Consider the following 112,726-nt stretch of genomic DNA (forward strand, 5'->3'; position numbering starts at 1 on the left):
TTCCTCTGCGATTTATGTTTTTCATGTCTTCTTCTTGTTCTCGGGAACACCCTTGGTTTATTGTCTGGACATTGTGCTGATACACCGACTCATCCTGAAGAGCTGATGACGCTGTCTTCAGGAAGGAGAACATTTAATTGGACATGTATTGTTAAGTAATATAAAAAACAAAACAAAAGATTTGATACTTTTTTTTCTCTCCAAATGTAACTTGAATCCTATAGTCTACTACTTTTTTTCTCCAATACCAGTATTCAGGAATCTTGATATTAAGCCCAAACTTGAATCCAAGGTCACCAATATCAAAGTACGTCAGGTAGGTTTCATAAACCTACGGGTGTGGGTCTTGCGGTGGGGACAAAGGAGGGGGGGGGGGGGGGGGGGGGGTTGGGGGGGGAGAAGGAGTAAAAAAAAGAAAAGGAAAAAAAACATGATGTTTTGTCGTTTTTCTTCTTGTTATTTTTTTATTTTATTTTTTTGCAGTGAAGTTCTTGAAGCTGTGGAGAACAGTCTCTTGAAGCCATGCCTGTTTCTTTTTTTTGTTTTTGTTTGTTTGTTAACAGTCCAAGATAAACGGATTCTCTGCTATTTAGTTCGGAGGAGGTCATGTGAACAGGTCGGAGAGAGTGAGGGGCCTGAGGAGTAACTCCTCATCCGCACGCTTCCGACACCCCCCCCCCCCCCCCCCCCCCCGCAGCTTTCCCCCTTTAATCACTGCAATCTTTTTATCCACCCCCCCCCAACCCCTCTCCCTACTCCTCCCATCAGTGTGTGGTTTGTGTCAGACACTGGTGATAGAGGCGAGGCAGTTGGAGGACTTCTGCAGTTTTTCAGGCTGTGGCGTGGGCGGCTCGGGGATGGCGCGGAAGCTGAACGGCAGGCCAATGCTGGTGGTACCGATGTGGCCCGGGCTCAGCGCCGGGTTCTGCCGTCTATTGCTCTCCACTATGCTGGATGTGTTGGATGCCAGACTTTCACGTGTCCTGCACGACCGACAGACAGACAGACAAACACAGACAGACAGCAGGTGCTTCACTCAGTATACAGTATATGTCACAGTATGATTGGAGAAACTGTCAGATTGAAAAAAGGTGCCCTCGGTCTCTCCGACGGAGGCTTGCCGCCTGAAGGCCACGTGAGGGACCGCCGAGGCCAAGGCCAAGGTCACTGAGCTGGTTCTAATTAAATAATGAATCCTAATACCATAGATCAGCGGTCCGCAAACTCTTTTGGCCGTGCATCCCGTTACCTCCTGAGCTAGTTGAGGTAACCCCTCAACTCCTCCTGAGCTAGTTGAGGTAACCCCTCAACTCCTCCTGAGCTAGTTGAGGTAACCCCTCAACTCCTCCTGAGCTAGTTGAGGTAACCCCTCAACTAGCTCAGCCCGCCAACATTCAGTCTTGTTGTATTTGGCCGAAAGTTATATCGTTTTAATTGTGATTATGGCAAACAATCACAGAATATCACTGCACTGAGAAACATGCAGCTGCTGTATACTCCCGCAGCTGATCTATACATCCGTTTTACCTGATTTTTCCGTTTGTCTTAAATAACACCATAAAACCGCCATTACCCTTTTCATGTCATGCACCCCCTATAGCCTAGAGGGCGTGCGTGCAACACAAGGGGTGCATGCACCACAGTTTGGGAACCCCTGCCATAGATTATCATTATGTTATGAGAAAATAAATAATTCAGGTAATATATTGCTCCAAAATGCATTCTGTTCAGAAAAGAAACAAACAAACTAACCAAAAAAGATACAGCTCAGCACAAATTGATTTCATATTAGCAAGTGGAATTCATGTGAACTCATTTGAAGGATTAGTATAAAATTCAATGAAACTTTCAAAATGGACACAGGTGTAGATTTACCACCATTTTAAGTGTCTTCAAAGGTTTTTCAGTTGATGATTTAAGAATCACAACCTGAATCACTGCTGCAAGGTGCATCAGATGACCTAATTTCCTGACCCATAGTGTGAGATGCCCAAAAATGGATGTCCAGTCTTGTCAACTGAGAATCCTCCAGAAATGCTGGATCTTCATTGGAATGTGGAATGTCCGTAATTTGGCATCCTGTTTGATGTTTTATTACATTTTCAAGAAGTCACTATGACTATGTATTATGAATGTAGCTGGTGTGAACTGAATATATGACAAGCATAAAGTATGCACTAAACGCAACTGTGGTTGCAAATATGTTATCGCAATGGAGTTACAATGTTCCTGGATCATCCTGATAAATATCAATGCGATAGTGATCGTTCACTCTTATCTAAACCAGGGCGCCAAACCGGTCCTAGTAATGGAAACGAAAACCAGAAATGAACAATATTTTACTAGGAGCAGCAATGTAAATGGACACATGATCATATGTTGTTTTTCAAAACAGAAATGTTAATTTGTAGTCTCCATTACCGATTAAGTAACATTTCCCCCCGCTAATATTAAAAAATACGTCAAACATTTCTGCCCAAACTCTCATAATTATGTCTTTCGGACTGCATCGCATTTCAGTGTGCCTTCATTGTATCAACGAGAAAGATCCTAAAGGACATTCTTTTCATGTTTGAATAAACAATATGTACCGTAGGCCAGCCAGGGTGCCTCTACACTGGGAACCCATTGGCAAAACAAAGGACAAACAGCCCTTCTTTTTTACTTATTGACGTGAGTCAACAGTCTGTCTCGAGATACTACTACAGAGTACAGACTAGATACTTCATTATTCAGGAGTTTTAAATGTTCTGTTTGCTTGCACTGTGAATTGTTGTATACGGTTCACAATGACCCAAAGGAGGGTCGTCTAAATGAGATGTAAAATATTATATAAGAAACGTAAATGTGATGATACATGTTTATATAGTGTATATTATTCTTGTTAATGATGCATTGGTGCACATGGTACAGTATGCTGAATTTGTGCTGTATAAAGAGCATAATTATCCTGACGGCTGTTCACACTAGTAACAATAACTAACTATAACTATAATGATAACTAGATTGTTCACCATTGTCTTTGTTATAATAGTTGTGGACTGTGGATTATTTTTTAAATAATATAGTGCTAGTGCTTGGAGTGAACGGCCCATTAGACCTCCACTCCTACAACAGTGTGTGTGTGTGTGTGTGTGTGTGTGTGTGTGTGTGTGTGTGTGTGTGTGTGTGTGTGTGTGTGTGTGTGTGTGTGTGTGTGTGTGTGTGAATGTATGTGTGTGCGTGCGTGCGTGCGTGCGTGCGTGCGTGCGTGCGTGCGTGCGTGCGTGCGTGCATGCGTGCGTGCATGTGTGTGTCGCGCGGAGTAATGTGACACCATAAGCTACTAATAAGAAGAGCAAAGTTGCTTATTATTGGTAGTGTTCATTCACCTCAAATGCAGAACATTTCCAAACAGCACCCTTGCTGTTGTCTTTTTCAATCAAATCAGGTCTAATAGGCCCCATTTACACTGGCAGACAAATCTAGCCTGAATCAGATCTGTGCCACATCGAGATTGAAATCCGATTGGTTTAAATGAGTCTAACATGTCACATGACTCATTTAAACAAATCAGATTCCAATCTGGATGTGGCTCAGATCTGATTCAGGCTGGATTTGGCTGCCAGTGTAAATGGGGCATAGTAGGCACTTGCCATATTCAAGCAACACAATGACAAGACCTGCAAACTATTTTCTGTGGAGAAGAGGAGAGCAGGGCACTGAGAGTGGGAGGAGGCGGGGCTATTGGGTAGCAGTGCATGTGTGTGTGCGTGTGTGTGTGTGTGTGTGTGTGTAGCGCCTAACATAAGGACTTCACTAAGGAGACACTGTAGACCTTAAAACAAATTGAACTGCCGAATCAAAATAGATTATGGAAATTCTGAGTCGGAAACACACATCGTTTTTGAGCATATTGCCTACATGAACTGCTCCAGTGGAGCTGCTCTGTGACCAACAGGACTGGGCAGCTCCCAGGTGTATATGTACGAATGTATTAATCGCTTTGTTGTTGTTTTTTCCCCCAAACCGGTTTAGGAATGTTATGTGGTAATCTTCATTCTGCTTGGAACGAACCGATTGAGATTTCTGTTTTCAAGCCATGATTTAAACTAGTGGTTTCTAATGGTCAACCAGAGGGCCACATGCACACCATTTGATTTCACCTGATCCCTTTCCTTCCTCTGTCTGGGTGTTTTAAATGGAGCATGCAAATCTCTGTCACCTTTGTTTGAACACAACTGATAAAGAAACCCCAAATGAAGAAAGAACAAAGCCCTCCTTAATATCCTACCTGGGGGAGTTGAACCCACTGTCCACGGTGACGCTGCTGCTGTCCATGCTGTCCAACCTGGCGGAGTGGGCCGACTTCTGGCTGCTGCTGTTCTCCGTCTCCTTGGGGCTGAGGAGGGTCAGGTTCGTTTCTAACTTGCGCTGCAGGTCGTGGTTCTCCCGCTCCAGTAGCCACTGCATGGTTCCCTCTCCGCCCACCACGTTCCCTCCACCGCCGCCGCTGACGCAGCCCCCACCCCCCTCCCCGTGTTCTTTACCGTCCTCTACCATCGCCAATTCCTTGGGGTGGTCCTCCGTGGCCTCCTCCTCCTCATCGTCCTCCTCGTCGTCCGATACATTGTAATAGTCAAAGGAGGCCGAGGGCACGGTCGGCTCCAGGCAGCCCTGCAGGACCGCGGGCGAGGCCGAGGAAGTGGCTGAATTGGAAGGCTGCTGGGGCTCAGGATTGTCAAGGGCCTCTGTTGATTTGGCGTGTGAGGCTTTTCGCAATGTGCCTGACTTGGTGTAGCTGCTATCCACGTAGCCTGCGGACAAGGCGCTGTGTGGCGGTTTGAACAAAGTGTCTTTGCTGAAAATCTCTTTCCTCTTCATCACGCCGCCGCCACCCCCCCCTCCCGGGTCCACGTTGTGTTGATGTGGCGTCAAGCGGGCGTTCTGCGCGGGCTCCGGCGTCTGGCTCGGTGTCAACCGGACCGAGCCGCTCTGTCCCTTTGTCGCGGGCAGGTCCTCTTTGTACTCCATCGTGTGGGAGGAGGCGAGGTGAGGGGCTTGGCGATCAGCCGGAGAGCCCTTCCGGAGTCCTCCCGATGAGGTCAATGTGTCATATTCTGATTTTGCCTGAGGCGAAGGGGCAGTTAGGATTGTTTCATTTGACGTATTGCACTGGAAGTAGTCATCTGTCGAGGGCTTGGGAGAAAGTCCCATCAGCTCGCTGTAAGTCGGCAAGCTGTCTCTGCTTTTGTTTCTTTCTATCGTGTTCCGCAATCTCGACTCGTCCGTACTTCCTTTCCCCATATCAGGCACATTAAAATCAGAATGGAACTTAGCAGCAGAGAACATGATCCTTGAGTAGTGGGAGGACTTTTGTGTTGCCCGCAGGGTCCCGTCATCGGTGTGGTAGTGGCTACGCTCTTCTAGACTGTGGTCAAATTCTTCTGGTACGATCGACGGGCCCTTCAGAGAGTTGTCCATAGACCGAGATCGCTCCTTGGCCTGGTCCGATCTCTCGTGACGTGATTTCCTGTCCTGATTGTGACTGTGGCTCCTTTGAACCTTGGACTGGGACGTTCCGCGCGAAGGCTCAGGGAAGGGCATCTCCGTCCGTCGTTTGGCCAGCTCCCCAGACACATCCCATTCAGGTGTAACAGGGCAGTATGAGTCCGTGATGTTGGGGTTGCTGTGGACCAGGTATGTTGTGCCACCGCTCCGCCTGCGCTCCAAGGTATACATGGCCTCCCGAGGTGAGCGCACGAGAGAGTGGCTGAAAAAGCGGTAGTCCCTCTCCATAAAGACGAGGTCCCAGTTGGATGCGTCAGACGGGTCTCCCCGCGAGGTCCGGGGTTTGCTGTGTGAGCGGGACTTACCGTGCGGAGCCCTCCTGTGGCCACGGCCCCTCCTGCTGCGCGCGCTGTGCTGGGCCGAACACCCTGCCTTGTTCTTCTGGGCACGTTCTTCTTCCAGCCTCTTCATCACGGCCGTGTGCCTCGCCACGTTCTCCACCGTCAGGTCCGGGTTGATCCGGCGGATGATCTCCTGCTCCACTTCGCGGGGGATAGGAGTAGTGGGCACATCCTCATCACGCAGTGGCCACTCCTCTGGCGGGAACTGGGCTGAGAAGGTGGCCAGCTGCCTCATCTTGTCCTTCTTGAAGCTCAGTCGGAACAGCCTTAGTCCAAATCGCTTGGACTGTTTCTCAACGCTGCCTCCACCACCGCCATTGCTACCTTCTTTCTTTTTGGTAAGTGTGTCTGTTTTATAAGGGAAAGAAGTGATGCCCTTGCTCTTATCCGTCGCCTCTTGAGGCGGCGGCTGAACAGGAGGCGTAGCAGGCGGGGGATGGGGGTATGATGGGGGATCTCCTCTGTGCTCCTTCGTTGGGACGCTTGGTGGGGGCTCTCCGCCACTATGGTCCTTGGGGTGTTTACTTGGGTAGGGTTCGCGCCTGTGTTCCTTGGGAGACTTACTTTGGAGCACAGAGGCATGGAGTCTGGATGGGTCGTCTCGGAAAGAATTGTATGATTGTGGCTCATTGTGGTTCTTGCGCACAGGCCTCTCCCTCAAGCAGACAGGTGTAGAAGGTGCTACGGAGCCCGACAGAGGTGAGGTGCACTGCTGTGACGGCTGCTGTTGCGGCTGACGCTCAGCAAGCCGGTCATCGAGGTGATACCACTTGTTGTTGGTTCTGATGAGGGAGGGGGTGATAAAGTAGGTCTGGGGAGTGACAATGAAGTAGCCCTCGGGAGTTGGGAAGATCTTCCTTTCTCGCACCAGCATGTTCAGGGTATGCCGCAGAACCTCTGGGCTCGGTGTAGGCACGCCTACAGGAAACAGAGATTACAAAGTAAGTAAGTAACAAAATGTTGTTACTTGGAAAACACACACACACACACACACACACACACACACACACACACACACACACACACACACACACACACACACACATATATATATATATATAGGCTTTCTTCTGAATTCACTGGTTTTACCTCTAGACTTTATGCCCTCATGTTTTAAATTGTTTCCCTTGATGTTTTAATCTGTATAATATATACAGATATGGGCCAGATTTGCCCAACGCAAGTGTTGTGAGGAAATGGCTTGCATCAGTGCAAATCACCATTGTTAATGCACCGGTCTCTGTTCGTCTCTGACATCAGACTAGACTCAAGCTCGATCAGTGAGAGAGTAAGGCTGTCCCCAAACATTCAAAGGTTCGGACACTCGCTCGTAGGGCAGCTATTATTGGGCAGAGAGAGAGCGCATTGTCTGATGATGTGCCTATTATTATTTAAAACTTTGCAAAAAATAAAATAAAAAATGAGATGGTGGCACATACCACGCTGTCTGTTTCATGGAGGCACTTTCTTGAGTCTTTATAATAATAATAATAATAATATCGGGGAACGGGGATTTATATAGTGCTTTTCTAAGTAGTCCTCCTCAAAGACGCTTTAGGCTATCCATCCATCCATCCATCCATCTTCAACCGCTTATCCAAGTGTTCCAGACTTCCCTCTCCAGAGCAACATTAGTGACTTTCTCCTGGGGGATCCCGAGACGTTCCAAGGCCAGTGAGTCGATGTGTTTCCTCCAACTTGGTCTGCCCCGGGGTCTCCTCCCAGTGGGATGTGCCTCGAGGACCTCCCTAAGGAGACGCCTGAGAGGCATCCTAACCAGATGCCCGAACCACCTAAGCTGTCTCCTTTCCAGGCGAAGAAGCACTACTACTCCTAGTCTCTCCCGTGTGTCTCACCCTATCTCTAAGGGAGATGCCAGCCACCCGTCGAAGAAAACTCACTTCGGCCGCTTGTATTTGCGACCTTATTTTTAGGCTAGCTACAAGATATTTATTGGTGCTTAAATCCTTAATGGTCGGCAACACGCTGTGATGTGAAACTAAACTTGACCCTTTTTTCACCGATAGATATATAATGATGAAAGGATATATAATGAATTCCAGTGTGGTTAAAAGCACCTTCGGTGCTCGAAGGTTATTTTTTTCACTTCTTAACCCTGACTCTTACCCCTCACCCCTTTTTGTCTCCCCCTCCGTTCCCAATGCTTAATATTGAAGGGTCTTACAGTAGCCTAAATCAAGCAGAAACACCCCTAACTCAGGTCTTAAAGTGAACCAACATGTGGTAAGGCAACTCGCCACTTAAGTCCTCAATTGACATATATTCATCATCATTAAAAGCATGGCCATTGGAGCAACACTGTTCAAACAGCTGACACTAACTGACATTGCATCACCAACTACTCATCCTAAAGTGATACAACCGTTAAGTTAAACACCTTTCAAATCAATGCTGGTATAGATATAATGCTGAATTTATATGTGTGTCTCTGATAGTTCATAGCTGAAATACTGTACTCAAAAGTAAAAGGTCAAATAGCCCAAACATCAATATGACATACAAATATTGAAATACTAAAATGAAAATGCTCTGGACTACACTAGAGGAGCCACATATTAAAGCCTTAAGATTATTATTATTTTAATTAAGCTGCATGTTTTCAAACACGGACACAAAAATGTTTTGTGTCCGTGACCTGTGACACAGAAGGTGAATAGTACATGTCAATAAATTGAAGCAATTTTTTATCCAAACAAGGTTGAAGGATAACCAGACAGTGGCCTTGTGGTTAGAGTGTCCGCCCTGAAACTGGGAGGTCAGGGTTCGATCCCTGGCCGGGTCATACCAAAGACTGGGAAAATGGGCCTCCCTCAGCATCAAAGGGTTGGATTGGGGGGTCAAATCAATTAATTCCTGAGTACAGCACGGCTGCAGCTCACCGCTCCTTGGCTGCGGCTCACCGCTCTAAGAGATGGGTCAAATGCGGCGAACAAATTTCACTGCGGTAACGTGTGTGACAAATCGTACAACTTTGATTTTAAAAGCATAAAAGGCATCAACTATTACTATTAACTTGTTGAGTTGCCGTATTGTTCCGTATTGTTTATTTGTCACACCCCAGGGTGTAAAGACCTTTACCATGCTAGGGTACAATGGGAAGAATATCCATCATAATTATTGGGCAAAGCTCTCCCTTGAGCTCATTACTGTGTGTTATCTGAGAGATAAAGATGAATAAATACTATTTTTAGATGTTTTATGACTCCAATACATTTCTTTTATCTGCTTTGGGGGGTTAAATAAAAAAAAATATAATGAATGTCATTTTTGTCAATTTGATTTCATTTCTGATGTTTTTACAGGTGTTTGTGTAATCTGTGTGTGTATCATAGTGTTTTTAATTTTTAAGCAAGTCAATAATATGTGCAAGTCAAGTAATATTTGACCAGTGGTATCTATATTTTGACTCAAGTAATAGGTTTGTGCATTTTGTCATCCGTTGGTGAGTATGATGATGATCTGTAGCCTATATAATTTTCATGCCTGCAGAGCACCTGTTTTTGGGTCCTTCTGCTAACAAGCACAATTCAAATGGAGAATATCAAAAATAACTCCAAAAAGCTATTTGTAGGCTCCATTGGGAGTGGATAGTAAATGGAGACGTTGCAAAGTACATGAATTAAGTTAAGTGTAATTTCATGACAGTTGTGTCATCAGCACTTTTCTCTAAATCAGGAAGTATCAGAACTATTTGCCTCTGCTGGAGCACAGAGACTGCTGTGGGTTGAAAGCATAGGTTTAAGTGTATAACCACTGGCAGTTTTGCATAATATGGTCACGTCCAATTGAAAACATTTGCACATGGATCCTGGTAGACTTTAAGAAAAGACTACCCCTAAGGAAAATGGTGCTGCTTTCTGGGCTGCGAATGTAAAGATAGCTGTTGGTCACCCACCAATGCTTTAACCCATTCAGGCCTGACGTCGAAATTAAAAAATGTAAAAGTTTTCTAAATCATGACAATTTTCGGAAAGATTTGAGGCACATTTTAACGATTTAAAAAAAATAGCAGACCTACAAGTTCATAGCGCGCCACTCGGTGGCGCGCTATGAGCTTGTAGATCTGCTCAAATAGCTTCAATAGCTAAATTATAACATAATGTTTAAAACACCAAAAGGGGTTCCCGCCCCAAAATGGGTTAATGGTTAATGTGGTTAAACGCTAACGTGACATGGATGCGTTCCAGGTCTCAATGGATTAACAGACTGGCTATTTTGGAACTACTTGTAACTTGACATACCCCATGTAAGCAAGATGCTGACAAGAGCTTGCCATTCTACCGACAAACTACTATCGAGCAAATATTCACTGCAAGTCCAAGCACTACATTTATGTAAGATGCAAATGATATATGACTAAATATAGTCATATATTTAGTCAAGGTTTTATTACATATTGCGTTGTTAAATCAAACAGGCAGTGCCAGTTCTAGGACTCAGGTGGCCCTATGCAAGACTATTTTCGATGGGCCCCCACAATGGCCGTAGCCAGGCTCCAGAAAATAGTGAGGGAATGGTAGCGCTGCCCCACCAGGGGGGGTCCGGGGCTCCAGACATTCTTTTTTCATTTGCGATGAAAATGCTTCAATATGGTGCACTTTGACATAAAAATTAAGATCTAGATCTATTATTGCCATTTGCCAACATCAGGAAGGGAGAACACAATTACAAAACAAAACATTGGATAGGACACTCACTCCAGAGGGCCACAATGCATATAGTCAAAAACAGCTGATCTACAAGCTTTTTTTACCTATTTTTGAATTGAAAAGTAACATTTGTAACAGCTGAAATCAATAACAACATCAGTATTCCGATATTAACCTGCGGGCCGCATTAAGTGAACTGCGTCTGTGCTCAGAGAATACATTCTTCAGCGTGTCCACAATAGGCCACTCTCTCTGATCTACTGCATCAATAGCACACCTCCCCCCAATAGCAATCATGTCAGACACATACATCCGAATTAACTTCAAATTAAATTCAATGTGTTGAAATTCCTGTGCCTGGGGAATGTAGCATTTCCCGTTTGTTCCAGATGGGAGATGGCCATTATGCATGTTAGATGCATTGCAATTTTCTTTTTGTAGCAGCATGTTTCGAGTTGTTATAACCAGTGCTGATAGTGAATATCACTGCCAAATATCACTAGAAAACCAATCCAGCACACAAGGTAGTTTTTTTTTCATGAGGGGTCAAGGAGGTCGGGTTGAGGGGTCAAGTACACTTTTTGACCCCTCGTGGTGCCGGGCCTGGTGACAGGGTCGCGGCTGTGTTCTGCCGATCGGACTATTAATATGGTTAGCGCAACTTCAAATTAATGTTTTATTAAGCTCCCATCATCGTTTTTAGCCCATTCTGAGCACTAAAAACACTAATGACCGAGTGCGCGCACACCGAGGATTGGGATGCAGGCTGTGTCTACTATGGGAGTCCAATGGGGTCCAGCATCGGAAGCGAAAATAGAGGGTATGCGAGTGACATCATCATCAAACCCGGAAGTTATGTGGGAACGCCTACTGTGTGGCAAAAAACTACTTTCTGGCCTTGACAGCCCTTACATCCAAACAGAAAAGTCCAATATGATTGCATTAAACGACATTATACAATGTTTAACTCACTTTATGCATGCGCATACCCTCTATAAGGTAAAAATATATATTTTTCAAAAAGCTGGATTAATGCTCTTTTATCAAATCTAAAAAGAAATGTTTTTTTTATAGCTTTACATGAGATATCTCGAGGTTGGCATGGAACAAGTTAACCATGGTGTCCCTATTTTGGGCATATCATTACAGGCAGACATTCTCAAAAGTAGCTTAGGCCTGACTCACCGCACGACACACTTTCCATAATTAATTTAATTCCCTTTTGTCACAATGGATATAGACCCTGGCTATAGTATCGTGACGGCTAATTTGGCCACTGACTCCAGGGGCATACTATTTTTCTTTAACTCGAATATTTCTACATTCCCAGATAGTGCAGTTTATCACCGCCCACCATCTCGCCCAATTTTCTGCGTTGTTACAGTGTAGTTCACCATACATACTGTCATTGGCTGTGGGGTCAGTCAGCCAGGACCTCAGGAAGCCCCACACCCTCTGAGCATGTGGACAAAACCATAATAGATGCTTGACATGTTCGTCTGAGTTACAGCCAACTCTGGGGCATCTCCGCTTCCCCGCAAAAAGGTGGGGTGTCAGTTATGTAATGTGCTCCAGGCCTGTGTGATGCCATGTCAGTTCAGCCAGAAGATCAGGTGGATGTGCCTTACCTGGGAAGCTGGAGGTGAGGTGTTCCACCAGAGCCTCCTGAGTGACAGGCTTATGGGCTGAGTTCATGGCTGAGACGGCCAAACACAGGATCTCCCCCAGTGGGATGAACTGGGACTGGCTGATGGGGGACATACTGATTGGAGACACATCACCTACGAGAGAGAAAAAGAAAACATGAGTGAACATGAACAACAGTGCTGATACTGTGGGTCTATGATGTAATGCAGTGGTGTTCAACTGTGTGCTAAATGCAGACTGTGCACAAGTTTTTTTCATTCCTAAACACTACATCAGGTGATTTAATTAATTACCACACCTTCACCCGGAGAGACGTGTATTGGGGGAGGGGTGTGAAGGTGGGGACTAATTAGTGAGATCTGTATACTGTGTATGCACAGTCCTCCGTGGCTCATGATTGGACACCAGTGATGTAATGGTAACAAAAACAGAGGTTTTTCACACTGCCTGCAAATTCTCCACCTCCTCACTGTTCAATCCTCATTCACCTGTACACAAAGTGAGAAGGACTAGTTGCGTAGGTACCGGTAAGTCACATGTCGCATATTGCTTGGACACAATAATCTTTTTGAGACTGTCTGTATCTCCCACGCTTTCTACAATGCCAAAATCGTGTGGGTTCATTTGTATTCCCTCCACACAAGAGATGCCACATTTTGAAAAGAAAAAAGAGATTATATTGCTCTACAGCCTTTCTAATCCAACAGTGGACCGAAAGCGTTTAAGTTGCTGAAGATGTTGAATTAGAAATTATAAAAATGATATATGAAAAAGGTTCCGCTATACTTGATTTGATTTCCCACAGGATGAGCACATTCCCAACTGTGCCTGGTTGGTGAGGATGAGAGAGGGCTTCGAACATGACTGCATGTGGCCTACTCTGAAACAATGCAAGTCGGGAACGATGCCATTGCCAGTTAATGCCATGCATGCCCCCCCTACCCGTTTATGCAATAACTGTTGTATTGTTGTACCCATTTTACCCATTCTCAGAATACCCAGCACCCGTCCCTACCCACTAACATACTGATCGACTAAATATAGAAATACAGGGATTCCCCTCTTCCTTCCTCGTCAGAAGCTGCTGATGTTGACGACATACAGTACATTGGCATATACGCAAATGGAGTTCTATTGTAGACGCTACCACGTATAGTAGCCTCGGGTAGCGATACTACTAATATCACTGCGTGGGTATTAGTCTCGTCCCTCTCAGTGTTCTGCAATGTCCCGCCCCATATTTGCATACTAGGCCCTGGTTGGTTATAGCCTGGTTCCAGACGAATCTGGTTGGCTCGTCACCATTTCGGCCGTGAAGTCCTCCTGTAATTGAGAGGGGCCAGACTTAATCTGCCTGGGGCAATATGCATTGCAAAGGCAGATGAAGGCTGGCTACGTGAGGCTACACGTATTGGCATGGTACAGCGGAACAAACGTGAAGCAAAGCTACCAAATTTGTGAAGCCGACAGGTCGGGTTGACCAATCAGGGAAGCTGGTCCGTCCCTCGACCAAGACATACAGACACTTGTGGCTTTTTGATTCTCAGAAGGTGTTTCGCCAAACTGCAACTCAGAACTTCACACAGATTTTGTGAAGTATTGATTGCAAAAGGGAAGATTTATTTTCACAGGTGGCTCTACAGTGGGTTGTCTGAACATGGGTTCAGAGTAGATCAGACACAGAACAGGACCCCTTAGGCGGGTACTCGAACCAAGACCCTTTGTTTGAACGGCAGTTCCACTACTCGTGATGCCACACAATACAAAGTTTACTCTGAGTGCAACATTTGAACCGTATGGTTATAGAAATTAACCTGGAGGATTGTTAAATTTGCTCTTCCCATGATATAAATGTGGAAGACTTAGGCCTACTGGTTCGAACACAAAAATAAAAGGTTCAGTGAAATATTGTAAATTAGAATAATCAAGCAATATTAGTACATACAATCTGGAAAGGCCTAAATAACTAAGGAGGCCTATAATTTCCTACAAAAAACAGTTGTTGTAGGGTAATGTGATGTGAAGCCCAGCAATACTACTACTACATGTGAGTAAAGGTTTATATTTCTACCATGTAACTAACACTGTACACAATAATTAAATGTCAAAGTGGAAACCCCTATGACAGCCCTATTGTAGGCTAATAGCCTAGGAAAATTGAATGACGTAGCCATATGATACTGATAGGCCTATAGTGGGGGCTAATAATAAATGATCATTGTTTTTTATGGTTTGAGCAGAGCAGCTCAATGCCAGCCACAATAGTACAGGCTAGGCTACTATAATATCTGATAACAACCGTGAGATTGGGCTCCTGTCCTGATAACACACCAACGTAGCTACATTTCAACAAGCCTCATCGATCCATCATCCATGCATAGGCTAGCCTACACATCATTGTCGAAGGTGTAGCTATACCATACCTATACCAGTGCTAAGAATGGCCTATATGAGGGTGGTGCTGCCGTTATCCGTAGCCGTATACCTGCGACCGTCTCACTCACCTGGTGGCGCCCGGTAAACTGGGGGGGACGGAGAGAGGTGAGGAGGAGGAGGGGGGGGGAGGTGCTGCTGCTGCTGCTGATGCTTCTGCGCTCGGACGTCTTTCTCACTACGGGAGAGATTGCGCTCCAGCGGCCGCTCGGCGAGATCCGAGCTGGGCCAGGCCCGGCGCAGATTAGCGCTGCGGTTCTTCTTCATAGTGAGTGACCCCCCCCTCCAAACCAGGTGGCCTTCACTGGGGCTACTACTACTGACGAGGGGAGGGGGGGTGGGGGGAGGGAGAGGAGGGGAGGCTGCAGGGGGAGGTCGACCAACCAACCTCGGGGGCTCAGTCAGTGCCTCCCCCGCATGGGTGACGAGAGCGTCCCGCTAGAGCGATCACACACCGGACAACATGGCAGGGAGGAACCGGCGTGCACGGTCACACAAGACACGCACATACATACACAACGTCTCATTTACATCCACGGGCTGATCCGGAGGAGCGGAGCTCGCGGCAGCAGTGGCGGTGCTGGTGGTGGGGGTGCAGCAGGTGACTGCGCCAGGCATCACCCCTCTCATCGGCGTCGGTCCCGGCCACCATTTGTAGCAGCGTTCCCATTTGCATGCGTAGGGAGGCACATTACGTAGCCTCTCTGATGTGGGAGGAGGGAGCGGGGAGGAGGAGGGCAGGGGTAGAGATGAGGGAAATGGGGCATTGGAAGCGAGGGGGAGAGATAGGTTCCGGCGGAGGAGGCTTTTTGGATCCGTTTTCTCTCCCGAACTATAAAAGGGGGGTAAATATAAACGTAACGGGGGGTGGAAGGATTGAGGGTTACAGATTCACACGCCGAACAGGCCCCCGTATCTTCGACAATAGCTCAATTCACCACAGGAGTGCTGCTCAGATCGACGAGCCCCAGAAAACAAAAGAGCCCACTTGGAAAAGCCCATAAAGCTGGAAACGGCTCCGTGCGCTCACTCTGACGGCCAGTGAAGACTAGGTGGTGTGCCAACAAGCACCGGGGATGCCACGGCCATCATCTCCATCTTTATCCGATCAAGCACGCAAGACCCCGTCGTCCTTTTCGACAACAGCACGCCAGGAGAGGAGATGGGAGGGTTGGAAGGGAGGGGGGGAAATGTAGAGCGCTGAAATAAATAAATAAATTCAAGAATAGATATCCACCGGTTCACCGCAATCCGTCGGAAGACGCGCTCCTAGGCTGATGGCCGTTGTAGCATCCATTCATTGACACGGAGGAGGAGGGCTGCAAACTCCACTCAACAGCCAATCTGTTTCAACACGCTAATACTGCAGCGGCTCCCCAGCACCTCTAGGAAGGGTGTGTGTGTGTGTGTGTGTGTGTGTGTGTGTGTGTGCGTGCGTGCGTGTGTGTGTGTGTGTGTACGTAACGTACGTATATGCGTTTGACTGAGCGTATGCGCGTGTCCGCCCCACTGAGCGCGTTTTTGCGTGAGCATGCATGCATGCGTCTGTGTCTGGGTGATTGAGGCTGAGGGGAGGAGAGTGGATGCACAGGAAATCGAGGACATATATGAAGAGGAGAACAGGAAGAGGAAGGGACCCTAACAAAAAGAGGGACGCACGGAGGAGCAAAGGAGAGCTCAAACCGCAAATATTAAGTTACGAACAGCAAATTGCTTTATCAAATTTTTAGCCGTCACATGATTCCAGGGCATGAGAGCCACACACACACACACACACACACACACACACACACACACACACACGCACACACGCACGCACGCACGCACACACACACACACACACACACACACACACACACACACACACACACACACACACACACACACACACACACACACACACACACACACACACACACACACATACACACACACAGCTATAGTGTAGGAGTGTGTGTTATTGTATACGAGCACTTTGCTTTAAATCACCCTGCTGTCTCCCTCACATGAACCTCAGCTCAGCATCCCTATATCCTGGGGCCGGGGGAAGCATTTGCAAAATTTATAAGCAAATAAATAAAAGCAGATTTACAAGCTCAGTGTGTCTTGATATATGTAGCCTAGATTGACTCATTTTGGCAAAGAAGACTGGGGAGGGGATCAAGTACAGAGCAAGCTCAGGTCAAGTTCACTAGCCTAATTATAGATGGTTTAAATACTCTTCAATGGAAATGACTGGACTTGATGGAGTGGAGGACCAAAGAGGAGACTGGTGTAAAGGTACAACTAATTTAGAACTCCAGACCTCTCTGTCCCCCGCTGTACCGGCATGTGACTCTCACGGGTCACTTCCCCGGACATGTCCATGATGTCCCAGACACGGGCCGAGCTCTCAGTGTGAACCTGAACCACCAAGTGTTCCCCAATCTCAAGTCTGTCATGGCATGGGTCGTGCGTGTGTGTGTGTGTGTGTGTGTGTGTGTGTGTGTGTGTGTGTGTGTGTGTGTGTGTGTGTGTGTGTGTGTGTGTTTGCGTGCGTGCGTGCGTGCGTGTGGCACGACCATTGGTTGAGGAGGTGGGGGTACACAGAAGAATGACAGACTGGATTGATGGTGGTGGTGGTGGTGGTGGTGGGGGGGGGGGGGTAGTGTATACATCGATTTGCTCCAGGGTTTCAATGGTGCCAAAGAGAAAAGAAAAGTGTGTGTGTGTGTGTGTGTGTGTGGGGGGGGGGGGTTACAAATAGAGACAGAGAGGGAGAGAAAGACACCTTGCCAGCCATCTTATTTCACAGTAGTGCTGCAACAGCCTTTGTTGCCATGACGACGCAAGCCGATGATCTCATTGCTATACTGCCTCCAAGTGCCGTTTCCTCTTAAAGAGACAGGAGCGTGTGCACAGACAGTGAGAGACATGAGGGGCTGTCTGTTTATATGCACAGATGAGAACCATCATGTTGTATTGGAGGTTGTATTACAGTGTTACAGAGTCATACCGGCATCCAAAGAAAATGGATCTGCAAAAGACGCAACCATGACAACCACAGACAGGATGTGGTACACACACAACGGCTTTTGAATTGAATTCTTAGACAGTCAAGCCTGACTTGGAATAGCCTTGTGACTCAAGAGTTTAATATATATATATATATATATATATATATATATATATATATATATAACTTAATAAGTTAATTCTGGCGTCTGGCGTCCCCAGACCATTTTGGAGATATAGGGCTCCATTTTCGTCACCGCTAAACCCCTTATCCCTAAACTTCTTTGCCTTTTTTTAACTATTTTGAAAAACATTTTTGAATAGTTCAATTAGCCAATCTACATTGACACGTTGTGAGCTTGTAGACTGGCCATTATAACTATTCAAAAATGTTTTGCAAAATAGTAAAAAAAAGGCAAAGAAGTTTAGGGATAAGGGGTTTAGCGGCGACGAAAATGGAGCCCAATCCCTCCATCTGATCCTTGGTCTTACCAGTGGTCTCTACTGCATGTTTTCACATCTTAGCACTATATGTCTCACAATTAATGCTGCCCAAAAAAACATTCCCAATTATGCATTTGTCTTAACTCATATTCTGTCTTTAAAGTTTAAAGGACAACTTTGTTTTCTTTAAACCAAGCTTCATGTTTTAGGTTGTTATTAGAGAAAGCAAAAGATGAGTTGATGTTTGCGGGGGCATTCGAACAAGTGGCTAAATATGTATTTTTGAACATTTATTTGGCAATTTCTTTATTATTATTTACTATAGTCCTACTAGACCCCATGGAACAACTGACTATACTAGGGGCCTGCCATAAAGTGTCATAGGCTCAATATGTCAGTTTGTCACTTCACATTCAATAGATCCCGTGATCTTTTGTGGCCAGATGTGATTTCCTGGGGTCTAGTAGGAGGACTATAGAAAATAATAATAAAGAAAATGCTGTAAAAGTTGGTATAAAACAATACATATTTAGCCACTTGTTCGATTGCCCCCGCCCCCTGCCAAAAATAGCTAAAATTGTTAAAACTAAAGAAAGCAGCAAATGAAAACAAAAAAAAATAACACTCATCATTTACATTCTCTAATAACAACCTAAAACATGCATGAACCTTGGTTGGAAAAAAACTAACAAAGTTGTCCTTTAAATAGAGCAAAACCAAACAACATACGGTACACAAAATGTGTGTATTGTTGTCATGAACACAGTCCATGGTATGTGTGCATTTGCATGTTTTCTCTTTACACTCATGCAGTCTGTACTTTCTTTCTTGAAAGGACTGAAGGAGACATATTGTCACCAGTTGACTGCCCTCTAGTGGAAACTTCATGACATCACAATGTTTAACTATCAAATTGTATTGTCCAGTTTGCTTTCTCCACAGAGGGCAAAATAAATTAGCCATGGTGGCCTACAATACGCCTTCTGATCTGACATTAAGAACTATGGTGACATTTCCACTTCCTGTTGCGTCAATAGTTTCCGACCATTCTCTATGAAGACCCTCCCTTTCCTTCCACTAGGGGACATGCCTTGTAGCCGGGCATGGGTCCTTTTCCTGAACAAATGGACCACCTTCCTTCCTGCATAGCACACACACTCCTTCGCATAGCCCTTTGTTTATGGCGTTCTGATGAAAAACAAAGTCTCTCTGTTAATCAGATTGTATTTTACTTTCCAGCCTGGTGAAACAGCTATAGGCCTACAATAAATTCAGAAACCTTGGACTAGGTTCTTTACCTGGAATTTGCAGCATGTAGAAAATAATTATCTTTTTTTACAAAGCAATTCAATAGAGAGAGCAAGGTGTAATTATTTTATAAATATGGTATCTCTTATTTCTTTCAAGGTTTCAACAGTGGCCTTGAGGCAGGGTGATTTGTACAAAACATGTTTAATCCCACTACTTGCAATGCTAGCTTTCACTCTAAATCAAGGATTTGTTGGACTGTTTGGGGATTAAACTGGACTAACTGAAAGCACAGCAGTCATCTGGGTGGAGGTACTTCCCAAAATATGAAAACTGTGATATACGGATAGGCCTATACACATTCACATACATATACATTATACACAGTTCACAATTCAGTTCACTTTAACAGCAATTTAGAAATGTGTTGTTTGTGAGATTTAAACCTGCTTTACAGCTCTTATAAGAGCCCTCATTTTCCAACTATAATTAATACACCGTAGGATGAGTACTGATTTCTTATAGCCAGTCACATAATACATTATTCAACTGTAGAGATACGGGCAACCCAATGCTGGAGATAAAAATAGTGCTGAGGTGTCAGATTCCAGATTGAAGTTAATCACATTTAGATTTTGAAAGAATAATGTTCAAAATCTGGTAATATGGTGGAAATGTAATGTATAATTTGGGAAATTGGAATACAATACATTTTTATGAACACATTTAAGCTAATAGGTAAACTCAAGACACTTTAAGGATTCATACTCTATACAACTATTTGTTCAATTTGGAGCACTAGTCCTTACCAGTTCAAATATATGAACACCAAATTATGCACAGTGTGGGTAATGCAATTTAATAGATAGTGTAATCAGTCTGGTGTCAGAGGCACTTGCCCCAGGCTTGGCTCCAGGATGAAATGACTGAGGGTGCAGTTGAAAATGGCGAGTATTGTAAAACAATATGTACATGAAACTTAAACTGAGGGGGCAGAATTTGCAACTGAGGGTGCCAGGCCCCCTCTGGCACCCTGGTGGCACCGGGCCTTCCTGCCCGTCAGGCAAGAAGTACAGGAAAGGTCAAAGGTGCAATTCTGGGGAAATTGCAAAGTGTGGTTGGCTCAATGGCCTTTGGAAATATAGGCCCCTCCCACTGATTTTGCTAGGCAATTACAATGTCATGTCCCCTCTGATCATGTCTAAGTAATTAGGAGGGGATTTATCCCCCCAAAAAAATCATGTTTTCACAACAAACGTTTACATTTTTCGCATTTGCAGCGCCCCCATGGATGAAAATGGAAGTTGGTTCTCTGTTGAATAATCCGCCCTCGACAAATGTGGGTTTGGATTGGACATTCTGTTTGTGATTTGTGGCATTTTTGAGTGGTGCAACCACTCCAAGAAACAGCAATGTCCCTATGTCCCTATGTCACAACCTATGTCCCTATGTTTAGAGTACCAGTAGGGGCAAAAGTGGCGCTGTTGTGCTAGAAACAGAGAGAGAGAGATAGTGTTGCACTGTTGCCTGCTAATTACAGAGAGAGAGAGAGAGAGAGAGAGAGGGGGAGAGAGGGGGAGATAGGGTACAGTAACTCTGTAATTTCTCGACCGTTTCTCGACGCGGGGCGGCTCGCCGGAACCGGCCATTTTGACTTTACGAGGTGATTTTACAAGGCGAAATGTGAAATGGTCTGTTATAGCGCCACCATGAGTTTTTGCATTTTCCCATTCAAGTCGATGGGGAAATTTAATAACAAATAAATGTAATAAACAATGTTAAATTTGTTAAATTGAACAAAGGGCTTTGAGATGCCCTGCATAATGGAATGGTCAATGTGTGCAAATTCAGATCAACTGGGCAAGCCAGTAACACACAGACACACAGACACACACACACACACGCACGCACGCACGCACGCACGCACGCACGCACGCACGCACGCACACACACACACACACACACACACACACACACACACACACACACACACACACACATGTACACACACACACTTTGGAGAATTATTTGGAGTATATTTCAGAAAACGTGCCAGCATAATGGAATCTCATGCTCAGTACATCTTCAGCCAGCTTAGTCATTATGCAGTCTGGTGAGTTATTAGTTATAAGACAAACATTCCAATGCTTATCAGTGAGAACTTCAATAGGGTCAGGGAAGCTATGTCACCTCGCTTGGGCTGCGGGGACTCTGCAACATGTAACACTTCAAACATGAATATGAATTATAGTATTCCAAATTCCTACGTGTCCATGAAGGTGTGTGCATGCATAATCATATGCAAGTGCATCAAAAATATTTTCTAAACCAACAATAGCTACCTGTCATAGGCCTATTGAATAACACTGTAAAGATCATTTATTTAAATGTAGGTATAGTGTATCAGTGTATGTCACTTTCTTCATGGGGTAGCCAGCCAACGATTGACACTTGTACATTTTCACTTTAAGAGACTCTGCCATTCTACATCAGGCCACATTCCACACCTAATCTAATATTGTCTAATAATGATTTAGAAGGTTATATCTGCGATGCAGAGCTTCTTTTACACAAATAGGCTACAGGAAACTCAGCTCAGTCAATATTAATGTAGCTTCCCTATTAGGCCTATATATTCTTATGTAGCCTATATATATTTTAGTCTTGTAAGCAGAGGGAATGGCTACAATGAGACACTGTTTGTATGGATGGGACATGGGTTATGGGCATAGCAAGCCCCATTCTTTTAACTGACAAGTTATTTTTAAGAACATCAATATGTGCACTGTATGGATCACTTGATTTCAGTTACACCAAGCAGTAAGGTGTGTTTTCAGTCGAGCTACAACACCTGCCTCTCTCACTCCCACACTGCACACAATGTGACAACAGTGTAAGTGATAACAGCCAATGTTGTTCAAACTTGTCCCACCACATAGCCTATAGGCAGGCCATATCATTTCCTAGCCAACATGTGGGAACACTGGTGCAGAGATGCTGCCTTGAACAATTTAACTCATGGTCAGAGTAGTTAGGATAGCCTATACTGTAACCTAAGATATGTCACACATATATGGACATGTGGCTTCAGACTCCTGCATCAAATAAAGAGCCACAAAGTCAGTGAGCCTTCATAATCCCTGAATAGGCTAGTTGGCTAGTCTGGATATTATGCAAATTGTATGAAAATAAAGTTTTACCCCGTTATGAAACTTTTGAAGGATATTGCACAACCAGACTCCTTAGGCTATAAATGTTTAACAGTCAGTTCATAGAATTAGAATTTCAAAGGTTTTGCTGAACTGCGTTCTGAATAGCTATAGCCTATATAATAGTCTACTAATAATAAGTGAAGTTACCTATGCACTTGATGTTAAAGCCCGCAGGTGGATTAAGGGCTCGTCTTGACCATCCGTTCCTGAGGACCTCGAGGTGGTTCTCCTTGCCTTGGATCAGCAGAACATGCTTGTCTATCCATCCCAGGAAGAAAATCTCCGATAAAGCGTGTGTGACCGTCTTGTTCCAAAAGTGCTGCATGTTTGCAGCTTTGAAATTGCCGAATATTTCGTAGCCGGTGTGATGCTTTAACTTTTCTGTGTCGTCCTGATCATCATCTCCACCAACCCGGGACAGCACCAGAGCCAGGGAGTGAGGCGCGATCTCAAAGAACTTCTCCTCCATTTAAACATTTGTTAATGAACCGCAAACTCACCGTTGTGATCCATCCAGTTAGAAATAAACGGTTTCAACTGTAGCCTAGACGTTCTGTAACATGTAAACATGCTGCACACGGCATTCTGAAAAGCCATGCAATCTATAGCCAGATATAAGAAATATAAGGCAATACGCAGCCAACGCGCACGACCAGCCAACGCAGGTGATCATCATGGCAAAAACAACGAAGCCCCTTTCTCCACCACAGCGCGACATAGCGGGCTAAATGTCGCTGACTGTCAGGAGAAATATTTGCTTGCAGGAGCCGATGACTTCATTCTTCACCAATGGGCAATGGTGTGTGGGACGACAATGTTACATATGTTAATAAGACACTCTTTCCTCAGTAAATTAACACCATGCACTGCAGTTCTATTATTATTATTATTATTATTATTATTATTATTATTATTATTATTATTATTATTATTATTATTATTATTATTATTATTATTATCTCAGTAACTATAATATAAATAACATTTTAATATGGTAATGGTAATAATTGTGTTTCCCTTTCTGTAAAATAATTAAATACGCGTAAATTCAGTTTTACTTTGAAGGAAAATGTACAAACTTCTGGGCTTTCTGTGGCTTAGTTGTGGCTCATCTGACATTTTATGAGGGAATAATATCATTCAGCTGAATAATGAATCAACATTGAAAAACATTTAACAGTTTTGAATGGGAGCCTGCAGTCAGTGGTACTTGACTAAAAAGGAAAATACAATATATATTTCGCGACATATTTACGTAAAAATAATAGTCTGCAAAAAGTTATGAAAACAATTGCTGCCTGTCAGTGTGTTTCATGGGCCCCCATGCAGGGGCCACACCATGTTGTCGAGGTGCACCGTTGCTCCGATCTGCACCAAACTTGGCACAAACCTTTCAGGGCATGAGAATAAGCATGGAAGGGACGGGCCACATTGTCCAACCCAGCTCACTGTGTCACAGCACAGGGCCCCCTGGGGCCATGATTTACAATCAATCCGCCTCTGTTGTTGAGGTGCACCATTGCTCCCATCTGCACCAAACTTGGCGCAAGCATTGTTCAGGGCTCTAGCATGAGAGTAGTCACACTAAAAGAAAATCAGACCTGTCTGAAGTGAGTGGTGCTGTACTGTACTGTACTGTACTGTACTGTACTGTACTGTACTGTACTGTACTGTACTGTACTGTACTGTACTGTACTGTACTGTACTGTACTACTCCGTACTGTATTGTACTACTCCGTACTGTACTGTCCCGTATACTGAAATGTACTGTACTACTCCATATTGTATTGTACTGTACTACTCCTTATTGTACTGTACTGTATTGCATTGTGTTGTTACTGTACTGTATTGTACTGTACTACTCCATATTGTACTGCACTGTACTACTTCATATTATACTGTACTGTAGTACTCCGTACTGTACTCCCTGTACTCCTCCCTGGCCTCTCTGTGTGTGTGTGTGTGTGTGTGTGTGTGTGTGTGTGTGTGTGTGTGTGTGTGACGCTGCTCAACAGTGCCATTGCAGTGGTATTAGAGAGGTGTTTCAGCTGTCCGTGCTCGGACGGACACAGAGACATACATACGGACACACATAGCTGCGTATAGGAGTGGCTATCACCACTCAAAAATGTAACTGCACATATACTGTATATGGGCCCTACAGCAGTGTTACAGCACACACACACACTCACTCACTCTCTCTCTCTCTCTCTCTCACTCACTCACTCACTCACTCACTCACTCACTCACTCACTCACTCACTCACTCACTCACACACACACACACACACACACACACACACACACACACACACACACACACACACACACACACACACACACACACGGCTATAACTCGGTGACCATTGTACTTGTGTGTGTGTGTCTGTGAGGCCACAGGAGTTCATAAGGAGAGAACTCACATTACATGATAAAGGAGTGAAATTGGAAATGATTAAACAAAACATGACTAAATTGGAACTATTAAATTGATGCTTTGTGGGGTTCTCTCTCTATAATCTAGGAAAGACCACAATGGAAACAAATCCCCAAGACTTCTTTGTGTTATCCTTTTAGCCTTATGACTTACAGTAGGCTACCACGTGCTCTTCACATTTCTGACAAATAAAGTATTCAATCAATCAATTATTATAGGTATCTTTTGTTTTGGCTAGATTTATAGAAAAAAAAAGCATGAATAATTATTATAATCTATTGTATATTGTGAATTACTGGAAATTAACTGAATCTCATGATACTGAATGTATATAATACATACCCAACAGTGTCCTATAAGGCCATAGGGTTTGGTCACTGTAATAGTGCAGTGCAGGACAATCAAACAAAACAAAAATCTAAATGTACGTCAAACCCTGCAGCTTAAATGCTGGTTTATTATAATGTACTTTCGTCATTGTCATCTCATGGCTATATGCTTAACAGTTTAAAAATGAATGAAAAGTGGTCTCAATTTATTCTGAATTACCTCAGAAACAAAGCTCTGTGCCATACAGTGTACACAGCTGAGAGTGAAGATAGACATTGAATAATTAAAAATGTATGACATGGCTACAAAAATGTGGATAATTAGGCCTACATCTCCCAATCAAGGACAGCAACATTGACCATATTCACAGTCAGTTATTAGCACCTTTTTCTCTTTGTATGATGGAAGAGACAAAAGGTCACTTAATGACCAAACAGTGGAGGTGAGAGACAGCGTGCAATATGATGCAACACAATTTACCTAATGAATGCACACCTTTGCTGCTGATAAATAAAGGACATGACTCACACTGTAAAAGTAGTCAAGATTTCATTAAATACAAACCAACTGAACTTTTTTATGATCAAAGAGCACCAGTTATTGACCAGTGCACAAATAGAAACTGTAACAATCTGTGAAAAACTGCTATTCATGTATGAACTGACTAAAATGCAACAAATATTACAGCATTGCAATGATCTTTCCTCATACACATCACAAAGTAAAATAGATATCTGTGTAGAATCCAATCGATTGTAGTGGCTCAAGTCACAACCCACCTTGACTTAAAGACATTAAACTAGAGGCACGGGGGGTGGGCAGGCACAGATTGATTCATTATTAGACAGTCATATGTTTAAAGGACTGCATTTATACACCTTAACTGACATTAAAAAAAAACTGTGAACATTAGTCCACCAACTGGCCAATAGTCAGAAAACATGATTAGTGCCGTAGTTACCAATTCTGAATTTGTCCATTATCAGCTGAATTCAGGGAATATTTGAGGAGCATCATCACATTGATCACCACATAGAAAAGTACATATAGTCAACTTTAGTTTTCAAGTAATTGTTGACAATAACACAGCATACCGAGAGCAAGAGTGTAAAAAGAACGGGATAGTGTTACCTTTTCTTTTTTTTTTGTGCACCAAGCTATGTAAAATATATCGATTGTGGGTTTTATCACACACACACACACACACACACGCATGCTTTGTATTTGACCCTGAACAAGTGCTGAAATTGGGGAGGCAGGTAAGACATTTTATGGCATAGCCATGTCCTACAGGATGAAATCAGACAATTGTGGGACATCTTCTGCACTAAGATGTACTCAGATCCCCTCTGTACTGTAGCACCATATCCATGAGGATGGTTTTGCGTTTTGCTACTTGAGCTTGATAGTTATAGTGCACTTGTCAGAGCAATAACCAAACAGTTTAGACATTCCTGATCATGGTCTGAGTTCACCCGTTCCAATAACTTGGACTAGCCTTCCCCCAGTCATGTGGAGTTACCTGAATTGTGAAACTGTGCTTAGTGGTAATAATCACATGGAATCAGTTTTACTACCACAACACATACCACAGTGAACGTTTTTGCTTAAAGTTTCCGTTACAAATGTAAACTAAAGTTATTCCCAAACAAAAAATACCACAAAAACACCAACACATATCCTAAACCTAAAGCCTGAGCCTTGACGGAGAAGGCTTGTGTCTTCTTTTGGAAGAGGTGGCATCAAGGGGTGAAGTACATCTCTTTGGTCAACATCGACACAATACATGGTATCTGCTTCTTGGCGTCAAATCCTGGCGAGTTGGAGGCTGACTCGTACTCCACTGCCACCTTGTGGTTGACCCGTGTCATGATGTGCATGAGCTCCAACTCATCGCCATATTTGCTGATCATCTCGCAGAGCGACTGGATGAACCAAGACCCAGTCATTGTGTTCCTCCAGGAGTAGTAGCCTGGAGAGAGAGATATGGGACAGGATGACATTGATTGACTGGACCATTCTTTATTGGTCAAATAGATAATGCCTGCCATGCAGACAGACAACAGCTCTTTAAAAAGGGGCAATGCAAAGAAAGAATGATTGTTTTATGTATAAATAACATAAGACACTGAAAATGCAGGACAACATCCAACAACATCCATTCATATCCATCCAATTACGCTCAGATGTTCTTGTTTGAAGGAGATCAGTGGTTCAGGGATGTGTAACCCATTTAGTAATAGGCTATTACTACTTTTCAGTAACAACAGTATTGAGAAACTACTAAGTAGAGAAGGTTGCCAACCCCTGTAAGACATATGGTCTTAAATTCTTTCACAAAATGTAGGCTAAATTAGCATAGGCCAATTAAAGAGACAATTTCACCTTCAGGAGGCCTACAGTGGCTAAATGTAAGAAGTTCAATCACCAAGGTTATCTTATGTCAACTTCCCCTCTACTGACTACTATCTTCTTTTAGGTATACTTAGCCTTGTGAAAGGAACGGCAAATAAATATGTTACCGTACAATAATAATGCAATAAGTTACAATACCTATAGTCACGGCCACTGTCCATGGTGCTGATCCTGCCACAACCTATGCTCAGTCTCTCCCTCAACATTCCGCTGTGCATTGTAGGCGCCATCCATTCCAGCTAAATAACTGTCTGGCTCAACTTCATATCACCAAGTCTTGTATCGAGAATTCACACAGTAAAATCGTGCTTTTAATTTAACCCATTTAGGACTGAGACCAGATTCTACAAATGTCTTCTAAATCCTCAGTTTTCTGAAAAACCTATGTTTTTATATCAGTGGTTCTCAAACTATTTCATGTCAAGGACCCCAGAAGTTATATGTAATTGGTTGCCAACCCCCCATCTGAAAATATGTTGGGACCCCCCAGAAGCAAAGTTATGAGTTAAAAATGTTTGCTGTGAATGAATATATAATCCAAGAATTGCACACATTTTCACATTTGTGCAATTCTCAAGAGTTTAAAAGTTTCAACTGCTAAAATGAACACTGATGATTTTACTGTGCAGTTCTAGTATCTCCATTTGCACCACATTACTATTTAATCACGGTGGTGACATGGATACTGTTCATGGACATCAGGTTACTGTATTAAGATTAAGAACCATACATACGGGAGCATCCCCCAACCAACCTTTTAAACAAGGTTGATGTTTCACTGTGTAGTGTGTATATGAATGAGACAAACTATATGAATAGTTTGATGCAAAATGCTTGACATGGAAATGCTTGTTTATTCATCACACTCCCATTGTGTAAAGACCTTTACGATTAATACCACCCAAGCCTAAAAGAGAACAAGTCCAAACCTGGGACTGTGGAGTAGCCGTAGAGGAAGTCTGCTTCCACTGGGATCTTCGTTGTTTCATCTGGTCCACTATCTGTCTCAATGCCTGGGTCTAGCTCTGTGCCACGGCAAGCCTACGCACAAACACACAAAACATCATATAAGTAATATTAGGTATAGTCCAAAAATATCTATTTGCATTGGTGGTATCACTGCTATGAAGAAGATAATGATAATAATGACAATAATGAAAAGGAAACATAAAGGTTTGCATTACCTGGATGAAGAACATTTTGGGTTTCCCCACCAGCGATTTGCAGCGGTCTCCTCTGAACAGTGACGTGAGGCTCCTCAGGTCTACTGGCCCGTCGGTGCCATAGAGCACACCTTCGTCTCCATGACTTAGTATAACGCACACAAACGATGCTGAACCACTGTGGTCTGCTCTGGAAACTGACCAGGAGAGAACATTTGTTTTCTCTATTAGAATTGTTTTAAACTTTGACAGCATTTTTTATATATAATATATATATGTATAAATGGACGAGAAACAAAGAGTGGTTATCAATGCCATGTTGGCAAAGGGACAACAAAAAGGAGAGATTTCAATTTGATCCCCTAGTCCACAAAAGTAACTTCAGGGTCAAGTTTAGAACAAGGCGTCAGTAGGCACTATGCATCTACAAGACAAATAACCATTTTATTTGTACTTACAGGTAGTCAAAACGTGTTTGATCTGGTCAACAGACTGGTCAGTGTGAACCTTCACACTATAACCCAGTTTCCCAAACACTTTCATGACGTTGGCTGCATCCACATCCGTCCCATTCCGTTGATTCATACCTTTTGACAATGACAGGGGGAACACTGGTTTGTTTCTTGGGACATGTGGAATCAGTTTAATCAGCCTTATGTGTACCAAGGAGCTGTCTTGTGACAAACTATGTGAGGATGGTATTCATCCTTGGACTTATGTGTGTTAACAATCAAAATATTATTATATAATTATTACACTAAAATATTATTTACTGTGTTTTGACTTTTGTTTACAGGCCCTTGAGCAGGCCACTTATCATCACCTAAGCTGCTCAGTGGCCACCAATATAAGACCACTGTGGTTGTACTGAGCAGCTCCCAGCTGTTAAGAGTGTGTAGCTCTAGCCTGGATAAATAAAGGCTAAAAAGGAAGAACACCAACTAGACTGTTAGTTCTCAAAATGTGTATTGCAAGATGTTCCGGTGCATTGCCACATAAAGAAAAAGGCAGACCACTGTACTAGACCACATAACATTCAGACTACTAGCATTGTGTTTTCTTCTATTATAAGCTCCATTTAATATTGTACAGTGTATTGCATAAGCTATTAGGTATAACAACAGAACTATGGTCCAATACAGAAACATCAGTTATAGACAGGATAAACACAAGCAACCAATTGTCTTTGCAATACAATGGCTGTTATAGCCAACCTAAGACACTGAAAGCTAAAGTCAGCTTAAAACATACTGTACTTCTAATAATCACACTGTCGTTGGAATAGAGCACTGAAGCCCGACATAATTTACACATCCTACATGTGTTCCAAATATAAACAAGTGATCCCGGCGGTTAGTTACATTTTCGCTAGAAGGTAGAAATATGAGTGACTGACTATCGTAAACAATTGAGAACCACATCCCCGATAATATCGCTGAGACACGATTTTAAGATGACCCCATGTTTGCAGCATAGAGAAAAACTTCTTCGACCCAGGGGATGAACGAGTGCCGTCAGGACTTCGGTACTCTATGGCTGCAACAATTTAGTTTGTAAAATCTGAGCTCTTAGCTCTAACATTTTACTCTGAGTCTGAAGTAGTGTTCCTTGGCTGACGGGTCAGGAACCAAAGATAGGTTATAAGATCATATGATCTATATGTATAATGTATCTAGAATCTATTATTATACTATAATTTACGGAATCCGTGGGTGTGTATGTGTCACACAAAACGTGTCCCTGATAGCGTTCGGTCTCAAACTCGATATGTGTGTCTCATATAACAGGTGTGCAGAGCCTAATGGCAATTCGAACGGAACAACAGTATCCGAGAACCAAAAAAGCATGCATGGATACCTGTGAGGCCTGAGAGAGATGTGTAAATAGATAGATATGTATTGCCATTGCTTGCACGAAACAACAAAATTCAGTTGATCTGTGTGTTCAACGAAATTCTGAAATGATCTGTGTTCTGGAGATGTCATTCATCGGCTTCCCTTATTGGCCAACTCAAACCATCGCCTTCAACGGAGTGGCACATCATGCTTGTGCTGCTAAGCCAGTGTCAAGGTCCCTGCACACAGAGCATGTTTTTCTGATTTTTAGCTGCGTTTCTCCATCGGTTAAATGACTGATCTAGCTAGCTAAAACAGTAGTTACCTGTTCTCCTATCAAAGTTCTTATTGTTGATGATGACACACTGGCCAATGCTGGGGTATTTGAGGCTATATCTGAAGCTGTGAGACTGGGGCTTGGAATCCACTTCCACTGCCGCAGGGTAAGAAGAAGCAGGCCCTGTTGATCTGAAGGAAAATACATCATAACCATGCCTTAATGAAGAGATCAACAGTAATTACTTGTGCAAGCAGAGCGCACAAGTATTGTGGTCGTGCTGGCTTTTTTATGCGTATGCTCGGAGGTATATATACTAGATGTTGATGTAGCCCCATATGTGCCCTCTCCCTACGCCCATTCTGTAGCTCCGAGATAGAATGAGCGTAGGGAGAGGGGCATATGGGGCTAGATGTCGATGGTGACGTAATTAAGATATGTTTCAATGTCGGGTGAATTAAAGGTAATGTCTGTATATATGTCTATGTGTATACATGTATGTAATCTGAAACCTATCTTTATTATTTCACCATCAAAAGCCATTTATAACGGCATTGATACATATCTTAATTACGTCACCATCAACATCTAGTATACTATATATATATCTCCGAGCATACGCATAAAAAAGCCAGCCGACCACAGTACTTTCAACTTACATACATGTATACACACATACGTTACCTGGCTGTTACCCAACCAGTATCAATATGTGATCCCTATAGGATCACTATTTAAAAACAAACAAATCTTCATTGAAAATCTGTCCGTGGAGATGTTTATTGAATTTTCATAGTACATAGTAATTTCAAAGGAATTATTGACATATATTTCCCCCCCCACATCCCCATGGCAGCAAATACAAAACAAAATCTTCGAAGAAATATCAGGAAATGTCCATAATTACAGAACAAATTAAAAATAATAATAATAACATACAGTTATACAAACAAATGCACAATGTCCATCACAGTTCCCTGCCCCTAGCCGCAATTTGCAACTCTAGATTTTTTATAATGGGATGAATCTAGAGTTGCAATACCCTCCATTGACTCCCCACTCATCATTTTGCGTTTGCGATCTGCTTGTCTTAAACGACGTTAAACTCACCAACATTGCAGCTGTAGTCCAAGCTTGAATTATTCTCTTTCAATCTGCAAAGCTTGTTTTTCATAAAAATCCCCCGTAGACATGTTATGAGCTACTTTCTGTCAAGAAATTCTGTGCAAGTGATTCTTTTTCTAAGTGCTGGGGTTTGGAAGCGCTCGTCGTAAGTCACTGAACGTCCCTGCATGCATCTGTTTCACATTTGCACATAATGCAGGAGGCAGCAGCGCGACCCCTTAATACAAACGAGCGCTTCCAAACTCCAACATTTCTTCTTCTTGACAGAAAGTAGCTCATAACATGTCTACGGGGGATTTTTATGAAAAACAAGCTTTGCAGATTGAAAGAGAATAATTCAAGCTTGGACTACAGCTGCAATGTTGGTGAGTTTAACGTCGTTTAAGACAAGCAGATCGCAAACGCAAAATGATGAGTGGGGAGTCAATGGAGGGTATTGCAACTCTAGATTCATCCCATTATAAAAAATCTAGAGTTGCAAATTGCGGCTACCCTGCCCCCACCCTACAGCTGACTACTCCAATCAACCACTATACGGGGAGAGCAATATTTAGTGTAACATATGTTACATGTGTGTTTGGAAACGAATGCAAGAGGACGCGGACCTTATCTTCGGTCTAGCAGGCGTTAATGTTTAGTTAACAGATGTACACGCTCACAAAACATCGCGTGACTCGCGTTTGTGAGCTTGAAGATCTGCTATTTTCAGCGCCAAGTATTAATCGTTCCATACTCCAGAGGTGTAGCCTTGACATAACAAAGATCATGAACTCACTCTTGTCCATCCCCTCGCCTCGCATCTCTGTGGTCTTCTCCAGTTCTGGAGCCGTTTGACATGATTGTATTAAGCAAAATAAAACGATTGCGTTAAATAATGAAATTATTTTAATTAGAGCTATTCGCACACCGTGTTCCTCTGGTAACTCTTTTGTTGTCTGTCGTGTCTGCGTCGCATCCGTTATCCGTACACGTGATACACACAAGAGTAAACACGTGATGACGTCACCACCAAGGCCCATGCAAGAAGGAGCGCTTGTTTTCAACCCAATAATAGAGTGTCATTTTGGTGCAGTGGTTCTCCCTGATGTCTGTCCGAGTGTTAAGTGGAACCGTTCATTTGGTTCCATTTGTACACTTTCTGATTGAGTACTTTATTAACAGTTTGCAGAAAAAAGCACAGGAATGTATATAGGCCTACAAGACAAGGTCTGCTATAAAGAGACCAAAGAAAGCCTACCGGTATATGCCTTGTCCATTGGGGAAAAGAACACACACTCATCTGCTCCAACATCATCATGTTACTTTATTGATGGCGTTTCGAGCCAAGGCTCTTCATCTGGTCAAAACTGACCAGATGGTTTTGACCAGATGAAGAGCCTTAATTGGCTCGGTCGTCAATAAAGTAACATGTTGGAGCAGATGAGTGTGGGGTTCTTTCTTTTTCTGATGTTACTTTCGAACTTGCAGCACCTCTACTAAGTGATGTGCGTATTCTATTAGTTTTTGTTTCCATTGTTGTCCTTCATATTCAATAATCAGAACACTCGCTGTCTGCTGAGTTACAGCAGTCTGAGTTACAGACCTCCTGGCTGTAAGACAAGGGCTCCATTTTTGTCTCATCTTCCTAAAGCCACTATTTGGGGTTTTAGGAGTGGGGAAAGGGTGTTCCCCCACTAAAGTTGATATTTTGGTTACCTGTCTAAATCCCTTAAACACCTCCGTTACCCGTTATATTATGCATATAGGTGTGGTTTGGGCGTTACACAATTAGACCAATCACCAGTCCACGTCCCATTGACTTTAATAGATCCCTTATGCGTTGCCCGTACAATTTCAAAGTTCTATGTAAACTAGGAAATTAGGGCTTTCATTTGGTATATAGATCGTGCATGTAGGCCGTCTCTACAGAACGGTATGAAGCGAAAAGGAAAGTTCGGATTTAGACATCATTAAACCCCATTTGCTGCTATGGGGTGATGAACTGAATGAGCAAATGGAATCGCGCACGCCTGGCACAAATAACTTCTTTGACTATACAATTATATAGCCTAAACACAATGGACACAAGGAAGTGGCAGGCACTCACTTCTGCTCATTATAGGAAAATTACAAAGAGATGCATAGGAGAATAAGGAGAGATGACGCAGCCTGCCCTGCACTCCGCGGACATCTCCATTGAGGCGCGGTGCACGCCGCTCTTTACCAAACTAATTTGGCATACGGTTTACGGGTGCTTTTAAAATGCACCGCTTTCCCAAATGCTCCTATATTCGTAATTTTCGGGCCGCGGCTGAATTGCGGGCCGCGCTGCGGGTAAAGGCTGCGACAAAATTGGAGCCCTAAGGGCCGATTCATACTCCTATTTTAGAGCCGAATAAAAGTCGGTTCGGCTCTGTAGAGCCTACAATGTGACGTAATTTGAGGTTCGGGGGGGCGGGTACCGTCCTAAAGTCGGCTCTTCGGTGCTACTGAAAATTTCTGACGAGCCAAAATAATTTCGGCACTACAGTGCCGAAACAGCGGTAAAATAGGAGTATGAATCGGCCCTAAGGAAGGTCCATTTTTTGGAACCCCCTCCTCAAGGATCTCTGGGGGTCACGGGGCAGGGGCCCCATTTTAGAGAATCACCTATCTGGAAAATGACCCATATAAAACTGAACTGACTGACTAATAATTAATGGTCAATCTGCATGATGGGTCTGAAGATCTGCATGCAATCAAGCTCCTTATAAGTTAGTAAGTTATTACTTGCGCAAGCAGGGCGCGCAAGTACTGCAATCGGCTGCGTATGTAGGTCGTATATGTTGGTGGCGTCCGTTGGCCAATCAGGGATTGGCTGATGACTAAGGTACGTTTGGTGATCAGTTGGGTATGTATTGTATGTACTGTATGTCGGGGTAAGAATGGTGGTCCCTTATTGGCTGTTGATGGTGACGTAACTAAGGTACGTTTCAAGGTTGGTATAAGGTCAATAACAGGACCGACATGCGGAAACAACGATCGGATTAAGGTTGGCGAACATGCGCTGCTCCGGACAGTCGGAGAACGGTTCTGAAGTTACGTGCATTACATTTCTTATATGATCCTAAATATTGTTATATGATCCTACATATTGTTATTATATGATCCTGTTATGGTCTCAATAACACTAGAAAAAACAAAGGTCTCCATTAAGGAACAATTAATGAGCAGTCAGCCAGCAACATGGATTTTATGGGTATTCAGACACATGTTTGCTTAGTTCCCAAAGTTATACTGTTTTAATTTATCAAATGAGTCTAAAATGCCAGTTGTGATCATGTTTGAAATATACATGTTGGAAGTAAACTGTTCCTGTTGTACTCATTTGTCTTAATGAGAATATTGTGAAGGGAAATTGCTGCTTTAATTTTAGGATAATTTGTGGAAAAATAAAAGAAACAAATATCTATACACTGCATGAGAAACCTTTAATGGAAAGATGCAAAAGGGGATTCAGAAAAGACAACAAACAAAAGGACACAAACATCATTATGCACAAACAAGAAATAAAGACAAAAAACTAAAAAAATTAAACAACTAAAAAGAACCAAATATAATAAGAATTAAATTAAAGAGAAGTCAGACAAAGGTCTGCTGGATCTTCTGTAACCATCTGTCAAGTAAAATTGGTTATATAGGCTACATAGCATATGCTTACATTACACTCAGTCGTATGACTGTGTTGATTGGGAAATTAACAGATGTACAAGTTCACATTGTGAGCCAGTAATGAAGCTATATTTTCAGCAAGCAACACGGTCATACAACTAAACTTAAAACGGTCGAGCTGTGATTGGACACATGGGTGCAGATGGTTATAAAGTGAAAGGTGGGTCTGTGTGTAAGTGAAAATATGATGCCAGTCAATGTTTGTCCAGTTATGAATGAAAAAATAAATACATCAATGGAAATCAAAACAGAAACCAAAAACATCATAAAAACTGTCACTGTCACTTCTATCTTAGCATTGAATTATCATTAATACTACTTTGTTTAATATAGAAATAATTGCAACATATGTTTTGCCTTGTAGTCTTGTTTTCTTTTACTGATTTTGCATTTAAGTACACTTACATATAAAAGGAAATGATTTAAACCTTTTTAACACACTAGCACACGCACACACACAATCAGAAACAGGTGTCTTTTGAGTCTCAGACATGGCCTTCACATTAGACTTTGTGCACAAAATGTATACACATTTAGTGTGCACATACACTCACACATGCAGGCACACACACGTATGTCAATTCTCTATTCCTAATCACAAAGAGCATCACTTAGGCTAAGAATAACTTGTTTCAGTTATAGGATTCATCATTTACTGTACTGTACTGTCACACCCAAAATCATCATATATACAGTTAATAAGTGTGTGTGTTAGGCTGCGCAACAGTGACACTTGGTTGTGAAAACAAACCAAACGCTATTTCCGTGCTCGGAAAGACCCAGCCAGGGACCCAGGCAGGGACCCAGGGACAGACTCACAGGTCCTTAATGAAGTGGTTGCACCACTTAAAAACACAATCTGTAGTTAACAAAACTGCCGTAGGGGTGTTCTGTATCACGTGTAATAATAGTTATTCAAATTCCATGTAGACCAGTTTAATACACTGCTCTGCTCTCTAGACAGACACAATTCCATCCAAGTGTTTTATGACAAATGCAACTTATCGCATTAGAAAAGCTGCATGGAAAATTTTGATCAAAGTTCCCCAATATTGCAAAGCAGTAGTTACATTCGCTGTTGGAAACACATTTGTCAAATAAAAACGGTTGTTTCGACACTGTACATTTTTTACTTTACAGTTGGATCGATAACTTATATTGCATTACTCACCCTTGAGTCATCAACAACAACAGAGGCTCATATATACACTTGAAAAGCAGTCATTTCTGTCAAGCAACACGGTTGTACGAAAACATCTTAGGCTTTATCTCTGCCCTGGTGTGCTTATTTTAATTACAGATCATAGCCACAGGCTCAGCATTATTTGCACTTGGTGGACGATTAATAGGAACACTGTCCCATGTTTTAACATTTGCAATGTGTACATTAGATGAATGAAGTCTTGTGTACAGATTGTGAAGTATGCCACTGAACAACCACATGCAACATGTGTTGTACAGCATATGTAGGCTACACTCACACTCTCAGAGAGCTTGTTCTTATATTCTTCAGGGATTGGGGGGGCAGAGTTAAATTACTACTGTACCTTGCATCAAAGACTAGATTAATATTGGACCAGGTTCTTCATGACAAATACCCATCATGTATCACAGGGCTCCATAATAAAACCATTTATTACAGTGGAACCATTAAGATTTTCAACAGGTAGCACCAATGCAAAACTGGTTTGTTACAAATACAAGACTCACAAATGTATCATTGCACTATACTGATCAAATTAAGAGCAAATAAAATATGCTATGCTGCTGACTGAGGTATAAAGTATGTACTATGTACTACAACACATAGTCAGCAGCATAGCATATTTTATTTGTATGTAGTATGTAACGCTACATTAAAATTGCCTTGTGGCTGGACGGTGGGTGAGTGGATCATGGGTGGCCAGGGTGGGTGTCACAAACGTAACATGCCCATACTGTATATGGCGACCACTTTAAACTAGATTTTCAGGCTGCTAGTATCTGGTAAAAGAGCCATTTAACATTTAACACAAAGCAAAGTCCACAAGTCTAATGAGCATACAGCTACTCCGCTCGGCACTCACATACAGTACAGTATTGACTAGCTGCTCTGCAGCCCGATTTAGCAATGAGGCTGCAATTCGACCCACAGACAAAACATACATTGATTGGATATGCCTGACAAATCATAACACCTAGTGTAACAAAGAAGCATGACTAAGGGGGCAGCATCATTGCAGCTACTGTATCAACCAATTTGCATTACTTACAGAGCATCAAATAGTTTGTTTTATAATTGCAATGAGTCAATAAGATCATCAACTTATAACGTTCAGAAACTGAGTCTACTTGAGTGCAAAAATAGAAGCATTGAGGTCATCAAAAATACTTATAAAACATTTTCTTAGTACATAGCGGAACTATCCATATATAAAAAAACAACACGTAAACAAACTGAAGCTCAAAACCGGCTGAATTTTTCCATTAGCATTGGTGCGACCAAAGAAAATGCAAAGCTGCAACTGAATAGTTCCACCATGGAGCCCTGGATAGACACCTGAATGCCAACTGAACTGAACACCAACCAAAATCTAGATGGCTGGATCATTCTCAACCTTTTACATTTTTAACAACCCTGTTTGATGTGCATTAGGCCATGGACCGCCATTTCACTGTGTTAATGAATCCTTGAGGGGTCCCCAGCCAAATGATTAATAATTATTCATCATTTAGTTTTGGACCCCCTGGAACACCCTTAATAACCCCTGGGGGTACCCTGGACGCCAGACTGAGAACCAAGTTAAAGACAATGTTCTGACACCCTACAGGATCACGCACATCCAAAACACCCATTGACAGCAGGTGATAGTCCCAAAAGAACAGAGAGAAAGGCAAACAAGAAGGTCAGCACACTGTAGCTTCCTTAAAGTGACTTTTTATTATTCTGGCATCCATCAAGTGACGTTTCGAGGAGTCTTCAGCTTTGGCTCGAACCTGGGGGAACATTAGCCAAAGATCGCAGATCTACAAGCTCAGTAACTCAGACCTGTTTTACTAAGTATATACTGTATATAGAGGGTTAAATTGATTCATGAAAAGTAACTTTAAGGGAGCTACATTGTGCAGACCTTCTCGTTTGCGTTCGTTCTGTCACCCTCCAACAACTGCTAAACCATGTATCCATATCTAATGTGCAGAAAGAGAGAGAAGTGGTCCTACCACTCTATAGGCTGAGCCATTTCCACCTACTCGAGTTGATTTAATGAAGGGTGTTTCTGAGCATCTTCTCAGGTCCTAATCAGGTCATCCACTTCTCAGTGGATGAAAAGGGCGTGATGGATAGGGTGGTCAGAAGATGTCAGGGCACCTGTCCCATGTGCCTTGATCCTTAGTTTCCCAGTAGCCTCCTTTGTAGACATTCATGGGTTCTCCAGATATTGGATCGTCAATCCTCTCGAACCACAATGCCTGGTAGTCGTCATGGTGGACGCCTGAAAATGAAGAAATAAATGAAATAAAAAATGTGCTTATGAAATGGGGAAGTCAGGGCTGCGCTTGAATGCCATATACTGTATATCTGCAGGTGCTCTTTGGAATGTCCAGGTCTGTAGTCTGTCCAGAACAGCAGAAAGATCAAAACACTTGAGGCATCACTTCATATTGCATATAACTGAATGACTTCAATAATATTCAAAGCACTTTGCTGTTTGGTGAAAAGCAAGAAAGCGAATTGATCCGCGGGGATCAATCATCTCAATAATCAAACACATTGCGACCAACCTGCTCCTCTTTCAGGTCATTTAAAAAAACTCGAGTTTTCAAGTGACACAGAAATCAGGTTATAAAATTAACCTTAAATTGATAGCAGGGTGTGATTTTTTTATGTCTCTGTGACTGCTACTGGATGTAGTTTTAATGTACAGTATGTTCTTTAGTTTATATGGAGTGGCGCCTAAAGTGTGAGCCATCTAGAAGAGTGTCTCCTAATCTTTTGTGTCTGTCAATATTATACGCTGGCCTCGGTACCCAGGCTAGCGCAATACCATTTCCATGGTAACGTAAGCTCCACCAATCAGAGACATCGCTGCTACTGTACATATTAGGATTGTTGGTAGTGAAGCATTTCTCCATGCAATTTTTTTGTTGGCATCTACAGGAGCATATAGCATCGTTTTACAAGTCTGCGTTAGATGGTTACGACAGTGTAGCTGATATAAAAGTTTATATGGAGAAAATGAATGGGACGTTTACTTCCAACATCAGACTGTCAAGCTCTATTGAGATAGGATAAGCACACTATTCCAAGATACTTCAAATTGCATGCAGACATAAAAAAATGCCTCCATTTGTCTGACTGTGGGTAAAAAAAAAGAATAATAATCCCCCCCCCAAAAAAACAAAACAAACTAAGAACTTAACAATTCTGTCAGATGATCATACCGGTAACTATAACTAAAAATACATCGCATGAATGCACCTGGGACGTATCTTCAGTGATGTATCCTGAGGTCAACGGGGTTTCGGGTCTAACAACATCATACCCCTCACTCAGGCGACCCAGCCGGGGTTGATCAAATCCCGATTTACGTCCCAGTAGCTACCCTCGATCAGTCCATCAGGGAATGAGCAAGGCCACACAATCCGTTGGTCCAGAACTACTCTGCCGGGACTGGGAGAACCAAATTCTGGCGCGTGGAAGGACTATAGGCTCTGTGGGTTGACTCCTGTCCGGGCCCCTCCTACGTCTCACCAGGTCCACTCCTGCTCTCACCAGGCCCAGGACCTGTGCGTTGCACCAGACTCCCAGCACCAGGCACTTCATTCAGGAGTGGTGGATTATAATGGCCCTCCTAAAGGCCTCACCGAGATTTGTTGGTACAGTCATTCCTAAAAGACACCGACCATATCTGACAGCAATAGACAGACGGCAAAGAGGCAAGATGTTGACCGTAAAAGAGAATGGGAGTGAACCGAGTTTTCCACAGTTCCATTTCCATAGGGACCTACCAAACCTTCAGCTCAGGGAGGACACAGAAAGAATGTAAGGATGACCCTGAAAGGTGACTAAAGGGTTGTAGGTCTGGCGGTAACTCACACCAGGGGACTAGACAAATAAATGTGACGCGAGAGGACATAGTTCTGATACGAGTTCTGATAAGGGCACTTACTAGGGCTTCACAACACTGATTAAACTAAAAAAATAAAGAATTTTAGCGAATACTGTAACCGAAAAATGGATTGTGATACTTGTGGACTCAAGTATACTTCTTTTGCATTTGGAAAAAATTAAGTGCTGATTGTACCCACCAGCAAAAACTAATAATTTATGACTTGTAACTTCCTATTAATTTTAACCGATAGACAACTGTTGCCACTTGGGATTTGGAAAATGCAATAGCCAGTGTTGTGCAGCTCTAGATCCTGCTAAAAAAAATGAAGGGGGAAAAAATTCCAGAAACACTGATGTCACGGCTAAGGTATTTCAGGAGTGGAATACTTGCTTTGATAAGGTGGTGGTCCATGGGGTGCTGCAAGAAAACAAATGCCGCGATAGAGATGTATGGACAAAAAAACAAAAGGTAAAGACATGAATGAGAACATCTATGAATGATTGAGTGAACACGTATCATCTGAAGATGACAACATGACAGGAAAATATTACGAATGTGTGCTAAAAGCATTAGGTAGGGTACTTGCATGCAATAGGTGTAGGACAGGGAGAGTCCTCAGTATCCGCTGAACAGCCACACACAAAAGAGAATTAAAATGTATGGAAATAGGAGCAGCAGACACAGCCTGTGTAGTATAGTATGTACCGTGTATAGTATACACTAGTGTAATGCACGTAGTATACAGTACACAAATACTACTATTTTGGTTTCAACTTAATCTACTTGATCCAAATTAGTCAGAACCTTTTTTGAGTTCCAATGGAGAGGCTCTGCTTTCTAATGTGTACATTGTTTTTTGCATTCCACAGATTAATAGTGATACCTCAAATTCGTCCTGAGATGAAACATATAGCTCTGCTGTTTGGAAGAAACCACCTAACATTCATTCATTCTTCAGGGAATGAAAAAAAAACATCCAGCTCAAGTGGCGTTAGGAGGTTTTTAATACCTTCCATTGGTTAAATATTTGTTGAACCAACATACAGACCAGGTATCCAAAGCATTGATTCATGAAAAAAATAAAATAAATGAAGAATGAAGTGATTTTTTCCCCAGACAGCAATATATATGAAATTCTTTGTAAAGTATTTCTTTTCAACTGAGTTTCAATGCCAGGCCATGATTAAAAAAATGACCTTTTTCTTTCATTTTCTTTTAGGTGTACACATGCACAGTTACACACGTCTATCTGAGCTGTAGCAGTGATACTTGCTTTCATATGAAGCCTCATTTGCTTCCGTGGCAATCTCCTCTGCATCGGCTGAACGCAAAACAGATAAAGGGATCGGAAAGGAAACAGTGATTCGAAAAGGTTGTAAAGGGACACACAACACATTTGGCACCCACACACCCACACCCCCACCCACACACACAATGTAGGGGCAGAGTTTATGCCAGAATGTACAGAAAAATGTGCAGTGCAAGGGTTACTAAAAGGCCAAGAGAGGAGGTACTTGCTTTTTAAAGGCGAGTCATTGATGAGGTCCTCAGTGACAGCTTGGGATAGAGACATACAAATGAGTGTAAGGGTGCAGCAGTTAATAATAATAATAATACATATTTGCTTTATTTAGCATTTTTGCTGATGAAAGTTAAAGCATATAATGTGGTATGAAGAAAAGCTTGTCAAATCAATCAATCATTGTTAACATCACTGTCGTTCATCCTATGTTCAAGGACTTCTTGATAAACACAGTTTATTGTTCAATTGGAAATACATACCATATGTATTCACAATACACAGATATGAAATAGTTTGTACATGTCAAAAAACAGTAGAATAAAATGACAGTGAAGTCCAATAGGGCTGCAGTTAATCAGACTAGTAATCAATTTAGTCTATTTAAAAACAATCTTAAGACTAGTGAAATATCAAGATGAACAATAATAGCCAACACAGACAAATGGACAGAGAAACATCACTGTACTTATCTAAGTATTCCTAAACAAAGATTGCTTGTTCGCCGCAACCAACTGACTGGTTGCGGCGAACTGTTCGCCGCTTCACCTCCCAATGTATGAATGAATGAACCATTGTAAAGCGCTTTGAGCACTTGGAAAAGCGCTATAAAAATGCATTTCATTATTATTATTCAATTTGTGTATATATATATATATTCCTTTATACTGTAGTTCACCACATAGTGATGTATGGGGCTTTGTTCACAAACTGTACACAAAAGTTACTTACTTATAGCTTAACATTGGACAGGAAGGCCACTTCATTATACTCCATAACAAGTTGTTAGTAGCAGGAAACCTATTTTCATGAACAGTGTTGTCATGCAATTCCTCTTCCACTGCCACCTCATACCTCCTCTCCCTTCCGGTCCTATTTTCTTACCTTCCTCAGGTGAGTTGGCTGCCCGCTCTCTCTCCCGGCGGACGATGCGTTGCTTCTCCTCCAGCCTCTGCTTCTCGGCATTGGCCTCATCCCAGCGGCCGGCTTCCATCAGTCTCTGGTCGGGACGTCTACGGCTATCTGTAGGCGCCACACCCTCCTCGGGCTCGTTGAGCGTCAGAGCCAGGAAGGAGAAGTAGTACATGCTCTCTGCTCCCTCACTGGGACGAGGGATGATGTGAAAAACAGATAAAAAATAAATAAAAACAATATCTAATCTATATACTGTATATCTAATCTATATCAAACTAGGGGTCCTTGAATTGAATTAAGTTGAGAATCAGTATTTAGTGGCTTTTTCTTTCCCCGCCTTCAGCTCCATCCCCACAACGATACCCAGAAACCAACTCACGGCAGTGGGGTTTTCTTCCACAGCTCTTTGGCTTTGAGTGTCTGGTAAACAGTCCTTTGTTTTCCTTCTGTGCCGTTCTCCCCCTTACTGCTCTGCATCACCCTGGAAAACTCCATCTTCTCATCCCATGTTCCTGACAGCACATAATGGGCCTTGCCATCCTTGTCCATTACTACGCCAGTTACCTGGAGCATAGAGGGGCACAGAGTCAGTGTTGATTTCATCGACTAATACAAAAAATGTTCGACTATCTTTTTTTCCACCGACAAAAACTAAATTAAATGACTAAAACTAAATATATTGACAATTTCGTCAAATAAAAACTAGACTAAAATGTTAGGAAGGGACTAGTGGACAAGAGATCCAGTATAAGTAATTTTACACTTGGTTGCGTGCTGAAAATAACAGATCTACACGCTTACAACGCAGCGCAACGTGTTTAGGCTTGTACAGTAGATAGGCTATTTTCAGCAAGTGTAAAATCAGTCATTACTGATTTTCAAAACACATTTTGACTAAATCAACTGTAGATTTAGTCAACTAAAATCTTATGATATTTAATCGAGTTCAGCAAAGCAGAGATAGTCACTTTTAATTATTCCACTTCTATTAAAAACAATGAATCCACACCCCCCTCCCCATCATCTTGTGGTCATTAAAATCAAAGGGTACTGCACTTAAAATAAGTTCTTCAGGTAATCCTTCAGAAGGCTGAATAAATCAAAATGATTTATCACCGATGCTGGGTCCATCAACTGTTTTTCCTAAATAAACATTAGCGCAATATTTATTTTGACGCTCTGTAACGATCCATTGATAATTCGATTGATTCCTAGTGCAGTACCCAACATTGACTTGAATTTGCGTACATCTTCAGCTTTGAAGCATATGAATGTATAACTTAATTTATAGTTCTACTTTAACCGAAATAAAGCTTACTCTGGGGTGTTTGCTGACATTTCTATCTCTACTACTCTAAAGAAGGATGAAGCAAGGAGACACTGACATTCAACACTCACCTTTCTTGCCACATCTCTGGAGAAGTAACTGTAGGGAGCGAACTTGAGGTGGCAGCGGTCTCCCGTCCTGTGGTTCACCACATCTATCTCTCCTGACTGATGGGGCAACATGAAGGAACATGTTTGATTTCATAGGATGTTCCAGTAAGAAAGCATTATCTACAAATGTAGCTGTGCCCTTAATGCCAAGCCACAAAATGCTACTCAATGAAGTTGTCGCAGCAAAATTCACTTTCACTACTAGTAGAACCGATTCAGGACGTGAACCCCTTTTGGTGTTTTTACTCTTCTGGACAGGAACCCCTTTTGGGGTTCTTGTTGCTATTTACAGTATATGGCAGTATAACATTTTTGTAAAATTTTAATAAATATTTTAAGTAAACTTCAGGCCGTTTTAGAATCGGAACTTCCTTTCCATCAAACCGGAAGAATAATACCTTCCCAATAAAAGTGTGACTCGCTCTTTCGTAGCCTGCGATGAGAATAGAATTTCCCCGTGGGATAACAAAGGTATACATTACACACACAAAATAGTCTCCAGAAAGTACACTCACATTCATATTTTAGAAATCAGCGAAACTACACCTCATCAAGGCTTTTATAGTTTTATTGGGAAGGTATCATTCTTCCGGTTTGAGGGAAAGTAAGTTCCAGATTGAGGGTTCCGGTCCGATGACTACAAAACAATGACTACACAACATGATGTAACAATATCATCCGCTCCCGACCGGTTCACACAGCAATTTAGCAACACAGACCAGGCTTTCCTCCGAGGTGGAAAGCCTGGTGACTCGAGGTTAGGTGATACGTGATAGTTGCCAGTTGGACTGATTCTGTGTAAAAGGTTAGGTGATCGCTGGACTGATTGTGTAAAAAAAACGGTAGGTGATAGCTGGACTGATTCTGTGCAGAGGGCTAGGATAGTTGGACTGATTGAAATCAGTTACCTGGTCAATCCACAGTCTTCCTACAATTATGTTATGTACTGTGGTTGTGACTTTCTTCCAGGAGTAATGGTTGTTGCTCTTCTGAAATATGCACTGGATGGACCCTGGGGATGGAGGAGAGGTATATTCAACACTAATGAATATGTACTGACACATGATTCGTACACTGTAAAATCTCCAGTAATACTAATAATTTAACTCTTGAGTGTACAAATGTAACTAAACTGAAGAAACAGATGACAAAACACAAGATGGGGCAAGTCAGTGTAGTTGATTGATGGGATTAAACCTTAACAGAAATATTGAAATAATGAATAGTATTAACAAGAATTTGTGATTAAATAATAACTAGATCCATTGGAATACAGGTTGTTACTTGCGCAAGCAGAGCGTGCAAGTAATTTAATCGGCTGGGTATGTTAGTGGTGTCCGTCGGCCAATCAGGGACCACCATTCTTAATGACGTAACTAAGGTACGTTTGGTGATCGGCTGGGTATGTATGTACTGTATGCATGTATGTCGGGGTAAGAATGGTGGTCCCTTATTGGTTGATGGTGACGTAACTAACATATACGTTTCAAGGTTGATATAAGGTCAATACCGGGTCTAACGGTTTTAGAACAGTAGTTGTAATAGATATTAGTTAGTAGCAGTACTTGCACGCTCTGCTTGCGCACAAGTAGGCCATGTATGGCCCACTTGTGTGCAAGGCCAAGTTGGCACCTCGAGAGTGCATTTCAATTTTTTTTTCCTGAAAATGAACGGTCATACAAGGTTTCTGCCCGACAGCATAGTATTTACATCTTAAATGTATTTTAAATACATTTGTAGAAGGCATTGATAAAGATTGATAATAGGTGTGTATCACAGGTACAAAGCTATAGTTTACTGTAGCGTTGGAGTGCACAAACACTTACCCATAGGCATAATGGATAGATATTTCCCTCTAAACTTGCTGGCCAGGGCGATCTCTTGTCTTAGGGTCCAGCCTTTCTCAGAGAAGGCATGGTGGGCAGCAGCAGGGGGGTGGTGACTCACCTGAAAAGACAGGAGGAGGACAGTAAGGACAAATTCACATATTACATTCATTTACGTGAAGTTGATTAATCCGTCAATGGTGCGCGTGTCCCCTCCACCTGTTCACAGAGTGAGCGGTAGCCACATTCTTGGAGCCGGTCCAGCTCGAAGGTCTCTCCGAGCAGGGGATTGAAAGGCTTGCCCGTGCGGTACACGGTGGTGGAGTACGAGGACACGGTGAAGGCGGCCACGTAGCACAGCTGCTCCAGGGAGCTCTGACACTTGGCAGCCTTGTCCAGGAGCTCGTAGTACTCCAGGTCCTCTGACAGACGCTGCAACATGGAGATTGGCTCGTTGAAGTTCACCTAGTGGGATATAGGAGAAGGTATTTCAGAGAAGAAGGAGCAGACTGAAATAATATATCATTCTGGAAGTGTAAACATGGACCTGAAAAGCCCAATGGTTGTATGACGGTCACTGAGGCCCCTTTTCCACCAGGGTTGAACCGGTTCGGTTATTTTTCCCCTCCCTAAAATTGAAGCAGTTTGGAGTGTTTCCACTGAAAATGAATTGGTTCAGAACCCAAAAAGTTGGTTCGGAACTGGAACCAAAAACTGTCCGCCAGTTCTGTGAAAGCACCAAGGTTCCAAGAATCTAGAACGGAACCAGTTCTGGAAAAAGAGGCCATAGTGGGAAGCGATTAAGATGAAGTGTCCAGGTTTACACTTTCAAAGTTAAACGGACAATAAGTCTGAGAACAACAAATTAATTCACAGCCAGAGGGGTATCTTACAGGCATGGGGATCTTGGAGAGCTCCTTGCCGATGCAGTTCTTCATGATGCTCCAGAGATTGAGGGAATAATTGGGTTTGTCAGGGATATGTGTCCGCCGTTGCCTTACAGGCTCCACTTCCAAGGGCTGTGGGGAATCCGGGTTAGAGGCCAAAGACTGCTCGTCAAGCTATAGGAGGGAAAAGGTCCACTGAAGGGTTAGTTACAGCCTACAGATATGTACAGCCTGCCTATATGGGGCTACCAACTCAAGTTTGTCTGTATGTTTCGTATATTTAAGCAATAATGCACAAGGCGATGAGGTATATGGCGATTATACGATTGCTACAGACATACGATGTAATGCGATATATCACAGCCTATATTGTATTTGCTTTCATAGCAAAAACTCTTCAGCGAGATTCACTCACAATGTTAATCAAACATTTAATGTTTCTAGCAAGACTGTTGCAATGGATTATTGGGATTATACAGTTGTAATTATCCGTGTTATATTTGATTTGGGTAGTTTGTCATGTACTTTAATTTGCAAATACAATTTCCCTTACAAGAACAATAAAGTTTTGATTTGAACTTACAGACTGGTCGTCCATTCCGAGCTCGCTGCTAAGCCCACTGACATTACTGCCAGACCTCCTGGTGTGCAGAGGGACAGGAGAGTAACATAAAATATGACTGATAATAACAAAAATAAAAGTATGATGAAAGAGTTGATGAAAAAAACAAAAACCCTGAGACAAATACACGGAGAGACAGTGAAGAGAAAAAAAGAGAGTGAACAAGAAAGAAAAAGAGACCAAACAGGTTAGACTTAGAGAAAGAAAGTGACATGAGATCCAGAAAGAGAAAGTTGACATGTGAGGCAGAGATGTAGACCTGTGGTATTTGGGGTCAGCAGGGACAGTGATGTACGCTGCTGGATCTTCCATGGCATCAAAGAACTCGTTCTCATCATCCTCATCACTGGCATCACCCTTTCCTGAACTGCCAGAACCTAAAGTCAAGGGGAATCGAAGAACGCAACAACTAATCAAACACTCCAGTAGATTAGAAAACAGCTTAGAAGGGGAACTACACCCATTCAACATTAATGCTATGATGCTATTGTGAGGATATGTGAAAATCTGGCGAACGGGAGCACGACGCAACACCCCAGCCCCCCGAAGACACATTTGAGGTTCGACTTCCCGTGACGGAAAAATGGGCGCCCGCCGGTCCGTCTTTCTCACTGGTTTTTCACATGTACTGTAACAGGCATGCACACAAAGTGCTTTACCTTTGCTGTCCATGGCAGGGTTGCTGAGTGAAGGGGGCAGTACTGTAGCTCCTCTAAAGGCTCTCTCTAGGTGGTTATGCTGCTTGGCTAGCTGCTCAAGAGTGTCTTCCAGTCTCACTCTCTGGTCTCTCTCCGTTTGCAGCGCCTTCTGCCATCGCTTACTATTGGTCTGGGCCAAGGACAGGAAATCCCGACATGCCTGGTGGGGTGAGTGCAGCAGGGGTGAGGGAAAATAAATACACCATCAACAACATCAGAACAAAACCCAAATAATTTAGGTTACAATCTCCTGTACTAGTAAATAACCCTAATCCGAGGTCACGCAGACGTTTCCAGTGAGATTTAATCACACTCCAAGCACCATCAAGGCGCATGGTCAAAGATTTTCCTGTACCTTGCAAGCAAGCATCATCCAGTTGAACAGACAACTTCTCCCTAGAGTTTACTGTGCTATAGGCTATGTTGAGAGAGCAGGACACAGTGATTAAATAGTCAGATATTTTACATGACCTTAAAAGTAAAACATTCACAGACTCAAGAATATTCTATGTAGAACCTGTACATTCGTTGTCTGTTATACCTGAAGTAATTGTCTTACTGAATGCTAGTCTCACTCTTGAGATTCATGCTCCTCAGTTCCTGGTAGACTTACGTTGATCATGGCATTGGAGGTGATTCTGAACAGCGTAGCTCTCTCCGTCACCTGTCTGATCTTGTCTCCCGTGTCTGGCCCCAAACGAATGTTCTCCAGCTCTGACAATGACCTGGGCAATGGCACGCAATTTAATGAATCAATCAATATGAAAAGGAAAATGCACTGGCCATTCCCTTCATAGTTTTACTTTATTGAGACAGATAGGTGAGATGCACACAGACAAGGGTTTGGTGGAAGGTTGTCTTTCCTAGATCAGGAAAATGTCATTAGGTATGTACACTGACAGCTACACCTTCTTTCCCATCAAGGGCACTTAAGTGAAGGAACTCAGTTTGATGGGAAATAGACTGACTGCTAACCTTTGCAGGGCAGAGCCATGCTTGGCAATGAGGTCGTTGCAGGTGCTGAGGTCCTCCACCTTACTGCCCAGCGTACGTAATGTCAACTGGATCTCGTTACGGTTACCTCCACCGTGTCCTGGGGTGTGGGGTGGTGTAGGACAATCGTCACCCGAGTCGTCTGTAGAACAAGAAAAGACAACCCGTCATTCCTTCTGTACTAGGACACTACAAACATTTTCCAAATGTTTTACTCTTTTCTCTGTTTCCAAATGATGGCCCGACTTCCCATCTGCTAATCCCACCACCCCCCTTCCTCACCAGACTCGGCCTGCATGTGGACAGCTTTGGCCTTGGCCAGTTCCAGGGCTGTGATCCAGCGTTGACGTTCCACCTCTGAACTGGCCTTCAGGTGGTAGGTTTGTGCACCGCCATTAGAAATTACAAAGTTGCAAGAGTCTTCCACAGCAATGTTGGCTGTGGCCAGGTTGATGGTACCCCTGCATGTATGACCCATCTCTGCCTGGGTCCTGGGGGGCAAAGAAAAGACATTGTGAAATGTTAAGTTGACATATCATGGCTGAATGGAATTCACTGATGACACGCATACAAAATACAGAGGTTGAGTTACAGTACTTGAATTTGTGTTGATCAAAATGTATAATGAAGGCCAACATTATATATCATGTCATTATAAGCAAACCCCCCAAATGGATAAATAAATAGAATTATGATTTTTCAAAGTAGCATTTCTACAAGCCAACATGTTATGAACTTGGAGCTTTGCAAATTGCATATCGGGCTTGAGTGATTATGCCTGAGTGATCGCATGACCAAAACCTACCTGTAATAAGACAGAAGGCCATTGCTCAACACAAACCATCGCCGCTGGTATCCTTTTATGTAGTTGGTCCATTTGAAAAGCCAACCCTTGTAAGTGTCTCCAGGGGTGGGAGTGGGGGGCTTGGGCTCCGACATCACAACAGCCCGTGACTTCACAGAGTGAGGTTAGGGCCTGCAGACATGTGAAACCTCATGCGTTTTATTAGAGAGAAGTTGCAGGAGCGCTACTGGTGTCACTTAAACCATCTGTGCTCATGGAAGAAATAATAGAGCGTCGCAGACCCGCCCCTTTCAGAACGACGAGGGCACCAGAAGAGAATTTCCCATTCAGTTTTCCATAAACGTTTCATAAAGTATTTATTTAAAGCCAGAGCCAACTCGGCTCCTGACAAATCATTTGGGCCGGACAAATAATTATAAAGAAGAAAAACAAAAAAAAAGTGTTGCCCTTATTTTCTTCTATTTGTTCGGCCCAAAAGAAATGTGTTTTGTCATGATAGGCCAGGAGCAGAGTTGGCTTTGTCCGAGGCTTAAAGGTCTTTAAATAAATATGTCTGAAACATCTATGGAAAAATGAATGGGAAATTCTCTTCCGGTGCCTTCAAAGCGGGCGGGACTGCGGCGCTCTATAAGGGAAAGATTATAACCACGTAAGGGCATAAAAGACTCAACATAGGTTTGGAAAGTAAAAGGCCTTTAAATCAATGGGCTCGATACAAAATGTACATACACAAACGTATCGCTTGCGGCTTCTTCAGGCTGTCAGGGTGACCCTGAAGAAGGCACAGTTTATATCATTGTTCCTTCTCAAAGTATTAAGTTGACGTTTCCTTGCACCTTGTAATAGATGTTTTATCACCCAACTTGATACCTGAAAATGTTTCGTACACACATTTCCTGGTTTGTAAGCAACATCAAAATATTAACAAAGCCCTAGATTTGTACATAAATTGTTTTAGGTCATTATGATCCTTCAGCATCCCACTGAAGCAGCTTCAGGCCTGGCATCATGGAATAGCATTAGCAAGTTAACATGATTAACCCTGGCATCCACATTTATGGGAATGTCATTATAGGCTTTTTTTTTTTTTTTAAGTTTCAGAAATAGCCAATCTACACGCTCACAACACATGGCATCACGAGGTGTTGTGGGCTTGCATAAGTATAAAATAGGGCTTAAGTGGTTAATCTGGTTTAAGGATTTCTAACATTTGGAGCAGTTTATTTTTTTACCGACATGATGTCATTCTGGTCATAAGAAAAACATAAGGGAAGTAGTGTGTCATTAGGAGCCAACCACTTAAATATATGACAAGTAAGACCATACATTATGAAGACAGAACTTATCTGGCTGGTCAGCTAGCTGCCTACCTATGATGCTGTGACACTATGAAAACAACTTTGATGGAAGCATTTCATGGATTCACATGACGTAGCCATCCATATCTGACTTGGTCAGATCATGTCCGTTAGGGTTTCATCAGTTCAGCATCAGCAAGAAACTTTCATGACACTTATGGTTAAGAATATTTCCGTGCCAGCGTTAGCCTGAACAACGTTTGACGTTAATGTTATGTCGGGTTTATATAACTGATTGTGGCCTTAAAACAGCAGAACGGCAATGGATTGATGATGACATAATGTGTCAAACATAATCGCAATATGACAAAAGGAAACAGCTGTTTTACAACTAGCCAGGAATAACGCTAGTTAATCTAAAATTAAGTAAATGCTCTCACTTCATTTAAGACACAACCGCTTCCCTGGCGTTACTTGACGCGAACAAATCTCTCTAGTATTAATCTGGTGCTTCAAGGGAAACGTAACGTCCACTGAATTTCAGAAAAAATCTTAACATTCATGCTTCATTGACATTATTGACATTAGCCATCTAGCTAACTAGGCATTAAACTGCAGCTGTCAAATGAGCTAACGTTGCTAAACGAAAACGTAACACGTTGCTAACTTACGGCTCTGTCGTCGTTTATTTTCTGCTCTTTCCATTGATATTCAGAAAAACAAATACATGTCACGATAGTTACCAGTAAGGTTAGACAACAGCCATGAATATGAACAGGTATCGCGTCAGACGCTAGCTGGCTGCTACCTTCAGCTAGCCACCTAACTTGCATGCGCAACACCACAAAGCGTCCGGCTCCGTTCGCTTCTCATCAACATTAGTTCCACTACATTACCGAATACATGCGCATGACTGAAAAGTGGTGCGAAAGTCCACGCACTGCCACCATCATCAGTGTCCACGTTACTGTGGTCATTACGTCAATAATTCGGAAATTATTAACAGCTACCAAATTATTTGGTAGTTGTTGGGTGCTTATTTGGCAGCCAATTATTTGCACACTACTGTGCAAATAATTTTTCACAGTAGTGCAACATGCACATTTCTCATCGTTTCAAGCAATGACCATTATTTTATGAATGGGATTTCATTGTCATATTTGTGCGATTATCTCTTACCTTCCCCTTACCAAGTTACCGCTCCTGGGAAGTATATTACAATATTTAACAGAACGTTGCCATCTTACTAACTCAAATCCACCCATCTAAATATATGCTGCCAAAATGTATGGACCTATGGACCAGAGAAAACCTGCTATTTTATACTTCTATACTATATGAATGTTTGTGCAAATAACAAAATAGAATGTATACCTCGAAAGGGTATATATGACAATTTAAAGCAAATATTTCACATCACAGAAATTCAAAAATGTCTTCCCCGGTTTTGATATCTATGTATATATCTATAGTATGATTTCTTGCAATGACAGCAGCCATTCTGTACACATTAACAAAATGACAAATGAGCTTGCTGCAGTAAACCTTTAAAACATTGAATAGTGTTTCATAGGATGTCAAATCACAATATTATAGCCAAATATATGATTAAGTGGAGCAGAGAATTAATTGTGAGGATGCATGGTTCAGGTTCCTTAATGCACAAAAATTGACCACTGAACCTTTCCTTCAATGAATGTGTCACCTTACTTAGACCTCACCTAACTAGCTGGCTTGTTAAACAGAAAGAAACACATTTTCTTTTGTGAATTTATTGAAGTCTGCTTTACTACAACTTTGAGTAACTTTTATACAGCAATATCATAATCAAAAAGGAAGTATCTGTCATCAGAAATCATAGTTTTAATGAATTAAAATAACTACATTTTAATAACACAACCCCCAGCCCCCACACACAATTAACCTACATTTCAATAGCACAACGCCCCCCTCCTCCCAACAAACAACTTATTTGGTAATGTTGTTAGCATTCATGCTCTTCCCACTGCCACTGAGAACAATGTATGGTGTTTTCTGAGATTTCTGCTTCTCTTGAAGCAGGGCTACTGTTCCCAGGGGGGTATCACTGCTGCTCATCTTCTTCAGCAGGGCCTCTTCCTCCAGCTTCTTCATTCTCCTCTCCGTCTTCATTTTGCCTGAGCCTTTCCCGTGGAAGCGATGAGAGAGCTGCCTGAAAGCCTCTTTGGGTGTGAGCTTTCGTCCAGACTCATCCACATACTCGATCTTGACGTTGGGTCTGTACATGTCTTTCTCCTTGAAATCCTGGGTGAAGCCTCTGTATTCCTCTCTGCGGCTGTACTTGTCGTCGATGGTCTGCTTGTCCTCGATGCTGTAGTTATCGTTGGGTAGGCCGGTGCCCTTTGGAGCTCTGACTCGGGCAATCTTCTGCATCTGGGTGTCCAACAGGCCCTTGTTTTTGCACAGATGCAAAGCGGCAGCCAGGCCAGAGCTGACTATGGGCTCTTCATCCAAAATAGTGGTGGAGGCGGTGGAGAAGTCAGGCTGTTTCTGCTCTTCGTCCAAATTGACTGTGCTCCAGCCAATGTTCTCATCACCGTCCGAGTCAGAAACCCCAACCTCTGCCCGTTCTGCCTCCTGATCAAAGTCCATCATATCCTCTTGGTCCTCTCTGTTTCCTGAGAGACCGTAGGTCGGGATGTCACCCAGAGTTCTGCAGAACTCAGAGGTGGCATTGAATACAATGTTGTCCTTCCTGTCTGGGTCGTCATCACCGGGATCTTCTTCAAGCACCTTTAGCCGCTGCACCACCTTCTCGCCAGAGTCTTTCAGGAGCTGCTTCTGCTTGAGCCTCCGCTGTTTTTCCAGCTGCTTCTGCAGCTCCTGCTCTGCCTCATCCTCCTCAATCACAGCTGGCTCTGGGGGTTCAAAGTCTTCATCATCATCATCACTCATTTCCATCTCCGCCGTCCTGATGTCGTCAGACACAGACAATCCGGGGATTTTGACAACCTCCTCCGCCCCCTCCTCAGGTTCGTCCTGGCCTTCTTCTTGGTCCACCTGCCTGCGGCCCCGCCCGCGCACCCTGGAGCCAAAGTCTGTGCTCCGGGTGTCGTCTGTGGCGAGTTCATCTGCCAATGACAGCTTTTCCTTCTTTCTAATTTTCCTGACACGCCGCTTTGTTTTATTAAAGCCTACCATTTCCTGCGGGGTGTAGTACTCAGTGGCCAGGATGAGAGCAGGCATGTCCAAGGTCTGGGCCTTCTCCCTGAGCGTCTCCCTGATGACCTCGAGCTCCCGTTCCCGTGTGCCCTCAGCGAAGCCTCCGGCGCTCAACCGAAAGCTCTTCTTTTTCTCCCCGTCAATCTCCTCATCATACTTTGACAGCACGCCACGGGGCTTTAATGTGACCATGTCGTCAACACTTTCCTCTTCATCATAGGGCTTGTACTCCGGCTTTTTCTTCAACAACTCAACATTCTTCTCAGCTTTTTCCTTGTCGACCATATTCACATTTATAAGCACATCTTCCTCCTCTTCCAGCACTCCTTTGTCTTGGAGTGTGAGGATGACAGTCTGGCCCTCAGTGAAGGAGTCTATCTTGTGCTGTACATTTAGTCCTTTCAGGTCACGGGAAGTATAAGCATCTTTCTTGGCCTGTCCAAATTCTTGCTCCACCAGACTGCTGACACCAAACTCCTCGTCCATCTCTTCCAGGAGTTTGGCTCTTTTATCTGCCATTTCCTTATCCTTTGCCAATTGTCGGCTTCTCGCCACCCAAGCAGCTGTGTTATCCAACCAGTCATCATCTGCTAAGGTCTTAACCTTTCCCAATTTCTTATTCATCAGGCGCTTTTCTTTCGCCGCTGCAAGCTTTTCTCTCATCTCTTTCTGCTGCGCGATGTGAACAGGGTTGATGGTCTCTGCCACTAGTGGCTGCTCCTTTGTGCCGAGCTCCTTCTTGTTTTCATTTAACTCCAGGGGCTTCAGGCCCAGCTTGGCCCTGAGCTTGTTTGTCTCCTCAATGCTGAGTGATGCATCTCCACTTGCTGATTGGGGTTGAATTTCAGCTCCCTCCTCATATGCAGTGTCAACTTTCTCCTTCTTAATGCGCGGCTCTCCCTTGTTACGACCTTCACGTCCACTTCTGTCCCTGGACCGGGGCCGTTTTCCCTTCTCTTTACCCCGTTCCTTCCCGTCCCGTTCCGGGTCTCTCTCTCGGTCCTTGTGACGATGTTTCTTGTGCTCGCGACGGCGCTCCTCATTGTCCTTGTCGCGGGTCTTTTCCTTGTGTTTCTTTGAAGAACCCATGACTTCTGGTGATGTTTTAACTCACAGAACGATACGCGAACGCTGGACACTGACGAGGTGTAGATGACGACAACGGGCCTACGTTAGCATGGAGGCTAAGCAACTATTTGAACGACGCGACTTAAACGGGAATCGAGATAGACAGACAGAAAATATTTGTTGTAGAACAGACGAGCAGGCTTTACTTTACTCGAAGAGAAGTAGAACTGGTATAACCGAGTGGCTTATTCCTCCTCCGTGGGAGCATGTGAAAGTGCGCCTTTCGTCGCCACCATCGCGTTTTTTGTAGACAAACGAACACAAGACGCTACTGTGAGTCTGAGTGACGTGACCCCGCTTCCTGGAGAAAGTACTTCCTGTGGTCAAACTGTCTACAGCGCCCACAGCGCCACCTATTGTACCAGGTGTTACACCTAAATCGGTGACCCAGTACGAATGGAGTCTCTCGCGAGGAGCGGAGGAATTGTATGTATGGGGTCATATCAACGTGTTAAGATTGCACAGTATCAGTATGCATCTGCCGGTATGCAATATGCATTGTATTTGGTTATATAAAGTATTACAATACGGTGAAAAACGTACATTTTGTGTACAAGGGCGAACCCATTTTCGTATAACCTGGTTTTATAAATTGTTAATTTTCCAGTAGTACCATAAGAATATCTGGATTATCTGCCCTGAAGCCCAACACCAACTACATAATGTACAGTACGTGTGGTGGTGATATTTTGAAGCGAGAACAGAAACCTACGTAGGTATAGTCTGGACTCTGGAGTCACAGAATTGGATAGGTCACAACGTTCGGCGTGACTGACTCTACATTGTCATTTGATTAATGTTGCATAGACAAACGGGGATCATCGGTGGAGGAGACGTTGTTAGTTTTTTTTAATCTGGTTAATAAAACAAATAACCCACGGACATGGTAGCCACCGGAGAGCTGTTGCTAAACTGAAGTAGAAAGTGCAGCCCGCGACATTCTAATTCTCACCCGGGGGGACAGAACGGTAACGTTTGTTTTCTTCTACCTGCTAACCTAGCTAGCGCGTGAGCTAATAAACCAGCACAGACTAGTGTTAACTGATACTTGTCAAAGTTAAACGCGATCATTTGACGGGGCTTTGTTTCTTGACAACAACATTGAGGTTTTCTGTCAGTCTATATATTCTGAACACATTTTAAGTTTGACTGCTGTGCTGGGATATATTGGCCTTCTAGTAGTACTTTCATCGGTTAGCTTATTTGCATTTTTCTGCTGCCTGCAGCTTCAGTTCTTACGAGAGATTTATTATGATAAAGTCGTGGTTTCATGTCAGCAATGAGCATTACTAACTGTCACTGTTGTAGCTATAAGAGCAACTAGAGACCCCCCGCTGTGATTTAGCCTTCATCTACGGTGTCAGGTTGATGGTCGGTGTTAAACGGTGTTAAAGCCTGCCTGGTACTCCGTCGTACAACGGTGTCCCTTTGCTAAAAAGAACAGATCTACAAACTATAGTCGAGCATCGTATATGTCTGTTCGTTTTTGCCGCTACATGTCACCTCAATGCAGGTCAGCCTCGCGCGATTGCCGCCCTTTTATTATTAGTTGCCATGGTGATTCTATAAGACAAGAGTTAGTTAACGTTAACCGTTTGATAACCTGGTGCCACTTTAATATATAATATATTCTTAATGGTGAATTTATCGTTACCGAGCGTGAGCATAAATTCGCATAGTTGATTTAAACGTACTGTCTATGGGGCGTTATTAACTAGTAGTAGTAAGCAATGACAGTAGGTTAATGGCTGGCGCTGACTGCATGGTGGTGTAGGTGGGAGGTAAGGTCCATATTGTTATTTTACACCCGGGAAGCCAGGCGGGTCACACAGAGCACTACAGACAGCACTGAGCACTCTGTCATTACTCAGACTTAATCCAACAACAAGAGAGGGAATTCATTAGTGGGGTATTTGCAACTGGATATTTGGCAAATTGGGTATGTTGTGGTAAGAAATGACTCTCTATGCTGTTAAACGATACCGGTGTTGATGTGATTAACTTAAATAGTTAATTTCAGCAGCATGCTAAGTATGGTTATTTGGTTATTAAGCTGGCATTGAGGTATTTGGTTGTTGGTGTGATTGGCTTTACTGCATATCTTATCTTATAGGCAATGAAGTAATCATACAGTTAGTTAGTAGTATATAGTCTGTCTGTATGTTTACCCACATTACTCAGTGTCTGTCTTGTTTGACTTTGACGGTTGACCAGTGTTTAATGTTTATGTTGTTGTGAATCGCCAACAGACTGCCAGTGGTTGAGATGGCAACCGGGGGCACTCCTTTTGATGACTGCACGGAGGAGCAGGAGTTACACAACTGGGCTATCACCAATAGCAGTCTGGAAGACAGACTCAATAACATGGTAATAACAGTGCATCAGAGAGACACATCAGTCAATGAAAAAGCTCGTCATTACAGTAACTGGAACAGATTGTGTACATCATAGTTTTCTACTCCGATAATGTTCCCTGCATGAACATCACCATTTCACAGTTTATGCCCCAAAATGGAAACTTGGGTTACAAAAACAAACCGATGCTCACAATAGATACAATTAGCCAAAAGCACATATAACTAATTATATAATGACCATATAATGACCATGGATCTATTTGCTGTCACCTTATTTACCGTATGTTGACACTTTTGTTTGTCCTTCTTTCAGGACTGGGGCGTACAGCAGAAGAAAGCCAACCGCTCCTCAGAGAAGAACAGGAAGAAGTTCCCCACCAGCGTGGCAGAGAGCCGGCTGACCAACGACATCTCCCCAGAGTCCACCCCGGGGGCGGGCCGCAGGAGGACCCACACCCCTCACTCCTTTCCTCACACCAAATACACCACGCAGATGTCCGTCCCCGACCAGGCTGAACTGGAGAGGTTGCGACAGAGGATTAACTTCACAGACCTCGACGAGGTGAGCAAATAAAAACTCAAGATAGAAAGCCTTATTTTTTTATTGATGGAAGAAACAAGGCAGGGAGCAATTGCAGAAACAATGCAGAGAAGGAAACACTTGCAGGGAATAATGTCTGGCTCAAGGACACAGCTGTTAGTGGGCATCGTCGTCATTCTCAGTGGTTTAGGACAGTCTCTCAATCACTTGTCTGCCTTACATTGCAGTCATCATGGCAGAACCCTGAATTGATCAGAAGGAATAGAACTTGCACAGTCATCCATACAGTGGTTCAGGTGCTGAACAGATGAAAGACTACTAAAAGAAAGAAAGTCTGCACACTGCTATAATGCTCCCTATCAATCGTGTGTGTGTGTGTGTGTGTGTGTGTGTGTGTGTGTGTGTGTGTGTGTGTGTGTGTGTGTGTGTGTGTGTGTGTGTGTGTGTGTGTGTGTGTGTGTGTGTGTGTGTGTGTGTGTGTGTGTGTGTGTGTGTGTGTGTGTGTGTGTGTGTGTGTGAGTGAATTAAACCACTTGGTGCTAGCTAGACAGCATCTACGGGCTAGCTAACTCTATTTTGTTTTTAGTGACCTTTTCTCGTTAACTGCAGTGTCAATTTTAACAATGGTTTTCAAGAACGTTGGGAAGTGGCCTGACAACATACATCCCAATATTAAAATAACATGATTTGTATTGAAAATCTTCGGGTCTCTATGTGTCAAAGTGTCACTGAGCAAGACACGTAGCCTTACTGTGCCCAGAGAGTAAATTTCACGTATGTGCAAAAAAAGGGAGTGGGGACCACATATTTTTATTGTTAAGTAATGTTATGCATGTGTCATACAGGTCCTTCTCAAAAAACTTGAATATTGTGGAAAAGTTCATTTTCTTCCGTAATATAATTCAAAATGTGAAACTTTCATATATTCTAGATTCATTGAGCATAAAGCGACATATTTTTAAAAAAAAATTGTTTTAATCTTGATGATTATGGCATATAGCTCAAGGAAATAAAAAAATCCTATCTCAAAATATTAGAATATTTTATGAGACCACTAAAAAAACATATGTATAATACAGAAATGTCAAGCATCTGAAAAGTATGTTAATTTATGCACTCAATACGTGGTCTGGGCTACTTTTGAACAAATTATTTAATTAATGGGGTGTGGCATGGAGGTGATAAGGTGTTATGGAAGCCCAGATTTGCTTTGATAACAGTTGTAAGTTCATTGTTCAGTCTTATGTCTCACACCTTCCTCTTGAAAATACAACCTAGATTCTCTGTGGGGTTGAGGTCAGGCCAGTTGGCTGGTCAGTTAAGCACATGGTCAGTACACCAATTACTAGTAGTTTTGGCACCTCCATAAAGCTTAACATACAGAAGCACAAAGTGCTCTAAAATATCCTGATAGATGGCCATGTTGACTCCAGTGTGAAGTTTTTACTGTCAGTGGACCAACACCATGCAGATAACATGGCCCCAAATCATCACTGTGTTTTATCAATTCCAGAGTCAACACAACCATCTATTAAGATATTTTACAGCACCGTGTGCTTCCGTATGTTGACAAGCTTTATGGATAATTGGATATACTGATTTCCTTTTCCAGCAGCACTTGGCACCTGCCCACAGTGCCAAAGCAACTAGTAATTGGTGTACTGACCATGGTATTACTTTGCTTAACTACCGGTAACCAGCCAACTGGCCTGACCTGAACCCCACAGAGAATCTAGGACTCTATCAAAGCAAATATGGGCTTCCATAACACCTTAACAGTGCCACAGGCTGATTTTCATTAGCTGTATGCCATAATCAAAAAAGGTTTTAAATATTTCACTTTATGCACAATGAATTTTTGAATTATATTACGGAAGAAAATAAACTTTTCCACAATTACGGAAGAAAATAAACTTTTCCACAATATTCAAATTTTGAGAAGGACCTGTACATAATATATTAATATGTAATGTGATATTTTACCCTGGATGCCACTGAGTAAGCAGGGAAAGATAGTATGACTTGGAGAGTTGGTTGTTCACAGCACACTATTACAACAATCGACAAGGTTTTGTAGCAGAGAGCAAAAGCACTGAATGTACATGCCGTGTAAAACATCATTCAGCGCATCTCAAAATATATATAATAGCCTTTTACTTAACTTTCTTTGGCAGTTTTATATTTGAAGCACCTTTTATTGAGTGGGGACGATAAAAAGTGTCCAAAACTTTGACATTCCAATGTTTTCCCAAATCATGAGCGCTTTTGTTTAATTTATTCTACTGAGTTGAGCATTCATCTGCCTCCTGTCTCCCTGCTGCCTCAGAGGAGCATCGGCAGTGACTCCCAGGGTCGCGCCACGGCTGCCAACAACCAGCGGCAGCTGGGCGGCGAGAACAAGAAGCCCTTCAACTTCCTCCCGCTGCACGTCAACACCAACAAAAGCAAGGACTCACTCCCCCCTTCCTCCTCCGCCCCGGCCACCCCGGCTATCTACAAGGAAGCCAAGAAGCAGAGCCTTGGGCTCAGGGACACACTAACACCAGTCCTTCCCATCATCAAGGACCCTCCCAGCCTAGGACGTGGCTTAGCCGTGAGAGGGCCGCTGGCACACTTTGGAAGAGAAGAGCCGAATGTCGACAGCAGCCAGGTAACATGGAGGTTTCTACTGGAGTTGGGTTTCCTTGTTCTGGTCTCATGACCGATCACCCACTGGCTTATGTGTGAGCCAGACAAGTCAGACAATGGGGTCTTGTTCACAAGGCACACATTGTGAGTAGAACTCCAATAAGGGACAAGGTTCAGTACACAAAAACAGGAACTTTAATCAAATAATGTAGTTGTTCGTTCATTCACGCTCCACAATGTGCTTGCTTTTAATTCATCATATCAAAGGGTAATGTTCATTGGATTTGCACATTAATTTTGCCCATATTCAGCATATAGAGTAGGTGTAACATTTATTCCCCACTGAATGCTTGATTTGATCAAAAAAAGATAAAGGCCTATTCATACTCCAGTTTTAGGTGATAAGGTGATCACCGAAACGGTGGTTTGTAAAAACAGAGAGATGTGTTGTGTGAGCGGTGACCACCGCGGCGTGGTGTCATGTTGTAGTTTTCGGTGAACTATGAATAGGCCTTTATAAATAATATAAATTGACAGTTACTATATATATATATATATCTTTTTTTAATAGCACAATAAAAAGAGTACTAAATGCCATGGTAACATTATTAAAAGAGAAAATAAGTGCAGGTGTGAAAGGAATCCCATAAAGGGCTTATACGTGGTTCTCACCTAAAATAATAAACAAATGGTAAAGGTGGTTGCACACTGGCCCCTTTTCCACCGGTTGGTTCCCAATGGGAACCGGTTCAGTTCTTTTTGGTTCTTAGTCCATGAGCCAGAGCTCCAAAATTGAAACGCTTATTAATATGAATTGGGTGGGCAAAACTATACCTATATTAGATTGTTATCACCATGAAACTTCCACAGTTGATTACTTACACGAAGACAATGATTTATTGTATTACACATTTTACATTTTTAAATATGCAAATGAGGCATTATGTAGGAAAATATGCAAAATAATAGAAACTACGAAAAAGCTACTACTGTGGAAGGGTTATCAACTTATCATGTATTAATTTACTTGTATTGATCCTATAAACAATTTAATATAGGTCTAGGCTCATGGACTAAGAACCAAAAAGAACTGAACTGGTTCCCATTGGGAACCAACCGGTGGAAAGGGGGTCACTGTGGTGTATGCAGAATAATAAGGCTACATTATATGGTAGACAATAACATAGGTAGACAAAATACATCATAAATAAATACTGAATCCAAATATAATCGTTAAGGAAAGTTTATGCATGTACATAGGCCTATGTAAACTCTTAATTTCCGTTTTCCAGCCATTAAGTTGCAAAAAGTATTACATTTTGTTTTTTACACATTCAGAAGATAATCTGGCGATGCCTGATTTTTTTTGAGAACCCCTGGGCTAGGCTAGACTACCCGAGCAAAATAATCCAGCCTTTTTAAATGTCAGTGACATACATACTTTGTGAATAAGATCCTGTGAAAAAGCAACAGTTTGTCATACTGTCTTAAGGATAAAAAATGTTTTAGATATCTTAGATCTTGTTTTACATACTGAGTTTTAAGTTTTTCTTGCGTTAATGGAAAGACATAGTGAAAATTGTGTCTTACAAGCCTTCACTGGGGAAACTAGAGCATGGACGAACTGTGAGAGAGCCACAAATACAATGCTGCTACTGCAGCAGCGAGCCAGCCAGCCAGCCAGCCAGTATTTAGGGCAATTTCTAAATATGCCACCCCTGGTGCCCACTGAGCTCTGGTACCCAGCTACTCCTCTCCTCCTCCACTCTTTGCCCTTGTTCAGAGTAGATTGGGCTGAGCAGTCTTCTCGCTTCTCTCTTTCTCGCTCTCGCTCTCTCTCTCTCTCTCTCTCTCTCTCTCTCTCTCTCTCTCTCTCTCTCTGTGTCTCTCTCTCTCACACACACACACCTGGTGCACCGCTCACCTGTCTCTCTCTCTCTCTCACACACGCACATGCACACACACCCCTCCCCTCCCCTCCTCCCTCCCTCACACGGTCTGTTGCGGTATCAGGTGGTGAGCAAGCTGGTTCAGATCAGGGAGTACATTGGGAAGGCCAGCTCCATGAGGGATGACCTGCTGGAGAAGAACGATGTGCCGGCCAACGTGGAGCGTCTCTCCCGCCTCATCGAGCATCTCAAAGAGCAGGAGAAGTCCTATCTACGCTTCCTGCAGAAAATGCTGGTTGGTCTCAATGTCCGTTTCTCTTCGTCTATTGCTATGTTGGCCTCCTCTGCTCAGATATGACCGTTTTGCATGCTGTGTGCTCAGACATTGGATATAAATTATATTATATATATATAGTATATACAATACATTATTTTATTTGACATTGGGGTGATGTTTGAAGAGTTTAGCCCCGATGTGGAACCTGTTTGTTTTTAGCTGCAGTTCATGTATTTTTAATGACCGTCTTTCTGGCCTGACATACTTTAGCAGCCGAGTGTCATGTTCTGTCTGATGGAAAAACTAGGACAAAGCGCTGTGCTCTTCTCGCAAAGAGGAGTGGCTTTGTTTTATTTCTCCAGCCTGAAGGCAGAGGCCCATGTCTCATTCACACATCTAATGTTTACCAGAAATTCACTTTATCAGCCACAATGTAGATCATGGATCAAGTACCTGCACTTTGTTTGTATTCCCATGATCACACGGACGCATGCACCCACGCACACCCACACACACTACTGAGGCGATGTTGTCTTTAAGGGCGGTCATGCTCAGACACTATGACTTAGATTCTCCATTCATTTTCAATGGGAATTCGATGTTTGTGTAAGACGAACATCTACACTAATAGCTGAATATAGAAGGGGCTAGCACCCCTCAAAAATAGTCCCAGTGTTATTCGCTGATGTTTTCTTTTCTTTCTTTATTGTATCCTCTGTTGCACTTGGTGCTGTGTTTATGTGTGTGGCTGAACCTGTCTGACCTCCCCATGCAGGCAAGGGAGAACGAGGAGGACGATGTGGGCACCCTGGACTCTGCTGTGGGCTCTGGCTCGCTGGCAGACAGCACCTCTCTCAACATCGAGGTCCGCTCCTCAGACACCTCCAACGCCACGGTACTGTGAATGATACATGGACACATACATATTGCTACATTATACTATAGGTATTAAGGCTGTTAGGCGAAAACATAACTTGGGCAACTCGCGATCTGCAGGGAAAGTGGTCTACAGTCAATTAACTTGAGTAACTCGGGTTCTGTAGTCAAAGTGTTAATGAAGCTTATGGCGAATTATAATGGATATCCCATGTCTACAGTTGTTAGGCCGCATGGATATTTTTATTTGAGAATAACGCCTTCACAGCTGAAAGAAAGCAAGTTAAGTAATTAAGTAATTACTTACAACTGCTGGAGCATGTAAAGTGGCTTTTGAGAGCTTTTTTCGGTTGCACGTTGTGTATCAAACTACAACACGTGTATCTAGCCAGCGTATGGGACGTGTGGTCTGTTTGCATGTAGGCCTAGGCTATACCTGCACAAAGTTTTGACGCCAACTGCTTAATGTGCGCGCAGCCATGAAACCTGCTGCACACTTGTTAAATGAGTACTCAGATTTGTTGTGTCACCGCAGTATGCCATGTGCTTGTCACATATTTGACACACAGCCTTTCTTTTATCCTCCTTTATGAAGTGTTTCCACAGTGGTGATTTCTCCCCAATCCCACTTACACCGCTATGGCATGATTGATTCATTTCCTCATATGACCCCTCCTCAGTCCTCTAGACTCGTCATCATTGTCTGTGTCCTGCTGTCCATGCACCACTTTCAAATGATTGAAGACACAACATGAACATAGTACTGTTATTATGATATATAAAATCTTAATAAAATCTACTTTGTTCTTTGCAAGCCAAAGAGTACATCTTTGTGATGTCACTGATCACATGACCCCAGGTTCTAGACCTCCCGTTCTGGGCTACACAGAAGTGGGGAACTTTTTTGTATTACTTCCACACAACAACTCTAAGGTATATTCATGACAGTTCAATGTTAAAATGAGTTTTCCCTTTAAATAGGTAATATGGCCAGATTTGTAGATGTTGCATACACATGAGTACCAGATAAGCATTAATGAGCTTGAGTGAACCAGTATAATAATAATGTCATTTGACCCTTTACCACAGTGAACAGTTGTATTTTTTGTGTCACGAGGTATGAGCTAAATGCAGAATCTGATGATAATATCTAATATATGATAAAGCGCCTTCCTATGGATGTGAATGGCAGGCTGCAAGGTTTCTTGCTCGCTTTTCTGCACCTCATTCTGGTGGAAAGAGTTTAAAATAGTTTTATCTTGAGGGGGTAAGCTCTGCACATCATCTGACTGTCACTTTTCAGGACAACCACTCAAAATACAAGGGTGTGAAATTGAAAACAAACCAAGTGGAGGAAAAACCTGTTTCGAATTTTGGGTGTTTTTTTGCCGGTTCAGTACCTGACACCTAACTTGTATGGAAGAGCTGACTCTATGCTTTCAGTAAACAAAGAACTTTATCTGTTTGTCTCGGTCCCTCCCTTCATGCTTTTAATTCCTGCACTGTATGTGCACGTGCACATTTCACTCCTCGCTGTCCGTCTTTCTTTACTCTTCCAATATGGCTCCTCGTAGGGTGGAGGAGGTGGTGCCGTGGTGGGCCGCGGGGATCAGAAGGAGGAGTTGGAGAACCTGCGGCGGCAGCACGAGCTGCTGAAGAAGATGCTAGAGCAGCAGGAGCAGCTGAGGGCCCTGCAGGGCCGGCAGGCCGCTCTGCTGGCCATGCAGCAAGGTGCAGAGCAGGCCCTCGCCGTCCTGGATGATACTGGTGAGAGGGAGGCCAGGGGGACACACAGGTTCACACACGGGGGTGTGTGTCCACCACAGCTTTCAGGCACTTGATATTGCGTATCTGCCTACATGTAGTCCAGATCCATTATCTTTGTAAATAATTAATTTAAACAGACACACATGCACATGCATTGCATACACGTGTCCTCTTCACCATTTTCTTTTTTACCGTTTCTTGATAAAATAAATATCTTTTATTTTTTTCGTTGCCAATGCGTGACCCCAGCGCCAACTTCAGTGTGGTCGCGAGTCGACTCATAGTTTGAGAACCGCTGCTATACTACATAGTCTGCTAGTGATTGACACACAGAATGAATGAGCTCTTAACAACACAGAACACATTGAGAAGTTCCATCAGATTTTCACATGACCTCCCAAAGTTCAGCTGCGTTCTGTTCTGTCTGTGTGTTATTGTACCAGTTGTTACGGAGACCACAGGAAGTGTGTCTGGTGTGAGCATCACCTCGGAGCTCAACGACGAGCTCAACGACCTCATCCAGAGGTTCCACAACCAGCTACATGACACTCAGGTACGCTGCACATGCCATTTTTCAACTAGTGGGTTAGGAGCCAAGCATGGGGTCTTTAGGCACAAATTGTATTTTTGAATAATTGTCAATCGTTTCCATGTTGAGAAAACACTTCAAAAATAGCAGAAATAGCAGATCTACAGCTTACAACATGTCACTTTGTGACTTGGTGTAAGCTTGTACAACTACTTTCAGCTATTTTGTAAATTGTTGTTGTTGAAAGAAATGTCAGAGTGACATCTTTGCATATTTAAGTCATTTGTCATATCTGCCCTGTGCAATTTGTGATTACGAGGCAAAAGGCAAACAAAAGTACAAATTGTAAATGTTCAATGCCAATAAACACAATTAAATTGCAATTATTTGGGTGACAATTAAATTTCAACTTAAATTTGTAATCGTGACCTCTAGAGGTCTTGAATTTAAAACATCACAGATGAAGAACAATTGGTTATATTGGGTTATTTAATGTACAGTACTGTAGTGTCCTGGCATCAATAACACAGCACAGAACATTAATTCCAGAGCTCAGATTGTGGCTGGTTGGCTGGCAGGCAACATTCATCGCAACACAAATGCTAGGCAAAATGGCCATTGTTTTCCCTTTTAGAAAAAGTTGTGCATCAGTCTCAGATAACCTAAACGCTCTTGAGTTAACAAAAGACAGAAGGTAAGCCAATATTCTCGCCCTCAGCAGACTAAGGCAGTCCCAGACAACCGTCGGCAGGCAGAGAGTCTGTCTCTCTCCAGAGAAGTGTGCAGGTCCAGGCCCCCCCAGCCGTCCGGGCCCCCTCCACACAGACCCCTCCTCCACTCTGCCTCTGGGCCCCACGTTGGCCTGGCCAGATTGGGGCCCGGCCCGGCCGCCACCGCTTCTGGAGACTCCGCCACCGCCAGCGCCAAAAAAACCAAGCTGCAAGACCTACAGGACAAGAAACACACCATGGATAAGATCCTGCAGGAACTGCACTCCCTCAGAGACCAAACGCTCAATAACAACTCATGTAAGGCATACTATTAAAAAGGATGCGTTAGACCTGAGTCTGTTTTATTTGATTTGATTTATTATGAACACACACGCAGCCTTTCTCACCGGCAGTGAATGAGCGTGTTTGTTGCTGTCCTTCCCTCAGGCCGTGGCGTCTCCGCCCAGCGCAGCCTCAGCATGGGAGCCTCGTCAGACCGACCCTCCACCATCTGCTCTGACGGAGTCACAGTCTCCACCTCCTTCCAGCCCTCGCTCTCCCACCAAGACCCTTCCCACCCCACAGACAAACTCAGGTAACACGCACAGAACACTCAACACTATCTGAATGGATGCTATGGATTTAGCCAGATTATCAGGTGCACGCAAAACAAGTTTCAGATTTAATTTCAGTCTTTTATGACCCATTGTGTTTACATAGAGTAGTTTTGCTTTATTTAAAATGGGCAGTCCATTCGGCTTTGTGTTTTTTCTAGCATTACTGGATGGAAATTCAAGCACTTTGAGGACATTCAGTAGGAAGGCAGTGAGCATGATCTGATCACGTCAGTTATTTTCTAAATCCTCTCTCTCTCTCTCTCTCTCTCTCTCTCTCCCTCCCCCTCCCTCCCTCCCCCTCTCTCCAGGAAACTGAAGGAGGTGCACAAGCGTCTCAATGAGCTGAGGGAGTTGGTGCAGTACTACGAGCAGACCTCTGACATGATGACGGACACCGTCAATGAGAACATCAAGGAGGATGATGACGATGACGAGGAGGAACAGGAGACGGAGGACGGATCCATGTTTGAGGCCATGTTTGACTCGGAGCAGGAGAACCGACCGCCCGTCACCAACATCAGGTTGGCGTGAGGACCGCACTGCAATTACAAGTGGTGCCAAGCACAACAAACCCCACCCACTATAAATAGAATGAATACACACACATATGCACAATATGTAGGCATTGATTGATATAGAAAAGCGGTTGACGTCGAGTTTGAACTTACAAGGTCGATCAAGTCCTCTTGTCACATGAAAGACCATAAGTGACTCCTTATTTATTTTCAAATTGGAAAATATGTAATGTGCCTTGAACCTGATGGATAACAATGGATGGCATTTTGTTGTTGTTGAAGTTGGCCTGGTTGTAAGTAAATTGTACTATTGACTGTTGAAAGTTTATTTTGAGCTTTTCTGTGATCTTTGAACTTGACATCTTGGTTGGGACCTTGTCACCTTTCCTGAGAGTTTCATGTCATTCCTTGCAGCTGTTTTCCCGTAAAGGGACAAACAAATTAACTGGGTGTGGTATTTTTGGACATTTCATTAAATCTGCTGCACAGTGTTTTCTGAAACCCCACTATTTGTGTTCAGAAATCCGCAGCACAGTGGGAACTGGACCGACCTGAACAGCCTGACCAATGGTCGAGCGGCCAGAGGCAGAGGGGCCAATAACCAAGACGGCAGACTGAACACTGAGTGTGAAATCAACAACCGATCTGCTGCCAACCTCCGCAGTCTCAACATCCCCTCAGCCATAGGTACACACAGTCACATACGCCCTAGCCTCGGGGACTGTTAAAAATAAACTGGGTGAACCAATAGGGAGCCAGCGTCCGTTTCCAGCGCTAGTTTGATTCGCCCCTCTATGCCAAGAAAAGCTTGGGTACTTTAAGGTTACATACACCTTAACCCTAGCTTTGACCACTTGTCATAAACCCTCTAGTGACTTGAGTTACAACTGTACTCTTTTTTTCTGTCTACACCAAAACTCTTGGTGTAGACAGCTGATCTACAAGCACGTTTTGAGCTTGTAGATCTGCTATTTTTGACGAATGTTTCCCCCCAACGCAGGCATGCTGGGGATCATGTGGTTAACCAACCCCCACATCATTTAACTGAACGAATGCTCTATAACATTTCCTGCTTCACCCAGAGTGCCAGTACAACCGGGACAGCCCCTTCAACCAGGCCAAGGATGACAACGAGGAGGAGGATGAGGATGGCCTGGAGAACGAGGAGGGGGGCCGGGCGGCGGGCAGAGACAGCGAGGGGTCGGGCTCCAGTCGCAGGAGCAGCCTGGGAGACGACGCGGCTTTCGCCCAGAAGGTCCACCGGCTGCACACGGCCAAGCAGAAGCTCCGTCAGCTGCAGGAGCTGGTGGCCATGGTGCAGGTGAGGAAGAATCTCATCACTCTATGCCACTGTTTCCCAAACACTGGGTCGGTCACCACCCATTTGTGGGTCGAGGACAAATTGTTATGGGTCCTCTTAGTTTTTGTTTCCTACGTTTGGTTTTTCCATTATTATTCTTTCAAAAACATTTTCAAAAAACATTCCCAAAAAAGCAAAATTTTCATGAATTAAAAACTAAATGAAAGGATTTTTTCCCAGTAATGTTATGAAGAAATAAAATAATAATCTAAGAAATTCCATAAATTAAACAAATATTTAAGTAGTAGTGAAAATTTCAGATCTACAAGCTCGCAGCACGCTGCGAAGCGACGCGCTGTGAGCTTGTAGATCTGAAACAGGTTGATGACTAGAAGTATTTGGGTTCATATATATCTTCTTCCCAAAAGGACTTTCAAACTAGGAAGGTATGGCCTGGTCAGCCTGCAATGACATGCATAAGATCTGGTCATCCCAGTTTAGTAAATGTTCAAAGTCAAAATATTTAGGATGACCGTTGAGCCGATTCTACTCTATGGCTCTGAGACATGGACACTTTCAAAGAAATTAGAGAAACGGTTGGATGGCACTTACACCCGCCTTCTAATGAGAGCGCAAAATCTGTCTTGGAAGAGCCACCCATCGACTAATCTAATATAGGGTTAGGAAAGTCTGGTGTGGCATTGTGAAATCCATGATCTCGACCGCGGTCGAAAAATGATGATGATGATGTTCACTAGTTTGGGTCCCGGGCAAATATCTAATTCCTGTTTTTGGTCACGGGTTAAAAAGTTTGGGATCCACTGCTTTATGCTGTCTACTCATCGTGCCCCCTTGCCTCACACCAACACTGTGATGGAATACTTTATTAGTCAGAAATGGGAACAGGGCAGAGGTGCAGTAAGACATTTAGGCTAAAAAGATAACACACTCTGCTCCCCCACCAGAGCGATGACACGGATGCGGATGGCACCACAGCCAACGAGGACGAGGCTCATCACCACCAGCAGCCCAACAACACCAGAGGAGCGGTAGCTGGCGGGCCTCGGGACGGAGACACTCCCAGGCGCCTAACTTTGTCTGACAAGGCCAGGTAGTCTGTTCGGTTATTCATAACTGTTTGATTAGACTGCCATCTCTCAGCGTTTTCTGTTGTCCATAGAGAATGTTGGACAGTGTTGGTTGTGGTGGTTTCAGGGAGAAGCTGTACGAGGAGAAGCTGCGCCAGCAGCAGCAGGAGCTGAAGCAGCTTCACGACGACCGCCACAGACTGATAGAGATCCAGGGAAAGATCCAGGACCTGCACTGGGCCTGCCCAGACCTTCAGGTAGCACGCACGTGCATGCACGCCCACACACAAAGACAGAAGTGTACATATGTACCCCCCAGGATTCGAACCCGGGTCTCCCGCGTGGAAAGCGAACATCTTAGCCGCTAGACTAAAGGGAATTCCCTGTAGACTGGGGAATATACAGTAGTAGGCTTTTAGGTCATCACTCGGAGGCTCTGACCCGCTACTGCAACATGTACACTTATTTAAAAGTGGAGTACACTATGGACAGTAGTATGTATACAATATTGGCTGTACTATAATGTTGATTTACTTACACAGAATTGTAGTTTATGTACGGTGACGCACTGCTAGATTGACCAGTCACACATGAGTAGAACCACTTCCGTTCACAGCCGATGTAAACAGACATGTGTGTTTGTTCCCGACGGACACAGACAGACAGACAGACAGACACTCACACTCACTCACTTTGTTGCAGCTTCAGCACATCTGATATTTTATTTTACCGTTTTCTCTAGAGACGTCTAAACGTGGTCTCAGTGTGTGTGTATCTCTCGTTCCCAGTCCTCCATGTCGAGCACCATGAGTCAGCCTGGCCTGCTGAGGAAGCTCCCAGGAGCCACCTCCACACCTGCAGCTCCACAGGCCTTCTGCTCCTCCTCTGGACAGAAGACCAATTCTGCTGTGCTCAAAGCCACCGCTGCAGAGGCAGCCAACACTTCAGTCCCTGACAATGAGGTGATGCGGCTTCCCTGTGCACCCACTACAGGCCGGGAACCCCTTTTGGTGTTAGCATTATGTTATGCTTTAGCTATTGAAAAATAGCAGATCTACATTACATTATAGTCATTTAGCAGACGCTTTTATCCAAAGCGACTTACAATAAGTGTATTCAACATAGGTAGGGAACAAAAACTACTAATCACCAGAAGTCTTTAGTGCATTTTCTGCAAAAACAAGCAACCAAGAGTATACCTAGCGCTAAGGTAAAAGTGCAATATATCAGCTACCTATTTCCTTAACCGGATGAGACAAAATAGCTAAATCAAATGAGCATGAGCTGAAACAATTAAGTGTATCGACTAAACAAGATCCAATAAACAATACAACAATAGAAAACAAACGTTCGTACAACTAGTTAACAACAAGTAGGTCAGGCAGAGAGGAAGGGTAGTGTTTCCTGAAGAGGTGAGTTTTCAACCTGCGGCGAAATATGGGCAGTGACTCTGCTGTCCTAACATCAGTGGGGAGTTCATTCCACCACTGTGGGGCCAGAACAGAAAAGAGTCGTGACCGTGTGGATCGGCCAGAAGGACCCTTGAGTGACGAGGCAGTCAGTCGCCCCGAGGTGGCAGACCGAAGTGGTCGGGCAGGGGTGTAGGCATCGACCATAGCCCGGAGATAGGAAGGAGCTGTTCCTTTCACTGCCCTATAGGCTAACACCAGGGTTTTGAACTGGATGCGGGCCGCTACGGGGAGCCAGTGTAGAGAACGGAGAAGGATGGTTGTGTGGGAGAACTTGGGGCGGTTGAACACCAGACGAGCCGCAGCTTTCTGAACAAGCTCCAGAGGTCTGATGGCAGATGCCGGAGCACCAGCAAGGAGGGAGTTGCAGTAGTCCAGGCGGGAGATGACGAGAGCCTGGATGAGCACCTGGGCTGCCTTCTCCGTGAGGAAGGGGCGAATCCTCCTGATGTTGTAGAGGAGGAATCTGCAGGACCTTGTCACTGATGCGATGTTTGCCGAGAACGTCAGTTGATCGTCCAGGGTCACACCCAGATTTTTCGCAGTCCGAGTTGAGGTCACCACAGCATTATCAATGGTGATGGCCATGTCTCGGTGCGGACAGCCCTTCCCCGGGAGGAACATCAGCTCGGTCTTGTCCAGGTTGAGCTTCAGGTGGTTTGTCGACATCCACGCCGAGATGTCAGCCAGACAAGCAGCAATGCGTGCCTCCACTTGGGTATCAGAGGGGGGGAATGAGAGGATCAGCTGGGTGTCATCGGCATAGCAGTGGTAGGAAAAGCCATGGGAGTGGATGACAGCACCCAGAGATGTAGTGTAGAGAGAGAAAAGAAGAGGACCCAGAACCGAGCCTTGGGGAACCCCAGTTGTGAGCCTGTGTGGTTCTGACACAGACCCTCTCAGCATCACCTGGTAGGAGCGACCCGTCAGGTAGGATGCAAACAGGGAGAGTGCAGAGCCTGAGACACCCATCCCCTCGAGGGTGGAGAGGAGGATCTGATGGTTCACCGTGTCGAACGCTGCAGACAGGTCCAGGAGTATCAGGACGGAGGAGAGAGAGTTCGCTCTAGCGGCATGGAGCGACTCCGTCACTGCCAGCAGGGCAGTCTCTGTCGAGTGACCCACTTTGAAACCAGACTGGTTGGAGTCCAGGAGGTTGTTCTGGTGGAGATAGGAGGACAGTTGTTTAAAGACAGCACGTTCGAGAGTTTTAGATAGGAAGGATAGAAGGGAAACCGGTCTGTAGTTCTTGATCTCAGAGGGGTCAAGTGTCGGTTTCTTCAGGAGGGGGGTGACTCTGGCAGTCTTGAAAGTAGAGGGAAAGTAGCCAGATGTCAGAGAGGTGTTAATAAGGTGGGTTAAGAAGGGAAGAAGTTCAGGTGCAATAGACTGCAACAGAGTGGTTGGGACCGGGTCCAGAGAGCATGAGGTGGGGCGACTAGAGGTAACAAGGAGAAGGACCTCGTTAGGGGGGAGGGGAGAGAAGTGGGATAGAGAGGGGATGGGGGGGGGAAGAGGAGTAGATGAAGGTAGAGAGGGGGGGGGTGGCAGGCAGACGGGTGTGGGCAGTGCGCAGGGCACCAGCCGGGGGAGGAGGGAAGGAGGATCGGATATCGTTCACCTTCTTGTCAAAGAAGTTGGCGAAATCGTCAGGGAGGAGGGACGAGGAGGGAGGAGGGGGTGGTGGTTGTAGGAGAGAGGAGAAAGTTTCAAAGAGTTTTTTAGGGTTGGAAGCAGAAGCCTGAATTTTAGTGCAGAAAAAAGCAGCTTTAGCAGCTGATAGAGAGGAGGAAAAAGTAGAAATGAGAGATTGGAAGGTGAGAAGGTCCTCCGGGAGGTTGCCCTTTCTCCATTTGCGCTCAGCCGCTCTCAGGCTCCGTCTCTCAGTCCGCACTGAGTCCGACAAAATACAGAATAATGCTACTTACTCAACTAGACAGGTCAGGAGCTCTGTTCACTTCAAATGTTGGTTATACACTGAAGAGAATACTCCCAGCCTGGCTACTTATCCTTGAGTTGTGCTGGCTAAACCACTCACTTCACACTTCACAAGGAAATCAAGTGGCCTATACTACTTATCAAGTGGCCTATTACAGGGTGAAACTAATTAAACTAGTCTACTAGCCTACTGTTTGAACACAAACAATACAACTATAAACTACTGACTACCACACAAGCTAATAATATAATACTACTACAAAAGCACTTAGAGTTACACTAACAGCAGTTTGCTAAAATACAGAATAATGCTACTTACTCAACTAGACAGGTCAGGAGCTCTGTTCACTTCAAATGTTGGTTATACACTGATCAACTAGACAGGTCAGGAGCTCTGTTCACTTCAAATGTTGGTTATACACAGATCTACAAGCTCATAGCGCGCCACCGAGTGGCGCGCTACGAGCTTGTAGGTCTGCTATTTTTGAAAAATCGAAGAACGACTGACATAGAAACATAGCTTTTTCAGAAAACTGTCAGGATGTAGAAGACATTTTTAGAATCTGATCTCAGGTCAAAATGGGTTAAACAAATGAGTTATGTTTGTTTAAAGAGAGAATTTAGCACCAAGTAGAATCTCTACTTGGATTTTTGTAATTTATGTGTAATTCATCTCTGTACTTGTGAACTGTTCAAGTACTGTATGTTCATGTTCAATGTCCTGTGGGTTCCCAGCAGTTGTGGTCGGAGATGCGGCGCCACCAGATCCTGCGGGAGGAGTTGCGTCAGCGCAGGAAGCATCTGGAGTCCCTGATGGCTGAGCACCAGAGACGCAGTGGCCTTCCTGACTCCTCCTACAGGCTGGACGACCCTGAGGGACTGGCTGCCGGCTCACTGGCCCTCAGCAGGGACGAGAGGTGAGAGACCAACCAAGTGTTACAATGCAGACAGACTGTTGACTAGCTGCTGGCTCACTGGCCCTCAGCAGGGACGAGAGGTGAGAGACCAACCAGGTGTTACAATGCAGACAGACAGGACTAGCTGCTGGCTCACTGGCCCTCAGCAGGGACGAGAGGTGAGAGACCAACCAGGTGTTACAATGCAGACAGACAGGACTAGCTGCTGGCTCACTGGCCCTCAGCAGGGACGAGAGGTGAGAGACCAACTAGCTGACTAGCTGCCGGCTCACTGGCCCTCAGCAGGGACGAGAGGTGAGAGACCAACCAGGTGTTACAATGCAGACAGACAGGACTAGCTGCTGGCTCACTGGCCCTCAGCAGGGACGAGAGGTGAGAGACCAACTAGCTGACTAGCTGCCGGCTCACTGGCCCTCAGCAGGGACGAGAGGTGAGAGACCAACCAGGTGTTACAATGCAGACAGACTGTTGCTTTCATCTAGATGACAAGATGCTCACTGTCCCTTCACAATATCCGATGCCTGTTGCATCAGCTGCTGTTTGAGTTACTTCTGCCATAACGTTTCCCCTTTCGAATTATTCGTCTTGTTATAAACCAATTAAATAAAAGCTTTTAAACTTCATATTTAACATTCTCTTCATAGAAATATCATTTTTCTATTGGACAACTTGATACCAATTATCATAATACCTGGAGGCCAGTCTATGATAGTACAGTTTTTTATTGGTGTTTTGGTCTGTGTTTTGTCAGGACTATGGCTACCTGGGGGGGCTCTACTCCCTGTCACCTCGATGAGGATGATGATGATGAGGAGAATGGCTACCCGTCTGAGCTGGGCGGAGAGGAGGAAGATGAGGAAGAGGACCGAGGTGCAGAGAGCAGCTCGAGCTGCGACCTCCACCTCTACTCTACTAGCAGGAAGCAGCGCTCCTTCAGCAACAGGAAGAACTACGCAAGGTCTGTTGGATCGACTAAAGTCAAGTTATGTAACATTTCTTGTCTTGAAATGTTTATTCATTGTACAATGTACATTGTGCATAACTGTCACTCATGTGTAAAGAGGACCACAATGGAGTCCTGGACTTCATTCTGTCATGGCTTGGTTGTTTGCTGGTGCTATATCTTTTCAAGTTTTCAAAAGAATTAAACTAAAGTTAAGCCTAATTTATACTTTGACGTGTCAAAGTCTTAACAAAGCTTTTAAAAACATAACATGACATTAATTTGTTGTTTTATTTATTTGTATTTATTGTATTTCTATGCTAGGCCGGACGGCCGATGGCAGGATATTATGTTTTGCCCCTGACCATCCGTTTATCCACGCGTCCGTCTGTAAACAACTTTATTCCTATCCCTTGACACTCATTATGTAGGGCAGTGTATGTAGGGGAAGGGGCAATGGATGAGGGGTAGGGTTAAAAATAGAATTGAGAAGGGGCCTTAGTCTCCGGCACAGCTGGACTGATGTGACACTTTGTGCACACACACTTTTAGTAGGCCGAGGAAGAATATATCACAAATATTTCTAATTGTCCTCATGGTGGCCCTATAACAGGCCGTTTCACATTTTGACCTATAGGTGGCACCATGGGGAGGTTCTGCTGCTGTCGGTATGAATTAATACATACATATTTAGAGTTCATGGTCTGTTTTGGTTTGAAATGTTTTTGTCTGTGGTAGAAGTGAGATGTTTATTAGTCTCACTGTTTCTTACATTGTAAAAAATGGATTGTCTCTCCAGCAACCTGAAGCCTCCAGCAGCTTTCTCAGGAGAGGACGGAGGGAATCAGTCCTCCCAGCGTTCCAAGTCGAGGACCAAACAGGAGCAACAGAACAGGACTGTGCCCCAGTCCGGGGCCCAGTCTGGGGCCCAGTCTGGGGCCCAGTCTGGGGCCACACCGCGGCAGGAGAACCTGCGCTGGGCCTCGGAGCTGTCCTTCACCGAGGGTCCCCAGCCTCACTGGCAGGAGCAGGTCAGCCATCTGCAGAGGCAGTTGGACTTCAGCACCAGCATGTGTCAGACCCTCCTGCAGGACCAACAGGTGGGTTTACCAGGAACCACACACCCATCAGAACCATCAGACACAATGTTGATTACCTGCACTGAGTTGCATACCTCCCCATGGTTTAAAATAAGGGACTTAAAAAAACATGCTCCTTAATTATATAAAAAGTAATCAATAGAATAATCGCGAAGAAAATAATCGCTAGTTTCAGCCCTAATTGTTTGCACTCTGCTACTGTACAGTGGATGACGCTGTGTGTCCCTCTCCGTCCAGACGCTGTCCTACATGCTGCAGAGCCTGTTGGCAGGCCAGAACAGGGCGTTGCCCAACAACATGTCATCCCCCCACGTCCACCTGATCATGCATCAGCTCAACCAGTGTTACACCCAGCTGGCCTGGCAGCAGAACAACGTACAAAGGTAACAAACCTAAATAAAAAAACAAGATGGAGTTGTCGAACGAGGGGTTATGTTGATGTTGCCGAAATCTAGAAAGAATTTCTATTTTCAGAGATTATGAATTCAAGTAATGTGTGACTGATTGATCCTGTGGTTTGTGAGATTAGCTGCAGACACACACAGATCCACGCCATAAAATCTATAGCGTTCAAGTGGAATTTACAAGACCAAACAGTGATATTTTAATTATAAAATGATCACGACAATCTGAAGTAAATCAGTATAATGACTTAACCCTAACTGCCCTAAAGGCAACAACCCGACAAGTACACGTTTCAACAAGTTCTTCTATATGTATGTTATTCACTCCTCTAAAACGATATACCACCGTCGTTTTCTGGTACCACTAGTCCGAATCACACCAGTTGCAGTTGCTCACAACTCCTTGCAACAAAACAGTTTTAAGGTCAACCACACCAATGCAATTCCTTGCAACTGCCATTGGGGATAATGGTTGCAAGTAGTTGCAAGTTCATCATCATTGGTGCGGTTTGGGCTTTACACAAAAGTACTATTGCTGTATGTTGCGTATACTGGTCCATGTGTTTGACTTTTCCTGTCTGCTGGCCCAGGCTGAAGCAAGTCCTGAACGAGCTCCTCCTCCACCAACAGAAGCACCCGTCGCCCTCAGCGGGTCAGCAGGCCTCTTCCTCCCAGGACTCCAGCTCTTCCCGTCCGCCACCGTCCCCCAGCGTCTACCTGCCCATCTCCTCTGGCTTCCTCCCCTCAGCCAACGCCTTCAATGTCCCAGGCCTGTCAGCCACCGCCTTCTCCCCGCTGCCTCCGAGTACGGCACGCACGCACGCACGCACGCACGCACGCACGCACGCACGCACGCACGCACGCACGCACGCACGCACGCACGCACGCACTCACGCACTCACGCACTCACGCACTCTCTCACACACACACACACACACACACACACACACACACACACACACACACACACACACACACACACACACACAGAAGTCTACAATACTGTACATACACTTATTTAAAGGTGCAGTACACTCTGGACTGTACACAACATTAGCTGTAGTATATATTTATTTACTTACAAAGAATTGTAGTTTATGTACAGTATTGGACATATACAGGGGTTGACACTAACGGTTTCCCTACTGCCCGTGGAAAGTAAATAGAATGTCCGGGGAAGTGGAGTTTGCTTTCACGTTTCCCTACGGGCAAGTGCATTGCATCTTAATTTAATATTGGCTATTAATGAAGAACAATGTTACCGTTTATCAGTTTCACTCATTCTGTTTTTTCAAAGTGACTGTCGCCACTCGACAGTTATCGATTAGATTTAACATTAATAATAATTAGTTTAGCAAATTTTACCTATCATTTTATAATGGACTATTAACCTTTGGACAAGTAGAACATGGCCTGTACTTGCCTAATAGGAAAGTACATGATTTGTGCACGTTGTGCATGTTGTACAGACACTGAGCACTGTGAGTCTGAGTGCGCACAGAGCTCTGGGCTCTCCATGCTGAAGAATTAAAATGCAGAGTCTGCCGTCTGATAATTCAGCCTCTCTGTCTGCTCTGCTGTGAAATTGGAATTAATTGAAATTGGATAAAGTTACAGTTCTAACACCAGCACACACACTTTTTCTGTGGGATTGACCTTGCCCAACTGTGAAGAGTCGTGTGAGATGAGTCATAGTGAATTACTACTTGAAGGGTGGTTTTACTTAAAACATGGACCATTAACCCCCCTTGCCCCTCAGAGGAAATCAGAATGTGCTCTTATCTTTGCTTCTCTCCTCTCCTTCTCTTGCTCTGCTTTTCTCCGGCTGTCTCTCACTCACCTTCTCTCCTCATCCTCTCTCCCTGCAGGCTTTAACTTCAACCCTCTGTTCCCCGTTGTGGGAGACTTTGGTCAAGCTTCAGTGGCTCAAAGCAGCCCCGGCCAGCAGCAGCATCACCATCATTCTCAGCAGCAGCAGCAGCAGCAGCAGCAGCAGCAGCTAGATCACAACACCTCTGTCAAGACAGAGTACATGAGCTTCCCTCCACCGGTGCAGCGCTCTCCTCTCAATGCTGATGCATTTGGACGGTGTGTACGCCTGTTTAGTCTGTCTGCTTTTCATTTGTTTTCATCAAAATGAAATGTAGGTATGGTGAGAATTGACTGCAACACTCAAAGTTGACAAGCAAAATGTGTAGAGATGAGATACAGACCGCTAGGAGCTCATCTAAACACAAAGGAAACAACCGGCAAAGAATATAAGCTAAGCAGATAACGCAGTCTAAACGATAACAGTCACTACAAGATTCTCCAAATGATGCAAGTCATCTGTTTTTCTGAAACAGCCTTCAAATCCCTTTTCGGCACAACCATTTGACCTACTCATTGAAATGTATCTGTCTTTCTCTCCTACTCTGTGCAGGCCTGCAGGCTGGCCCAACACTTCCTCCTCCCACATGAACAACTCCACCCAACTCCACCGGGCCGATACGGAGCAGCAGGAGTCCCCATTCTCCTCCCCCGCTCACGCCCCCCGCCACAACCACAACCTCCCCCATTCCGAGAGCTTCAACAGCCTGCCAGACTCCGCTGATCCCACCACCGTCACCAAAACCTTCAGGGCCGGGCGCAAGGCGTCGGCCCAGGCCAGCCTGGCATCCCGTGACAAGACGCCCATCTCTTCAGGCCGACGACGCAGGAACAAAGGTCACAAGAATGCTGCAGGTAGATTTACATATTGGGCCTTAAAACTATGAAGCTTAATGAAATGGTAGGTTGTGTTGTTTTAATATGTGTTTAATATCCAGAATGGATCCTCAAAACACAACATCCTGCCCAAAACAATATTCTTCTCAATGGGATGCAGTGAGATCCATCAGCATCAGGATGGCAATGTAGAATATGTAGTGCCACCAGAAGTGCAAGTGTTTTCACTATGGAATAATGTAGTTGTAGTACAGGAAAAAATAAATTGTCCTGCTAATTTGGTATCGATCCGTGTTTGAAAATGAAAAGAAATGGATTTGGTTATATGAGGTCAGCATTTTTTATTTATTATTACCGGTATATAGGCTTTATAGAGGGTATGCGCATCATGACATCATCATCATCATACCCGGAAGTTATGCGAGAATCTTCTTCGTGTAACATCAGAGGTCCAACTCGGTGTCGTGGAGCCACGCCCGCATCTCTGGTCCCAGGTCGAAGAGGCTGGCTTCCGAGGGTGGTCTGTATAAGGGGCAGGTGTTGATGATATGGTCGGCGGTCTGCTCAGGGTCAACGCACTTGCATGCCGCACTGTCCGCTAATCCCCACTTCTGCATTGATGCATTGAAGCGCCCAACCCCAGTTCTTAAGTGGTTCATTGTGGTCCATTGCCGGCGAGGTAGGTCGTCTCCTCCAATGGCGCCATCTCCTGGTTCCCAGATGTAACGATGCATGGGGGAGGGCCCGGCCCACTCCCACTCCTGCTTCCACGCTGCTGCCAACCATGCATCTCTGGAGATGTCCTCAGAGGTGGAGTTGAGCATCTCTTGTGCTGCCTTGTTGTAGGGGTGGCGGGACTCGAGTCTGCTTGGAAGCGCTGGAGTTGTTGTGGTGTTGTGCAGGATGTACCAGTCGTGCTTTTGTGCTTTCCTGGCCAGGACGAGGGTGGCAGCCTCCTGTCGGAGGCCGGCCGGTGCTATTCCCGCAAGGACTGGCAAGAGGGACACAAGGGTGGGCTTCAGGCATCCCGTTATGATTCGGAGGGCGTTGTTAATTGCCACGTCGACCTTTCTCGCATGAGGGCTCAAGTCACCTCAAGTTCCCTCCTTGCTTCCCTGGTGCTAAGGTGGTATGTCATTATGCGGGAATGCCTACTGAGTGCCAAAAAACTACTTTCTGGCCTTGACAGCCCATACATCCAAAAAGAAAAGTCCTATCTGATTGCATTAAACAACGTTAAACTCACTTTGCCACTCGATTTGCCACTCACTTTATGCAATTGCACATATCCTCTATTATCAGTGAAGGGTAAATTTGGCATGTAATTCAGCTAGGCAAATCATCCCTCTGACAGTCTAAAAAGCTGTTACTCCAGTCATGTTTTATTTGTTGGCTAATTTTTTGGCCAAATTGGCTCATTTGGACAGTCACTACTTTGCCTGCCAACTAACCAATTTTTCATGATTCTTTTCAAATTTACCAGAAGTGGGTATAGAATATAGATGATTGTGTCGGCCACAAGGGCAGCAGGAGCCAGTATAAATATTTCTCCATTAAGGTCCAAATTAAAATGTGTGAAGAGAATGGTACATAAATTCACATCAGGAATTACTTATTAGTACCGAAACTTCTGGGAACATCATAATTCAATGCATGGGGCTAAAACAGCAGCTAACAAACCTACGGCTTATGCTTTGAAACACAGTCCTAATACCGTCCCAATATGAAGGACCGGCCAAAGTCTTTGCATTGGTTTACTTTTGTTTTTAAATTTCAGAATTATTCCACCCAGTTCTTGCCCCTACATTGAATTTAGATTTTTCCCAGACATTTCCGTAGACAGACACCTGAAATCACACGATTAGTCACACACGTTACCGCAGTGAAATTTGTTCTCCGCATTTGACCCATCTCTTGGAGCGGTGAGCCGCAGCGTGAGCCTCAGCGTGTGTCGCGCTCGGGAATCATTAGTTGATTTGACCCCCAATCCAACCCATTGATGCCGAGTGCCAAGCAGGGAGGCATTGGGTCCCATTTTCACAGTCTTTGGTATGACCCGGCCGTCAATACAGAACATTAAGGCAGTGCATTCAAATAATCCATTCTGTGTGTTCTGCAGGCCAGGAAAGCGACAGTGCAAGCAGCACTGCAGGCTTTGTCCAGGAGAGGGCAGTGCCGCCCCGGCAGAGGGACCAGGACCAGAACCTTCTGGACAAACTGACACAGGAGAAACTGGACAGCAAGACCAAGGCGGGACACAAACCCAATGACCTTTCCTCTGGTACTGTCTCAACTGTCAAAACTGTCTGATGCAGCCGAGGGTTCATTCAAATGACCTCAAATCCGTGAGACTACTGCTAGTTCTCTGCACAATACAATCCTCACTGTACTTTTAACTGAGTCTCAAAATAGACTGGTTCTAAAACGTCTGGGTTTCCGAGGCTACTCTGGCTCTGGCTCTCTAATTGGTGGTTAACTACAGATGAGTTGCCAGTTAAATGCAGTTAACTACCTGGTAGGGTAGAATGCTAGCAGTACCAGGGTCCAGTTAAATGCAGTTAACTACCTGGTAGGGTAGAATGCTAGCAGTACCAGGGTCCAGTGTTGAGAAACACTAGATTATCCAATTGTGACTAGTCATCAGCTTTCATAATAAGGATAATATTGACAATATTAGTGGTAGTTCATAGTACGAATTTCATTATTCTGTACTGATTTTGTTTTGCATACAAAAGGGGAAAGCTGATGACCGGATGCATCTGGATGTTTGAAATGTGTGTCCTTGTTTGTCACCATTACCACACTGAATGTCCTGAGTGTTTACCATGAAATATAACAACAGCTTTATGCTTTTTAATTTAATTTAATTTATCTATGTTTGCACATTTGTTGTTGCATCACACTATTTTAATTTTCGTCTCATTTCCCTTTGTTTGTCATTTTGAATGTATCTTCACTCAGCATATGCTTGGAGAACTCCCTTCCTCTCTAACAGAATTGCATGCACTGAAGCACCAGGTAAACTCACCCAGCAGATCTTCAAAATAGTAGATCTTCAAAATGCACACAACGTGTCGCAATGGGGGGGGGGGGGGGGGGGGGGGGGGGGTACGACAATGTATAAATAAGTTTAAAGTCATGCTCTATAGCAACAGTTGCTGCAGACCGATTTCCATTTCTTTTTAATAATCCGGCATTTTCCAAAATGGGTGATGATGGGCCATAACAAATCTGCTTAAAAATAGAAAAAAGAAAAACAACACAAAAAAGATTTGAATGTCTGTCACGATCATTGGTATATACACAGCATTCTTTAGCTATCTGTAGACATACACACACACACACACACTTAGCTTAGCTTAGCTTAGCTTAGAGGGAACACTGGGTTTGATCTCAGATGTCGGGAGTATGCTGTCTCTATGAACTCAAATGCACATTTGCACATGAAATCTGTATGGGTGTGTGTGTGGGCTTAAAGCCATTCTAGTCGCTGAGATGGTGCTGTTTGTCTTCCCTGCAGATGCGAGCAGTGACTTCTCTCTGTTTGAGGCCCTGAGGGAGACCATCTACTCTGAGGTGGCCACTCTGATCTCTCAGAATGAGTCACGGCCACACTTTCTCATCGAGCTGTTCCATGAGCTGCAGCTGCTCAATACAGACTACCTCCGCCAGAGGGCGCTCTACTCCCTGCAGGTAAGCACAGGTCATTTTTAACCAAATTGGTCAAAACTCATCAAGGAATGGCTGGACCAAATGGGGCTCTGATACATTGTCTTATATACATATAAATACATACACACGTTGCTTTAACATCTTTGAACCACGGTGCCTTGTATTTTCCCCTCCAGGACATCGTGACGAGGCACCTCACAGAGCGGAATGGGGCTGAGAACCAGCCTCTCTCGCTGGGCCCTGTGGCCTGGGCAGCTGGTTCCCAGTCGGAGATGACGCCCAGCGAGAGCCTGGCTACCAGTGATGTGGTAAGATGGAGCAGTCTTTGGTGTGACCGACCAAAGCGTTTTTATTTATTTATTTTCCCAGCTGAAAATGCTCTAATGATAACGTCCAGCTGGGAGAGCTTTAGAGCCCCTTGGAAGGTGCAGCATATTTAAAGCCAAGACCAAGTTTTCCAATATATTTTGGTATACGCCGGCCATTTGCAGACTAAAATCCTAATTGGCCATTAAATATTGGCCTGGCTCTACTGGAGATACTACTATTACTAGCACTGGCTCGGAGACTACTGTATATCAGACTTAAATGTTTGGTCAGATTTTATGTGCACTCCAACTTGCAGCTAATTAGCTTCTCAAGCATTTACTATGGTTCATATTTCACATTGTCCCATACACGGTACACAGTAGCTCCGAGCTCGTATCGAAATAAATACGCACACTGTTGTTTTGTGTGACCTAGTCGCGTAACGTCCTGGCAGATAGCTACTTACATTCTTGCAAATACAGTATGTAGCCTTTGTTTGCGATAATTAAATGTAGGAATCGATGAGCAGAACCAAAATTCTATTGTTATGGGTTTGGTTCTGTTTCTCCCACTAGTCCACACTCTCTCTATTCTCCCTCGTGTCTATATCTGTCTCTGATCCATTTTGTCTCCCGTCTTCATCTCCTCTGTCCATTGAGGATTCTGCCTGTCCCTTCATCTTCATTCTGAGCCTCTCTGCCAACACTCACGCCCTGCTTTCCTTAACCCTCTTTCCCTGTCCTTCCATAGACGTCACCCCCTTTAATTCTCTGAAGGCATCAGTCATTTTCTCCCCTTTCTCTTCATCGTTTCATCCTTATCCATCGCTTGCTTTTTTTCCCTATCTTCTCACACATCCTTTATTCCCGCTCCCCTCCATCTCTCCCCGCCACCATCACCAGACCCTCTGCTGGCTTTGAAACCTGCTCTCATCAGATGAGGCTTTTGAAAGCACCCACACACACACTTCGCACCAAAATCTCTCAGTGGCTCTTCTTCAAACGAGACACCACCGGCTCTGTGTTCTCGGAGGGGCCCCACGGCGGTCCCCGGGGGCTGTGCTAATTGGAAGCCGTTCCTTTTGTCTTCCTAAATAAGCCGCCTCTGTTCCTTGTGAATTGATGGATGGAAACACGCGGCACGTCAGCGTTAGGAGGAGGGTGGTGGGGTGAGGCGCCATTGTTCTCTGGGTTAATTCCGCCTATCTCTAGGTGTTCTTCAGCAGAGGTTATAGTGTTGTCAGAGCAGTGTGCGTGTGGGGACAATCCCCGATGAGGCTTTATCACAATGGAGAGACAATGACGGATGAGAAGATATTGTTTAGGTTTTGTTGACATGCCTGTGCCGTGTGTGAGACTGACGACAGCCTGCCGTGTGTTGTCAGGACGGCTCTGAGAAGAACATCAGGCAGATGAAACGGCAGCGTGTGAAGAGGACCGAGGACGGAGACTCTGCGGACGACAGCGTTGTGTCCACGTCCTCCAACCTGGAGGCCTTCGCCAATGACGACCTGGGTACGCGCGAAGATGCTCGCCACAAGCACACACACCTAGGGGCTGTCACGGGTACAAATTTAAGTTGACGATTAATTGTCTTACAAATAATTGCGATTAATGAAACATTGGACAACATGTGATTGTGAATACAAACGTAATTTCAGAATTTCGTAATAAAAAATTGCACAGGGCAGATATGACAAATAACTTAAATATACTAAGCAATTACTTACATATTTTTTTTATTTTATACTAAAGAAATGTAAAAATAGTAGAAATAGCTGATCTACAAGCTTCCAACACGTCACAAAGTGACACATTGTAAGCTTTTAGATCTGCTATTTCTGCTTTTTTTTTTGTTCGATGATTATGATGATTATGCAAAAATAATTATCTATATAATAATTGTGACAGCCCTACCCACACACTGTTTCACCTGTCTTTCTCACTATGCACACACCGTGCTGTACACTGCACACAAACAACCACACACCGTGCTGTACACACAAACAACCACACACCATGCTGTACACTACAGTACACACAAACAACCACACACCGTGCTGTACACACAAACAACCACACACCATGCTGTACACTACAGTACACACAAACAACCACACACCATGCTGTACACTACAGTACACACAAACAACCACACACCGTGCTGTACACTACAGTACACACAAACAACCACACCATGCTGTACACTACAGTACACACAAACAACCACACACCGTGCTGTACTCTACAGTACACACAAACAACCACACCATGCTGTACACTACAGTACACACAAACAACCACACACCGTGCTGTACACTACAGTACACACAAACAACCACACACCGTGCTGTACACTACAGTACACACAAACAACCACACCATGCTGTACACTACAGTACACACAAACAACCACACACCGTGCTGTACACTACAGTACACACAAACAACCACACCATGCTGTACACTACAGTACACACAAACAACCACACACCGTGCTGTACACTACAGTACACACAAACAACCACACCATGCTGTACACTACAGTACACACAAACAACCACACCATGCTGTACACTACAGTACACACAAACAACCACACACCGTGCTGTACACTACAGTACACACAAACAACCACACCGTGCTGTACTCTACAGTACACACAAACAACCACACCGTGCTGTACACTACAGTACACACAAACAACCACACCGTGCTGTACACTACAGTACACACAAACAACCACACCGTGCTGTACACTACAGTACACACAAACAACCACACCGTGCTGTACACTACAGTACACACAAACAACCACACCGTGCTGTACACTACAGTACACACAAACAACCACACCGTACTGTACACTACAGTACACACAAACAACCACACACCGTGCTGTACACTACAGTACACACAAACAACCACACCATGCTGTACACTACAGTACACACAAACAACCACACACCGTGCTGTACACTACAGTACACACAAACAACCACACCGTGCTGTACACTACAGTACACACAAACGACCACATACCGTGCTGTACTCTACAGTACACACAAACGACCACACCGTGCTGTACTCTACAGTACACACAAACGACCACATACCGTGCTGTACACTACAGTACACACAAACAACAACACACCGTGCTGTACACTACAGTACACACAAACAACCACACACCATGCTGTACTCTACAGTACACACAAACAACCACACACCGTGCTGTACACTACAGTACACACAAACAACCACACACCGTGCTGTACACTACAGTACACACAAACAACAACACACCGTGCTGTACTAGTCTACAGTACACACAAACAACCACACACCGTGCTGTACTAGTCTATAGTACACACAAACAACCACACACTGTGCTGTACACTACAGTACACTACACACAAACAACCACACACTGTGCTGTAGTGTACACTATAGTACACACAAACAACCACACCAGCGAAAAGTGCTTGAAGCTTTTCAGAATGATGCATGTTTTCCTTTCCCTTTTCCATCGCCCATTTAAGTTCTGCTTTTGCTTACAGTGCTAAATCATCATAGCAAACCTGAACATAAATGCACATACACATGATACAAGTGAAAATGGCGGAAGCTTGCAAGATTGTAGATTACCTATGCTATATTTTCACATCATTAGTGCTGAAGTTGAGAGCTTTGTTCATGGCTCGTAGCATACCTGGTACTAATACTCACACGGAACTATTGATTATTTTCTTAATTCTCTACTTATCAATTAACTGTAGCAGCCCTAGTGGTCTTCACAGTCCATTCACGCTACTGTATTTAAAGGCGTACAAACAACATAGAATGTCTTGTGTATTTTGTGTATAACTTAAATTGAACATTATCTGTAGATTTATATCATTATGCTTAGACATAATAATTACTACACTTTGTAATAATCAGACTCACAAGTAATCTCCCATATGTTTAATATCATAATCTGTCCCGCCCCCTTGCGTGCAAAGCTGAAGTGAGGAGCAATTAACATTTTGTTTATCCAGAAGCCAATGATATAAGCTTACTGTACATTCCACATCACATGCACTCCTCTAACTTTCACCAGCAAGAACATTATGTTGTTTTTTCACCCCCGGGCTGGACCCTACTGTGGAAACCTGAGTATTCATAACATTATGTTGTTTTTTCACCCCCGGGCTGGACCCTACTGTGGAAACCTGAGTATTCATAACATTATGTTGTTTTTTCACCCCCGGGCTGGACCCTACTGTGGAAACCTGAGTATTCATAGAACATTATGTTGTTTTTTCACCCCCGGGCTGGACCCTACTGTGTGGAAACCTGAGTATTCATATCCACAGCAATCCCTGCTTTTTTTCATCCCGCTTGCCTCATTGAGTTTGATCTTCTCTCTGTCTCTTTTTTCTCCTACTGTGTGTGCTGCTCTGCTAGGCAACACAGTGATTCATTTAGACAAGGCCATGGCCAGGATGAGAGAATATGAGCGCATGAAGCTTAAAGTTGAGTCTAACCACTGTACCACCCACGCTGTAGCCACAGGCGGCGCTAATGCTCATCACCCCTCTGCTCTGCTTCGGGAAGGTACCTAATCACTTAACCCTTCATAGTACTCCCCCGGGTTCATACTGCGTAGCTCCCCAGTGTGCCCAACAGTAGAGGACTGACTAGTGTTATAACGTTCTGGCATATTGATGTTACCTTAGATATCACATCACATTATTGCAAACATATGTATTTGATACTGTATGTCGCCATATTGTCACATTTTGTTAAATGACAGTCTTACATGATTGATGTATGACATCAATGACATTGTATGACATTATACAGTATGGTTGAAGGTGTGAGTAGACGATTAATAACAAGTAATGTCACTGATATGGTCCTTTAACCACACTGTGTCGGTTGAGCATCTGTGCTCAGCTGTCTTTCCCTAATTACATAAAGGTCGTCATCATTCATGTCTCTGCTTGTAATGTTGATTATATGATTTTTTGCTTCATTGCTTCTTTTCTTTAGAGGTGACATGTCACCTTAAAATGAGTCATTTGTTTCCTTGTTTTTATTACAGTTTTTCTATCTTCTAATTTGCCTGTTGTCTTTTGGATTACGTTACATTCTTTTCAGCCTTTTAGCCCATTGGCGCTTAAACACATCTCAGAAGACATATTTTTTAGCATCTTGCAGGTTATCTTGTTACTGTGTATCACTGTGTTTCCAGAAAACCTGAACTAAAGTGGTGTGTTTGTGTCCAGGTGCTTCCGCAGAGGTGCGCTGTCCTCAGATTGACACACAGCAGCTGGACAGACAGATCAAGGCCATCATGACCGAGGTCATTCCCTTCCTCAAGGTATGCTCACCGAAACAGTACAGAGCAGTCATCTTGATTACCTGACAGGCTGACACTTGCACAAAGGTTCCCGATTTGATCCCAGACTCCTCCTGGCTGTGTGTTGAAGTGTCCTTGACCCCCAACTGCTCCCGATGAGTAGCTTGTTTCCTCCGCCATTGCCGTGACTAATGCACATTGTAAAAGCACTTTGGAGTATGGCGTTATATAAATGCACCACTTTAGAAATAAGCACCAACACTCTATACCCACTCATACAAAATTATAATAGAATGAGGGAGCGCATTCCTGAGGGAGGCTTGTTTTGTGCACCAGTAGAGCTGCAACATCCTTTGAGGCCACAGCCCTGAAAAAGCTAACACACAGACAGAGTTAACAAACTGCTAAGCTAACGGAGGACTGCCGTGCAGTGTCGGGAGAGTGCTACTGGTGGTTACGAGGGACAATGTTGGAGTAGAGATTATGATGTTGCGTCTTTGTCACTAAAGAAATTGAAAATGCCAAGTGCAAGTAGGGTGTTAACAGTCGAGTATAAAAGAGGGGGTTGATCAGGGAGCAAGAGTCAATAATGTCACTATCATTCCTTTTATTGTGACTCCTCCAACATGACGGCACTGGCCGCAATACACTGAGTTTATAATTCCAGATCACCTTGACATGTCTTTAACTAGATGCATCCAAGGAACGGCAGCATGAAGAACTCAGCAGACAGACAGATGTCATCTGTGACAGTGTTGTGTGTGGTTGTGTTTGATGTGAATAGGAGCACATGGACGAGGTGTGTTCCTACCAGCTGTTGACCTCCGTCCGTCGCATGGTCCTCACCCTCACGCAGGAGAACGACGACAGCAAGGAGTTCGTCTGCTTCTTCCACAGACAGCTGGGAGGAATCCTGCAGGTAGGGGGAGATGCGTTCATGTTCATGTCAGTAGAATTCACTGCACAGATGGAATGAAAGACGTGGCTCATTTGTGTAATGCCAAAAAAACACATTTTAATACCCAACTAAAAATAAGTGTTAAATACAGTGATAGAAATTTTGATAAATGTTATAACCTTAAAAAAACTACTAATATCAGTCACCAGAGAACAGGTGTTTTCAATGAATCGAACATGGAGTTAGATGGATTTATAATGGAGTTTGCAGTTACAATAGGTTTGTATAGGAAGTATTAACGGTTCAAGTGGTTAAATGTCTGAAAATACACATGAATTCAACATACACTGATGATAGTGCTGTCAAACAAGTCTATGAAGCTGTCTATGAAATCTATGAAAAGGTTTAACAATTTTAGACAAAGCAGGGGGTCCCTGCTTAATCTCTCTCAACTAAGGGGTCCTTGGGCTGAAAAACGTTGAAGACCCAATGTCTAATACCTTTCCTTTCCATGTCTGCCCACTTGCCGTGGGTCAGGACTCTCTGAGTAAGTTTGCGGGCAGGACTCTGAAGGACTGTGGAGAGGACCTGCTGGTGGAGATCTCCGAGATCCTGTTCAACGAGCTGGCCTTCTTCAGACTGATGCAGGATCTGGACAACAGCAGCATCACCACAGCAGCAGCCAAACACCGACACAAGAAGAGACCCGAGGAACCCAACAACAGCAAGCACAGATCAGCTCAGGTCAGCTTATTGTTCTATCAGGGAAATATCACACTTTGCTAATCGTGACGATTGATGAAGTAGCAATTAAAGGAATATAAATGTGTGGATGTTTATTTGATTTGTTAGGTTAACTGTACTGATTGACCCAAAAAAGTTTTGATTGAATGGAAATTTGCTGCCGGAATCCTACAATATCCAGAATTACAGAGGAATACAGGGGGATGTTTTTATTTTTTTCTATTTTTTTTTAACCATTTTTACAAACGTGTGTATTGTTCATGACTCCTACTGATAATGTCATGGAGATTAGGTTGAAAAACTGGAGTATACTTTTCAATTTAAGACTGGCGTAATGAAAAAAAGGACTTATTGCCAACATAGAATACTAAAAGTTCAAGAAAGAAGTTAAATTTTAAAGAAGATTCCCCTCAACTATTCAGAAAAACAAACGGCAAACAAAAATACAGCAAAAACAGCCTGCAAACATGGACATGTTAATTTGTTTAAACATATAATAGAAAGGTTTCTGGCCCAAAAGGCATCAATGTAAATATCTGCATACCTCCCCAACAGGAAACCAAAACTGTGGAGGGAGAGCAGTGCTTTTCTCCAGTATACCTGGATGAAGACAAGGTAAGAACTGTATGTCTGTATAGTAATACTCTCCCTCATACCACATATTGTACTGTAATAAACTCATTGGTTGACCTCATGCTTAACCCAACTATTTTTGAGAAATGCAAGAAAGAGCAGACCTACAAGTTCTCAACACATTACCATGCAATGCGTGGTGTGTGAGCTTGTATATCTGCTAGATGTTTGCTATTTGTATAATACTATATAGCATGTGGTCAATAAAGTTTTTTTTTATTTTGACATATCAAGCACGATGATGATGATGTCTGTATCTCTTCCAGGACCAGGATGAGACAGAGCAGGTTGCTGAATTCCAGCAGAGAGACGGACAGAAGGCTGAGGGAGAGTACAGCAGGAGCAGCAACGCTTCCGATGGAGACGAAGAGGACGAGGAAGAAGATGGAGAGGGAATGCCTCTATCCATCAGTATGTGACCGTTTGAACTTCTTCTCAAAGTTCTCTGCTCTCTTAAATCTGTCTTTGCCTTTTGGTTTTTTAAATGAGAGTGTGCATCATTCATTGCCTGACTGTCCACAACAAGGCTTCCATTTGCCCAAAACATTGTACTCTTGTACGTGTGGTTGGGTGGGATACAGAATTGGGTGGGATACAAAATAGTTTTTGGGTGGAAAAGATGATTTTATACAATTTTAATAGCTTTGTTGTTTGTTGTGCTTATTGCTGTCGTGTCTTTGGCCAAATGGCATGTAACGCTCTGTGATTTTATTGTCATTTGCCTGAGATGGGGTTTGACATTGTGGTTTTTAACTCTTGTGCAAGCATTTCAAATAATTTCAAATAACTGTGCAATCCTGCCTATAATGCTGATTTAGTGTTTAGTGTGTGCCTCCATGTCTCATGTTCACCCTCTATTGTGTTGTGAAAATACAAACAAATACTTTCTGTGTGTGTTGCAGATTTGTCCAAAGCAGAGACCCAGGCTCTGACCAACTATGGCAGTGGAGAGGACGATAATGAGGTGGAGATAGAGGATTTCGAGGCAGGACCTATAGAGGTCCAGACCTCCCTACAGGCCACGTCTGACACACTGCTGGAGCAACACCAGGTCACAACACAACCAACACACACAACAACATCTTACACCTGTTGTTTAAACATGACATATTCCCAAAGCTGGACTTCCTATCATAGAACTACAGCTGTATTCCAATGAGTCTACACTCATTACACTCGCTTTGAATGTAGAAAGCAGACACAGTATATTACTCACACCAGTGAAAAAACATTTTACATGTTGCACAGTGAAATTATTTTTTACATTCTGTATCTGACTGATACAGAATGAATTTGGTCATATAGCCAGAATCTCTTTGGGGCCAGGCTAATATTCCATGCACACTCAGCTTATATTTCAGCGTGTTTAAGGAGGGTTAGTGCTACTTAATGCACTGTGATGTTTCTGGGTCGATTGTAGATCATAGTTTTTTTCTTTGAGCAACGCACCAGGTCAAATTCCTCATCATGTGCACTGACTGGTGTAATTCATGTCTTTTTGTATTTCAGGGAGCGCAGCAGCCTAGAGGACAGGAGGCAACATCTGACCAGAACTATTCAGTGAATAATTATGGTGGGGAAATGTTGTCGCCTAAATAAACAATTTTTATTTCCTACATGTACTGTATGTAGGAAGGAAGTTAAAGAAATGGATTGTGTTTTGTGACAACACATTGGTTTCATGCAGTGTTGGAACTAAACATTACACAAGATGACGATGCCCTTCATCTGTGTATAATGACCAAATTTGAGACACACACACACACAGGTGCTAAAGTTTATTACCCCTGACTCACATTGGTGTCACATTTACTTTCATTACCAGCATAAAGCACTTTAACACATAAACTGGATCCTTTCTAACCTGTGGACATGAAGCGCCATGCATCTGTATTCATCTGTCATGGTGGCCTGATGCAGCAGAAGGGAATGTTTCTGTGAGCGGTAAACCTTGAGATTTCGTGCCAGTGGCCATGTGAACACTGTTTGTTCCACAAGCTTGTTGACGCTAGGACTATAACAATTATTATATATTCGCATAACTCGCCTGGTCGAAGTTTTCAGAGATAATCACAGGTCTTTTGCATTGTCATCAGAATCATTTCCGTTCATCTGTATGACTTATCTGTTGAAAAATATATGGCCTGTTTGGTCATTATTTATTTAAATTATTGGCACCGGTCTTTGTAATTTCTTGATATACAGTACAAGTTACTTGTTATATCTGCCCTGCAAAGCCTTAAAAGGCAAACATTTATGTTCCAACATTCAATGCCAAATCACATAAAAAAAACATGAATGATGAAATCATTAATCAAAATGTATTCGTATAATAGTCTGTCAACTAAAATGACATGATTGTGACAGCTCTAATTAACACACATCATCTTCTCCTCTTCCTATACAGTGCTGAACAACCAGTCAGAGTCTAAATCCCCGGAGCGTGTGGAATCCCCAGATGGGAACGTGGGTGCTGGGGTGGAGCACGGAGGAGCTGAAGGGGAAAGTGTTGAGTGCGAAGGGGGAGATGAAGGGGCAGCAGCCGCGGCCCCAGAGACCAACGCCACAGACAGCCAGGGTCAGGAAGCGTCCAAGGCTTCCACCGCCACCAACAGCCCTGACACAGAGTCCCCTGTCATGATTAATGTAGATGTAAGACTATCTACTACACTTCTCCTCCATTAATGAGCTTTGCACAAAATCTAGAACGGTTTTTAATAGGGTTGCAATTAACTATTTTCACAATCCATTCATCTGTTGACTTTTTTTCCTTCACTATCTGAAGCTAGATTAATAATTGAAATGGTAAAATGCCTGTAAAATAACGACATTTTGCATGTTGCACATGTTGGGGTGCGCACGCTTATCCGACACACCAAAAGTCTGTTGCTCCCGATATGCGTTGGTCCGACATTCGTTGTTGGACTAAATGATTGTCGGACTGTTAGTATGTCAGAACTTATGCCTGTACCCCAAATGTTTGCCTGCATCATTACAACAAGAACATGAAATGGATATGAACGGTCTTTGTCACAGGAGGTGGGATCAGGAAACACCAGCCAGAAGTCTGATGAGGATGACTTTGTTAAGGTGGAGGATCTTCCCATGCAGCTCTCTGTCATGTGTGAGGTACAGATCACTTAATACTCACTAATCTAGATAATCGCCTACACATTTTGTTGTTGCCAGAGTTTATCCAGCTCACCTTGCTTGGGCTGATATACAGTACCTTTGCATGAGGTTGGATAAAGAGGACAACGATGGATGCTGGGTGGTCAATTGTTTACCCATAGCCTTATTTTATTCACAAAGTAAAGAAGTATTTTCCATGCTCTGTCATCTTGTCACACCACTCCATGAAAGATGCTCATTCTTTATTTCCAATCTGTCCCAACAGCTGTTTCGAACCCATAACAATTGCCACTTTTGCTGCACTGATTTTTACTGCTGCCGTACAAACCCTGGGGAATACGTGGTTTTGCCTTGCATTGATTGGCCAGCTGCCATAAGCCCTAAGGGTTACATGGCCGTTAACCAATCAGCACAAGCTTATCACTCCTCTTACCCAGGTCAAGTAAAGGCTGTGTATGTATGTGATACTGTCCATAAAAAAAGGAGCTGTTCATGAATATATGAATGAAACTAACCTGCATGTGTTGCTGTCAGGAGGAGCTTCAGAAGAGGATTGTGGAGGAACAGCAAAGCAACAGCCTGTCGGCAGAGATCCTCAACCACAACACAATGACTGTGCTGGTGGGAAACGCACACACACTCAAAGAACCAGGTAAAGAAAAGGCTTTACTCCACACTAACTAATTCTATAATTATCAATGGACTCGAAACAGTTCACATTAGGTGTGAGCTAATATTTGATCATATAGACAATACAATATTTCTGTGATGTTTACTCAATATTCTGGAATAAATGCAATAGCTATCTTAGGTGATTTGGATCATAGTGTCATATATCACACTTGGAATTTTGTTTACTTAATTGTGGAAGTAACTATTTTGTTTTCTCACTTTTCCTTCTTACAGAAAGTCTCGGTGCCCAGAGTGCATGAAGAATCACACCGTCTAAATATCCATTGATTTTTAGAAACACTACAGTAGCATCAATCTCGCTCCCTGAGCCTGTATCAACGGACGATCGATTGTTCTTTTGTTGATTGTTCTTGATTGTTGAAGTAAAGTGGCAGGAGCAACGGTTCAGAAGATTCATCACCGGTTGCAGTAACAAACACATATTGAAATAAAAGCTAGAGCTACACATAATCAACACTTAAATCACTTTATTCCTCAACATGTTCATTTAATTGGTTGCTGATTTAGGTTGTTTTTCCTCTATGCTGCTGTTGACAAAGTTGTATGCCTCAGTTTGAATCTTTATTTTCTTTCTAGTAGCCCCCATTCTTTTTGTTACTTTTACTGTTCTGGGATCATTTGGAATTCAGTTTTAAATGTTCTATTTTTGCCTTGTTCTGCTGCTTTAGTGTGTTTTTCTTTGTTCTTGAATCCCATTATTTCCGTTAATGTTAGCAGGTAACAGGTTTTAATAAATAAAAAGTTGAATCTTTTGTGAGTGGTGTAATTGTCATTCATTTGTACTGACGTTTACAAATTGTCTTAAAATGATGTTGCATCAACTGGTTGGAATAACGTGTTCCTTCAACGTGCTACGTCCAACCAAGGAAACTCCCCCGTCAGGTGTAAAGGAGCAACTTGGACACTCAGGCATGAAGGAAGCATGAGTTTGAAACGGGGAAAATCAGGTGCAATCAGGCCTTTCAATAGACTGAGTAGACGTCTACCCGTCTACTCAGGTGCTCAGTAGGTTGATTCCTTCCGATTGTGTCGGTTGATCTGTGCAGTTTAATGCATCGCATGCAGCTACTGGAGCGGTGCCGTGTCGTTAGTCAGAAGGTTCCTTGTTCCGAAATTACTATCCCTATCTCTAATCCTAACCTAAACATAACCGCAAGCACGGGAGCAGTGCATCTCTAATCCTAACCTAAACATAACCGCAAGCACGGGAGCAGTGCATGTTCGATGTTACGGCTGCATTGAAAGGAATGATCACCTACTGAGCTCCAGTAGCTGCATGCGATGCATTAAACTGCACAGATCAACCGACACAATCGGAAGGAATCAACCTACTGAGCACCTGAGTAGACGGGTAGACGTCTACTCAGTCTATTGAAAGGCCTGATTGCACCTGATTTTCCCCGTTTCAATACACTGATCCCATTCGAAACGGGAGCACCAAGTCTGTTGCTCTCCCCATGTCCCCCATATATGGGGACTAGGTTGGCGGAGGGTGTGTAGAGCCCAGGATCACATTAGATAATTGACACAGGGGTGAAAAATGGGTTACAAAATCATGGGATCAAAATTATAAGTAAAAAAATAAAAAAGAATTATGTTGCATCAAATACATGTTTTAATTGATGGTATACTGTGGCATAAGATAAGCCGTTGTCAACGATGTAGTAGCCAGACATTTAAAGCAGATTCCAGACTCATGACATGATTGCTGGATTTCTTTTAACGGATGGCTATGATTAGTGTGGTTGCAATAGACAACCAGACTATAGTAATTGCCCGACTTCATTCCGGATAAACTTTTAAAACTTCTGTATAAAAAAAACTTGTGATGTCATGTGGGTCAATTATACATCAGCATCACACTGTACTTAGCAAGGTGCTTGAGGGAAATTGCAACCACACTTGCATGCACAGTTCTAGTTATGATTGTGGTACAGTATTTGAGAGGTACCAGGAGAACTAGGCAATCAAGAGAAGTGGGCCTCTTGGGTGAGAACTGCACATTCCGTTGGACATTTCTAGATCAATTAAGTACATTGTTAGCATCCAGTCAGTGTATTCACAATTCAAGACACCTAATTGTAGAGGTGTAGTTTTACATTTACAGCAGATGGATTTTGCCTTCCATAATTATTTTCCATACATGGGCATCTCCATATATGGGCAAGTGAAAGTGAAATTAGAGACACATGCACAGTTAAGTAACACATTAGATTTGCTAGGATACAAGTCAGGTAAATAAGGTGCATTTGGAGGTCAAACTCTAGTAATTCCTCTCCACCAATCACAATGCGAGGTTGGAACTAACTATGACATCACTGCTATATTATAAAAGCTTGTGCAGCTTCATGTTGTAGTTTGGAAAGCACTTGTTGCATATAGATTATTAGTATGGTATATACAAGTTAATTATAGCAGTTGGTAAGAGCCACCTTCCACCTTAACTGTTGAAATTGACATAGAGATGCCGTTGATCATTAAAGACTACTCATGGACACAGACAGAATCAACTGTTTACATAAATGTACCTTTAAAAGGTACGAAGGTTGCGAAAGTAGATATACTTTCTACAGACGAATATCTAAAAGTTCATTTCCCACCCTTTCTGTTTGAAGCGTTTCTGTTTGAACCTGTCATTGATGAAAAAAGCATTGCACAGATTGGAAATGGTGTTGCAGCTATCACTCTGCAGAAGAGGGCCCACAGGCTCTGGGAGCATCTCATGATTAAGAACAGCAACAAAGAGCAAATGCAAAATATTAGAGAGAGGGCACTCTTGAAATACCAGGAGAAGATTGCGACGGACACCAACGCCAAAGATGAAAAAAAGAGAGAAGATAAAAAATATGCATTGGACACAATGATGAAGCTCGAGCTGGAAGAGAGAGAGAGGATCAAGAAAGCGAGAGATGATGAAGTAACAGCAGAAGTAGAGTCATGGAAACAAAAGGAGGAAAAAGTAACAGTCAATGAACCATTAGTCAAAATGCAAAGTCCAAGCATCAGATCAGCAAAAATGAACACATCTTCCAATGCACGCATGGTCAAATGTGATCCGAGTAGTAGCAAGAAAAGCCAGGTCAATGTGCCTGTGCCAAGATCATTTGGAAATATCCAACTCAAATTCACCCCACGAGGGCTTCCTACACCACTCAGAGAATCCCGATTGCCCGAAGAGGAGGAGTGGCTCAAAAAGCAAGCTGAAGCAAGACGAGCAATAAGTGCAGACCTAGCAGAAATGGAGGACCTGAAGGAGGAAGAGAGGAACCCAGACTGGTTGAAGGAAAAAGGAGACAAATGTTTTTCAATCGGGAATTATCTGGGCGCAGTGAATGCCTATAACCTTGCGATCAAGCTGAACAGAATAGTCCCGGCCTTGTATTCAAACAGGGCTGCCTGTCATCTGAAACTGAGACATTTTCACAAAGCTATTGAGGATTCCTCTAAGGCACTTGATCTACTGACACCACCCGTTCCTGACAACGCATCTGCCAGAGTAAGAGCACATGTACGGCGAGGAACTGCTTTCTGTGAGCTGGAGCTCTACACAGAGGGCCTCCAGGATTACCAAGCTGCTTTGATGATTGCTCCTCAAAATGAATCCCTACAGGCAGATGCACAGAGAATCAGACTAATTATTCAAGGTAGTGCCAGTGGGCAGGTTGAGTTATGTGAAGAACAGGTGAAGAATGGAGATGGGCATGGCACACTAGTAGACACTGAATCGGTGGAAATTGATGTCAGACTTTAGTAATATTAGTCCATACCTATTTGGGGACATGACGATATTCGATATTGTTTTTTTCTTTTGCTGAATGTGGCAAATACGGTTGAGTGCATTGTGAGTAGGCCAACGTTTCACAGGCTGTCCTCTATTGTCTCATTTTGAGCACGGAATATCTGCCACTTATATATATTATATATGGGTGTCCCATGTGGCACACCCGACATAACTTGACTCCGCCTGCAACCATCTAGTGGAGTCAGGTTAGTGCAGAGTGCAGACATGATGGGGGTATGGAAAGTAGGGGGGGCTAATATTTACTATTCTGTGCCTATCGGTACGTAACTCGAACGGCGCTGAGTCGGCTCTGGTGGCCGTCGCAACGCTCAGCACGACGCGTCGCTCGCCGTGCCTCACGTGGCTCAAGGCTACCAGAGACTGCGTGCCCCCGTCATGGTTTCACTTCCGCGTTTCCCAGTATGTGTGATTATCGCATATTGGCTCTAGGTCCTTTCACTGACATATTCTTGATTATAGGCTGATCATTTGAAGCGGGTGGTAATTTTGCGTCCACTACTAAAATTATTAGTTAAGATGTTGAAACAAATGAGTGATCTACAGTAGTTGTGGTCCATAGCCTCAAATGTAATCAAAGTTGTAGATATTTTGAAATACAATTTCTGCTTGTAACTAAGAATGTTAATATGGATATCTGTAATTACCCGTTATAACTAGTGAGACAGGATTATGGATATATAAAATATAATTACAGGATTGTGGTTCGATTACATGTTAAATGGGCTTGCCATAAACCTTGGTTTTCTTGGCATTTAGCCCAAAGTTCCTGATAAAGATTAGTCAGTAGCTCATTTTCATTTTTGCATCATTTGCAGAAAGGAAAATAATTTGAAAATTTGAAAGGAATCCAACTTTAGATCAAAAACTCCACAGGGGATATATCATTCCAATTAAAAAAATAATGAAAGATATGACATTCAAAACACAGCAGGATATGCAGTATTCATCACAAATCAAATTATTTGTGGTTGAGAGCTGCAATCTATTCTGAGCTGTGAAAAGTGTTTTTACCACCAGTCATTTCCAATTAAGTGCCTCCTGACTTGTCGAAATTAGACGCAAATCAGTCTTCTGTCCATTATCTCCTTATGTTCTTTTCTCTCTCGCGCTCTCTCTTGCCCTCCGCTTTAGTCTCCATCTCAACAAAATGGACTACTTGAATGTACAGTACTCTTGCTTAAGTTATGTATACATTGTATGATATTTACTTTTGTTTAATATTTGTGTCGGCGTGTTGGCACAGGAAATATATTGTACTGTAAATTGTGTCTGAATAATCCCGTAAGGGATGGGCTGCAAAAGGCAGTCAGACACGTAAATAAAATCAATCAATCACAGCAGGACATGCAGTATTCAGCAGTACGGTAATCACAAATCAAATTATTTGTGGTTGAGAGCTGCAATCTATTCTGAGCTGTGAAAAGTGTTTTTACCACCAGTCATTTCCAATTAAGTGCCTCCTGACTTTCTTCCTGTTTTGAACAAAATATCAGAAACACAGTCACAGGTTTTTATTACCACCGAATTCATCACAAGAACAGTGCAAACTGCAAAGACTACAATTATCAGTAAAAGTGAAATTAGTTCAGTTAATGCTCTTGTTGTGTTATCACACTGTGGTTCTCAACAAATGATCTGGCATCCTCCCCGTGTCCCTCCTGAGGGGGAGGGGAGCTGGCACCCAGACTGAGACCTGCTAGCCTACAACTTGAATGAATGATCACATATCTCACATAAAAAAACACATTCTTCTCAACCTACAGCCATACAGTACAAAACAAGTGTTCAAATATTACCATAAAATATCAGTTTTACTTTTACACCGACTTTGGGTTAATTGTTTATTATCATCAACTGAATTTCAGCTGATAAGCATTTATTTTTTTCCCTATTCTCCCTAATTTATGCATTGCCATTTTGTTGATTACAGCCAATCGGCTCCGTGCACAAGTTAAATTAGTCGCAGTTTTCCAGAAGTTGGCATACCCGTGTTAGTACTATTCCAGTTCATTTCCTCGTATGCCCATACCGTTATTTGTTTGGCTTGACAGCGAATTTAACCCAACACACATATGACACATTCACATGTTTCCAGCTCAAAACTGCTGACGAGCAAATCAAATGTAGCTATGGACAAAAATTAACTGAAACAGGAAATGGTTAGGCCACCTGCTGGACTCCTGCGACTACACTTATGCACAGAGACTATTGTGTTTGTTGGAGCGCCTGGCCAAGCCTGAAACACCAGAGGAATCAAACCCCAGTCTCCATGGTGGTGGGCAGCAACGTAACCCCCTGCGTCACCTGGACGCTCCTATCTGCTTTGGTTAAAGATACTCATGAGAGTGCTACAACATGGCAATCTTTGGTTTGTGTGATTAGTCACCGAGTTAAGACCTGAGCCTGTCCCTCTCTCTCTCTCTCCCCCAGTCATTCTGTGCAATTAGGCATTTAGAAAACTGAAGAGGTAGAGGAGATGTTCACCAGGGCATGCAGGGGTCAGGGCAGTCACGGATGTAGGACTCCAGACTGCCCTTGGACACGTCCATCAGGGTTGTGTATGTGGTCAACTACAGAGGACACAGTGGAGAATGGAGTCAGCTGTGGTTGTGTCGTGTGCAACTGCACTCAGTAGATATTTCCTAATTAAATTATAAGCCTAATTCAAATTGGGCAACACTATTTACAAATTACAAAAGCAAATACCTTTGTTTTATTATAATAATGCAGCATTTTTGTTCACTTAATTATGATTGTCAATGAGCTGTAATGACTAATATTTTTTTTAGGGTAGGCCACATCAATCCAGCTTGATAACACCACATAAATATGGCTAATGTCAACAAAAGACTCACTTTGTTCAGGACTGGTTTGGTTGAGAGCATATCGTACATCGTCTTCAATGTGATGTTCTATGAAAAACGAAGAGACAGATTAAGTGTGCATTAGTAGTAAAATAAGGCTGAAATTCTACAGTCCTTCCCTGAATGTATTTGTAATACAAGCAAGTGACATCGGAACTAAGGGTTTTTCTTGAGAATTCCGCCTTGCCAGATTGAGGACCTAAGGACAGTTTGCTTCCATGGTTAAATGTGGGTCTGTATATCCCTTTGAGAACATAATGATTTTTTTACTTTTTCTTACACATATACAACTAGATAAAGTGCTCCTCGGGGCACAGGTCTCCACCAGGGCAGGTCAGGTTGTGGCCTCCTGGTGGCGCTATAATAGGCCAATGTGAAAAGGGTGCCATTTCTTCTTATACCTTGGATTGCAATTGGATGATTTGAGGCATTTTGTTCCAAAAATGTGTTTTGCAAAAATCCACCTGTTGGTGGCGCTATAACAGGCCAATGTGAAAAGGGTGGGATATATTCCTCAGCCTAGTAGGAAAGTCTGTGAAAGATTTCATGTAAATTGCACACTGCGTTCATGATTTGAGGCATTTTGTTCCAAAAATGTGTTTTGCAAAAATCCACCTGTTGGTGGTGCTATAACAGGCCAATGTGAAAAGGGTGGGATATATTCCTCAGCCTAGTAGGAAAGTCTGTGAAAGATTTCACGTAAATTGCACGCTGTGTTCATGATTTGAGGCTTTTTGTTCAAAACGGGCCAATCCTGCAAACTTTAAAAGCCAATGTTAGCCAATTAGGATGGAATATGAAATATCGGACAGATCCGGCTTGAACACATAAAAGACGTTTTTCAAAAGTCGGCCTTGTGGTGCTAGTCATTGGTTAGACATGGGTTAAGGTTAGGTTTATGTGTGCTGCCCCGTGGGAGGTTAGGTTTAGGGTGAGGGTTTGAGATAGGTTGTAGTTGTAGGACTAATGACTGGTCTAACCAATGTCTAAACCAAAAACTGTCTAAACTAAGTATGCATCCCACAGGCCATAACAGGCTGAAAATTTGGGGCAGAGGTTCATCGTTGGCATCCAGGGAGTGTGTGTGCAAGATTTGGCATCGACTGGGTTAACGGTGCCGGAGATTAGCTGTACACAGACGGACAGACGGACGGACACACACACACGGACAGAGTGCAAAACATACTCTCTCCCCATGCCGTCGGCCTGGTGGAGACAATTACTGTCAAAGCACCTGTACACTACAGTACATTTATTTAAAGAAAAGCTATACGTTTATGTGAATCACTTTCCATTTTTACTTACTGCCTGTGAGGTCTGGTTCATACACTTCATAGCGGGTGTTCTGCGGTCATCCAGGAACAGAGGCTTATCCCAGTGGTCATAGTTGGTCTCCAGAATGTACCACCTACCCAGCTTCAGCTCAATCCTGAAAGGGAGGGAGAGAAGAGTTGAATAATTCAAAAGAGATGAATATACGTAGATGGACACATACTGTACACCGACAGATGTAGCAACTAGGCCTGTCACAATTATTACATAATCGTCTAATCGTAAATATTTGAGATAATCACAATATTCAATTGTTCAATGCACAATATCCATTCCAATGTCCAATGCCCAAAACAATTAAATTGTTAGTTGCAATTATTTTTGTGACAATTAATCATCAACTTAAATGTGTAAATCGTGACAGCCCTAGTAGCGACAGACTGACAGTCAAGTACTGGAAATACAGAACAGATTATGTACCAAAATAAACAAAGCACACCAGATGATGTTTGTTCTGAGAAAGATCTGATGACTGCTAGTCGGACAGAAACCCCATGACCAAATTTCACAACAATCACATGACATTACAATTACAGGGTTCATGCAAGGAGTTCAAAGCACATAGGACACAAAGGACACACCACAACCTATAAAAGACAGTACTTCTATGTACACCACTACCTATAAAAGACATTACTTCTAGGTTATAACACATTGTCACAAAGGACACATCACATTGACCACAACCTATAAAAGACAGAAAGTTCTAGGTTATAACAGCCTATAATGTCTTGCTGTTGTCTGTGTCCCAGTTTCATTCCCACACAGACATTTTTGTCTTTACCATCCTTACACCTAAGAGTGGTTCTCGAGGAAAGGTCACAGGGCCACGGAAATCAAAATCCACAAAAATCAGTAGGGGTCATCCTCTGGGGAAAATGAATGCACTCAGCAATCTGCCCATTAGATCTGGCCCTGATGAAGACCAGCCATCAAAATATGTTGTTGTAATAAGACATTAAAGTACATTGATTTTACGCCCTCTCCTCCATTCCTTTTTTGAGTGCTCAGATCTTTTTGCCTTTTTCAGATTTTGAGATTATCTTGTACGGTTGAAATTCTGGCCTAATGGTGGCACTAGCGGATCAGTGAAAGTCATGCAAATTCCATGGCAATGCAGCCAGTAGTTTTTGAGAGATTTGATTTTGGATCAAAGTGTCCCCAAACAACATGTCATCCTTAGTCAGAGCCCTGCCACAAGAATGGACTGCCCATTGGCCCATTCTCCTTTTTGCTGGGACAAAGTAAAATCACTGTCCTTAGTACACAGAGGAGGACTTGAACGGCAAATACAAATACAAACCAAAACCCTCAAAAGTTAGTTGAACAACATCCAACCAGATTATCTATTGTGCCATCTGAAAAGGATCTAATTCAAACAATAAACACTTGGCAGCTCCTTACTCCCAGATGTCAAGGCTGAGCTCTCTGGACCTGGTGATGACACAGCCCTGGCCCGTCTGGTTCCCTCCCAGGATGAAGTAGGCAGGAGCCAGCAGCTTGGTTTGGGCCAGACGGTTCTTGGCATCCTCGTAGCTGGAGAGAATGAGAGAGACAGAGAGGGGATAGGAGAGAAAATTAACCTAATATAGTTCCTGATTTCTGCAAAGGCAATGTACATGTGGAAAGAGCATTTGGGAATCCTAATACTTACAGTAAAATCCGGGATTATTCATTACAATTTAGACATTTAGCGGCTCCAGATCTTAATCCAGAGCGATTTACAGTAAGCAAGAATAAAAACATGGTAATACATCATATACATAACAATAATGTCCTCATGAATCATACATAAGCTAAGAACCTAACAGTGGAATATCTATATGAATGAGTGCTGTCTACATACAATGCTATCTAAATTACATAAATTGAGCATGCGCAAGGTTGTCGAGGCTAGGGCAAGTGCTACGGCCAAGTAGTAGTGAGTCTGCAGTTCTGATTGCAATGGGAACTGCATTCCATAGTTTTGGAGCCAGAAGGGAGAAGAGTTTGGGACGTGTGGAGTGTTTTCCCAGCGTTTTTAGTGAAGGAATTTCCAGTTTCCCTGCGTTGGCTAATCTGAGCGTTGAGTGTACAAATGTAACCACATGGACCAGCCATAAGTGTCCCAGTTTGGTTACATTTGTACAGTGCACACTCTCAGAGTTAAATTAACATGGAGGATTTGACACATTTTACTGACAAGCGCATTCCAGTCATCTGAATTGTTTGTTGCATGTCTTGCAGAAACAATATTACCCTATCACACAGCTCAGCTGAAGCCTTTCATTTCCTGTTGCATGAGATGACAAAAGCTCATCTCTCTTTTTGTGTTCCCAGAGGTACAATTAGATTCATGTAGCAAGTGCAGATGCCCTACTTTTTCCCTTCTACGTGCACTTTTATTCAAGCCCCAAGGGAAATGTTTGGAAGAATCTAGGCATGCTGTCTTTAAAGCAGTCAGAAGTTACAAAGGATTGTCTGTTAACAAGCTGTCTGACAGACATTGGCATATTGTGTTACAGTATAGTTATTTGTTTCAACTGTACATTTAACATTTAACAGAGTTGCCTGCAGTAACAGTAGTGCAAGATACTATTGTAGATGGAAGACATTATTCTATGATGGCTCACACTCCACATATATTTACTTATTTACCGTCATAGTTATAAAAGGAAACTGACCTGGTAGCGTTCTCCATGACAGATCGGGTGAGGAAACCCATCCACATGCCATCTCTCTTTCCCAGAATCCAATCCATGATTCCTGAAGTAGAACAGAAAAAAACATAAAAAACAACATCCACATTCAATCATTTGAACATAGTAGTTATTCTGTACAACTTGGCAACTGTTATGACTACATTTCCCCTCAGGACAAATTAATGCAAAATAATTTCATGATAAGTTCAAGTGTTTTCCAGCACCTGTTAACATCAAATGTCAGTTCAAAGCAGGAGTGCAATTGAGAACAATTTTAAAAACTCACCAATGTACCCTCCATCGACATTGAAGCGTTCATTCATAGTCAGAGTGAATGTGTTCTATGAAGATTAAAAAATAATATTTTGTTAAATATACACTTGGAGCTTTGCAAGACCAATTGACATCATGAGCTCAAGTGGTTAACTAATATGTATTATTTCTGTTTCAGTTAACTTACAGCTTTGATGCCAGTCAGTATACCGACATATCCGGCAAAATTGGTTGACTTGAAGACAGTCTTGTTGTTTCTGGTAAAGTCAATGTTCACCACTAGAGGTCTGAGCTTCTCAGTTACAGCCCATGAATGGTTCTTCGTGTCCCATCTACACACAGAGACACATTATCACCAGGTCCATTGGACCAAGATTGCGGTATTGGTTGACTCTTCCTCCCTGACCTTTCCCCCCCTTTTGGTACTACATTTTGATTTTACAATGAAGCAAGTAGAAACTAAGTATCTTTATTTTATCTTAGAGATAATGTTTTGGGATTTTTTTTATGGATCCCGTCTGCCTTTGCTGCATGTCATCCCCCCGTCTCTCTCCCAAAAAAAATATATATATTATATATGAATTGTATAGGAAGGGTGCGGGGCAGTTAAAATTGATATCAAATATCTAAATATTGAATCAAATAACTTGCAAGTGTAATACGTCAAAGCTCCCTCCATCAACTTAATTCATTCTCACCCCAAAAACAACCCAAAGTCCAGATTTCTGCCATGGATCAGGTTACCTGTAAGAGTGAGGCTATCATGAGAAATTAACTAGTTTACGTGAAAACATTTTATAATAATAATTAGCTGAATAACGTGACCCAACCACTTACCGTTAGTGTCTTCTGCTACAACTGAAGTACACACAGTGAACACTTCATAGAAGATGTTAAACAATGCAATTTCACCTGCATTACAAACAGAAAAGAATAAGCAATCAGACATCAATATGTTCCTATTAATACACCATAGTACCGGTATTACATTGGGCCAAAGCCTTATATACAAATAGGTTTTCCTACAAGAGTGCATACATTTTTAGAACAGTCTGAGGAACTATCAGTGAATGTCGTTTCTTACCAAGTTTAATGCCTGAGGCGGTTGCAACTCCGTTTATTTCATCAGCGAAAGGGTACGGGAGGCTCTGCACAATAGCAGGCTAGAACCATAAACACATCAGACACATTTAAAGCTTTACATTCTATTGTATTATATGTCAATATACGTTTTAAGTTATTTACAGTGCTTGTGTACACATTTTCAAAAGTCCAACATGTCAAGTTGACATGTTGGACTTTTGAAAATGTGACATTGTCAACAAGCACATGATTCATGATGAGCTGCTATCAGCAGCAATGCTATTGACATTCTTGGACAGAGCGACTGTGGGAGAAGAAAACCTCATCAACTTGGGTAGAATTATGTGTAAGAAATCATAGCTAAAAAAAATGTCTCATGATCTCATCAAAACTTCACTGATACCATTCAGAATTATCAACAGCATACATACATCATTTAAAATGGTGTGCTCTTGCCCCTCTGAAGCCCAAAGTTACTCAGACATTTCAATCAGACTATCCAGACCTGATATCGTTCACACCTCAAATACTAGTTTGCAGTGTTTTCGCAATACGACCCCAATCTGCACCACTACAGTGATCACGGATGATTGATTGATGTTGATTATTGAAGATCAAACATCAAACAGACTGTCATCTGTACCTGGCCCCCTCCTTTTTCCCCCTTGTACACCAGCTCCTGTTACGCTGACAGTGAACTATTTTTTCTCTTTCCATCCTTCTCCCTTTAGTGTCTGCTAAATTAGCCTGGCATAGCCAGACTAATATCACTGCGTAAATATTAGTCTTGAACTTTGGTGTAGAATATTTATTTCCATGGGCATTTCAAGCTACAACAAGTTACAACATTTTTCCTGCAGTTTCAGTATGGTACCGTCTAACTCAAAAGACAAATCTCTTTTTGAAAAGCTGTTGCATGCAGGATACCAAGTGGATCATTTATGTCTAGCATTTTCCAAAATGTCCATTAGTTACTTTCATTCAAGTTATATAGTATTAATATTTATTTCTATTATATATTATTAATGTATAACTAGGGATGCTGCGATCCGAACTTCAGATTGGATATCGGCCCGATAACCGCCAAAAAATGCAGATCGGATCGGACTGCAGCGAAAATGAGCGATCCAATGCTCCGATCCAAGTATCGGATCGGAAGTGAAAAATCTAGATCGCAGCATCCCTAGTCCTCTTGCAATTGAGGTGTAAGGTTGGATCCAGTAAATAAAAAGCACACTCACCAGAATGATGTCAACCATTTCTATCAGCTTTCCACTGGGTACGAAAGCATCAGCCAAGTCTCTGATGACCTGGATCATGCTGGTCAGCTAAACATAACACAGTAGTAAAGGGTTCTTATTAGTACATGCATGCCATGGGGCTATAAGCCAGGGCTATAGTATAGGCCTAGGGTGATAGATAAACCATTTTGCGATTCTCAACTCAAGGACCCCAAGTTGGATGTGCATTAGGCCCTGGACACAAGCTGGAATCACTGACCGGGCAGGGACCAGGGGCCTCCCTCCCAGCCCCCTGTACAGGAAAACGACATAGTCTGGAAACATAGATATTTTTCTATACATTATTTTACATTTCCCAGACCTGGAAAAGTATGAAATTAAATTCCATACTTGTGTAAGAACTCTGCATTTTGTTATGTCTAGGACACATCCTCAAAGAGATTTGTACACTTTCAGAGTTATGGACCCCTGGTGGACCCGACCGGCTCAGACCCGACGTTGAGAGAACGAATGACACAATATTCAGGTAAGATTCTTACAGCTTCCTTTTTGTCAGTGATCAACTGGGTCCATCTCTTGTTGGGAGGCAAGTCCAGATCTACTGTGTACCACGGTACTCCTCCTTTGAACCTGATCCAGAAACATGAAACAGAAAATTACTGCAGAAAAAAGTCATTATGTAATCTCCTAAAACAAGGACAATGATATTTTCATTGTTGACCATCTCATTCCCAATCAGTTTATGGCATAATGATGCTGTATCTTTAGTGGATACACTAAACTAAATTGTCTTACAATAAATATCTTATCTTTTCATTATTTCATGATATGAGCACAGTACAAGTAATGCATTTGTAAAATAATATGTCAAGACGAGTTGATAGAGCAGATCATACAATTCATTCATTGGGAGATATAGAGGTCCTTTGACAAATGACTGTGAGCTTTGGTTCTTGAGTGATTCTCACAACCCTCTACAACATTGCCGAATTTCGTGGAAAACGACAGCACAGTCACAGAACTGCCAAAACTGCGAGAAATGGCGAAATCCGTACGAAAACAATAAGGGGTCTTCGCCCCTTCTGGCTTGACCCCAAACCAAAGTTTGAGGAACAATGAGGATAACGCAATATGTCCATAGAGGTGAAATACTTTCAATACAACCAAATACAACCTCTACCTTTCTATCTCACGATGAGGGCTGTCAATGGAAGGAAATGCAACCTTAGAAGTTATGGGTACCCTGCGAGTCGCCTCAAACTTCCTTGCCTTGTGGGCTACACTACAGGCTACAGTAGGTGGGGAGATAACAGTGTGTAGACTTGTGAAACCTGTGATCTGTTCTGCATGTCATTCTTCCATATCTGTTCCTCATTTTGCTGGGGACCCCCTAAAGCCCCCTCCACACCAGTGGTCTGAGAATGTGGAGGGGGCTTTAGGAGGTCCCCATGTGGTCTGAGACCACATTAGAGAAGTTGTTTGCCACCCCTGAGCCTCCTTCAAAACCACCATAAAAGAGCACCTGCAAATGGTAACTGTTCCTATTAACGTCTATTAAGTGTAAGCGCCCACATACATACACATGTGTGGGGGCATTAAAACATATACATGTTATTAACATATATGTACATGAAATGTACTGTAATTCTGCAAACTGTTAATAAAATGTTCAATCAATCAATCAAACATATGTTTTATTGCTACTATAGTGCTCACGTAGCCTAGGATTTAGACTCTCGAAGATGTATTTTATCTATTCTGAATCAGAATCGATCAAATACATCTGAGTCTAGCTAATCTTAGGTTACTGCTCATGTTGTCTCGTATATTATTGTATTGAGTATGTCTTTAAATGTCTATGAATTCAATACACAGGACAGGACCTCAATAGAAATAAGGCAAGCCCTCAAGGCTACCATTGAATAATCATACCATTGTACTATTTGCAATTAACTGAACCAGTTTGCCATGAAAAAAAAAAAAAAAAAAAACTTTGTCATGTGACTGCTTGGCAGAATATTTGATGACAGTCAAGACAGTGATGGTCCGTCAACTTCTTGTATTTTGATCATCATATTATATTCTTGAGGGTGACTTTCTAGTACTTACGTGGGACCTTTTGGAGGGTACATGCCCGACTGACAGTCTTCTGTGTACTGGAATTTAACATCGATAAACACAAAACAAAACAGTTTGCTATCAAACGTTACACAAGTTACAACACAACATTCACATAGTTGTCTTCACACAATCACACATCACTCAGAGTTCACTTACCGGTGGTATAAACTGTGCCAATGCGCCCGAAAATAACGCCACTAAAACTACAAGACCAAATCGGTCCATTTCTGAGTAAAATCAAGTAGAACTCTCTTTCTATCAACTGTCTCTCTTGACTCCAGGGGCTTGACTCCCGTGATCTGATAAACACGGAAGTAAGTCGATGGTGTTCTGTTTACCATGCAGCTACGGAAAGCACGAGGTGTTCGCTTGCCAAGAAGAACAGATCTACAACCTAACAACGGGTCGCTAAGCGATGCCGTTGTTGGCATAGCAGATCTTGTAGAGCCGTTCTTCTTGACAAGCGACACCGTCGTACAATGGATTATACAATCGGCTTTTCACAAAGCACAGAATGTTCACATTATACATTTGAATCTTAGGCTGACTTGAAACAACAATAATTCATACGCCCCCATCGATACAAAATAGTTTGTAGCCCTAAAACCCGGACACATAATTCTGTTTTAAATTATGAATATAAGGCGCCTGCCAATTATATTAACTTTGTTTGTACAACAATATATTTTCAGAAGTCAACCCACATTTGACGACTTTTGAACCACACAAGGAAATACCTTTATTTTTTTAAAGCACACATAAACAGCTTCAAAACAACACATAAAACTTTCTTCTGGGCATAATAGGTCTTATTTTCTGCTTAAAATAAAAAGGTAGTCCCATTAACACCAGAGCGTTATTGTTTTACATAGTTATGCACAGAGCCTGTTGAGGGCTAAGTAACATCATTGCGCATATACATTAATTGAATTCTCAGCTAGCAGCAGGATATTATCATAGGAACTTCTCAACAGTGGTGTATTCCAGACAGAAGTGAAAATATAGCTCCCGCCCGAGTACAGACTAAAGAGTTGATAGTTCTGCAACATGCTGTATAATTATCAGTTACTTAACCATGCATAACCATTTAAATCCTAAT

At 43.2% G+C, this 112,726-nt stretch overlaps 7 protein-coding genes across 20 annotated transcripts; 2 read left to right on the forward strand and 5 right to left on the reverse strand.

Annotated features, from left to right (window-relative positions):
* Nucleotides 1-373: 373 nt before the first annotated feature.
* On the reverse strand, nucleotides 374-23,008 carry stox2a (storkhead box 2a; the record flags this gene model as incomplete). Its single annotated transcript, XM_079498956.1, has 4 exons — nucleotides 374-983; nucleotides 4,274-6,809; nucleotides 12,190-12,342; nucleotides 22,687-23,008. 4 exons carry the CDS (start codon nucleotides 23,006-23,008, stop codon nucleotides 782-784), a joined length of 3,213 nt encoding a protein of 1,070 aa, XP_079355082.1. The 3' UTR covers nucleotides 374-781.
* A 2,390-nt stretch (nucleotides 23,009-25,398) lies between these two features.
* Nucleotides 25,399-33,102, reverse strand: casp3a (caspase 3, apoptosis-related cysteine peptidase a). Its single transcript, XM_079498986.1, has 6 exons — nucleotides 32,896-33,102; nucleotides 31,044-31,186; nucleotides 29,342-29,470; nucleotides 28,905-29,080; nucleotides 28,650-28,761; nucleotides 25,399-27,277 (listed from the first exon to the last, which is right to left on the reverse strand). The coding sequence occupies exons 1-6, from the start codon at nucleotides 32,955-32,957 to the stop codon at nucleotides 27,048-27,050; spliced, it is 852 nt and encodes a 283-aa protein (XP_079355112.1). The 5' UTR covers nucleotides 32,958-33,102; the 3' UTR covers nucleotides 25,399-27,047.
* A 2,450-nt stretch (nucleotides 33,103-35,552) lies between these two features.
* LOC306921700 (oxysterol-binding protein 1-like) lies at nucleotides 35,553-52,804 on the reverse strand. Of its 3 annotated transcripts, XM_079498960.1 has the most exons (20): nucleotides 52,647-52,804; nucleotides 50,606-50,776; nucleotides 50,083-50,291; nucleotides 49,783-49,942; nucleotides 49,421-49,532; nucleotides 48,769-48,967; nucleotides 48,369-48,486; nucleotides 48,071-48,128; nucleotides 47,494-47,661; nucleotides 46,820-47,065; nucleotides 46,601-46,721; nucleotides 45,683-45,786; nucleotides 44,736-44,831; nucleotides 43,717-43,901; nucleotides 43,308-43,525; nucleotides 42,422-42,460; nucleotides 42,177-42,224; nucleotides 41,490-41,528; nucleotides 41,294-41,320; nucleotides 35,553-39,283 (listed from the first exon to the last, which is right to left on the reverse strand). In XM_079498960.1, exons 2-20 carry the CDS (start codon nucleotides 50,737-50,739, stop codon nucleotides 39,141-39,143), a joined length of 2,424 nt encoding a protein of 807 aa, XP_079355086.1. In that variant the 5' UTR covers nucleotides 50,740-50,776; nucleotides 52,647-52,804; the 3' UTR covers nucleotides 35,553-39,140. The 3 variants fall into 3 exon arrangements, with proteins under 3 accessions (XP_079355086.1, XP_079355087.1, XP_079355088.1); XM_079498961.1 differs by lacking the exons at nucleotides 41,294-41,320; nucleotides 41,490-41,528; XM_079498962.1 differs by lacking the exons at nucleotides 41,294-41,320; nucleotides 41,490-41,528; nucleotides 42,177-42,224.
* Nucleotides 52,805-53,214: 410 nt separating this feature from the next.
* Nucleotides 53,215-56,468, reverse strand: sart1 (spliceosome associated factor 1, recruiter of U4/U6.U5 tri-snRNP). Its single transcript, XM_079499962.1, has one exon. It carries the CDS (start codon nucleotides 56,191-56,193, stop codon nucleotides 53,872-53,874), a length of 2,322 nt encoding a protein of 773 aa, XP_079356088.1. The 5' UTR covers nucleotides 56,194-56,468; the 3' UTR covers nucleotides 53,215-53,871.
* A 61-nt stretch (nucleotides 56,469-56,529) lies between these two features.
* Nucleotides 56,530-96,982, forward strand: pcm1 (pericentriolar material 1). 12 transcript variants are annotated; one of them, XM_079499953.1, is made up of 40 exons: nucleotides 56,530-56,658; nucleotides 58,482-58,599; nucleotides 58,903-59,151; nucleotides 61,457-61,780; nucleotides 63,772-63,954; nucleotides 64,700-64,819; nucleotides 66,375-66,567; nucleotides 67,011-67,120; nucleotides 67,815-68,124; nucleotides 68,254-68,401; nucleotides 68,732-68,944; nucleotides 69,459-69,625; nucleotides 70,021-70,259; nucleotides 71,204-71,349; nucleotides 71,454-71,583; nucleotides 72,115-72,288; nucleotides 75,469-75,650; nucleotides 76,402-76,608; nucleotides 77,393-77,693; nucleotides 77,931-78,076; nucleotides 78,688-78,902; nucleotides 79,966-80,185; nucleotides 80,520-80,821; nucleotides 82,923-83,084; nucleotides 83,765-83,821; nucleotides 84,324-84,496; nucleotides 84,652-84,783; nucleotides 86,169-86,298; nucleotides 89,233-89,382; nucleotides 90,057-90,151; nucleotides 90,915-91,049; nucleotides 91,566-91,772; nucleotides 92,328-92,387; nucleotides 92,672-92,816; nucleotides 93,308-93,456; nucleotides 93,915-93,978; nucleotides 94,813-95,057; nucleotides 95,442-95,534; nucleotides 96,072-96,189; nucleotides 96,444-96,982. In XM_079499953.1, exons 2-40 carry the CDS (start codon nucleotides 58,498-58,500, stop codon nucleotides 96,467-96,469), a joined length of 6,522 nt encoding a protein of 2,173 aa, XP_079356079.1. In that variant the 5' UTR covers nucleotides 56,530-56,658; nucleotides 58,482-58,497; the 3' UTR covers nucleotides 96,470-96,982. The 12 variants fall into 12 exon arrangements, with proteins under 12 accessions (XP_079356079.1, XP_079356082.1, XP_079356084.1 ...); XM_079499956.1 differs by lacking the exon at nucleotides 56,530-56,658 and adding an exon at nucleotides 56,999-57,200 and having other exon boundaries at nucleotides 96,075-96,189; XM_079499958.1 differs by lacking the exon at nucleotides 56,530-56,658 and adding an exon at nucleotides 56,999-57,200 and having other exon boundaries at nucleotides 93,924-93,978.
* A 2,264-nt stretch (nucleotides 96,983-99,246) lies between these two features.
* On the forward strand, nucleotides 99,247-99,981 carry LOC306921225 (dynein axonemal assembly factor 4-like; the record flags this gene model as incomplete). The annotated part of the gene is made up of 1 exon (XM_079498336.1): nucleotides 99,247-99,981. The coding sequence occupies one exon, from the start codon at nucleotides 99,247-99,249 to the stop codon at nucleotides 99,979-99,981; it is 735 nt and encodes a 244-aa protein (XP_079354462.1).
* A 1,547-nt stretch (nucleotides 99,982-101,528) lies between these two features.
* Nucleotides 101,529-112,005, reverse strand: asah1b (N-acylsphingosine amidohydrolase (acid ceramidase) 1b). The gene is made up of 14 exons (XM_079499140.1): nucleotides 111,784-112,005; nucleotides 111,616-111,662; nucleotides 110,046-110,136; nucleotides 109,507-109,593; nucleotides 108,267-108,345; nucleotides 108,020-108,094; nucleotides 107,881-107,926; nucleotides 107,370-107,514; nucleotides 107,196-107,250; nucleotides 106,892-106,973; nucleotides 105,633-105,764; nucleotides 104,202-104,325; nucleotides 102,888-102,944; nucleotides 101,529-102,602 (listed from the first exon to the last, which is right to left on the reverse strand). Exons 1-14 carry the CDS (start codon nucleotides 111,850-111,852, stop codon nucleotides 102,513-102,515), a joined length of 1,179 nt encoding a protein of 392 aa, XP_079355266.1. The 5' UTR covers nucleotides 111,853-112,005; the 3' UTR covers nucleotides 101,529-102,512.
* Nucleotides 112,006-112,726: the final 721 nt, after the last annotated feature.

The sequence above is a fragment of the Electrona antarctica genome (assembly GCF_951216825.1).
Source record: "Electrona antarctica genome assembly, chromosome: 4".
Taxonomy (NCBI): Eukaryota; Metazoa; Chordata; class Actinopteri; order Myctophiformes; family Myctophidae; genus Electrona; species Electrona antarctica.

What these genes read in the sequence shown, in the direction of transcription:
- casp3a (XM_079498986.1), bottom strand. Translation starts at nt 32,957, where the DNA reads ATGTCAAACGGCTCCAGAACTGGAGAAGACCACAGAGATGCGAGGCGA. An exon ending in GAACTTTGATAGGAGAACAG is followed by an intron (nt 29,471 to 31,043) that starts GTAACTACTGTT and finishes CATTGTCAAAAG; the next exon opens with GTATGAATCAACGGAATGGG. An exon ending in CGGCTACTCCACAGTCCCAG is followed by an intron (nt 27,278 to 28,649) that starts GTTTGGACTTGT and finishes CTCTCTCTCCAG; the next exon opens with GCTACTACTCCTGGAGGAAC.
- LOC306921700 (XM_079498960.1), bottom strand. Translation starts at nt 50,739, where the DNA reads ATGTCGGAGCCCAAGCCCCCCACTCCCACCCCTGGAGACACTTACAAG. An exon ending in GGCCTTCTGTCTTATTACAG is followed by an intron (nt 50,292 to 50,605) that starts GTAGGTTTTGGT and finishes TTTGCCCCCCAG; the next exon opens with GACCCAGGCAGAGATGGGTC. An exon ending in GAAGACTGTGGATTGACCAG is followed by an intron (nt 44,832 to 45,682) that starts GTAACTGATTTC and finishes TTGCCCCATCAG; the next exon opens with TCAGGAGAGATAGATGTGGT.
- sart1 (XM_079499962.1), bottom strand. Translation starts at nt 56,193, where the DNA reads ATGGGTTCTTCAAAGAAACACAAGGAAAAGACCCGCGACAAGGACAAT.
- pcm1 (XM_079499953.1), top strand. Translation starts at nt 58,498, where the DNA reads ATGGCAACCGGGGGCACTCCTTTTGATGACTGCACGGAGGAGCAGGAG. An exon ending in CACCCCACAGACAAACTCAG is followed by an intron (nt 68,402 to 68,731) that starts GTAACACGCACA and finishes CCCTCTCTCCAG; the next exon opens with GAAACTGAAGGAGGTGCACA. An exon ending in AGCTCTCTGTCATGTGTGAG is followed by an intron (nt 95,535 to 96,071) that starts GTACAGATCACT and finishes TGTTGCTGTCAG; the next exon opens with GAGGAGCTTCAGAAGAGGAT.
- asah1b (XM_079499140.1), bottom strand. Translation starts at nt 111,852, where the DNA reads ATGGACCGATTTGGTCTTGTAGTTTTAGTGGCGTTATTTTCGGGCGCA. An exon ending in TGGCACAGTTTATACCACCG is followed by an intron (nt 111,663 to 111,783) that starts GTAAGTGAACTC and finishes GTTAAATTCCAG; the next exon opens with TACACAGAAGACTGTCAGTC. An exon ending in AAATGGTTGACATCATTCTG is followed by an intron (nt 108,346 to 109,506) that starts GTGAGTGTGCTT and finishes TTATGGTTCTAG; the next exon opens with CCTGCTATTGTGCAGAGCCT.